Raw genomic sequence first — 121,896 nt, 5'->3', positions numbered from 1 at the left:
CAAATCCATTATACATAGGCAGGGAAGATCAAAGGTGAGCCATAATATTAGAATAATGGGACCTGTGAAAGTGGGAAATTGGAACTTGACAAGCATTCAGAACACAGGAGAGAATGGACCACAGAGTGAAAGCTGGGTGATCCAGTCATGTCTAACATAGATTCCTCTTCAGGGCAAAACAAATGGTTGCAATTTACAAGCCAAGGTCCCAGAGAGGAGAAAAGAAATTAGGAACCAAAAAGCTGGCATGGATTAGAATACACCCGCCAATGACTTAAGTACAATGAACATGGAAACACTCCAGATGTACAGCCGGGGCATTTTTCTATACTTCAAAATAAGTCACCGACCCCCAAAAGCTTCCTGGCAGAAACAGAAATTACTTTCAAAGACTCGAGCTTCAGATTTATCCTCAATAAATATCCTCAGAGTGACAGAAACTCTTGGGGGTCGGGAAAAAATAAGACAAAAGATTTCACAACCAGCTGAACAAACTGCTCAGATTTGTAACTGTTGGCTGCATGCCAGCCAAGAGGGTTTCTAGTGGAGCTGGCATTTTTCTTCTGTTTTTCAGATGAGGAAACTGAGGCCCAGAGGGGTCAAACATACCAAGGTCACACTGCTGGTGAGCCTCTGAGCCAGGTCTGTGTGTCTTAGGCATTATCCCCTGCATCTCTCTGACATCCCAAAAGTCAATACCCCTTAGAGACCCTTAAAGCAGGCCCACTTCCTTCATCAAGCATCCTCCTCATGACCAGTACTCTGGGCTCCTGCCTGCCAAAGGCTGCTCTCAGGCCCTGTGGCCCAAGCTACCTTTGTGTGTAGTTGCATCTCCAGCCCCACCTGTCTGCTCGGGTTGGCAACCTTTGCCATCTCTGGATGTCAGTGCAACGCCTCTTAATGCCTAGAGGGCTTGAACCCCTGTAGCATCCTGGTGGGTAACTACTGTCCGGCCTCCATTTCCCACAACATGAAATGGAGATTTGGGGAGCTTGAGGGGCTTGCCTGAGCTCCTACCTCCAGAAGAGGTGCAGACGGGACTGACTGGTGGTCAAACCCGAGCCTGACCTTTTGCCCCTCTGCTGGCCCACCACTCTATTTTCTTTACAAACATCTTACCTCAGGGTGGGGGTTGTGACTATTCTGTCTAAAAGTGTGCTCTTAAAAAGCTTGGGCTCTGGCTTCAGATGACCAGGGTTCAAATCTGGTCTCTGTCACCTTTGAGTTGTGTGGCCTGGAGTGAGTTCCTTCACCTCTCTGTGCCTCAGTACCCTTCTCTAGAAAACAGAACCATAGAGTACCTGCTTTATAGGGCTGAGTGAGCATTAAGTGAGTTAATACTGGCTAAGTACTTGGAAAAGAGCCTGGCCTGGGATAAGCTCTTGGTCGTGCTGTGGATCCTGTGAAGCATTCACCTGGCAGCTGCTATTCTTCCTCAGCCACCCTCACCCAGATTACTCTCAGTTTTCAACTGGTCTCCTGGCTTCTACCTTAGCCATCCCTAACCCTGTCCTTAGACTCTCCCTATGCAGCTGCAGCCACCCTGGCCTCCTTGATTTCTCAAATCCACCAGGCTAGCTGCCTCAGGACCCTTGCATTGCCCTTTTCCTCTTCCCTTCACCTTCGAAAGGCTGTCACCTTCTTGATGAGGCCTGCGCCATGTCTCTAGCCTGGCACTCCTGAGCACCATCACCTTGCTCCATTTCCTATTTCTCCACAGCGTACATCCCTTCTGACCTTCCCTATCATTTACTGTCTGATGTTTTCCATCTTCCCTTGATAGAATACAAGCCCTTGAGGGCATATATCTTTGCCTGTATATTCTCTGTGGGGACCCACATGCCTAAATGCTATCTAACATGTAGCAGTGACTCTGAATAATGTTGACTGACTGTGGACTTCATAATCAGCTAGGTGCGTCCTGAAAATGCAGATTCCTGGGCCTCCAAATCAGCCTCTCTGGAGGTGGGGTTCTAGACTGTGCTGGTCACCTCCCCTGCCCCCCAGGTTGGATCTGATGTAGGCACATATTGGAGAGTCATTGCATGGAAGTGGGGGGCCTGCACCCCAGACCCTGTGCTGGCTGACTGCTACATGCCCCAGTGCTCAGACTACAGACCGCATCTCACTCCTGGGGCCCTAGCAGCTTAAGCCCCTGAATTGTCCTGACCTCTCAGAAGTGGCAACAGGCCCAATGCTATATGAGAAACATTTGCTTTTGCAAGAAGTGGCCAGAGGCATGGAAAAAATTCCCAGCTAAGACCCGACCAGATAAAGGCACATTTCCAGGCCATTGAAGAGGTCTTGGCCTTGAGGAAGGAGGATGGCCTGAGGCTGAGTGGGGGAAACCTGGAGAAGAAGATGCAGGAAGATTCACAGAATTGAGCAGTCCCACAGAATGGATGGGGGGAGTCTGGCCCCTGGGGAGGCCGCCAGTTACCCCAAGCAGAGAGGGGGGCCTGCAGGGGTAAAACAGTAACCCCCTCCCCACCCTCTGCAAGAAGAAAGTGGGGGAGGGCGGTGATGGGGCAGGGCTGTGGGTGTGTGTCCAGCACTGGGGGGCAAAGAGGCTAGGAGTTGGTTACCCAACTTTGCCTCTGTGATAGTCACATCCAATCCAACTTTAAAAATGTAAATACCCTTGACTTAAGTCCCCCTGCCCACTGCCCCCCGCCCAAGCCTGGCCCCTTATTCTAGAGACATGCTATCCCTGTGAGCAAAGGCAGTCACGGGGGTCCTCGGCACAGTGTGGCAGCAGAAGGAACACTCTTCCGGAGGGCTGGCATGTGATTAGTATTCCGCACAATGGAACTACCAGGGTCAGGAAATGTCTCCAGTACCCATATGGCTTTCTCAGAAAGATTGTTAAGTGTGTGTATGCGTTAGAATCCATTTTGTGTTGTAAGAACAACATGGTTTGTTTTGCTTAGCATATCCATGGAAATGGGCACAGCGAAGTAGCACTGCTGGAGGCAGAGGCCAGTGGGAGGGACACTGGCTCTTCATTGAACGCCCTTTTGTACTGTTTGGCTTATTTGCTATGTGCACAAATTATACAGAAAAATCTGCTACACTGAAAACAAACCCATGTGACCATTACGGGCCTCTGTACGTGCCCAACTCTTGGCCAGGAATGCTCTCCTATGACTCTTGGCCTGGCTAGACCCTCTCATCCTTCGGGCCTCCTCTCGAATGCTCTCCTGAAAGATGCCTGTCTTGACATTCCAATCTAACTATCCCTCCTGCTTCTCTGTCTTATTCTCTGACTGATTTTCTTTATCTCCATTACAGGTGAGCTTCTTCCCTGACAGGCATTTATATAAATAAATGTTGGAAGCAGGCACTGTGTTGGTCTTGCTCATTGTCCTCTCCTCAGCATCCAGAACAGAGCCTGCCCTTGGTAGCACTTGGTGTCTCCTTGATGCCCTTCCTCGCCCTTTCACCCTGTTTCTCACAGTTCCAGAGCCCAAGGGGTTGGATAGGTCCTCTCAAGGCTCTGGTCCACTGTCACTTCCTCAAGAGTACACCTCCCAAAAATAAAAAATAAAAATAAAAAAGAGTACATCTTTCCTGGAAGCCCTCCCTCCCCAGTGCTTCCCCCTTCTTCCAACTCTGTCCCAGTGAGGCATCCCTGGGGATGGTGCTTGTGTGCATAGGTAGTGAAGAGGGCTTTGGGGCCCTGCTAGGTGGCCCTGGACAGACCATTCTCCATGCCTGGACTTCAGTGTCCTTATCAGTAAAATGGGGACAAAAACAGGCAAGGATGGTGCGTTGAGCCAGGGGAGGGGAAAAGCCAGTGAGAGAGGGAGAGTTTGTACAGGTCCCCAGGGAGCTGGACATCTGGGGTGTGATGTGCCGGTAGAGAAGAGATGTGAGGACCCTTGCGTGCAAATGCAGTGACTTCCCAATTCTCTTGTCTATAACCCAAGTTAAGGAATCCATTGTCTAGTGCAAGCCTAAAAGGAAGGTTTCACAGAACAGTACTTACCTTATCATCTGTGATGAACTCTGATAGTTTCTTTCCCTTCCTTTTTGATTTTGTCTTTTCTTTTGATTTTTGTTCTTAACAATGCTGATTGGGGTGGCCGGATGGCTCAGTTGGTTAGAGTGTGAGCTCTCAACAACTAAAGATTGAAAACGGTGACTGGACTTGGAGTTGAGCTGCGTCCTCCACAACTAGATTGAAGGATAACGACTTGGAGCTGATGGGCCTTGGAGAAACATACTGTCCCCCAATATAAATTAATTTTAAAAACCCACAAACAAAACAACGCTGGTTGCCCTTTACTAAATGGATTCCAGGACCCACTACTGGATTATAACTTGCAGTTGGCAATATCAATCAAGAGACTTGGCAAGTGACTGGCAGGAAAGCTCATTGTCCAGGCCTGGCCATGCCCCTGCCCCACACCCCTTCCCTGAGCATGTTGGGGTGGTAGAGGTAACAAATGTCACATCTTCCTCCATCCTACTGGGTTGGGGTGGGGAACCCTAAGCTGAGCTCTGCCTCTGTTTTTGCTTCTGTTTCCAGAATATTTCAGCATAATCCCCCTTAACCCAAATGACACACCTGGGTGGTGACACACCCAAGATGCCCTGACAAGGATGGAGGAGCTAGGAAAATATTCCACTCTGGGTAAAGAGCGCTACCCTAGCCCCCCAAAATTTCCCTAGTCCCAGCCACTGCACTCTCCTAGGCCAGCTCTGAAACCCAGTAACAGAAGGGGGCACCTTACACTGCCAGCTTTGTTCCATTGTTCTGATGAGTGGGGGCCTGCATCCTTCCAGCCAGTAGGTATTTTGAATGTCATTCCTGCCCACATGTCTATGCTGGAGCAGGGCTTGGCTCCAGGCCTGGTTGCCTTGGAACCTCATATTTCCACTCCTCCCTACCCTGTCTCTTTCTTTGCCAGTTTTGCGTCTTGTTTTTTTCAAAGAGCCACCACACAGGAAACAAAATATTTAACTTACCCATGTCCAAACCACTGGTTAGTTCTGAGGTTCTGCTGTCCATATTCTCAAGGCCACTTACATCTCCACTCGCCACCTCCTCCTCTGCTCTCTGCTGTGCCCAGGAGGCTGACCTTCAGGGCTGTACCCTTTGTGCCTCACTGTGGGTGTCTTGTGGTTTGACCAATAGGAGGTCCTAAGAGGTAGGCAATGGGGGGCAGGTGTGGAGAGAGTTCAGGCACTTCCCCACTCCCTCGGGTGGGAGTAACTGGGAGCTACACTGACCCTCACCTGCCCCATCTCTGTCTTTAATTCATCATTCAGCCCCCTTGATGCATTGTCTTGTCCTTCTGGGAAGCTGGCTTACTGATATGCCCTCTCACAGCCCTTTTTGCATGCAACAGCAGAACAGTCATCTTAAAACCCTTAATCAGTTTCTCTGTTGCCAGAAAACTTCAGTGGACTCCCATTGCTCTGAGAATACAAACAAAAATCTTTATTACCATCTACAATAGTATTCTTTAAATTACCAGTTGCATTCCCTTAGTGGATCAGGAGGTAAATTGAATGGATTGCATTTCTTTCCTTCGCTTTTTCTCCCTTCTTCCAAGGACATTAGAGCAGAGCAGAAGGGGATGGAATAGAGAACATCAGCGCTCTCTGCCAAAGCCCAAGTTAGGGGCTATGTGGTTCAGGCAGAAGTGATGTCCTACTGTGGGCTATGGTGCCAAACTCTGGGAATCCATGGCTTCCCCTTGGTCATCTCCACAGCTCCTACCTCACCCCCCACGGCCACCTGGCTCACAGCCTTAGCCTCCTGTCAGTGCCTCAAACACGCTGGCTCTTTCCTGCCCCAGGGCTTTTGCATCTTCTGCTCCCTTGGCCTGGATGGCCTTTCCTTCTGCTCTTCCCAAGACTTCTTCTCACTCCAACATCACCTCCTTAGAGAGGCCCTCACTGGTTAGCCAACCTGATGCAGCTTCCCTCCATCTTTCTGTTCTCTCTCATGGGACATTGTTGTATTAGAATCTCCAGGAACATACAAAGAATGGCTAGACGAGGAGTATTAACTATTCCTAGCACTTATTATCAGTGGTTATCATGTCTACTCATTTCCTTGCTTATGCCCACAGGAGTAAAAACTCCCAGAAGGTAGGCCCTCACTTTTCTTGTTAGTGGCTATATCCCTAGACCAGTATCTGTCACACAGTGAATGCTCAATAAACACCTGACAAGCGAATAAGTGGGTGAACTCTGTCTGTTTCTGGGAAAGGATTGAGTTCAGGGAAGAACAGTCCCAGGATACTTTGCATACTTGGTGACTCTGGGTAGGAGCTGGGACTGAGGAGTGGGTGCAGATGGGGACGGTTGAGGGCCCTTGCCTGCCCTGGGCCCTGTGTGTGCCCTCCCCACCTTCCCTGCCCTGTCAGCCCTGACAGCTTGCAGGGTCCAACTCCACCTGACCTGACAGCTGGAGCTCCCTGCTCCAGGCGACAGGTCTGTTCACTAGCAGAAAGCTCGCAGATGTGCACCAGGAGAGCCTCCTCCAACCTCTGCCAACTGTGGGTTGTGTCATCAGATGCATCCCTCTTTGCAGCTCAGCCCCTCAGCTGAGAAAGCAAGATTGTAATACCTATTGTGAGGACAGAATGAGGCCATGTGCCGTGCAGTTGACCTGTTGAAAGATTGACATGCAGTTGACAATGATAATCAACCATTCCAAATCCTGGGCAGAGCGGGTGCACATTGGTTGGCCAGTTGGAGAAGAAGCTCCTGGTCCCATGATGGCTTGTCCATTATGTGGGATGGTGGCAGTGCCCAAAATGCCATCGTCTGGACTCCTTTACATGGTAGCCTCTCCTGAATCATCTTCTGAATAGCAAATATTTCAGGGAAAGGCTGTGCAATAGGGCTCAGCCTTCAGAACAGGAGAGTTTTTCTCTTCTTGCAGGTTGGGAGCATGTAAAGGGTCTATATAGTATAGAGAAAGTGATGAGGGAGGAAGGGCATGAAGGGAAAAACAGACAGCCAGGGCATGCCGGGCCTTGAATTTAGACATAGATGAGGTCCTCATCTCAGCACATACCCATCAGAATAAATTCCAACTGGAGTAAAGAAGCTAATGATAACACTGAACCATGCATGACAGTACAGAGGGTGAGTTGTGACTATGCAACAGGGTGAAAATCTGACTAATCCATAGATAACCCCGAAAGAGGGGAATTTTCTAAATATGACATCACAGGTATAACCCATAACTGCGTTTGGCTATATAAATATAGATGAATCTTGCAACTCAAAAAACATGGTTGGCCACATATGTGATGCCCAGAGTTCAATTCTTCCTCTGCAGGAGTTCATACACCTCAGTAAGGAGAAGATCAGCACCCTGATGCCAGGCAGATGACATAAACAGGTGGTCTGCAAAAGAAATACCTGCCAGTAAAATATAAACAAGCATATGAAAAAACACTCAACTTCACTAATAATCCAAAAAATACAAATTAAAATGATGGCACTTTTTTTTTTTTTTTACCTGTCACACTGGCAAAAACTGACCAGAAAATGATCACTTTTATAAAGTCACAGTCCTCAGTGCTGATAAGGACATGTGAAATGGGGATAGGGATCTATCGATGGCAGGGATCTAGGTTAATATAATTTCTGAAGGATGAGTTGGTTACAAACAACAAATCTAAAAAAACGCTTGAATAGAAATCTCACTTTTCAAATTTATCTTTCAGATAGAGTAGGATAGGTATATAAAGATGTATGCACAGGGGAGGTGTATTGTAGTTTTTATATGATAGTGAAAAATTGGGAAAACATAAATGTCCTTCAAGAATGGATTTGCTAAAGTGATGCACCTCCCTCTGTGGAATACTAGGCAACTTTTAAAAACTATTCCTATCAACCTGTCACCATTGGCACAGGAAGAAATCCACAATATATTGTTCTGTTTAAAAAAGACTCCAGAAGCACCCCATGTCTATCAATGGATGAATGGATAAACAAAATATGGTCTATCAATGCAATGGAATACAATTCAGCCTTTAAAGGGAAGGAAATTCTGACTCCTGTTACAACATGGATGAACCTTGAGGCCATGATGTAAGTGAAATAAGCCAGTCACAAGAGGACATGTATTGTATGGTTTCACTTATAAGAGGTCGCTAGAGGAATCAAAGTCATAGAGACAATAGAATGGTCATTTCCAGAGAATGGGGAATTAGTGTTGAAGGGGTACTGAGTTTCCCCTATACCTCTTGAAAATTTTTGGAAATAAATAGTGGTGATGGTTGCGCAACAATGTGAATGTCCTTTACACTACAAAACTTAAAATGGTTAAGATGGTAAATTTTATGTTTTTAACCACATTTTTGTTTAAAAAAGGCATCAAAACAATATGTATAATGTGTTTCTATTTTTGTGATATAGCAAGAAAATGTTAACTACAATGTAATTTTGAATGAGTTTTTTAAATTGTTTTTTTATACTTGTCTGTATTTTCTGATTTTTGTGCAGTGAGAACATTTACTTTTATACTAATAAAGACTATTTCAAAGTAACATACTAAGTTGCACAATCGAAACAGACATACAACAAAACCATATTAAGTGTACCAATTTAACCACCTTCCAACAGTGTCAATTGGATGAAAAGTGTATCTTGTTTAAATTTGTGTTTCTTTGATCAGTGGTGAGGTTAGGAATTTCTCTGTGCATGCATTGGACATTTGTACGTTCTGTTCATGTTTTTTCCACTTGGGTCGGTGTTTCCCTTACTGTGTTTTGAAGTGACGAGAAATTCCTTCCTGAATCTGGCAAGTGGCTAGTGTCAAGCTGGGGTGGTGGTGCCAGTTTAGTGATCTTGGTGATTTCATGTAAGTCCAAGACTCCTGCACAGACCCCTGCTTATGTGTGAAGCCTGCCCTGCGTGTGCAATCAGCAGTGACTTCCCACCACCCTGGTTTCTTGTGGTTTGCTCAGAGCCTAGGCATAGCCAGCAACCCCTAACTCACAGGACAGGCACCCTGGGGAAAGGGAATGGGAAATTCAGGCTCGAGGTGGGCCTGAGAAACATGTGTTAAACTTTGAGGACTTTAACCAGGCAGGAGTGACTCATTAACTCACCCATCAACACCTGTCCACCTGAGCTAAGGAGGGGCCAGATTTCATTGGGAGGTGACTTTGATAAGTCTTCATTTCTGAATGTGAATTCAATTCCTTCCAACATACATTGTTGAGTTTTTCGCATCTGTTCTTTTGATTTGGTCCTTTTGATTTGGTTCTCAGGCGTGTTCACCCTACTATTCAATCTTGGTTGAATTTTCATGAGTACCATTAAGTATGGATTTTTCAAGAATTCTTTTTCTCTGAGTGCTCCTTTTCATAGTGGTTAGTTCTTGTTTTATGGATTCACTATCCCCGTGGTGATCACAATTGTGCCTATATCACAGAGAAGGTGAAAGTTATAAAGCACCTAGAACAGTGCCTTGCAATAGTAAACCTTTAGTAAGCTCCATGCTTGGTATATAATAAGCACTTAATATAGTTACCTACTGTATTAGCCAGCAGTTCACAGAAGCTTTTCTGGGGCTGTGCCAATGGCCTGGGGTGCATTGCTTGCCCTAGCCCCATGGCACAGTTGAGGGAGCCACACATAGCCTGATTTCACCTTCCCTTCCCTAAGGCTGTGCCTCAATTGCCTCAGAAGACCCGTGGTTCAGAATCCTCTACTCAGGTCCCCTTGGAGGCTGTTTTAGCCAAACTTTTGGTGCAGAGGAGAAAACAGACTCATGGAGCGTGGGGACTTGCTCTGATCTCTGCAGCCAATTAGAGATGGGACTGGACTCCAGGTGTCTGGGATGCCCAGATCTACTGTCAGAGAGTCACAAACCCAGCCACGCACCTCATGCCCTAACTCTTGTTTTCTCACGGTGACAGTGGCTCCTGCATGGTGGCCTTGAAGGGTGAGGGCACATCCTCCCCTCCCTCTTTCCCACTGCCATGGGCTGGAGCTCAGATGTGGCTGTGAGTCACCAAGTGGGAGAGGGCAATGGCCAGTAGTGGAGGAGCCTGGGTCCCTGAAATTGGGACACACCATCCTAGTCTGACAGCAGCTTGGACTGGTGGGTGGGCACTCGACAGACTCCTCTCTTATTTACGACACTGCTATTCTGGGTCTCTGAGCCAGCATAGGCATCTTTGTCCTGACTCCCCACAGTGGGCTGCCTTGCTTGGCTCAACCCCAGGCCTGTGCCCACTAGGCTGTTGGTCACTGCTTGGACCTCTAGAACCATGACAGTTGTTCCTTGACCCCCGGGCTTGGGTGAAGCAGCCTTTTCCAGAGGTGCAGGTATAAGGACAATAAAGACCAAGTGACAGAAGATTCTGGACAAGTGAATGCCAGGAGTCACTGCCTGAGCTGTTGTGGGGACAGAGCCAGGAGAGCAGTTTCCAGGCTCTTGGCTTCACAAGAAAAGGTAGTGGCTCGGTTATTGGATGGCCATCAGCTGTAATCAGATGGCCATCTGCTGTGGCTGGGTGGCCATCAGCTGTTACCGGTTAGCCATTAGCCACTAATGTAACTGCTGTGGCTACACCAGCAGGGTGGTTGGTTGACAGAGAAGTGGATAGTGGATTGCAGCTAACAAGTGGTTTGGTTGGCAGAGAAGCGGACAATGGATTGCGGCCAGCAAGTGTGGTCAGCAAGCAGATTACATTGCGGATCGTGTTGATCCTACGTCCTGTGTCTCGCCCGGCCGCCAGCGAGACTGGGGTGCAGGAGGACCCCTCGTTGGGGTCCTGGCGGATGTTTGCTTCCTGTGTCTCCAACCCAGCTACCATCGAGAATAAAGTGGTGTGACTCCCCTTATCTATGGCTCCGTTGGTGTTCCTTGTTGGCCTCGTCATGTCCTGCGTTCTTGGGCGGGGAGTGGGAGCTGAGACCCTGCATGACAGCTGTGCTTCAGCCATTTCTTGCCTGGGAATTGCTTTGTGTCCCTCTGCCCCAACCCTTTCTTACAAGCTCCCATCTCTACCTTGTTGGGGGCCTCTTCTAGATCCTTCCTCTAACCTCTTCCAGGTTCCCACAGGCTTCTCCAGGAAGCAGCAGACACCACCCAAATTTTCACTACCTTGTTATTTTCTGCGTTGGAACCAGGGCACCACCTTCTGCCAGCTGCGTGATCCTTCCTGTGTAAATGACCTTTCTATGCCTCTGTTCCCTCATCTATAAAATGGACCCAGTAGGAGTGGTGTTATGAAGATTAAATAGAATCATCTGTTTAAAGAGCTTAACAGAGCTCTGGGCACTCTTTCCTGCCCTTCTCTTGTCCACTTAACGTTTGCCCAGGGGGCTCCTGCTGTTTCCAACCATTAAGTTCTTTCGGACATAAAGTTGCAGAGTGTTCCCATCTTCTTCTACCAACTTGTGGGGCTAGCAGCTGGTTTTGACAAGGATACCCCCTCCCCCAAACTTTCTGTGACAACAGTTGTGGAAATACTGCACTGATCACCTTGTTGGTCTGATCAGAACTGCAGGTGGAATGAGCTCCGCCTTTGTTTCATCCAGCTGTCCTGGCTCCATCCTGACTCTAGGGGGAGGTCATTTGTGGGTAACAGGGGGGCAGGTTGATTGGGAAGAGCCGTGGGGTGGAGCAGGAATGTGTGCTGTGTCTGGAGCTGAGCTCCGCAGCCTGGTGATAAGAAGAAAAGAATGACCTCTGGAGTGAGGAGATCTGAGTTCTGGTTCTCCCTTTGCTACTGCATTTGCTGTGTGACCTCAGGTGAGTTGTTTCACTTCTCTGGCCTCAGTTTTCTTTTCTGTAAAATGGGAAGAGTTGAGGAGTACGTGGCTATCTTGTGTGTCATTGTGCTGGGCCCGACACACAATGGGTCCTGCCCTCTCCTTCTGTCTCACGTGGCTGTGAGATGCCCAGCATTGGCCTGGAACATGGTGACTCTAACCTTTCTCTGCCCATCTCTTCAATAACTGGGGACTGGGCAAGCTGCTTGAGACCCCTCCAATGAGGCAGATAGGGTCTTCCTCCCTCACTTGTGGTGGTGGGCATCAGCAGGAAGTGATGTTTAGGAAGAGCTGGCCAATGTGATTAGCACTGCTGCACTGTGACATCATTCCCCAATGTGACCCTCACTGAGGGGGCTTGAAGCCCTCTTCTATGTGGTGGACTGGCTTACATGTCAGGGCTGGGGCAAACGTCCACCTGATCTCAGCAGACCACCAATTCCTCCATTAGAGGACAGGGTTGCATTGCACTACATTCTCCTTAGACTTCCTACTAGCTCTGACGTGCACTATCCAATATGGGGGCCACCAGCCTCCTGTGTTACCTTATTGGACAACAGAGATATGGAACATTTCTTTCATCACAGGACATTCTACTGGACAGTTCTTTAGAAGAACTGGGGATTAGCCAATCCCTCACTGCAAAGGCTGAGTGCTACAGGAATTACTGAGATGACTAAGAAATGACCCAGCCCTCGAAGAACTCAATCATTCATTCATCATACATTAATCAAAGACCTCCTAGGTGCCAGTAGGATATTGTGATAACCAAGATGGACATTTTCCCTGGCTTCAAAGAACTTCCTGTCCTTCAGGTGGACAGTTGTCTGCTGTAACAGAGACTCGGTAATATTGGCTTAAACATGCTAGACTTTTGTTTTTCTGTCCTGGAAAGCCCACACTGGTGAGACAGTTCTGCTCTGGGAGGCTGTGTGGGCCTGTATTCCTTCTACCTTGTTGTGTCCACCTCTTCCCCACCATCCCAATAGCATTGTTCAGTCCAACCAGTAGAAGAAGGAATCTGAGAGGAGACATGCCTCTTACCTTCACTGGGAACTCAGCACAGACAGCCAGCATTTCTGCACACATTCTACTAGCCAGCTGTAAAGGAAACATAAGCTTCTTTGGAGCAACTCTGTGCTCTGCTAAAACTGGGAATTCTGGGGAGGGGAGAAAAGATATCTGAGGACTGGCAATCTTTGACACAGAGAGACAAGTATGAAGGAAATGAACACACAACACACACACATGAATGGGTAACCTTGAAAAATGCTTTGAAGCAGAGGTACATGGTGTTGGGAGAGCATAAAAAGGAGGCTGGGAAGGCTTCCCTGAGGAAGTGACATTGCAATGTGATGTAGAGAACAAGTAGGAGCTGATGGGGAAGAATGGGTGAGGGTGTTCTTTTTTCCTTTTTCCCCTTTCTTCCGCCTCCCCCACCCCCACTCTGGTTCAAGCCATTGTTTCTCAGTCTAGTTGTGTAGGACACAGCTGCCTGGCACATGCTGGTATTATGAGCCTTGCGCTCCCCTTGGGCTGAGGCAGTTGGTCACCAGTCGTGAGTCAACCACTCACGGCAGCTCTCGGCAGCTCTCGCTGGCTGCCGGCCGGTCAAGTTGGCCACCAGCCACTCATGGCAGCCCAGCTCCAGGGAGAGCTGTTGTTCACAATCTTAGCTGTAGAGGGCAGAGCTCACTGGGCCATGTGGGAATCGAACTGGTGACCTCGGCATTAGGAACACGGCGCTCCAACCACCTGAGCCATTGGGCCCGCCCGGGTGTTCTCAACAAAGACAGCAGGGGTGCAGTGCTCTGTGGTCAGGCCAAGCATCGAACACTCAGGAAACCTCCTGGTCTCTGAGAGGACACACAGAAGTCTCCCTGAGACCAATGACTGATGTCCCTGACGATGGCACCAAAGAAGGGGAGCTCCATGGGGCTTAGAGTCAGAGATGTCAGCTCTTTTCCAGTAACTTGTCCAAAGTTCTGTGTGTATTAATTCGTTTAATCCTCGAACAACCTGTGAGGTAGCTGCCTGTGCCAGTTATTGTCTTCAGAGAAGTAGATGGAATGAGATGTGCAAAAAGCTAATGGGGAAAACACCCATGGAGGATGAGAGGAGGAAGTGTGATCAGGAACAGGGCTGACACCTGGGAAAGAAGAAGGTGGAAGGAGGGGGGACTAAGAAGAGCCTCAGACTGCAGTGCAGCCTGGAGACATCTTGTCCATGCTTGAGGGGAGCCCCAGAGCCCAGACTGCACATGGAGGCCCTGGGTCAGCCAGGAGTGGTGGCTCCAGCACCTGCTGTACCATCCTTGGCTTGGATCTAGAGGTGAGGTTGCAGGAAGCTGTCAGCCAGCACTGCTCCCCATAGCAGAACCTTAAGAGGGATTGAGTGGAACACCTCTGTGGCTGAGGCATTACAGCTGTTGTCCCATTTTATAGATGGGAAATAGTGGTAAAGAAGGGAAGACATTTCACCTAGTGTTGATCGGCCTTGATGGGAGGACCAGGCCACCATACACACAGCCCCATGAAGTTGAGAACCAGGATGCTTCCCAGTCTGGAAATTTTGGCAGGTCCCAGAGAGACCACTATTCATGACAGAGATGAAGAAAAGGGAAGCCAAGGGGGCCTCTGTCCCCCAGAGCTGCACCTGTGTGCATAGCCCTGAAACAGGGAATGCGGGAGCTCTTGCCCCAAATTGAGCCCCACTTCTGTCCCTGGGCCTTTGCCACTAGTCAGGGCTCAGGGGACAGGCTCCTGGAATTCAGGCCCTGTTCTGGTTTCTCCTTGACAATTATGTTCCTGGGGCCCTGGGCTAATGTCCCTCAGAGCTATGTGTACCCAGGGCCAGAGGCCTGGGGCCTGGGCATTAGCTATTCTCCCTGGAGTAGAGACAAAACTGGCCTCTTGCCTACACATGAACTCCAGGGACTGGCTTGATGGGGAAAGTGTCCAGGACCCCACCTGTGGACACCGCTGCAGTGTATTTTTTACCCAGCCTCTAACCACCTCCATGACCTTCTCCTTGTGCCTGTCCATTCCTAGCTCCTCAAGACCATTTCCTGAGCCTATAACAGATGGGATCTCCTTAGCACCCTAGCCCTTTACTGATCAGAAGAGATGGACATTGGCCAGAGACCCCTGAGGCTTAGCTGGGGGACATAGGAGCTCAGAGTGGGAGGATTTGTTGCTTCCCATCTGAGAAAGGGAAGGAGGAGGTCACAGGGCTTGATGGCCTCAGGTGGTCCCTTTGTGCCCAGACCACTGGGCCACTGAATGGGTCCTATAACTGCTCCCTGGCTGAGGACAGGCTGATCTCATATCCTGGGGCAGGTGTGAGTTGAAGGAAAGGCTGGAGATCCTGATGGGGGCAGCAGGGGAGGTGTAGGCATGGGTATATGAGACACGATGAGGCCCAGATCACTGACTACAGTGCTGTGGGACAATGCCAGTCCTCCAGGAACTTTTCAAACACTCACTATCAATGTATTAGAAGCTTTAGAAGGAGAGAGCAGAAATGATCTCTTTGTTCAGTTGACAGATTATTTACGGAGTGTCCTAGGTTCTGGGGATATAGCAGTGAAGAAAAAATGCAAGTCCATGTTCTTAAGGAGCTTGACTGCTAGTGGGAGGCATAGGCAATAAACAAATAAGTGAAGAATAATAAACAAGGACCACAAAATAAAATAAACCAAGGCCAGAGAACAGAGCAGTGGAAGTGCTTTTTTAGATGGGGTGATCCAGGACAGCATTTGTGATAAGCTGGCATTTGAGCAGAGGCCATAATAAGTGAGTGAGCAATCTATGCAGATATCTAGGAGCAAAGAAGAAATGATAGATGAAAATTCGCCTGAACTAAAGAAAGACTTGAGTTTTCACACTAAAAGGATACATCAAGCATAAAGCAGGAATAAGAAAGAGACAAGAGTCCAGAGTTAGAAGCATCTTGGTAAAATGTGGGAAATCTAAGAACAGAGAAAAGATCAACACCCTTCAAAAAACGCCAGACCCAAATGGTCTTATAGGCAAGGGCATAAAATATTTAAACAACATAGCTTATATCCTTTTAAGGCCCCTTTCTGTGCATGATGATGTGGAAGTAGGGAAGGAATTATTAGGTTGGTGCAAAAGTAATTGAGGTTTTTGCAATTATTTTTAACCTTTTAAACTGCAATTACTTTTGCACCAACCTAATAATTTGGAGGGAAAGTATGTTAGAGGTTTTCACCATTGAAGAGAAATTATTTTTTTCTTTGCCATCTCTGTTTTGAAGAGCACCACCTGGCTTGTTTCTCTTCTTCTTGGCAAGGAATTTCAGTAACAGATTCTCCCTACTATATTGGAGAGTTTTTTTCTCCCTAAATATGGCCTGAGTAAATGCTTTTTCTAGCTGCTCAGGTGGACCTTCAGCTACTTAGGCTGCCAGTGTCCCTATTCACTTATTCATTTATTCATTTATTTACTCAACACAAGTTTATGGAGTCACTACTATATTCCAGGCACTGTGCATGAAGGACAGGCCTGATGTGAGACCTGACCTGTCTAGCCTGGAGGTGGGAGATACGGTTGGTATGGGACTATGCCCCCAAGAAAATTAAATGTGAGATGTTTTCTGAAGGATGTATGGAGTTAACCAGGCCAAGGTGGGTGCTGGAGGGAAGGGGAGAATGAATCAGGTAGGAGGCACCCTGTACAAAGGCAAGCCCTGGAAACTAGCTTGGGGGTATTCTGAGCTCTTTTGGGAAAATTGCTCTTCTAATTTCTCCAGTGACCAACTCCTTTACCTGTTTGGGGTAGGTTCCTCAGCCCTATTTAATTTTTCTCAAGCAGATCCTGTTTGCTTTAAGTCTTTCAGAAATTAATTAATTCAACAATTGAGCACTTACTGTAGGCTTGGTGCTGGAGACAGAGGGACAAATGGACAGAAATCACTGCTTTGGTGGAATTTACATTCTATTGGAGGAGAAAAAAGGAAATAAAATAAAGTGTAAAATATATAATACACTAGCACGGAATAAGCACCAAGAAGGAAAGTTAAACAGGATATGGGAATAGGAAATATTAGAGAGGGTGTTAACATTTTAGATTGGGTGGCTAAGGCAGCAGTCCCTAGAAGGTAATGTCCTCTGTGAAACAAAAGTCAACTAGGTATTTTGTCACTAAATGGATTTATTCGGGAAAAAGAAGGGATTGCAATTAAGTACATGCAGACATGTTGAGCCACAGGTACAAAGATGGACGATGTAATTCATAGAGGGGAAGAAGAAGTTAAGGGGAGGGGCTTACAACCATAGAGCTGTTGTAAACATAGACTTCTTCCTGGAGAGCTCTCACAATGACATAGGTGTGATAGCTCCTCCCACAGCCCCTCCTGATTCCTGTCCAGGTTAAGGTCTCTGTCATAATTTTATCATTTTCCCCTTTTTGATCAAGATCTTTTTCTGGAAGCATCACTGATCAACAGTCAGGTTTTCTGATTTCAGCAGCCTTTTGTCCCTCGATGTCCAGAGGACCTCTTCTGGGTGTCATGTCTCACATCAGAGGGGAGGTACATGAATAAAAAACAGCTCATATCCAGGGTTAAGGAGCATTAGGTACAGAACTTAATAACAAGAAGAATACAACACAAAATTTAAAACAACACAATAAACAGTCTAAAGGGTGATTCTAAATCAAGAGCTCAAATTTGTAGGTAGTGAAATAAAGGTCATTATTGCTTTGGACAGATCAAAGTTCTTGATGTCAGATCCAATAACTGGAAAAGTCTCCCCTTTCATATTAGATTGAGAACTGTAAACAATGATATTTTCCTTCTAGAAGAGAGAGAAATAAAATAAGAAGCAATACCATGTTTCCCCAAAAACAAGACCTCGCCGGACAATCAGCTCTAATGTGTCTTTTGCAGCAAAAATTAATATAAGACCGGGTATTATATTATAATAAAATAAGACTGGGTCTCATATTATTTTTTGCTCCAAAAGACACATTAGAGCTGATTGTCCAGCTAGGTCTTGTTTACGGGGAAACACGGTTGTAAGGAAAAGAGTTGTACAGGCCTGATCTTGTCTTTGGGGGAAAGCTGTCTCCTTCAGAGGCCACCTGCTTCAATTTTTTTTTTAAATTAAAGTTTGTGGGGGTGAAGTTGTTAGTAAAGTTACATAGCCTTCAGGTGTACAATTCTGTGATACATCATCTATATGTCACATTGTGTGTTCACCACCCAGAGTCAGTTCTCCTTCCATCACCATATATTTGATCCCTTTTACCCTCATCTACCACTGCCTCCCCCTGACCCTCTGGTAACAACTAAACTATTGTCTGTGTCTATGAGTTTTTGTTTCTTCATTTGTTTGTCTTGTTCTTTTGCTGTTTTCAGTTTTAATACCACACATCAGTGAAATCATACAGTTCTCTACTTTTTCTATCTGACTTATTTGGCTTAGCATTATAATCTCAAGATCCATCCATGTTATCACAAATGGTACTATTTCATCTTTTCTTACTGCTGAATAGTATTCCATTGTGTTTCGAAGGACATTTTGGTTGTTTCCATGTCTTGGCCACTGTAAATAAAGCTGTAATGAACACTGAAGCACACATGTCTTTATGGATAAATGTTTTCAGATTTTTTGGGTAGATACCCAGGAAAAGGATTGCTGGGTCATATGGCAATTCTATTCGTAATTCTTTGAGGAACCTGCACACTGCCTTCCATAGTGGCTGCACCAATCTGCATTCCCACCAACAGTGTATGAGGGTTCCTTTTTCTCCACAGCCTCTCCAACACTTGTTACTATTTGTCTTGTTGATGATAGCCATTCTAACTGGGGTGACGTGATATCTCATTGTGGCTTTTATTTGCATTTCTCTGATGATTAGTGATGTTGAGCATTTTTTCATATGTCTATTTGCCATTTGTTTGTCCTCTTTGGAGAAATGTCTCTTCAGGTCCTCTGCCCATTTTTAAATTGGGTTGTTTGTTTTTTTGTTGTTGAGTTCCTTGTATATTTTGGATATTAGACCTTTATCAGAGGCACTGTTCCAAAAAATCTTCTCAACAAATGACAATGAAAATACATCCTACCAAAATTTTTGGGATGCAGCGAAAGCAGTTTTAAGAGGGAAATTTATCTCATTACAGGCCTATCTCAAGAAACAAGAAAACTCCCAAATAAATAACCTCATGTTACACCTTAAAGAACTAGAAAAAGAAGAACAAGTAAAACCCAAGGTCAGCAGAAGAAAGGAAATAACAAAAATTAGAGCAGAACTAAATGAAATAGAGAACAAAAAGACAATAGAAAAAATTAATGTGACAAAGAGCTGGTTCTTTGAGAAGATTAACAAAATTGACAAACCCTTGGCTAGACTTACTAAGATAAAAAGAGAGAAGACACTGATTAACAAAATCAGAAACGTAAAAGGGGAAGTTATCACGACACCACAGAAATACAAAGGATCATCCAAGAATACTATGAAGGACTATATGCCACCAAATTCAACAACCTAGAAGAAATGGACAAGTTCTTAGAAACATATAGCCTTCCAAGGCTGAACCATGAAGAACTGGAAAATCTAAACAGACCGATCACCAGTAACGAAATTGAATCAGTCATCCAAAACCTTCCCAAAAGCAAAAGTCCGGGACCAGATGGCTTCACTAGTGAATTCTACCAAACCTTCAAAGAGGATCTAATACCAATTCTGCACAAACTCTTCCAAAAATTGAAGAAGAGACAGTACTCCCTAACTCATTTTATGAGGCCAACATTACCCTGATACCAAAACCTGGTAAGGACAGCACAAAAAAGAAAACTACAGACCAATATCTCTGATGAATACCGATGCAAAAATCCTAAATAAAATTCTAGCAAATCGAATACAACAATGCATTAAAAAGATTATTCATCACGACCAAGTGGGGTTCATCCCCGGGGCACAAGGATGGTTCAACATACGAAAATCCATCAATGTGATACATCACATAAACAAAATAAAGGACAAAAATCATATGATTATATCAATTGATGCAGAAAAGCATTTGACAAGATACAACATCCATTTATGATTAAAACACTTAATAAAATGGGTATAGAAGGAAAATACCTTAACATAATAAAGGCCATATATGACAAGCCCTCTGCTAATCTCATAATTAATGGAGAAAAACTGAAGCCCTTTGCTCTACGTTCAGGAACACGACAGGGATGTCCCCTATCACCTCTGCTTTTCAACATAGTGTTGGAAGTCCTTGCCAGAGCAATCAGGCAAGAGAAAGAAATAAAAGGCATCCAAATTGGGAATGAAGAAGTTAAATTATCACTCTTTGCAGATGACATGATGCTATATATAGAAAACCCTAAAGACTCCACCAAAAAGCTATTAGAAACAATCAACGAATACTGTAAAGTTGCCGGCTACAAAATCAACGCACAAAAGTCCATTGCCTTCCTATATACTAACAATGAAATCTCAGAAAAAGAAATACAAAAAACAATTCCCTTTGCAATTGCAGCAAGAAGAATAAAATACCTAGGAATAAACTTAACCAAGGATGTGAAAGACCTATATGCTGAAAACTATAAGACATTTTTGAAAGAAATTGAAGAAGACACAAAGAAATGGAAAGACATTCCGTGCTCATGGATTGGAAGAATCAACATAGTTAAAATGGCCATATTACCCAAAGCAATATACAGATTCAATGCAATCCCCATCAAAATCCCAATGGCATATTTTAAAGAAATAGAACAAAAAATCATCAGATTTGTTTGGAACCACAAAAGACCCGAATAGCCAAAGCAATCTTAAGAAAAAAGAACAATAATGGAGGTATCACACTTCCTGACTTTGGCTTGTACTACAGGGCTACAATAATCAAAACAGCATGGTATTGGCAGAAAAACAGACACATAGACCAATGGAATAGAATTGAGAACCCAGAAATAAAACCACATAAATATGGACAGATAATTTTTGACAAAGAAACTAAGAACATACAATGGAGCAAAGACAGCCTCTTCAATAAATGGTGCTGGGAGAATTGGATAGCCACATGCAAAAGAATGAAACTGGACTGCTATTTGTCACCATGTACCAAAGTTAATTCAAAATGGATCAAAGACTTAAGCATAAGACCTGACACAATAAACTGCATAGAAGAAAACATAGGTACTAAACTTATGGACCTTGGGTTCAAAGAGCATTTTATGAACTTGACTCCAAAGGCAATGGAAGTAAAAGCTAAAATAAACGAATGGGACTATATGAAACTTAAAAGCTTCTGCACAGCAAAAGAAACCATTGACAAAATAAAGAGGCCACCAACTGAATGGGAGAAGATTTTTGCAAACAGTGCCTCCGATAAGGGGCTAGTATCCAGAATATACAAGGAACTCATGCAACTCAACAACAAAAAAACAAACAACCCAATTGAAAAATGGGCAGAGGACTTGAAGAGACATTTCTCCAAAGAGGACATACAAATGGCAAATAGACATATGAAAAAATGCTCAACATCACTAATCATCAGAGAAATGCAAATCAAGACCACAATGAGATATCACCTCACCCCAGTCAGAATGGCTATCACCAAAATGACAAATAGTAACAAATGTTGGAGAGGCTGTGGAGAAAAAGGAACCCTCATACACTGTTGGTGGGAATGAAGACTGGTGCAGCCGTTATGGAAGGCAGTGTGGAGGTCTCTCAAAAAAGTACTAATAGAATTACCATATGACCCAGCAATCCCTCTCCTGGGTATCTACCCGAAAAATCTGAAAACATTTAGAGATAAAGACACGTGTGCTCCAATGTTCATTGCAGCTTTGTTTACAGTGGCCAAGACATGGAAACAATCAAAATGTCCTTCGATAGATGAATGGATAAAGAAGTTGTGGTATATATACACAATGGAATACTATTCGGCGGTAAGAAAAGATGATATAGGAACATTTGTGACAACATGGATGGATCTTGAGAGAGTAATGCTGAGCGAAACAAGTCAGACAGAAAAAGCAGAGAACCATGTGATTTCACTGATATGTGGTATATAAACCAAAAACAACAAAAGAACAAGACAAACAAATGAGAAACAGAAACTCATAGACACAGACAATAGTTTAGTGGTTGCCAGAGGGTAAGGGGGGCGGGGGGTGGGGGGTGGGAGATGAGGGTAAGGGGTTCGAATATATGGTGATGGAAGGAGAACTGACTCTGGGTGGTGAACACACAATGGGATTTATAGATGATGTAATACAGAATTGTACACCTGAAATCTATGTAATTTTACTAACAATTGTCACCCCAATAAAAAAAAAAATTTTTCCTATTCAGTTGATTGTCTCTTTATTTTGTCGCTGCTTTCTTTTGCTGTGCAGAAGCTTTTAAGTTTGATATAGTCCCATTTGTTTACTTTAGCTTTTACTTCCCTTGGCTTTGGAGACAAATTCATAAAATGCTCTTTGAACCCAAGGTCCAGAAGTTTAGTACCTATCTTTTCGTCTATACAGTTTATTGTTTCACGTCTTATGCTCAGGTCTTTGATCCATTTTGAGTTAATTTTGGTACATGGTGACAGATAGCAGTCCAGTTTCATTCTTTTGCACGTGGCTATCCAATTCTCTCAGCACCATTTATTGAAGAGGCTGTCATTTCTCCCTTGTATGTTTTTTGCTTCTTTGTCAAAAATTATCTGTCCATATTTATGTGGTTTTATTTCTGGGTTCTCAATTCTATTCCATTGGTCTATGTGTCTGTTTTTCTGCCAATACCATGCTGTTTTGATTATTGTAGCCCTGTAGTACAAGCCAAAGTCAGGAAGTGTGATACCTCCATTATTGTTCTTTTTTCTTAAGATTGCTTTGGCTATTCGGGTCTTTTGTGGTTCCAAACAAATCTGATGATTTTTTGTGCTATTTCTTTAAAATATGCCATTGGGATTTTGATGGGGATTGCATTGAATCTGTATATTGCTTTGGGTAATATGGCCATTTTAACTATGTTGATTCTTCCAATCCATGAGCACGGAATGTCTTTCCATTTCTTTGTGTCTTCTTCAATTTCTTTCAAAAATGTCTTATAGTTTTCAGCATATAGGTCTTTCACATCCTTGGTTAAGTTTATTCCTAGGTATTTTATTCTTTTTGCTGCAATTGCAAAAGGAATTGTTTTTTGTATTTCTTTTCCTGAGATTTCATTGTTAGTATATAGGAAGGCAATGGACTTTTGTACATTGATTTTGTAGCCAGCAACTTTACTGTATTCGTTGATTGTTTCTAATAGCTTTTTGGTGGAGTCTTTAGGGTTTTCTATATATAGCATCATGTCATCTGCAAAGAGTGATAATTTAACTTCTTCATTCCCAATTTGGATGCCTTTTATTTCTTTCTCTTGCCTGATTGCTCTGGCAAGGACTTCCAACACTATGTTGAAAAGCAGAGGTGATAGGGGACATCCCTGTCGTGTTCCTGAACGTAGAGCAAAGGGCTTCAGTTTTTCTCCATTAATTATGAGATTAGCAGAGGGCTTGTCATATATGGCCTTTATTATGTTAAGGTATTTTCCTTCTATACCCATTTTATTAAGTGTTTTAATCATAAATGGATGTTGTATCTTGTCAAATGCTTTTTCTGCATCAATTGATATAATCATATGATTTTTGTCCTTTATTTTGTTTATGTGATGTATCACATTGATGGATTTGCGGCTTGAACCATTCTTGTGCCTCTGGGATGAACCCCACTTGGTTGTGATGAATAATATTTTTAATGCATTGTTGCATTCGATTTGCTCGAATTTTGTTCAGGATTTTTACATCTATATACATCAGAGATATTGGTCTGTAGTTCTCTTTTTCTGTGTTGTCCATACAAGATTGTGCTATCCGGGTAATTTTGCCCACATAAAATGAGATAGGGAGTACTGTCTCTTCTTCAATATTTGGAGGCGTTTGAGCAGGATTGGTATTAGATCTTCTTGGAAGGTTTGGCAGAATTCACTAGTGAAACCACCTGGTCCTGGACTTTGCTTTTGGGAAGGTTTTGGATGACTGATTCAATTTCGTTACTGGTGATCGGTCTGTTTAGATTTTCCAGTTCTTCATGGTTCAGCCTAGGAAGGCTATATGTTTCTAAGAACTTGTCCATTTCTTCTAGGTTGTTGAATTTGGTGGCATATAGTCCTTCATAGTATTCTTGGATGATCCTTTGTATTTCTGTGGTGTCCGTGATAACTTCCCTTTTACGTTTCTGATTTTGTTAATCAGTGTCTTCTCTTTTTATCTTAGTAAGTCTAGCCAAGGGTTTGTCAATTTTGTTAATCTTTTCAAAGAACCAGCTCTTTGTCACATTAATTTTTTCTATTGTCTTTTTGTTCTCTATTTCATTTAGTTCTGCTCTAATTTTTGTTATTTCCTTTCTTCTGCTGACCTTGGGTTTTACTTGTTCTTCTTTTTCTAGTTCTTTAAGGTGTAACATGAGGTTATTTATTTGGGAGTTTTCTTGTTTCTTGAGATAGGCCTGTAATGAGATAAATTCCCCTCTTAAAACTGCTTTCGCTGCATCCCAAAAATTTTGGTAGGATGTATTTTCATTGTCATTTGTTTCTATGTATCTTTTGATCTCTCCTCTAATTTCTTCTTTGACCCAGTCTTTCTTTAAAAGTATGTTGTTTAATCTCCATGTATTTGTGTTTTTTCCAGCTTTGTTTTTACAGTTGATATCCAATTTCAAAGCCTTGTGATCAGAGAATATGCATGGTATGATTTCAATCTTCTTAAATTTGTTGAGACTGATTTTATGTCCCAATATATGGTCTATCCTTGAGAATGTTCCGTGTACACTAGAAAAGAATGTATAGTCTGATGTTTTAGGATGAAGTGCTCTATAAATGTCAATTATGTCCATTTCATCTAATGTGTCATTTAGGGCTACTATTTCGTTATTTATTTTCTGTTTGGATGATCTATCCATAGCTGTCAATGATGTATTTAAGTCCCCTAGTATAATTGTGTTTTGGTCAATTTCTCCCTTTAGTTCTGTTAGTAGTTGCTTGGTGTATTTCGGTGCTCCCTGATTGGGGGCATAAATATTGATGACTGTTATGTCTTCTTGTTGTACAGTCCCCTTCACCATTATGAAATGTCCATCTTTATCTCTTGTTATCTTTTTCACCTTGAAGTCTGTTTCATCTGATATCATTATGGCTACACCTGATTTTCTCTGGGTACCATTTGCTTGGAGTGTCAATTTCCACCCTTTCACTTTGAGTCTATGCTTGTCCTTGTAGCTGAGATGTGTCTCTTGGAGACAGCATATGGTTGGGTTTAGTTTTTGATCCAATCTGCTACTCTGTGCCTTTTTATTGGTGAGTTCAGTCCATTTACATTTAGGGTGATTATTGATATGTGAGGATTTCCTGTCATTCTATCTTTAGTTTTCTGGTAAGGCTGTGTCTCCATTGTTTCTTTGCCTTTTGTTGTTGTCTATTATTTCTGTGTGGTGGTATTCTATGATGTTTCCTCTGTTTCTTCTTTTATTTCAGTATATATTTCAATTCTGGATTTATTTTGAGTGGTTACCCTTAAGTTTATGTAAAAGAAAGTTTGATATTTAGAGTATTCCATTTTCTTCAGCACGCTTACTTTCTCCATTCCCATATTCCGTTCAGGCCTTTACTCTCCCCTTTTTGAGTTGTGGTTGCCACAAATTGTCCCTGTTGATGGTGGTCGAATAGCCTCCTTTAGTATTTCTTGTAGTGCAGGTCGTGTATTAGAAAATTCCCTCAGCTTCTGTATGTCTGGAAAGGTCTTTATTCCTCCTTCATATCTAAAGGATATCTTTGCTGGATATATTATTCTTGGCTCATGATTTCTCTCTTTCAATAGTTTGAATATTTGGTTCCACTCCTCCTGGCTTGTAGAGTTTCTGCTGAAAAATCTGATGATAATCTAATGGGCTTTCCTTTGTAAGTTACCGTCTTCTTTTCCCTGGCTGCCTTGAGGATTCTTTCTTTGTCGTTGATTTTAGACAGCTTCAATACAATGTGCCTTGGAGAAGGCCTGTTGGGATTGAGGTAACTAGGTGTTCTATTTGCTTCTTGGATTCGAGGGTCCAGTTCTGTCCACAAATTTGGGAAGTTCTCATCGACAATTTGTTTGAATATATTCTCTGTTCCTTCTCTCTTTCTTCTCCTTCTGGTATGCCCATTATTCTTATATTGCTCTTTCTGATGGAGTCAGAAAGTTCTTGTAGAGTTCTTTCATTTCTTTTAAGTCTCAAGTCTCTTTCTTCTTCTATCTGTGTCATTTCCAGGTTTCTATCTTCGATGTCACTGATTCTTTCCTCCATCTGGTCAACTCTACTACCTAAGCTGGTTATTTCATTCTTAATTTCTTCTATTGAGTTCTTAATCTCCAGAAATTCTATTTGGTTCTTTTTAAAATTTCAATATCTTTCGTAAAATGCTCATGCTGTTCTTTGATTGAGTTTCTGAGTTCATTTAACTGCCTATCTGTGTTTTCTTGTATCTCGTTGAGTTTTTCAGAACTGCAATCTTGAATTCTCTGTCATTTAAGTCACATATTTCTGTATCTTTAAGTGCCTTCTCTGGAGATTTTTCACTTTCTTTCTGAGCTATCTTGTTGCCTTGGTTATTCATGGCGATTACTGGTTTACTATTTCTCTTCCTAGACATCTACAGGAGTGACTTCTGCAACAGGTTGATAGGAAGAGGTCTTTCTTTTGTTTTCCAGTACTTGTTGGTAGAATGTTTTATTATTTCTCCAACTGCAATTTATTTTTCTTCTCCCACACGGTAGTGCTATGTTTTCTCTGCACTATTCCTGCTTCTCACACAATGGGGGGATTCCCTGGGAGACGGGCTTCTCCTCTGTTAATAGTTCGTCTAGGTCACAGGGCGCAGTGTCCCGGTGGGTATGCGGAGAGCTTTTGATGTTCCAAAGCTCTTCCAGCTCCTGATTCAGAGCCCGTATGTTTCAGCAGTTCTGTTTACTCCTGCAGGGATCCACCCAGATAGGTGGGGTCAGGGGCGGGGTAAGTTGTGAGAGGTGGCCCAGAGCAATGGCGGCCACCACCACCACAGCCGGTCCTGCTTCCACGGCTCCCTCCCCTTTGCCGGAACTAGTTGGGCTGTGAATTTGTGTCTGCGGCCCACAGTTCTCAAAACAGCATATATTCTGTTGTTTTGATCTGACACTCCTACTGTTTCACTTCTAGCACCGGGCAGGTGGGGGCGGGGCGAGCTCTGGGAGGGGTGGGAGGGGGCGGCTAGTCTCAGTGCCTAAGGCTCCGTTCTCTGCTCGGCAGTGAGGCCTTAAACCACCGTTTTCAGCCTTTTTCCCTCAGTCTTTTCTCCGAGGTCTCTGCCGTGAGCGTAGGGTTCAGCCGTGGTATATGCTGTCCCCTCAGCCCTGTGGGCCACAAGCGGAGCCCTAGCAGTCCGAGTTCTTCCCTCACTCGCAGCTGTGGTAGTTTCGGGAAGCAGTGAGCTCGGAGCACTGAGCTAGGTCTGCGTCCTGCGCTCGCACGGCTCTGTCTCTGCGCACTTCTCCGTTTCCTCCTCCCCCCACTCGCGCGAATCTCCCACCTGTAGGTGATTTCAGTCAGTAGTGGGCCTCTTCGTCTTGCCTGTCTGCTGTGCAGGGAGTCCTTTGTGGAGTTTTTGTTTTTTGATTCATTGTAAATTCCAGGGGAGTTTTACAGAGGCTCACCTCACGCCGCCATTTCCCCATTATTCTTATCTTGTTCTTTCTGATGGAGTCAGAAAGTTCTTGTAGAGTTCTTTCATTTCTTTTAAGTCTCAAGTCTCCCACGTCTTCCATCTGTGTCATTGCCAGATTTCTATCTTTGATGTCACTGATTCTTTCCTCCATCTGGTCAACTCTACTACTTAAGCTGGCTATTCATTCTTAATTTCTTTTACTGAGTTTTTAATCTCCAGAAATTCTATTTGGTTATTTTTTAAAATTTCATTCTCTTTAGTAAAATGCTCATGTTGTTCTTTGATTATGTTTCTGAGTTCATTAAATTGCCTTTCTGTGTTTTCTTGCATCTCGTTGAGTTTTTTCAGAACTGCAATCTTGAATTCTCTGTCATTTAAGTCACATATTTCTGTGTCTTTAAGTTCATTTTCTGGAGTCTTTTCACTTTCTTTCTGAGCTGTCTTGTTGCCTTGGTTATTCATGGCAATTAATGATTTATTATTTCTCTTTGTAGACATCTACAGGAGTGGGTTCTGCAACAGTTTGATAGAGGTTTTTTTGTGTTTTCCAGTAGGTATTTGTAGAATGTTTTATTTTCTTTCCAACTGCAGCCTTTTATTCTCTCTCACACTGTAGTGATATATTTTCTCTGTACTATTCTGGCTTCTCACACAATGGGGGTATTCCCTGGAAGGCAGGCTTCTCCTCTGTGAACAGTTTGCCTGGGTCATAGGGCGCCGCCACCGTTTGGGTTGTGGAGAGCTTCTGAAGTTCCAAAGCTCTTTCTGCACTAGATTCAGTGCCCCTGTGTTTCAGCAGCTCTGTTTACTCCTGCAGGGATCTGCCTAGATAGTCGGGGGTGGGGTGAGTTGTGAGAGGTGGCTGAGAGCAATGGCGGCAACCACCACCACAGCCAACCCTGCTTCCACGGCTCCCTCCTCTTTGCCAGGACTAGTTGGGCTTCAAGTCCATGTCTGCAGACCACAGTTCTCAGAACTGCAAATATTCTGTTCTTTTGATCTGACATTGCTACTGTTCTTCTTCTAGCACTGGGCAGGTGGGGGCAGGGCGAGCTCTGGGAGGGTAGGGAAGGGGCGGCTGGTCTCAGTGCCTAAGGCTTCCATTCTCTGCATGGCAGTGAGAGCTGAAACCACTCTTTTCAACCCTTTCCCTCAGTCTTTGCTCTGAGGTCTCTGTCGTGAGCGTTGGGTTTAGCTGTGTTATATGCTGTCCCCTCAGCCGTGTGGGCCATAAGTGGAGCCCTAGCAGTCTGAGTTCTTCCCTCTTCCACAGGTGCGGTAGTTCTGGAGTGCAGCGAGCTCGGAGCACTAGCTAGGTCTGCACCCTACACCCGCAGGGCCCCTTTTACACGCCTCTCATTTCCCTCTCCCTCACCCCCACTCGCACAATTTGCCCACCTTTAGTTGATTTCCATAGTGCGCCTCTTAGTCTTGCCTGTCTGCTGTGCAGGGAGTCCTTCCTGGCGTTACAGTTGTTCAATTTATTGTAAATTCCAGAGGAGATTTCAAGAGGCTCACCTCAAGCCGCCATTTTTGTAACATCCTCCCCTGTTTCAATTTTTGCCAGGTTTGATTTCATGTCACTAGACTGTGTTCAGTTCCAATGACGGTTTGGTGCCTTCTTTAAATGTGATGCATGTATCCAAGAGTCTACTCCTGGAGTTTAGCAGCACAGGAATTAGTCAACAGTACCTGATAGGGGCTATTCCAGAAAGGCTTTGTTTGTTTGTTTTTTGGTGTTTCTTTCACCCAAAAGGGGTGGATCTGAGATTTAAATGGATCAACAGCTATGCTTTTGGCAAAGTATTTGGAGGGTCTCTACAAATTTTGCTAACTGAATCTTAATAATGCAATTAGTACATTCAACTATACCTGAAAATTGAGGGTCATAAGTGCAATGAAAATGTAAAACTGGCCAAACAACACAGACTTGTTAAAGCACCTGACCAGTAAAATGGGTTCTTCCATCACTATGGAGTTTGAGAGGGGCTCCCCAGGGAGGGATGATCTTCTCTAACAGGACTCTAGCCACAGAGAAGGCAGTACCCTGTCTACAAGGGAAAGCTTCAGTCTAGTGAGAAAACATATGGATCACGATTAAAACATATTTATATCCATGAGATGGGGGAAACTATGTGAACTCTATTTGTCAAACCTCAAATGGTGCATTAGACAATTTAAAATATCCATGAACAGTGTGAACAGGCTTCCCTGGGTTGTACTTTGGACAAGTGGGACAAGTGAGATAGGCACTTTTCATGGCCTTATTAATATTCCCCCAGCAATTTTGATTCATGAATGTGATCATTTTGTTAGTGGGCCAATGGTTTAATGCATGTACAGTAGATAGAGCAGACACTTTAGAATCTCAGGTAGGACTAGGTTGTTATTGGATCTGAACCAGAGCTTTCTCTTTTTATCAAACCAACAATTGTTGGATTTCTAGTCTTGTTTTTCTTTTCCTGAAGACAAAACACTGGGTTCTCTGGGCAGTTTTTCTAAGTTATCTGTTAAGGAAATATCCCTTTGGACCATGACAGAGGTTTGACCTGCTGCTGGTTCTTTTAAGGGCAGCATTCCTTGCAGAAGTGTTAGCAAAGTGATTTCCCTTAGCTTCCAGAGAGTCAAGTTTAGAATACCCTGGGGTCTAAATAATAGCTAAAGCAGCAGGTAAAAGTATGGCATCCAATAATTCCTGTACATATTGGCCATTTTAAATTTTATTTCCACTGGAAGTAAGGAAGCCATGTTGTTTCCATAACATTTGAAAGTCATGAACCACTTCAAACGCATATCTACTGTCATTATAAGTGTTGGCAGTTTTGCCCTTGGCTAAAATACAAGCCTGGGTGAGAGCATAATTCAGCCTGCTGGGCTAAATTAGCCAAAGGTAAAGATGCTGCCTCTATGACTTCAAAAGGGGTTACAACAGCATAACCAGCACAGTGCTTTCCATTTTTATTTTGAAAATATGAACCACTTGTCATCAACTTAACCCAAAGGAGTCTCCTCTAGTTCACTATAAGGGGTCAGGAGGTGATCTGTCAGTGTCAATCAGTCATGAGAGTCTTTGTTGGTATCAGAGAGAAGAGTAGCTAGATTAAGGTTATCACAACATGAAAGAGTGATGTGCAGAGCAGTTAACAAAAGGACTTCATAGAAAATCAGGCAACTAACTGAAATCCTGGGTGTAATGAGACGGGAGAATTTCTACTGCATGGGGTACAAAGATGGTTAAAGGGGATCCCACAAAAATTTTCTCTGTGGCCTTAACCAAAGGACAATGGCAGTAATGGCTCTAAGACAAGGAAGGTATCTCTGTGCCACATGCTCCAGTTGCTGACTGTAATATTCCAAGGGCCTATGGTGGTCCCCAAGTTTTTGAGTGAGTACTCCGTGGCATTCCCTTACTTTTCATATATATATACATACATATATAAATATATATACATATATATGTGTGTATGTATATATATATATATAAATATATATACATATATGTGTGTATAGATAGATAGATAGAGAGAGAGAGAGAGAGAGAGAGAGAGAGAATGAATCTGATAATTGAGATACCCCCAAACAGGTGGATTTTTAAACTATCCTTTAAGACTTTAAAAGCTGTATCATCCTGTTCTTCCCATAATATTGGGTCAGCACTGTCATTCTTTAGTAAAACATACATATATAACATATACATTATGTATTTTATATATATATATATATATATATATATATATATATATATTATATAAGACCTGTCTTTTTTTCTTTTAATTTATTGGAGTGACAATTGTTAGTAAAATTACATAGACTTCAGGTGTCCAATTCTGTATTACATCATCTATAAATCCCATTGTGTGTTCACCACCCAGAGTCAGTTCTCCTTCCATCACCATATATTTGATTCCCCTTACCCTCATCTCCCCCCCCACCCCTTACCCTCTGGTAACCACTAAACTATTGTCTGTGTCTATGAGGTTTTGTTTCTCATTTGTTTGTCTTGTTCTTTTGTTGTTTTTGGTTTATATACCACATATCAGTGAAATCATATGGTTCTCTGCTTTTTCTGTCTTATTTCACTTAGCATTATACTCTCAAGATCCATCCATGTTGTCACAAATGTTCCTATATCATCTTTTCTTACCGCCAAATAGTATTCCATTGTGTATATATACCACAACTTCTTTATCCATTCATCTATCGAAGGACATTTTGGTTGTTTCCATGTCTTGGCCACCGTAAACAAAGCTGCAATGAACATTGCAGCACACTGTCTTTATGTATAAATGTTTTCAGATTTTTTGGGTAGATACCCAGGAGAGGGATTGCTGGGTCATATGGCAATTCTATTTGTAATTTTTTGAGGAACCTCCACACTGCCTTCCATAACGGCTGCACCAGTCTGCATTCCCACCAACAGTGTATGAGGGTTCCTTTTTCTCCACAGCCTCTCCAACACTTGCTACTATTTGTCTTGTTGATGATAGCCATCCTGACTGGGGTGAGGTGATATCTCATTGTGGTTTTTATTTGCATTTCTCTAATGATTAGTGATGTAGAGCGTTTTTTCATATGTCTATTTGCCATTTGTATGTCCTCTTTGGAGAAATGGCTCTTCAGGTCCTCTGCCCATTTTTAAATTGGGTTGTTTGTTTTTTTGTTGTTGAGTTGCATGAGTTATTTGTATATTTTGGATATTAGCCCCTTATCGGAGGCACTGTTTGCAAAAATCTTCTCCCATTCAGTTGGTGGCCTCCTTATTTTGTCAATGGTTTCTTTTGCTGTGCAGAAGCTTTTAAGTTTCATATAGTCTCATTCATTTATTTTAGCTTTTTCTTCCATTGCCTTTGGAGTCATATTCATAAAATGCTCTTTGAACCCAAGGTCCATAAGTTTAGTACCTATGTTTTCTTCTATGCAGTTTATTGTGTCAGGAAAGACCTGTCTTATAATATAATGTTTGTCAGACTTTTGTGAGCAAGTGTGAATTCTCCAATCAACAGGCTTTGGTAAAGCTACTGTAGTTGCTTGGTGAAGTTCTCGAGAGAGTCCTCTAGCTTCTTTCCAAAAATTAGAGGTTTGTTTTTCTAAATCCTTCCTGTGATGTTCCCATTGGGCAATTCCTGCTGTACATCAGAAAGCCCAGACTGATGGGTCTGAATAACTATAACAAACTCCTCAGCAAATGTGTGAGGATTCTCAGTTACCTTAGGGAATTCTTTATGGCTTGTAATTCAACTTTTGTTGAGGGAACATATGAAAGCTGAAGTCTACTGGGATCCTCAGAGGGCTTAACTTTAAAGGACAGGTACTGATATATTCAGAGGAGAAGGGAATAAGAGTAAGTTCAGAGGAAGATGGCGCCAGAGGTAAGGCAAGGAAGCCAGATAGTGAAAAGCCAGATGGCTTTGGAGGTAGAGCTTGAAACAAAGGAGTTGAGGGGGAAAGGCAAGACAGCACTGGAGGTGGAGATCATGAGGCTTCAGAGGCCATCTTTTCTCTCTTTAAAAGTTCAGTAGCCTCAGTCAATTCTAAAACTTTATTTTGAAAAGAGGCAACTTCAGATTCTTGGTACCATTTGGAAGCCTCAAAATACCACTTGATACAGGCATTCCTTCCACCTTTGGCAGTTTTAGTGCTAATATTGTCCAATTAGATTTTAAGAAAAGTAAGTTTAGGAATCTCAAAGATTCCCCATGGTAGCCATCGATACTCTGAATTACTTTTGCTCAGATCTGTCAATTTAGTTCAACATGCCCATGAAGAGTAGCCATGCCTTTTAAACATAATTTCAACTGCAGTCCCTGGAGGATGGACAGTCTTGAAATATTTAGATAACTGAGATCCCATTTTTTAGAAACTTTTCTCTAGAGTAAGTGCTCAAAACAGCCTAAATATCTCAAGCAACCTGCAGTTTAGATACCAGCCAGTCTCACTCTAGAACAGCCTGGTCACAGAGGGATCAGGCCAAAGTTAAAAAGCCAGTTCTAGTAGAACAGCCTGATCTCAAGAGAGACAAGTCAAAAGCTGATGAGACACAGCCTCCAATGGAGCAGTCTGGTTCCAGACAGAATCTCACCAAAACCTAGCCTCAGTTTCTGTGGAAAAAAACCCAGTTCCAAATGGAATCTATCAGAAAGCTAGTGCAGCTCAGTGAAGCAGCCTGGTGTCTCCGGGTAGTCAGGTCAAAGTGTCAACCGAGCTCACAAATGAACAAACAAACAAGCGAGGCCCTTTATCATCAACAACAACAACAACAACAAAAAACAACAACGAATCCTCTAAACAGTTCCTGAATAAAGCCTGGGAAGCTTCCGAATGCAAAATCAGAATCTGGGTTCCAGAAGACGCAGCCTAAGCCCCCAAGCTAGGGAGCAGTGAGCCCAAGTGACTCTGTGGGGTACAAGCTCCTGGTTGCTCACCTGCCTTAAAGCTGTTGGGGTTACTTCTTTGGAATCCCAAATGGGACCTCAAAATGTCAACCATGAAACAAAAGTCGACTAGATATTCTGTCACCAAAGGATTTATTTAGGAAAAGGAAAGGATTGCAATCAGGTACATGCAGACGTCATGAGCCAAATTAACAAACTGCTTTTAAAAAGATGGAGGTAGTACTTTATAGAGGGGAAGAGGAAGTTAAGGGGAGGGATTTACAATCATAGAGCTGTTATAAACATAAGAGTTCTTCCCATGGGGCTCTGAGGATGACATACGTGTGATAGCTTCTCCCACAGCCCCTCCTGATTTCTGTCCAGGTTAAGGTCTCTGTCATAAATTTTAACAGTAACATTTAAATAAAACTCTGAAGGAGGTCATAAAGCCATGTAATTTGTGGGGGGAAGAGATTATACAAGGAGCAGGGATGAGTCCAACGGCCTTGAGGTGGGATTTTGCCTGGTGTGTTTGAGGAACTACAACGTGGCCAGTGTGGCTGGAATGATGTGAGCAAGGGGGAGAGGAGTAGAGGGTAAGGTCAGAGAAGTAATGGGGTGTCAGATCCTGTAGGGTATTGCAGGCTGTGGTCAGGTGGGAGCCACTGGAATATACTGAGTCAAGAAGAGACATGATCTGACTTAGGCTGTAACAGAAGCGTCTTGGCTGTTCTTCAGGTTTTGCACCGTTTTATTGAGATATAACTGACATACATCATTGTATAACGTTAAGGTATACAATATAATGGTTTACTTATGTATATTGTGAAATGATTACTGCAGTAAGTTTAGTTAGCATCCATCATCTCATGTAGATACAACAAAAAGCAAAAAAAGCAAACAAATTTTCCTTGTGATAAAAACCCTTAGGATTTAACAACTTTTCCATCTACCATACAGCAGTGTTAGCTGTAGTCATCTGTTGTATGTTACTTCCCTGATACTTACATATCTTATAACTGCAAGTTTGTACCTTTTGACCATCTTCTTCCAATCCCCCCTCCCCTCCCCTCTAGCTTCTGGTAGTCACAAATCTGATCTCTTTTTCTATGAGTTTGTTTGTTGGTTCTTTTTTTTTTTTTTTAATTCTACATTTAAGTGAAATCATTCAGTATTTACCTTTCTCTGTTCCTCAGTTTCTGACCAGCCATGTGCCGAAGATTCCTTGTGTGCCAAAGCTGCTATGAATGTATCTTTGTTTCCAAGCTTCTTCTGACATTTTGGTGTGGTTTTCACTCGGGATGGGTAACATTGGGCTGGAGTGTGTGAGGAGTGAAGGACTGATGGTAGGCAGGGCAGATGGAGAAGTACTATGGATGTGCTGGGCTCCCATCTGCACGGAGACAAGACAGTGAGTCACTGAACCCTTCAGACCTCTGTCTCTTCTATAAAAATGGGTGAATTCCACCTGTTCTGCCAGTGCTGCCATAAGGGTTCAGACAGTGTAGAGTGCCTCATCACCACCCTCATCCTCGACATGAATCTCTTCTAAACCCTTCCGCCAAGCCTGGGCTTGGCTCCTGGTGCTACCAGGAGCTGTATCCCTGCAACTGACTGGGTGCACAAGCAGGGCCCCAGGATCCAGGGGGCAAGAGCTGGCATGGACTTAAGAGCCCAGATCCCCAGCATTCCAGAGAGTTCTAGCTATGAGTTTCCACTCTCTAGCAGTCTCCTCAGAGAAGAGCAGGAGAAAGGCCTCCACTTTCCAGGCCGGGGGGGAAAGGATGTAAGTTCCATAGAAGGAGCTCTCTGCCCTCATGTCTCGGTTGTCAGGAAGTTGTCCACGCTTCCTTACCCTTTCTTTTCTCCTTACCAGTTGTGTGACCTGGGGAGGACACTGTGGCCCCTCAGAATCTGTTTCTTCATCTATAAAATGCCTGGCTGCGGATCCAGCAGCAGTATGGGTTACAGGGCATGAGCAGGGTGACTGGCACCGCAGGCTCATATGTTTCTCTTGGGCAAGTCACTCTGAGCCTCGCTCTTCCTATCTCTGAGTGGAATGCGAAGGCGACCCGAGGTTGCTGCAGACTACAGCAGTCTGTGACGGCCTTTGTGGACTGTAAAGTACTGCTTAATCTTCAGAGAAATGCCCCAGGGTCGGGGTGTCATTGATTTGAGGCAGGGTTCAGCAAACCTCCTCAAACCTCCTTGACAGCCCAGGTGGCAAAGCCCTGAGAGCCCACTTTCCCATGGGTAACTGATTGCTCAGTGGAAAGACTGTACCGTATTTCTCCAGCAATACATTCCCCAAGGCAAATCTCCTACTTTATCTGGCGCTCAACCGGGAGACACAGCGGCCAGTACGGACTGCAGGTGGAGAAGGGTTGGTGGGCAGACCTGGCCAGGGCTGCCCCACGCCCCCGTGTGTGTACCGCACTTCGGGGCGATCTCAGGGCTTTACTCATATCTCGAGGCCTGTCTCACCTTTTCACGTGGGGACCGAGCTTTAGACACGGACCCCTGCAGATGCCGCGAGTCCACGGCTATGGGTGGGGAGTTGGGAGGTGGCTGTGGGCCCGGATCCGGAAGACGACTGGCGAGCTCACGGAGCGGGTGGCTGAGGAACCTGGAGCGCCCGGGCAGCGCAGCTCCCCTTGCAGTTGGGGGCGGGGCGGGGCGCGTGACGCGCGGCGCGGACCAATGGGGCGCGCGCCCGAGGCCGAGCCTCCTGCGAGCCTTCGCAGCGCTCGTGGCGTCACGTGAGCCGCCCGGAGAGAGCGCAGAGTGAGCCGCGGCCGGCTATAGCTCCGCCGCAGTAACCAGCCGGCCAGCGGGCGAGTGAGCGAGCGCAGGACCCGCGGCTCGGCCCGCGGCCACCGCCGGACCGGGAGCCAGGCCGCTGCCCCCCGCCCAGACCGCTGGGCCTCAGGATCACCGGTGCCTGGCCGCGGGCCGGGCGTGCGCCAAGTTCAGGTGGGAGAGGCGCGGCGAGGCCGCACGACCGCGTGGACGCGGCCCCGGGCGCCCAGTGGGCTGGCCGGGACTCGGGGTGGGGGGCACTGGCCGCCTTCTGGGCATGTGGCCGGGCGCCCGCGCCGCTGTTCTTGGCTCCGCGCGCGTGTCCAGGGAAATGTCGGAAGAGCGGGGCAGGGGTTCAGCCAAGCACTTGGGAGAGTAACCCCCAGTTGCCCACCCGCACTTTCTCGGCGCAGGTCCGGGCCGCCTCCTCGGCTCCTGGCCCCGCGTGTCCCTGTGCACTTTGCAGGCCTGCCCTTCCATATGGCGGGCACTCGGCGGGGCCTGGCCAGACGAACGGGTAGGCGGACGCACCCGCCTGCCCAGGCCGGGGAGGCGGGGGACAGAGGGACCTGTGGCGAAGGGGTTACTGTCGGTCAGCAGCCTCGGCCTCCGGGGGAGGGGGCACAGGCCGAGGACATGGTGAACAGCGGGCAGCAATCCAGTGCTCTGCCGAAGGGTCTGATCGGGCTCCCCACGCCTTCCTTTCCTAGTCACGTTCCCACATGAGCGCGGGCACCCACGCTGGCTCCACGCGCGAGTACGTCGCGGACACACTCCCGCACAGCCACTCTGGCTGCCGCGCACCACGCCCCGCACACGCACAGTCACAGGACATGAACTCACACCCGTTTGCGCACACCCGTACCGTTCACACGTCTCGTACTCCGACTCCTCACTCAGAGTCTCCTGGCCCGTTCGACTGAACATTGGCAGAATGATGACGGAGGGGTGGCAGCGGCGGCAACAGTGGAGAGGCCACCCTACCCTCCCTGGCTGTCGGATACCTTCATTCCTCCCCACTGTGGTGTTCTCTATGGAGCCCTTCCCCACTCTGGGGGCGGGGGGGAAGGGGGCACAGAGGAGCTGTTTACTCGCTCCCAATCCCTGGAGCGTGACAAAATCATCAAACGCCTGAACCCCTCAAATCACCACCCCCCAAGGACCGGGTGGTTCCTGAGGCTCCTCAGCCTCCCTATAGGTGCGAGGACGCCGGGCTCGGCGACTTTGGGGCTTGCTGGCGGCAGGGGTAGCAGAGACTCTTATTTTGAAGGGCGGCCCCCACCCGCCACCCCCGTGATTTGCACGCTGACCCAATGGCAAGCCCTTGGCCGGCGCTGGGCTTGTTATCAATTACATGTTGTTCCTGCAGCCGCTGTGTCCCCGGGAGAATAAACAGCAGGCTGGGCCGGGCCGGGGGAGGGGGCGGAGTCCAGTCGCCTGCCGGGGCCGGTGCCCAGAACAGTGTGTCCCCTCCCCCTGCACGCAGCCTGGGCCCCTGGCCGTGCCACGTGCTGCTGTGTTTTAGGGGCTGGAGCCGGCTCCCGCCCTGGTGTGCCCTCTCTCTAACGCCAGCGTCCCTTCTAGGCTTTCAGTGCTGTGTCCAGCCCCAGCCGCTCAGCCCTGCATTAAGACCCTGCTGCCTGATCCTGGCAGTTCTACTCCAGGTCTCATTTTGCCCTCTCCTCCTCCTGACTCCACACAGCAGTACCTTTCACTCATTCAATCGGCAAATTCTGCCAGGTCTTGTTTTAGACTCTGGTATATAGCAGTGGACTGCACAGTCAGAACAGCTTATATTGTGGTGGGGAGGTAAACAGAAAATAAAGTACAGAAACACATAACTAAGATAGTCATCGCGCCCCTCCTCCCCCCAGCTGCCCAGAAGAATGCAATGTGGGATGATGTAATAGAGGGTGGTCAGGGAGGCCACCACAGGGAGTGACTTCTGAGCTAAGATCTAAATAAGGTACTCCCAGGTGGAGTGCTGGGGGAAGAGGGATCCACAGAGAGGGAACATCCAGGGTAGTGGCCTGAGGCCCATGAAGCTGGGAGCTTGGTGCACAGTTAGTATGGAGTGGAGCAGATGGAGGTGATGTCCGGGAGAGATGAGCAGGGCACAGGTGCTGGATGCTGGGAGAAGGCTGGGTTACCTTTCCTTGGGAAAGTATTGGAGGTTTCCTTCCACCCCGTCCTATTGTACTTATTTTCCCTACTCTTTATATTGTTACTTCTGTGTGTATTTCAGTTTATATCTCAAAAAGTCCTTTAAAAAGAATGTACCACCACAATACCATCATCACACTTAAAAATATTAACAGTAATTCCTTGATATCATGGAATAGTCAGTTGGTGATCACATTTCAGGGGAGTTTTAACTGGGCAGGAACGTGGCCTGATTTGCCCCCTTACCACCAGTCATGGCCTCTTCCCAGGTTCCTTAGCATTGCAGAAGAGGGGCAGAAAGACGATGTGTTCCTCCATTTGCAGGCTAATCCTAATGACTAGTATTGACCAGTGCCTGTGTGCTCAGCATGTGTTAGCTCACTGGACTCAAAACAACCTGGGAATTGGGCACTGTTGGCAGCACCCCCACCCAACAGACCAAGACAGACACAGAGACATTGTGTCACCTGCTCAAGGTCACTCAGCTGATAAGTTGTAGAGGCAGGAGCAGAGCCTCCTGCTCAGAGGGTGGGCAACAAGGGTGGGGGAGCTGTAGGACTTGGCCCAGCTTCATTGCCCTTTACATTATCCGGCACTTTCATTCCTTCTCAGCACCTGATTTGAATAGTGTGTATTTTTAAACTCCCAGTTTTAAGTCCTTAGCTGATTATTTAAACTAAAAGCCAAATGTCCTGGCAAAACTGCCCCTGGGGATGCAGACTTGCCAAGGGCATTCACCTTGCCTTGTTTCCTGGAGCTCTGTGAAGCTTCCCAGATGAGTGGAGAACTGAGATCAAAGGTCCTGGGCCATTGGGGGCATAGAACAGTTGAGAAAACAGATTTGGGGAGATCCAGGACTTGCCCAAGGTCACAGCTGATGATGACCCTGGCCCTGGGAGTTCTCTGCCTGTCGCTGAGCCTCTTGACCATTGGGCAGTGCTGGGTGCCAGGCCCAGGGAGTGGTCCTGAGGACAGAGCATAGGGATGGGTGCAGGGGTGATGCCAGGCAGCAGAGAATCTCAGCCTTCAGGTGCAGAACGTTCCCCTCCCCAACCTTAGTAAACACTCAGCCGTGGTCACTGAGCCGGGACAAAGGTCTTCAGAAGTGGCCCCGTCACAGCCTGATACTGTTGACTCTCCTTGGACACCGGACCTAGAATGGCCTTCAGAGGACGCAGATTTCCCCTTTCTGTTGAGATTCTCTAAGGCCCTCCTGGGCAACAGCTGCCACACTGGGAACTGGGGACACAGCAGATACCCTACAGCCCAGTCTGTCCTCATGGAGAGCATGGTCTAGTGGGGAGACAGGAGTTAGCTGGGCCTTCCCAAGGTGGTGAGTGCTCCATCGGTGCAGGCCAAGGGTGTATTCTCTACTGCCCCAGTAGGCTAGGCAGTTGTGAAGTCACGTGAGGTAAGAGCTGTGCCAGCTCTCCGGGTTCTGGGTCTACCTCTGCTCCCATGAATTCTCCCCATGGGCAGGGTCTTGTCCGCCCAGTGGTAGAGCCTCAGTAAAGTGTCCATTTATTTAGGCCTGTCCTGCCTCTTCCCTTTCACAGAGGAAGCAGCTGAGCCCTGTGGGGTCTGAGAGCTGGAGGGTGGGTGAGCTGCCCCCTTCAGATGGGGAAATAAGGCCCTTGAGGGCAGGTGCGATGGGTCTTTAATTTTCTGCTACAAACTAGACTTACCTGATTAAAATACAGGTTATCCAGTTAAATTTGAATCTCAGATAAAATAATTTTTAATATAGGCATGTCCCATCCAGTATTTAGGACATATTTACATTAAAAGTTGTTCATTTTTTAAAATATGAAATTCAAATTTAACTGGGCAGCCTGTATTATTATTTGCTCAGTCTGGCAACCCTGCCCAAAGCCCAATACCACAGGGGTCAGAAGGCCAACGGCCATTCACCTTCCCCCCTCCAGTGACTCAACAGGAATGAAGCTGAGGTCAGGTGTCCTCAGAAATCTAGCAACACCAATAAATTGCATGGGTTCCCCGACCTTGGCTGTTCTGAGGTGCAGAGAATTTACGTACAACTTTCTCATACACATTCACACTCAATCATTCACAGACACATGTGTGTTCTTTACAAGAATTGTTCTGGAAAATGATTGAAAGCAAAAGTGCCCTGGGTTGTGCAATGGGCTTGGAGAGCACTCTTGCAAACAGGTGGTGCAATTTTGGAAAACACTCTTGCAGACAGAGTTCTCCCAAGGGACAGATGGAGGCAGGATCCAGGCATTTGGCAATGGGGTGCTATTGGCAGGTGGTGGAGGGGGGTGCCACAGACCCATGATGTGGCAATGGCAGGTGAGTGCGCTGTCCTCTTGACTGGCCCTCCCTTGTTTCTCTCTGCAGCTGCCACTGGCACGGCCAGGCCAGCATGGTGGATCACTTGCTTCCAGTGGACGAGAACTTCTCGTCACCTAAGTGCCCAGTTGGTTATCTGGGCAATAGGCTGGTAGGGCGGGCATACCACATGCTGCCCTCGCCCCTCTCGGAAGACGACAGTGACGCCTCCAGCCTCTGCTCCTGTGCCAGTCCTGACTCGCAAGCTCTCTGCTCCTGCTACAGCGGTGGCCTGGGTACTGAGGGCCAGGACAACATCTTGGACTTCCTGCTGTCCCAGGCTACACTGGGCAGTAGTGGCAGTGGCAGCATCGGGGCCAGTAGTGGCCCTGTGACCTGGGAGGCCTGGCGAAGGGCACCGGTCCCTGTGAAAGGAGAGCATTTCTGCTTCCCTGAGTTTGCTGTGAGTGACCCGGATGATGTACCAAGGCCCTTCCAGCCCACCCTGGAGGAGATCGAAGAGTTTCTGGAGGAGAACATGGAACTGGGGGTCAAGGAGGCCCCAGAGAACAACAGCAAGGACTTGGAGGCCTGTGGCCAGCTCTCAGCCGCACCACATAGGAGCCATGTCCATCCTGGGTCTGGTGGGAGAGAGCGCTGTGCTCCCCCACCTGATGGTGCCAGTGCAGGTGGCACCCAGGGCCCAAGTGGGGGGCCTGCACCTGACGGCCCTGTCCCCTTGCTGCTGCAGATCCAGCCTGTGCAGGTGAAGCAGGAATCAGGCGCAGAGCCCGCCTCCCCTGGGCAGGCCCCAGAGAGCGTCAAGGTAGCCCAGCTCCTGGTCAACATCCAGGGGCAGACCTTCGCACTCTTGCCCCAGGTGGTGCCCTCCTCGAACTTGAACCTGCCCTCCAAGTTCGTGCGCATTGCCCCTGTGCCTATTGCCGCCAAGCCCATTGGGTCAGGACCCCTGGGGCCCGGCCCTGCTGGCCTCCTTATGGGCCAGAAGTTTCCCAAGAACCCAGCAGCTGAACTCATCAAAATGCACAAATGTACTTTCCCTGGCTGCAGCAAGATGTACACCAAAAGCAGCCATCTCAAGGCCCACCTGCGACGGCACACAGGCGAGAAGCCCTTTGCCTGCACCTGGCCAGGCTGTGGCTGGAGGTCAGTATGGCGGGTAACAGGCTGGGTGGTGAGTGTGGCCCTCTCATCTCTGCTCCCCTAGGTATGCAGCCAAGGCTGAGGTCTCCACCATTAGATAAGGCTGATAGGGAAGGGGAGAGGGTGGCCAGATTTCCTGGTCTCTCCTGATCACTAAAGCCAAACCAACTGGTCTCCAGATAAGGCTTGCTTGGTCCTGTGCTGAGGGGGAGGGGCTAAAGCAGGGAAGAAGGGCTCTCAAAGTCATAACAAGGCCAGTGAGAACCACTGGGCTTGGGCTATATGTGCCAGATTGGGCTGTGACAGTGTGCATTGCTCCTTCTGTGCCTTGTAGCACCCTAAATGGTAAATACTACCCTTACTCCTATCTTAATGTTGAGCAAGCTGAAGCTCTGACTGGCTAAGTAACTTGCCCAAGGTCACAGCACTTTGTAAATTAGATTTGAACCCAGGGGGTCATATCAGAACAGAAAACGCTGTTCCCCAGCCAGAGGGCCCAGTTTTGCTTATAGACTTCCCTGGGCCTATGGGCTGGGCCTGGCCCTTGCTTCCCCCGGGGACTTGGAGGTGTGTTGGAGAAGCTGCAAAGGCTTTAACCACAAGGGAGGACTTGGCTGGGGGTGGTGACCCAAAGGTAGAAGACTCCTTCTAGGCTCTACTCTGAGTGGCACAATGGGAGAAACCGACTCTCAAAGGGCAGGGCTCTTGCCATGGTTACCCAGCCTGAGCGTGGCACAGCTGGATGGGACCCTTGTGGATTGCTCTCCACTAGAGGCCCACCTTCTTTGGTCAGGGTGTGCCCACCTTTTCCTGGAAAGCAGACAGCCAGCCAAGAGCGCTAATGCTCAGGGATGCCACAGCTGGGCTCTTCCTGGTTTAGGACGCCTACCCCACTGGGATCTCTGACTGCCTGGGAGGGTGACTTGTACTTCAAGCACATTGCCCGGCTTTGCTGCTGCGGCTGCTGGTACATGTGTGAGAGATCAACATGGCACGCTCGTCTGTGTGTAGAACCGGATCTTGCAAGTAGCTGTGTGTGTGCAATGTGTATGCATGTTGCTTTCGTCATGTGTGTCTCCGTGTGCTGCATGACCATAAGTGTTTGTGCACCTTATCCATGTGTGTGCTTCCATGTCGCTGTGGCACATGGGGCAGTTTCCAGTTTTTGTTTTTTTGACCAGACTCTCATCTGAAAGCTCATGAGAGCTGGTCCCAAGGTGGAAGGTGCCACTCCTGGAGTACTGGCTGGCCCAGGATTGGAGCTGTGACTAGAACTGTTTGATGCGATGCTGCCAGCCCCTTTCCATGGTGTGCAGAGCTGGCCATAGAAGGGACTTGTTCCAAATAGTGTCTTGGATTATGGAGGCCCTTCCTGAGTTATTATGGAGGCATCCCCCACCCCTAATACCCAGAAGGTGGCCATCAGCAGACCCGTAGGGCTTCTGTGAAAGCCCACACTCCAGCCCCACTGCTCTGAGTGTCAGTACTATTGTTGCGTGCCTCTCTGAGCCTGGTGCTGCAGTCTGCCAAGTGGGCCCTGAGATAACAGGTACACTTGCGGGACAGCTTGTGAGGCCCGATGTGGTGGCAGGTGTGCAGTGTTGAGTGGTCAGAGCTTGGGGCAGGGTGGAGCCCAGAGACGTGGGGCCTTAGAGATAGGTGCTCAACTGTAGAAAGGATGGGCATTGAGACGCCTTGGTTGGGGGACAGCTGGCAGCAGTATTTGGAAAGCCCAGTCTTGGCCAGCCTCCAGCTTGTTGGTGCCCTAGGGGTGTTTCTCCTGCCCAAGCTTCAGTTTCCTCATCTTTAGAGTGGAGGGCAGCTCACTACCTCTCTCTACTAGGGGTGTCCCCTTCTCATTGGTAGTATTGTCACTTTCATACCAGATCATCGTCTGAGAATGGAAGGTGTTCTGCCCAGCTTTCACACTGGTGGTACCCCTTCTCAGAGGTACCCCCAGACTCACAGGGACTCCTCTTGGATGCATTCTCCTCTTCGTGGGGGGCAGGGCTGGGGAGAAGTTGGGCAGCTGGCTTGGCAGAGCGCTGGTCCGACTCTCATGATAAGCTCATCTTCCTGGACACTGTCTCCTGGATGCTGCTGACTGTTGGCAAATGTCCCCTCCAGTTGGGATAGGGCTGGGTGGGGCCACAGAGAGGAAGGATGTGGTCCTTGGTGAAGGCCACCTACTTGGCTCACTCCACCAGTAGGAGGCACCTGCCTTCTTCCAGGCTGTACCAGAGAGCAGACGGGACCCTCAGCCCAGAGTACATCTTAGATAGGCAGATCTCAACCCCAACATGGTAGCCTCAGGAGATAGTGAGTTTCACTGCTGCCTCTACTCAATACGGCATGTATGTAAAGAAGAGTGTGATTTGTGGAAGGGATTAAGCTCTATCATTGTCTAAGCTCTGGCCCTGGTCGTCTTACTTAGGACCCACTCGGCCGGGAAAAGCATGGTGAGTGCCTGGCATGGCATGGTCCTTGTGGTGTCAACCCTAGAGCCATCCCTGCCTCTAGGCACTCTCAGGGCTTCAAAGGCACCCCCAGCTTCTCCCAAGGTCCCTCCAGAGTGGGGTCTGGCCTTAGTGGGGTCACACGTGGCAGAGGCACTGGGTGCCGAAGGTGCCTAACTCTCAGGAGGGCTGTTTCTCTGAGGATTTGAGAGTCCTCAGTTGGCCTTCAGGGATCCTGAACATGAACACAAGATGTGCATGTCCCTTAAATGTGGCCATAGCCTTCAAGTGAGGGTCAAGGGTTGAGGGAGCCCTGGCAGCAGCCGGGCAGGAGAAGTAATGATGATGATGTTTATTGACTACTTGCTGTATGCTAGGCACTATTCTAAGTTCTCAGAGCTGGAATCCCCTTCATAAATCCCCATACTTGCTTGTTGTGTACTTCCTGCCATGGGGAGCTCATACTTCCTGAGGCTACTCTGGCCTTTATGTGTACTTTGGTACACTTAAATTCCTATTCAGACCTCTCATTCTGTCCCACGGGCCTGCACAATCTGTGCTTGCTGACATCCCCTCCACAGGACAGGCTCCCACTCAGGCCTTGGCCCTCTCTGTACTCTCTGTGTCCAATGCTTTCCCCTCAGTGGAAGCTGTAGTTGGTCTTATGATGGTCCCTGCTTTGTTCTGCATACATCACAAGCATTAGCTCACTGAGTCCTCACAATAGTCTTGGAACATGTAGGCCCCAATCTGCATTTCACAGAGGGGGAAACTGAGGCCCAGAAAGCCTGCATGAACAGAGCTAGTGACTGTGGCTCTGGGTGCATCCCCAGGCAGTGCCTCAGCCCCACCCTGACCTGCCTGGAGATGCCAGCAGCCACAGGCTGGCTTTCCCCTCATCTTCTCTCCATGTGCCTGGTATTATAATGGCCAGGTGTCCTCTCTCCCCCACAAGGCCATCAGCTCTTTCAGGTGTTATGCCATGGGCTAGGGGAAAAGAGCTAACAGCAGCATAACAGTAGCTCCTGATGTGTGGTAGGCCAAATACAGTAACTCATGTAAAACTCTGAACAAATCCATGAGGTAGGCATCAGTTCCAATTTTACAGAAGAGGAAATGAGGCACAGAGCATTTAAGCATGTTCTCCATGGTCACACAACTAGTACGTGGCAGAGACAGGAGTTCACCTTGGGCTATGTGCCTACCCCTCTCCCCAGACTCAGGACCTCTCTCCAGCCCCCTCTGCAAGCCTCTCGTGCGGGGTGTCCTGCTAAAGTATTTAGAGGACCTGCACCTGCATCTCGTCTTCACGGTGGCATCCCTGCACAGTTGCTTGCTTCCCCATGTTGGGAACTCTTCACTCCAAGGCCGTCTCTCTTCTTCCTGCTGTCGCTGGTGAGCAGTTTCCTCTTCCTCCTACCAGGCCAGCTCTGGCACTGTGTCCTGTGCCCCCCCCCCCCCATGAATCTTTGTGTGATGAATGCTGTCCCTCCCCACATCTCCCCCACCCCCGTTGTCACTTGTACAGATAACCAGCCCCTATTTCCTTCTGCTCTTGATTCTGAACCCAGTGTTCCCTCTTGTGACGTGGTTCTGGCACCCTTGATGGGGCTGAAACCAGACTTGGTCCCTATTCCGAGCTAATTGTCTGGGAAGTGGCTATTTGCCTTCCTTCCTAGAAGTTTCCTTGCTTCACTCTCAGATATAGGCCTCCTTTGTTCCCTGCAGCAGAACATCCTGTTCCAGAATAGTCAATCCATTCTGTCTAGAAAGAATCCCCTCCTGCTACAATTAATATCAATGTTAACTTTCAGCAGCCCTCTGTGGCAGGTACTCTTGTCATCCCCAGTGGACAAAGGAAGCCTAGAAAAGGGGAGTTGCAGGCCTGAGGCCACAGAGCCAGGAGGTGGCAGGGACAGGATTCAAGTCCAGTGGTCCCGCAGCTGGCCTGCTCTCTTGGCCCTTGTCACTGCTGCCTCTACTCAATACAGCATTCTCTGACCCCATCTCCATAGTCAGCAGTCCCCAAGTGTGGCTGGGCAATCTGTGCACTGTACAACTCTTGGGGGTGCCATTCCCATTGCAGTCCTTGAGACTTGACTATTTACAATTATGGCTTTTTGGCTGATGGAAGGGAGGCCTTCACACAAAGGTACTGTGTGTGCCAGTGGTGGTGCTGATTTTACAGGCTGCTCAGGAGAGTCACCTGGATCCCTGTGCTTTCCTGTCCTGCACTTCAGCAGCATGAATCAGAGTAACGACCCCCATACTGCAGGACCTCACCAGGGGCCAGGCCCTATGCTAAGCTCCTTGCAGGTAATAAGAGCTCACAATTGTTGGATGAGTGCCATGTACCAAGCACTGCTGTAAACATTTGCTGCCTTGGGTGGCGGGTTGACTCAGTTGGTTAGAGCGCTGTGCTCATAAGGTCACCAGTTCGATTCCCACATGGGCCAGTGAGCTGCGCCCTCCACAACTAGATAGAAAACAACGACTTGACTTGGAGCTGGTGGGTCCTGGAAAAACACACTGTTCCCCCAAATTCCCCAAAAACATTTAAAAAAAAAAAGAAAAAAGTTAACAGTATATTTAAAAAAAAACTTAAAAAAACAAAAAAATCATTTGTTGCCTTTACAGTCCTCTGAGGCAAATCTGTCAATTCCCTGTCTCCAGGTGGGGAAACAGCCTCAGAGAACATGGAGACTTGCCCAAGTCGCTAGTCAGTACATGGCAGAGCTCACTACCTACAGAGGCTGCATCTCAGCCACTTGCCCCTCTCCCCCCCCCCCCCATGGTCCCCAGGCCTCTCCAGTGGCTGCTCTTTGAAACAATGTGGATGAGGGTGTGAGGCAAGAATCTACTGAGGGTTCAGTTCCCTGGGATGGACCCCTTGGGCCATAGGGCCCTGAGGCAGCAGGAAGGGGTCTTGCAGGTGGGGACAGTATCTTCTCAGGCCTGGCTCTCCTTTGGTGTCCCCACGATGGGAGGGCTGCTATGGCCCTTGTGTTACTGCCTTTGGTCTCTGAAAAAAGTTCTGGAAAGTAGACAGAAATCCCAAGGTTTTCATTGGATGAGTGAGAAAACTGAGGCCTAGGATGGTTTTCTTCTTTTTTTTTTTTTTTTAATTTAATTTTATTAAATTTATTGGGGTGACAGTTGTTAGTAAAATTACATAGATTTCAGGTGTACAATTCTGTATTACATCATCTATAAATCCCATTGTGTGTTCATCACCCAGAGTCAGTTAAGGGAGATCGAATATATGGTGATGCTAGGATGGTTTTCAAGTTTGCTCAGGACCACACGGGGCTCCTAGTGGGGTAGGGAGCTGAGTAGATCCCACTGTCCCTTGGCTGTGTGACCCTGGCAAGCCCCTTGTCCTTTTTGAGCCCTTGCTGTGGTATTGTCAGTCTGACAGGGCTGATCCTTGTTCCCCAGAAGGTGCAGGTGCCCCCAGTGCCTGGTGTCTGGAAGGCTCTGGCACTGCTGGTGGCATTTTCTGTAGTTTTTTACTGGCCCCTGCTTTGGGCAGGCCCAAATGCTTAGAAGCTATGTGTCCAATTCCAGCTGGGGGCAGGCGGCCCTGGCCAGGAAACACAGATCCAGGCTCTGACTGCCAGGGCATGTGTGTGTTCACGTAGGGACATGTGCATCCCTGTGTGTGATGTGTGCGTGTGCATGCATGTGTGCATGAGTGGAGTGGGTACACATGTACATGTGCAACTGTGTACATGTATGTGCAGTACACCCATGTTCATGACCTGTACATATAAGTGGCATGTGTATACGTGTGTGTGTGTATGTGTGTCTATGTGTGTGAGTGTGTGGATACATGTGGGTGCATGCATGCACTGGGACTTGAGAGGATTGTTTCTGTGATGGCTCTCTATCCTCTTGTCGGTGCTGACTATGTCTATTCTTTCATGTGAAGGCACTTACTGGGCACCTACCATGCACCAGGCAGACATGTCTTTCCTCATGGAGTTGATGGTCTAGTGGCACAGACTGACACTCATCAAAAAGTTGAAAACGAATTTAAAATTGCAACAACAATAGAGGGGCCAGGAAGGAGAGGTGCATTGGGCTGTGGGAGCCTACAATGGGATGATCCTGGAGGGCTTTCCTGAGGAAGTGACATTTGAGCTGGGCTCTAAGGGTTGGGTGGGAGGAAGCAAGGAGAGGAGGGGAGGGAAGAACATTTTGAATAGTGGGAACAGTATATGCAAATGTCCTGTGGCAAGAGGGACCAAGGACAGGTCAGTGTAGGTGGAGCACAGAGAGGAGAGTACGCGTATGGAGGCAGTGGGGTCTCATTGCCAGGACCATGGTCATGGGGTGGAGAGAGCCTTAAATCCCTGAAATCAGTGAGAGCTGTCTGAGCCCTGTGGTCCAGCTGAGTCCTTACCTCTCTTATTAGCATATGCTCCTTTCCAGTGGCCTCTGGGCTGTGGGAGCCCTTTCTCTTGGGCAGGCTCAGGCCAAGAGAGGGAGGTGGCAGGGGAACCATTTAAACTCTCAGAAGTACCTCCCAGGGGTGTGGTTTTATTTTGGGAAATCTTAGGGGGCCTAGCTTTCAGGAATGTAGAGTCCAGGAGTGGGATGGGGCTCAAGTCTGAGACACCTCTCCTGGGCCTCAGTTTTCCCCTCTTGTTGGGCTTCCATAGAAGCCCATGCAGATTTCCATAGAAGCCCCTAGTTCTGATCTAAGGGGGGGAAGCATGAGGCACAACTTCAGTCAGGGCCAGGGAGATCCCACTGCACCTGGGGGTGGGTAGGAGGTGGGGGGGGGGCAGTAAGTCAGGACTCTAGTAGACTTGAGAACCTGTCCCAATACTTACCAGCTGCTCTCAGCTCTCAGGCTCAGATGCATGAGATTGGCCCCCGCTGTGCTAGCAAAGCCTTTTATTTGCAATTCTTGCCATCCCAGAGGGGCGTCAGGGACACGGGGGAGGGGCTTTTGGGCAGTGGATTCAGAAGTACTTTGATAGTTGAAGCACCGCAGGCCGCCCTGTCAGGCCAGTGGAGTCCGGGGGATCTGCGGCAGGCCTGGGGGTGGGGGTGCGGGGTGGGTGGGTGGGGTAGGGCCGGTCTCACTGATCGCGGTGTCCTGTAGGTTCTCGCGCTCCGACGAGCTGTCTCGGCACCGGCGCTCACACTCGGGCGTGAAGCCCTACCAGTGCCCTGTGTGCGAGAAGAAGTTCGCACGGAGCGACCACCTGTCCAAGCACATCAAGGTGCACCGTTTCCCCCGCAGCAGCCGCTCAGTACGCGCCGCCAACTGAGCCCCGCCCCCTCCCGCCCCCTGGCCGGATCACCCTGATATTTTGTAGCAATAATTTATTTGCCTCCTTCAGAGGGACGTGACAATGTTATCAACCAACCTTCTGAAGCCCAGGACATGTGGGAAGAGGGGATCTGGCCTGGGAGGCAGGAACCCAGAGCCCCCCACCTGCTGCCTTTCCTGGGGAGACCCAACCCCCGACCTGGAGGCGGGCTGTCGTGCCTTAACGCTTTGGTGCCTTCCAGCGTGCCCATCTCTGCTGCAGCGGCGGGGGGCGGGGGGGTGGGGGGCCTGGCCCTTCTCCCACTGGGCTCCCCGCCTGGGCCAGGGCCAGGGCCAGCGCCAGCGCCAGCACTAGTTCTTCATTGCCCAGGAAGATGAAATGTGCAGTTTTGAAATGCCAGTTCCCAGAGGAAGCCACACAGGAAAGAAGGAAGTAGGCCGAAAGTCCTGGGCTGCACTGTGGCATGAGGGTAGCTTTGTCCATGATGCCTCGTCAAGCCTGACTACCAGAAGGTATGGGCCCGGGGTGCTTAGGGGTACAGGACCTGGCCTCCATGTAGCTGTGGTATTGGGGTGAAAAGACCCCTTTCTGGGGGGCTGACAGTGCATGTGCTTGAGTTAAATGTACAGGACAGGCAGACAGATGCAGGCTAGCTCTGGATCATCTGTGCCCAGGGTCGCTCATCCTTTCATCCTGTTTCCAGACAAATCCAGACACTAGCCTCCAGGATCACCTTTGGGAGGAGAGGGGAGCAGGCTGCAATGCATGTAGAAGAACCAGATAGAGCCCCCAGTCCTGATTTAGAAATGCATTCCTTATTTTGTCTAGAAATTAATATCAAATGAACTAGCTTGTTTTGACAGGTTTATTTCACATCCTATGAATGTATGTAAATAAACTGTACATAAGTACATCTACATAAAATATCTTTTAATAACATATCAGCATTTGTGTAAATTTGAAATTTTAAAAATCTATAAAGTGGTGTATATATGTTACAATTATGTATATTTTCTTTGGTTCTTCATAAGAATATATTTACTTTGCCAATAAAAAGAAAAAATAACTCTAACTCTATGACATTCATGTGCTGCTTTCCTCTGCTCTGCCAGGAAATAGGGGCTATTTTGGGGGCCGAGTCTCAGGGGACCTTGATTTGTACCTGGAAGTATACAAAGGTGCTTTTGGGATCAAACCTCTGGCCAAGCGGTGCAGGGTTCCCAAACAGCCTCACTTCTAGGCCACCTGCTGTATTTCTGCTTATTCCAGTTTCCTGGAGGGCCAGGAGCTTCCTCTCGTCTTCTCTGCACAACCCCAAATCCAACCCCTATCCCGGTGTCACCTAAGGGAAGCCACCGTGGGCCAGGCCAGGCCCACAGGGGTCACTACTCCTATGATTTACTGTTGGAGACCCTTTGTGCAATCCATCAGGCATTTGTTGTGCATCCACTGTATACACTGTGTGAGGGTGGGAGGGCACATCATTTCTCCTCCTTCACTTCCCTAGGAAATGGCATATTACTTCCCACTTGCACAGCTGATGGTGAATGGATTAGGAGTCTTGACCAGGCTGAGGCAAGACTCAGGGGGCTGGTGTATGGAGTTCAGCCACTGCCTTCACCCTCCCCAGCTGCTCAGAGCTCTGGGGAGACAAAGCCTCCTAAACTACCCCAGAAGCTTGAGGTCTCTTTGAGCACTTGCACAGTTAGGGTTTGGACCCATCCACATGTTCTGGGCAGGCTGGGACCTGGGGACATTGGGGACCAGAGAGCAAGGAGAGGCCATGAGCTATCAAGATGGGCAGGAAGGCCAGACTCAGTGGCTGCAGTTCTCCTGTCATGTGAAGTAGGAAGTGAGGACCTTTCAGAGGTGGTTCTCTTCCTAGGAGCCTGACACAAGTCAAGGCAAGTTTTTCTCAGTGACGCCCCTCAGAGACTGGCCCTGGTCCTGGGGAAAGGACTTGGCCTTGTGACCTCTGCCCTTTGCCTCTGACGGGATGTACCTTCTGTGGCCAAACATGCTCTGGGGAAGTGAGGCATTGATTTCCAGGTGCATCAATATAACCTTTCTTCATCCATAAACAAGCAATGCATCTCAGATAAGAGGGACACTAGAGGTCAGGACAGTCATTTTGGAGAGGCCTGTGAGCACATGTGTCCATGGTGCAGGGCACTGACCGGGTTGCCACTCCCCTCATCTCAGTGGATGTCCCCACCAGCCCACTTTCTCTGAGCCTGCTGCCCCAGCTGACCCTATGTCCAGGCCAAGGCTAAGCTGGCTGTGTGTGGTGGGGTGGTCTAAGTCATCACCCTCAGTCTCGCTTTAGACTCTTTACCTTGTCGTGTACTTCCCCTGGGTGGGTAGCACAGCAGAGTGATCAGGGCATGGAAGGAAGGGCCATGAGTGAAGGGGACTGCCTTTTGATCCTTCCCCCTCTTTGGGGGGGTTTATTAAACCTCTCTGGATTTGAGCTTCTTCACCCTGCAGAATGGGATTGAAAGTCCCCAGGTTGCAGCTTGGTGATGAAGGGTAAGTGAGAGTGCATGTGTGACTTTGAACAGCAGAAAGGACCTTTTCCAGGGTGTGAGCCTGCCTCCAGGCCAGATGGAGAGCCTGGGAAGGCAGCGCTTCTGGTCTTTTGCTGTAGCCAGTGCTACCACAGCAGGACCCATGGGAGCACTGGGATTTCTGTTAAGGTGCTTGGCTTGTCTCTTGCCTCTGGGAGCCCCCCATGCCACCACCTTTGCCACCCTTTGTCATTTCTGTGGCTGGAAGAAGAGTGTTTGTCTTGGCTTGCCAGCCAAGAAAGCAGGTGATGTGAGCCAATATGTCCACAATTGTTTGTAATAGGGGAGGAGTCTAGAAGGTTGCTGAACAGATATCTGGCCTTAATCCCCTAATACCTTGCCTTGCACGATACCTTTTCCCAAAAGCACACAGAGGAGAGGGAAGTACCATTTATTGAGCACTATATCAGGCAGAGTATCGGTTAGGCTGCCATAACAAAGAAACCCCCAAACACTGGCTTACACGAGGTACAAGTTGTTTTTTTGTGTGTTTTTTGTTGTTGTTTTTTTCTATTTAAACAGTCTAAAAATAAGCAGTCGAGGCTGATATGGTGGCTCCAGCGTGGGGCACCTGGGTATTGGTCCAAGATGGCTCACCAGCATACTGGGCCAGCTTGTGGAAAGCTCGTGAGGGACCATGTATTCCTACCCTCCCTGCAAGGGCATGGGCTGGGATTTGCACAGTCCTGTCTACTCATGTCCCATTGGCCAGAACTTAGTCACATGGCCTCATCTAGTGCAAGGAAAGCTGGAAAATGTAGTCTTAATCTGGAAAATGTAGTCTTAATCTGGAAGGTTATGGGCACAGCTAAAATTTGGGAGTTGTATTATAGGAGAAAAGAGGGGAGAGTAGGAGTTGAGTTCACTGCAAGAATACCTGGTGTCATGCACACAGCATGCCGTTCACCTCCCAGAACCTGGCAGATCAGCACCTGCACAGCATACATAAGTCATGGTGGGGCCCGGTGGGTTTAGCTCATATGGTTTTGTCCACATTCTCAGAATGGATGTCACTGGCAGGTATGGGACCAATGGTTAGGCTTCTAGGATCCACAGCAGGGTATCATGAAGGGGAACACTGTGGGAACAGAGGTGCTACAACACTTTGGCTGACAAGCCAAGGCTGCAAATGACAGAATCCCAACTCACACAGACAAAAGTAGACAAAATCCCTTATAAAGTCACCAGTGTCTCCTCTTGAATAAGGCCCGGAATCTCTACAAAGTACCATGGGGGTTAGTGGTACAAGTGCAGAAAGACCTGGGGTCAGGCCTTTTAGGGAACTGCAACTTTTCTTATGCTCTTTCAGTTCAGAGTATCAAAGGCCTGGGCAGTGGGTATAGGGAGAAACTGCTGGGAATGGGCTTGTTAACCTGCACAACTGTCGATGTGATGAAAGACTTGGAACATCACATAAGGGGACGAAACATGGGGACAAGGTCAGTCCTCTTTGTGACAAACACCACGTCTGAACAGACCTTGCTTTATTTGAAGTTAGGCAAAGATGACCAACACCATGGAGGTTCTTAAAAGACTGCAGATGGAGGCAAAGGGAGCAACATTCAGAAGACTCAAAGAAACTGCACAGCTGAGTGATCCACTGCAAGACCCAGAAAGGCATCTTCAGAAATTTCCTGTTACCTTCGACAGGTGAAAAAATTCCTTGTGGCTCCTGGAAGTCCACAAAGGGGGCCCTGGCTGAAATAGAGCAACAAGACATCACACAGAGAGAGAGACAGAAGGGATGAAGCAATATCACAAGAGAACGAAATCTGCAACAGCAGAACTAAAATCTGTCTTGGAGACAGCAAGGAGAAGGTGGGGCAGGCTTCCGAGTGCTGCCATGGAGGACAAGCTCATGAATCTTCCAGAATCTAGCTGGGAAGGAAGGATGAAAATGGGACAGATAGGTATGGAGGACAGAAAATATAAAACCAGTAGCTGAATACTGGGGTTTCTGGATCAGACTCCAGAACAAATAACATATACTAATACTGTACATAACATATGTAACGTATATACTGATATGTAACACATACACTATACTAATACATAACATATACTTATATGTAACATATATAACACTAATATGTGACATATATAACATACTAATACATAACATATACAAATATAATTAATACAATGATATATAACTAAATAATATAATATATAACTATATACACACATATGTAAGTGGAGGACTGGGCAAATACACTACCTGTGGAGGACAGGAGAGCATAGCAGGTGGGTCTTGGAGGCAGAAAATTGGAATCAAGCCCATATGAGCATGTTGGTCTCTCTGAACTTCATGGTCCTTATATAGAATCTCAAGGTCTTTATGTGACTACGTTTATCCCCCAGGCTGTGTGAAGATGGAGTAAGTTCACATATTTAAAATAGCAGATCCACTGCATTATGGACAAGAGGCAACAAGTGATGAGGCAGAAAGGAAATAAATGCAAAAAAACCAAAGAAAGGCCTCCCAGTAGAAACATATTTGAGATAAAGACTTGGAAGCTCAGAGACAGCTCATACCTCATGAGGTCAGGCCTACACAGGAAGGGGCACCTGTGGGGACTTGCAAGAAGGAGCCCCTCATGGAGTGAAGTAAGCTTCCAACCACCATTGATCCTTCTGCATCTTGACTCATCTGCTCTAACTCTGGGAGCCCTGCAGGCACAAGGACACACTGGCATCACTGTCCCTGCCTGTTCCCAACATCTGGTTCTGTGAACTGGGCCTTGACTCTGAGTTGAGCTAATATTGAAAAATATGAAAGAGATTTCCAGTCAAGAGGGAAGAGTAGGTAAACATTGTGCTTGCCTCCTCTCATGACCACATCAAAATTACAACTGAACTACAGAGCAACCATCATTGAGAATGGCCTGAAGTGTAGTTGAACAGAAGTCCTATAACTAAGGACATACAGAAGCAGCCACATCGAGAATGGTAGGAGGGGCAGAGATGGGGAATGGGCTGGTCCCACATTTGCATGTGGTGGTTGAAAATAGGGAGAGATGTCTCGGCTGCAGGGGTCCCCCATGAGGAGCAAGGGGTCCCAGCCCCACACCAGGTTCCCTATCCTAGGGTTTCAGTGCTGGGGAGGGAAGTCCCCATAACTTCTGGCTGTGAAAACCAGCAGAGAATGTGGCTGAGTGAGACAGCGGACTGCTGGAGTCCCAGGCATTTCTCTTAAAGGGCCCGCACACGAACTTACTCACTGACCTACTCACTCACTCTGAGCTCCAGTGCTGGGGAAGCAGCTTGAAGGGAGCTGGGCACATATGGGGAGGAACTGAATTGTCTGACAGGGCAAGGGCTGGAGGGGCAGCTTTCTCTCAGATAGAAGTTCTGGCAGAAGTCATTGTTCCTTTGTTGGGACCTCCCACCACCCAGCCTACATATGCACAAGGCTGCCATATCTGAGTCTCCATTGACCTGGCTAACACTATTCACCTCTCCCTACCCAACTCACGGGCCCACCCCAGCTGCTTCCAGTGGATTTCCCATACAAATGGCCTGTATTGGCTCATGCTACAAACTTTCCTAAAATCTCTCAAAGGTTCACAAACCCCAAACAAGTGGCATCTGGCTTCAGCATGCCTTGTACCTCTTGCTAAGCAGCTCCAAGCCTGGCACTGGCAACAGCCAGCCTCAGTTCACAACTTAGCCTCTCGCAGGCACCTCCAAGCCCAGCACACGTGGCAGCCATCTGCAGATTGATCTGAGGCTCATTTCAGGTGGCCCTGGGCAGGGCATAGACTATAGCTGAATTTGGCCTGTGGTGGGGCCCCTCCCAGGAGGCCTGAAGGCTGGCACACCAGAGCACCACCCAGCTGTCTTCACAGATGACACACTCAAGAGGCAGACTGGGCAGGCACCAGAGCCCTGCTAGAGTGAATCCTGCTCCGTAGGATCAGCCCCTGCACAACAGCTCCTCTACTATAGTCACAGCCAGTCCTCACAATCAATCAACCTGAGGGTTGATACCTCCCATTGACATGCCTACAGCAGCCAAGGCTCTACTACAACAGTAAGGCACACACAATCATACAAGGGACACTTCTATAGCACCCAGCTCAGATGACCAGGGAAACTGCGCCACTGGGCCCCACACACCTACTACATAAGGCCACTATACTAAGACTGGGAGACATAGCAGCTCTACCTAATGCATAGAGAGGAACACAGTGAGGCAGCCAAATGAGACAAAGCAACATGTTTCAAGTGAAAGAACAGAACAAAGTTCTAGAAAAAGAATGAAACAAAATTGAGACAAGCAATCTACCAGATATAGAGTTCAAAACATAGGTTATAAGGGTGTTCAATGATCTCAGTGAGAACTTCAACATAACAATAAGAAACATAAGAATGGAGATAGAAAACATAAAAAAGAACCAGTCAGAAATGAAGGATACAATAACTGAAATAAACAATACATTAGAGGGTATCAACAACAGATTAAATGAAGCAGAGGATCAAATTAAGATTCAGAAAATAAGGTAGTAGAAAATACCCAATCAGAGAGGAAAAAGGAAAAAGAATCCAAAAAAATGATGATAGTTTAAGGGGCCTTTGTGATAACATCAAGTGTAACAACGTTCACATTTTAGGATTACCAGAAGAAGAAGAGAGAGAGCAAGGAATTAAAAACGTGTTTGAAGAAATAATCATGGAAAACTTCCCTGACCTGGTGAAGGAAATAGACATATAAGACCAGGAAGTGCAGAGAGTCCCAAATAAGATGAACCCAAAGAGGCCCACACCAAGACACATCATAATTAGAATACCAAAAGTTAAAGACAAAGAGAGACTCTTAAAAGCAGTAAGAGAAAAGCAGTTTGTTACCTACAAGGGAGCTCCCAGAAGACTGTCAGCTGATTTCTCAATAGAAACTTTGCAGGCCAGAGAGATTGGCACAAAATATGCAAAGTGATGAAAAGCAAGGACCTACAACCAAGAATACTCCACCCAACAAATTTATCATTTAGAATTGAAGGACAAATAAAGAGCTTCCCAGATAAGAAAAAGCGAAAGGAGTTCATTACCATCAAATCAGTATTACAAGGAAAGTTGGAGGGGCTGTTTTAAGATGAAAAAAAAAAAAAAAGATAAAAATATAAGTAATAAAATGGCAATCACTACATATCTAAAAATAATTACTTTAAATGTAAATAGGTTAAATACTCCAATCAAAAGATAGGGTGTACCAATATGACCCTGAAACAAAGCATCAAACTGCACAGTAGAAGTCAGTCAAGCAAACAAGACTCTTAAATATGAGGTCTGCCAATTAAGTTCGCGAAATTGCCGCTGTGTGCTTACATTGGCAGCATTGTACAAACAGCTTGGTAAGGTTTCATAACCTTGGTATCAGTGACTCACAGCTGTGTTCGTGTCAACAAGTGGTGGTCGACATGTCGACCACTAGTGGCATTCATTATTGTTGTTGTGTGTTTTTGTGTGCCATGGTGAGAATGTCTGAGCTTGAATTAGAGCAATGAACAAACATTACATTTCTTGTTAAACTTCTCAAGAGTGTACGTGCAATCAGGGACATGTTAGTCCAAGTTTATGGGGATAATGCCATGAAGAAAACAGCAGTGTAAAAATGGATTAAACCTTTTTCTAAGGGGAGAGAATGCGTCACTGATGAAGAGAGGTCAGGGCAGCCAGTAATGAGCAGAACTGACGAAAACATTGCAAAAATTCATCAAATTGTGCATCAAAATCTTCGGCTGACTGTGAGAAGCATAGCAGGCTAAGTAAATGTCAATAGAGAAACATTAGGAAAATCTTAACAGAAAAATCTTGGCATGAGAAAGGTGTGTGCAAAAATGGTCCCAAAAGAACTCACCGATGAACAAAAGCAAAGGAGAGTCGAAGTTCACCAAGACCTTTTGGAGAGGCAACATGATGTTTTGGGCCATGTTATCACTGGTGATGAAACATGGGTGTATCAACATGACCCTGAAGCAAAGCATCAAATTGCACAGTGGAAGTCAGCCAATTCTCCACAACCAAAAACATTCTGTCAGTCCAAATCAAGAGTCAAAACTATGTTGCTAACCTGTTTTGATATCAAGGGGATTATTATTCATTATGAATTTGTACCAACTGAGCAAGCAGTTTACCAAGTTTACTATTTGGAAGTGCTGAAAAGGCTGTGTCAAAAAGTTAGATGAAAACGACCTGAACTTTTTGCCAACAATTCATGGCTCTTGCATCACGACAATGCACAAACTCACACAGCCCTGTCTTTGACAGAGTTTTTAGTCAGTAAACAAATAACTTTATTGGAACACTCTCCCTACTTATCTGATCTGGCCCCCAGTGACTTCTTTCTTTACCCAAAGATAAAGGAAATATTAAAAGGAAGACATTTTGATGACACTCAGGACATCAAGTGTAATACAACGACAGCTCTGATGGCCATTCCAGAAAAAGAATTCCCAAATTGCTTTGAAGGGTGGACTAGGCACTGGCATCAGTGCTTTTCTTCCCAAGGGGAGTACTTCGAAAATGACCTTAGTGATATTCAGCAATGAGGTATGTAGCACTTTTCTAGGATGAGTTCGCGAACCTAATTGTCAGACCTCGTATGCTGCCACTGCAAATCGAAAGACACACGCAGCCTGAAAGTAAAGGGATGGATACAGATATTTCATGAAAATGGAAGCAAAAGATAAAAACCGGGGTAGTAACACTTAGACAAAATAGAGTTTAGATCAAAATCTCTTGAGCTGGCCATTCTTCTCATCTCTCATTCAGGTGACTCATGTCTCTGCTGTAATCTTTTTATGATTACCTCAAAATAAATAATAAATAAAAGTAAATAAAATAAAAGTAAACAATGGAAAACAAGAGACAAAGAAGGACCCAATAATCCCAATTTTGGTTATTTATCTGAAGAAACCCAAAATCCTACTTTGAGGGGATGTGTGCAGGACGGATATGGAGGCTATCGTGCTGAGTGGAGTGTATCAGATAGAGGAAGATGGTGCAATGTGATTTCACTTATATGTGGAATCTAAAGAACAAAACACATGAACAAACAAAAACAGGAACAAACTCATAGAGAACACTTTGAGGGTTGCCTGATGGGGTGGGGGTGTGGAGATTGGTGAAGAAGAGGGAGGGGTTAAGAAGTACAAATTGGTAATTACAAAATAATCTTGGGGATGTAAAGTATAGCATAAGGAATATAGTCAATAATATTACAATAGCTATGTATGGTGTCAGATGGGCACTAGATTTATCAGGGTGGTCACCTTGTAAGTAATATAAATGCCTAATCACTATGTTGTACACCAGAAACTAATATAATATTGTATGTCAACTGTAATTGAAAAATTTTAAAAATATTTTTAAAAAGAAAAAGAAAAAACAAGTGCAGTCTCAGGACAAGATGGTGCTGGTACTGGCGAGGAGAGGCATGGCCAAAGCTCTCCTCAAAAGATTACAGCAGAGACATGAGCCACCTGAATGAGAGATGAGAAGAATGAAGGGCCAACTCAGGGGCAGGGCAGTTGGAGCTGGAAATATATCACTATAAGAGTGAAAATACATTTATGTAGACATGAGTCTAAAGGATGGCAAATGGATTTAAAAATGTAAATGCAAATGCAAAATATTGTTACCCAAAGAGAAGTAAGGTTTGCCATGTACAAGTAATAACATAATACCAGTCAGGCTCTAAAACCCCAGGTTGTGCAAATAGACAAGAAGTTGTGCAAACGCTCGAAGCTCCTCTCCTAGGACCTGCCCCTTTCCCAGAGAAGGCTGTGCCCTTTAAAAGAGCAATTTTGACCAGTCACATTTTTTGATATCTGATTTTATATTTCCCTCTTCCATGAGAAGTCTCTGTCTTGTGCACAAAATGAAGAAATGAGGCTGGATACTTCATTTCTATGGGGTAAAATGGCAACTGGTTGTACAGCTGTCCCCAGCGGGCTCAGCTGGAAAGAGGCATGAGGCCAAATGTTTGGTGCTCCCACAAAGTGGTGGTGGGTGCTCCTTATCCCACTGCAACCCTGGACAAAAAGTGGACACTCACACTGGCTTGGGGCTACTGGCAGGGCAAGTAGGTAGATAACTTCCCCCTCAGAGGACACCCAGGACCCATGAATGCACCATGCAGAGGAGTTCTGGGCCCTCTGTATGTGTCAAGCTTGAGGGAGGACTTGTGGGTGGTGACATGGTGAGCGATTGGATTCCTTCTCTTCCCCACTCCCAACCATCCTGAGCTGGCGGACCTTACTAGAAATCTGGGTGCACAGCTAGAAATTCATGCCCCTCCCTGGGCCGAGGGCTACTGGCATCCCAGTTTCATATCATTGGACATGTCTTCCAGGTAGCAAGGATGCCTCTCAGCACCTCAGCAGGCTCTGTTTTCTCCCACAGCACCTAGTTCTCACACTTGACCTCTCCACTTGTCCTGTGAGCCCAGCCACTCTGGCAAGAACCACCGTGTTTCCCCAAAAATAAGATCTAGCTGGACCATCAGCTCTAATGTGTCTTTTGGAGCAAAAATTAATATAAGACCCGGTCTTATTTTACTATAAGACCAGGTATTATATAATATAAGACCCAGTCTTATGTAATGCAATACAAGACTGGGTCTTATATTAATTTTTGCTGCAAAAGTTGCATTAGATCTGATGGTCCGGCTAGGTCTTATTTTCAGGGAAACGGCATCTGTGCCACTTTTACTGAAGATTTGCGGGGTCCCATGGCCCCAATGGTTTTTGTTGAAATAATAAAATAATATAATTATAGTATTTACTAAGTATGGATGGAAAAGGTGCCACAAGTTAAACCTGATAAGCTCAGGAGACTGAAAATAACCACATAGCATGACATGAGCAAAAGTATTCCTAACTAAGGTAGGCCATGGTGGGAAGTCACATCTTTAGCTTGCAGCTTCCTTGATAAAGGTCAATCTTTACCTTAAGTGAGCCTGTCTATCGTCTTTTTGCATCTAGGATAACATGCCCTTAGAATGGCAGTAATCCCTTTTTCTGGACCAGAGCAGGAAATTACAGAATCTCACATTGTTATTCTTGTCCTCTGATTACCATCTTTAGGTGCTGTAAAAAGTGAACTATTAACTATCCTGTACCCGCTTATGTAGAAGTACCTGTCTTTTCCATTTACTTTTATCCAATCCCAGAGATTTCCTTGCTTTGCTTTCTCCCACCCCCTTAACCTACCACAAGCGAATTTCATGTAACCCTCCTCCTTTGATTCTACATACAAAATAAGCTGCAAACCACCATTTTGTGGAGCATTTTCTCAACCCATTGAGATTTTGCTTCCTGGCAATTGTCATCAGTTTGGCTCAAATAAACTCATAAGCTTTCTCTTAGGCTGGATGTTTTTCTATTGACGTCAGCAGGATTCCACAGAAGCCCCCCAGGGACACTCCGCAGACCCGGATTTGGTGCTAGGTACCAGCAGGGGCTCATTGTGCTCCACCTGCTCTCTGCTCCGCATGAGGTGAACTTGGGTGAGTTTTTCTTAGAATTCCGGACCTCCCCGTTTTAAGAAGATCCTGACTTTATTTGAGCTGTTAAAAAAAAACAAAAGCAATCCTTGAGGTGGCATTAAGGGTTAAGGGTTGAGATAAACCAGGTTAAGGACAAGAGTTAAGATAACTCAGGGACAGGAGAAAAAAATGGGTGGCTGGTTTTAATTTCGGCTTTTCAATTGGAATTGTTTACTGTGAGTCTGAAAAAACTTTGCTGAATAAGAGTCGGAACTTGTTCAACTCTGAAGATAAGAGGTATTTACTCCCTCCAGCTCAAATTTTGGGTATTCTTAGGTGACTAAAAATATATATGGAGGTGTTTGAGGGTACTCCTCAAAACGTGCAGTGGCCCCATAGGGATTTCCAACACAACTGTAATTAAATATTTGACTCGTCCGGGGACGCACACATAAAGGCTGGTTACCTAGCGCTCTGAGTCCTCACGGTTGTACTAGATAGCTGGGGACAGAAACTGAAGCACATAAGAGGGTTGGAGCGACTCGGGAGGTGACAGCCCCTTGGAGCTCAGCCCATAAGCAGCACACTTCAGCCCACTACACAATATCACTAGGTATTTGTTCAGACTCTGCAGATCTCAAAAGAGAACTAAAAATTAACATGGGCAATTGTGCCTCCAAGGCTGACAAGCTCTCGGCCCCCAGTTCCATTAATACTCCTGCAGATGTACAGCTCCTAGGGAGCCTTTACTTGCAAGTACTTACAGACATGGAAAGATTTAACTAGAAGTGATATCAGCTTAAGATGGCCAAAATGGAGCTCTTTTGACATCTAAATGTTTTGTGTGCACCTAAAATCAAACTGAATGAAATGGGAGGCTTATCTCAACTGGCAAATAGAAGCCTCTGACATGGTGCAGAGAGATGTTCTTCTCTCCAGGAAGTTAGTGAGAAAATTTAGAGACTGTCTCTGAACTAAAGAAGGTTTCTGAAGCTGATCAATGCCAACACTCCACTCTTTCCTCTTCTCCAACTGCCCCACTGTATGCTTTACTTTTTTGTCTGGACTTATTCTTCTTTCCTCTGCCTCTCTCTCTTCACCTCTATTGCAGCTCCCTTTAGAGAAAAGCTGGTTTCAGGCAGAGGGGAATCAGCAACTGCATACAAACAGGACTAAGGAATCCCCTAAAGATTCCCCCAACCCTCTCTAGGACCTTGATGAGTTCACAAAGGAATTTGAATTAACTGTTAGAACATATAATCCTGACTTTTCTGATTTATTCCAATTAATGCACTGGTTTCTGAGAGCAAAGCAACAGAATTATTAAAGGTTTGCTAGGGAAACTCCTGTAGAGGAATCTGCTTTTATTTTAAAAAGTCATGTCACCTTAAGTATTGTAGAAAACTAAAATTGGATTTAGAAAAAGAAAATAAACAGAGGCAAGCATAGGACTGCTTCAAGGACTATGAGGGCATTTTCCCTTGTCACTAACACTGGGGTACCTTCATCTGTTAACACTATCCGACTAAGTTGCCCTCTCCATTGGAGTAAAGCTTCTGTACGAATGGTAGGGACATCTAACCAACCAATGTCTGTTTAAGTCAGAGCCTATTTCTCTCCAGCTAGGAAATGTTAAAGGGCAACATCTATTTTTACCATTCAGATCTGCCCCAAGTCACCTGATAGTGTGAGACTTTCTAACCAATAATGCTCATACTGGGTGAAATGTATTTAGAATCAATGAATCAGATTGAGAAAATAATGATTTTAAAATAAACTACATGAGAGGAAATTCGTCTGAATGTTGCAGGATGTTACAACTTTAGGCTTTTCCCAGTACAGAGATTGGCGAGATTAAGTCAGCCTCTTTTATTAAAATAACTATTGATAATACTTTGCCTCTACCTAATATTTGCCAATATCCTTTGAGGCCTGATGCACTAGCTGGAATTAGCTCATTACACAAGATTACCTTTAAAAGGGGGGCTTATAATTCCATGTATGAACACCTGTAATTCTCCTATCCTTCCAGTAAAGAAACCCAGTGGGAAAGGATGGAGATTTGCACAGGATCTCAGAGCTATAAATAGATATCCTGTGGTCCCAAATCCACATACCGTATTATCAGCTATTCCTGTGTGTATTGCCAATATTTTTCAGTGATAGATTTATGGAGTGCTTTTCCAGCATTCCTGTGGAAAAAACAAACAAACAAACAAACAAACAAAACAAACAAACATAGAAAAGGAAATACTTCTTTGCTTTTCCACCTGGGAAGATCAGAGTTTACTTGGACAGTAATGCATGTCCCAGGGGTATACAGAGAGTACCACCTATTTCTCTCAGATGCTAAAAGCTGATGTGAATAATGTGGAACTTCCCAGAAATTCTACTCTAATCCAATATGTGGATGATTTACTCTTGTGCTCTAGGACATAATACTGTGTTTCCCCAAAAATAAGACCTAGCCGGACAATCAGCTCTAATGTGTCTGTCTTTTGGAGCAAAAATTAATATAAGCCCGGTCTTATGTAAGACTCGGTCTTATATTATAGTAAAATAAGACCCAGTATTATATTATATTATATTATATTATATTATATTATATTATATTATATTATATTATATTATATTATATTATATTATATTATTTATTATATTATATTATAATATTATATTAAAGACCAGGTTTTATATTAGAGTAAAATAAGACCGGGTCTTATATTAATATTTGTTCCAAAAGACGCATTAGAGCTGATTGTTTGGCTAGGTCTTATTTTTGGGGAAACACGGTAGATTCCTAAGAGGACACAGCTTATCTATTACAATAGCTAGTCACAAAAGACATAAGATCTCAAAGGACAAGCTTTGATTCTGTTTACACCACATAAAATACCTTGGTTATCTCATATCTAAAGATAGGCTACTAATTAACCGTGAAAGACTGAGAGGAATAGTATCCTTTCCTCTTCCAAGAACACAAACAAAAACAGCTTAAGGAATTCCTGGGTCTGGCTAGATGCTGTCTCAATTAGGTTCCAAATTTTTCATTAAGGCCCAGCCTCTATAGATCTTATTAAAATCAGATCTATCTGATCTAATTCAATGGAACCCTGAAGGGAAAGAACCTGAAGAAGCTCTAGACAATTAAACTCAGTAGTTAAAGGGCACTCTCCCTGCAGGACAGCCATCTCTGCTACAGTCATGTTATGCAAACAAACAGAAGAAATAGTTAGTTATAGGCACTCCTATATTTACTCATTCTGTTGAATCAGTGCTGAACTCTCATCACATTCAACACTTCTGTCAGTTGACTGGCTTCTCATAAAGCACTCTTGCTTTCTGCACCTGTTACTTTAAGTCAATAACGGTCTTAACCCAGCAACTTTATTACCCTCTTAACAGGATGAAGACATCCACAGTTATGTTTTGCTTACTGATCACCCTCTTGTTTCTAGGAATGATTTATAGAAAACCCTTATTGATAATGTGGACTCTTATCTGAAAGATGAACGGGGACATTACCAAGTTGGATATGCAATAACTTCCATGGTAAACATAAACTAAAGTTTCTTATTTACCTGAATAAGATTGGCCCAACAAGCTGAATTAATTGATCTAACAGGAGCTTGTAAATGAGCCAAAGATCAAATTGGCAATATTTATACTTACACTTGCGATACCTTTGGTGTAGCTCACAACTTCAAAATGATATAGAAGTGAGGCTTCTTAACTTCCTCATGGCAGCCCACAAGAATGGAAAACAGGTTGCAGAATTAAAAATATATGTCATACAGCAACCGAAACAATTGGCAATTATCAAAATTCCAGGACATTCTAAGGCTGCCACCATGGAAGCAAAAGAAAATAATTTAGCTGATATTGCAGCTAGACCAGCAACAATAAACAGCCGAATTATGCAGACTTGAAAATGTTTCTTCTCCCTATTAAATCAATAAAAGATTCTCTTTTACAGTTCCAATGGACAGCTGCAGTAGAAGAAAAGAAAATATAGCAACAAAAAGGAGGACACTTTATTTAAACCCAAACAGATATAACTTAGCATGTACATGAGCTAATTGCACTGGGGTCTTGAAAAGACGATTTCATGGAGTAAAGAATATTGGAAACCTTTTCCTACTGTAGCTCATAAAGTGTATAGCAGATGTTCTATCTGTCCAAGATATAACCCTGGAAAAACACTCCATGGGTCCCAAGGACATTTCCCACTTCATTTAGGTCCATTTGAGGTATGGTAATTGGATTTTATCCCAATGCCAACCATCTCAGGATAGAAATATGTGTTCATCATGATTTGTATGTTGTTTCACTGGTTTGAGACATTCCCTTGCAGGAGAACAACAGCCTTAATGGTAAGTAAGTTATTTAAAATATAATAATCCCCAACTGGAGAATTCCCTGTGAGTTGCATGGTGACAGAGGGACTCATTTCACTGGGCCAATAATTCAATCTATTTGTAATATTTGGCCTATTTTACAGCATTTTCATTACGTTTATCACCCTAGTCCTCTGGATTGGTGGAATGTACAAATGGTACAATTAAAACTCAACTATGTAAATTTTCAGAAGCTTTTAATCTCCCTTGGCCAAAAGCTCTCTGTATGAGTGTTTCTCAACCTGACTAAACACAGGCTTTTTCCTCATTAGTCATTGTTCACCCTATGCAAAATGACATATGAACCAACCTTACTAAAAGGAGACATTCTACTTTATTATCAAGGACTTATCTTAAGGAAATTAATAAATTAGTAACTGATTCACTTCAGTGTGCTTTTGGGAGACAAGGACTTCAAAGACCACGACTCACAACCAGGAAATTTTGTCCATTGAACAAGACGTCAATTAAAGACTTTCTAACCTTGTTGGAAGGGACCTATCAGTGGATATCAGAGACTCCTTGAGGATGAGAAGCCACCCACATCAGGATTAGACAGCTATCCCAAGACATCAAGAACGCCTACATAATTGATATTGAACTTAAAATAACCATTTGTTTGATTGTCTTTACCTATCTGCTAATAATATTAGTAATAATGATAGTTATACTTGTTCTTTAGGTTTTTCTCAAACCCTATACTTATATAGCCCAACTGTTAATAATTGCTAAAGTTATATAAGATAACTTATATTATCAATAATACTATCTTCATGGTTTTGAAATTTAGAAGGAATGTTATTGTAGAAGGAAGAAAAGGGATGTGTTGTGTTTTTGGGAGAAGTTTAAAGGAAGTAGTTTGTCCTATAAGCTGATTATTTCTGAATGAGGAAAAGGAGACAAACTGAGAAGGACAAGTGAAGTTGTAGAGGTTAGTGGAAAAGAAATATTGAGAAAGAAATTGTATACATACATATTAGAGTTCAATTATGCTTACCCCCTAACTCAACAAAGACTACTAACTATATTAATTCAGATAGAAGCTGAATTTTATATATATATATATATATATATATATATATATATATATATATATATATATATATATCCCTCTATAATGGCTGCTGAAGTACACAAAATTTATTTATGAAACCCTTACTGTCCTCCTGGTAGAAATTTTTAGGTAGTAATTGTAATTTACACCATTGTGTTCTTACAGCCTTGGCCCGTATTAAACCTTAAAGTTACAGTTCCCAGTGATACAACTAGCAGAAATCAGATTAATGAATGACACTTGAGTGCTGGTGAGTAGACAGGCCGTATTAACTAAAAAAGGTGAATGGTTATGTCTCCAATCTATATGGAATTCTCAGTTCACCCAATCCTGGCCTATCATATCCACCCCAACAAACAGCAGTAAATGGTATATGTGAAGGGGACATTTTTGTTGGGAGGGGTTAGAAAATTTTTCTATCATACTAACTGATTTCTATTGTAATAACACCAGGTTTACAGTAAATGCTATAGGAATATGGTGTAATATTGAAATCATAGGCAAATTAACTTTTCCTAAGGTTAATGAAACCTATGATAACATTGATACTGAAAATCCAATGTATTGGGAAGTTGAGCTTAATCCTCCCCATGAAGTTATTTCTATGGAAACTAATTGGCCAGAAGAAAAATTAGAACTTCTATATCATGAAATAATAGAGAGTCTGAATTCATCTGGCCAAACTTATCATAAAGTAGAAATAGCAGTAGACGAGGGAAGAAAACATAGTATTAGCTTACTAATGCATATAAAGGGTTCTTTGGTTGGTTAGGATTTTTGCTTTCCTTACAGTCATACTTGGCTAATAGTGGATTTTTCTGCTCTTAATCGGTGTTACTGGTTTAATACTATTGCTATTGGTCCTAGTTTGTAAATGTTATACTCGATACAAAAAGCAACATAAGACAGACAGAGGAAAAAACTTGGATCATAATAGCTCAAAGATTAAAAATGATCCAGAATTAAGATTGCAAAGTTTTTGGAACACTGGTGCTAACCTTTTTTAATATCACAGGTATTATGCATTATGAATTTGTACCAACCGAACAGTTAACCAAGTTTACCATTCGGAAGTGCTGAAAAGGCTGTGTGAAAAAGCTAGACGACCTGAACTTTTCACCAACAATTCAGGGCTCTTACATCACGACAATGCGCCAGCTCACACAGCACTGTCTCTGAGGGAGTTTTTAGCCAGTAAACAAATAACTGTATTGAAACACCCTCCCTACTCACCTGATCTGGCCCCCAATGACTTCTTTCTTTACTGAAGAGAAAGGCAATATTAAAAGGAAGGCATTTTGATGACTGGTAACCTACAGAAAAATAAATGCAATTGACAAATAAGTACATGATAGGATGTTTGATCTTATAAATATTCAGGAAAATTAAAATAACCATGGATTCTATTTATGCTGGCTAAATTGAAAAAATGTAAAAGATGGATCACATCTAATGTGGGGAAATGGCTGCTGTCATCACTGTTGATAGCAGCACAGTTGTTTTTCAGAGGATAATTTGGAAGAATTTATCAAAATTTAAAATGTGCCTGCTCTTTGACCCTACAAACTCATCATTTATATCAGTTTATATCCATTGCCCATTTTTCTACTGAAATTTTTATCTTTTACTCACTAATTTATGTAACAATTCTATTCATTCCAGATATATTTGACTTATTATGTTTTACATTTCTCTTCATGCCTAATGCTTGTCTTTCTAACTTTATTTATGTCTTCTTAAAAAAAAGTTTTTAAAAGTTGGTGTCAAACATATCTGTCATTTCCATCATGTCTTCTGTTTTGTTGTTTCTTATACTTTAATAATCAAGTGTGTATGGTTGGCTCTTCAATCTAGAATGAATTTTGTGTGTATGGTGGGAGGTAAATCTCTTATCTTTCCTACTTTGTCATATGAATAACCAGTTGTCCTACTGCCAGGTATGAAAAGTATGTTACATTAAATCCCCATATATACTTGGGCCCTTTTCTAGAATCTTTATTCTGCTTCATGACTTATTTGCCTTTGTCTGTTCTAATACCACATTTTAAAACTTCGGTCAGCAGAGTAACAGCCCCCCAAAGATCTCACATCCTAATCTACAGAACCTGGAAATATGTTCCCTCATATGCAAAAAGGACTCTTTGCAGGTGTGATTAAGGTAAGAATCTTTTAAAAAATATATTTAATTACAGCAAACATTCAATATTATATTAGTTTCAAATGTACAGTATAGTGGTCAGACATTTATATAATTTATGAAGTGATCCCCCTGATAAGTCTTGCACCCACCTGACACTATATATAGTTATTAAAAAATTATTGGCTATATTCCCTATGCTGTACCTTACATCCCCATGACTATTTTGTAACTACCAATTTATTCTTCTTAAACCCTTTGCCCTTTTCCCCTAACCCCTTAATCCCCCTCCCATCTGGCAACTATCAGTTTGTTCGCTGTAGCTATGAATCTGTTTCTGTTTTCTTTGCTTGTTTATTTTGTTCTTTTGATTTCATTTGTGTGTGGAATCTACATATAAGTGAACTCATATGGTATTTGTTTTTCTCTTATTTCACTTAACGTAATACCCTTTTGTTGCTTTCTTATTCTCATGCTCTCTTCTCTTATTTGTTAATGACTGTCTGTAGTATTGTATTTGGATTCCTTTCTCTTTATTTCCTGTCTATCTCTTGTAAATTTTGGTTTTGTGATTATCATCTGCTTCATATATACCAAGCTGTTTTTATAGCAGTCTATTTTAAGTTGAGGGTCACTTAAGTTTGAACGCATTTTAAAATTACAACCATTTTTACTAACCCTTCCATGTTTATGTTTTTGTCATTATTTTTTAATTCTTGTGTGTGTGTGTATATCCCTTAATTTACTGGTGTAATTACACATAATCTTTCTACTTTTGTCTTTTAACTTTTGTAATAGCTTTAGTGTAGGTTGATCCACTGTTTTTACTGTGTGTTTGCCTTTGTCAGTGAGAATATTTTTCTTTGTGATACTTTCTTATTTATATTTAAATTCTTTTTCTTAAAGAAGTCCCTGTGTATCCCTTGAGATACTGGTTAGATGGTGATGAACTCCTTTAGCTGTTTCTTGTCGGTGAAGCTCTTAATCTCTCCTTTGATGCTAAATGATAGACTTGCTGGGTAGAGTAATCTTGGTTGTAGGTCCTTCCTTTTCATAACTGAATATTTTGTGCTAAACTCTTCTGGCCTGCAAAGTTTTTGCTGAGAAATTGATAACAGCCTTAAGGGAGCTCCCAAACTGCTTCTCTCTTGCTGCTTTTAAGATTCTCTGTCTTCGAGGGTTACATACAAGGGAACTCCCATAAGAATATCAAATGACTTTTCTGCAGAAACATTGAAGGCTAGGAGGGAGTGGCAGGAGATACTCAAAGTGATGGAAAACAAAGGCCTACAAGCTAGATTGCTTTATCCAGCAAGGCTATCATTTAAAGTTGATGGAGAGATAAAGAGCTTCCCAGAAAAGAATAAGCTAAAGGAATTTATTACCACCAAGCCAGCATTGCAAGAAATACTAAAAGGACTTCTGTAAATAGAAGAAAGATGAAAACAATCTAACTACAAATTTAAAAATGGCAATAACTATGTACCTATCAATAATCACTTTAAATGTAAATGGATTAAATGCTCCAATCAAGAGACATAGGGTGGCTGAGTGGATAAGAAAGCAAGACCCTTGTATATGCTGTATACAAGAGACTCACCTCAGATCAAAAGACACACACAGGCTGAAAGTGAAGGGTTGGAGTAAGATATTTCATGCAAATGGAAATGAGAAAAAAGCTGGAGTTGCAATACTTATTTCTGACAAAATAGACTTTAAAATGAAGAAACTATTAAAAGACAAAGACGGGTACTATATAATAATAAAGGGATGGATCCGACAAGAGGACATAACCCTATTAAACATCTACGCACCCAACATAGGAGCACCTAAATATATAAAACAGATATTGACTGACATAAAGACAGAGATCAACAGTAACACTATCATAGTAGGGGACTTCAACACACCTCTGACAACAAGGGACAGGTCTTCCAGACAGAAAATCAATATGGAAACAACAGCCTTAAATGATACATTGGACCACTTGGATTTAATCGATATTTTCAGAGCATTTCACCCCAATGCTGCAGAATACACATTCTTCTCAAGCACACATGGAACATTTTCCAAGATAGACCATACGTTAGGCCACAAAACAAGTCTTGATAAATTTAAGAAAATTGAAATCATACCAATTGTCTTCTCTGACCACAGTGCTATGAAATTAGAAATGAATTACAGGAAAAAAACTGGAAGACACACAAATTCATGGAGGCTGAGTAACACGTTACTAAATAATGAATGGGTCAAGCAAGAGATCAAGGGAGAAATCAAAAGATATCTCGAGACAAACGAAAATGAAAACACGATGGCCCAAAATCTATGGGATGGCACAAAAACAGTCCTAAGAGGGAAATTCATAGCATTGCAGGCCTACCTAAAGAAACAAGAAACATCACTAATCAACAGTTTATCTTCACACTTAAGGGATCTGGAAAAAGAACAGCAAAATAAGCCCAAAGGGAGTACAAGAAAGGAGATAATAAAGATCAGAGCGGAGATAAGTGAAATAGAAACCAGAAAAACAATACAAAAGATCAATGAATCCAAGAGTTGGTTCTTAGAGAAGATAAACAAAATCGACAAACCTTTAGCCAGACTCATTAAAAAAAGAGAGAGAGGACCCAAATTAATAAAATCAGAAATGAAAGAGAAGTGACAACAGACACTGCAGAAATACAAAAAATTTAAAGAAATTACTATGAGCAACTATATGCCAACAAATTTGACAATCTGGAAGAAATGGACAATTTTCTAGAGGTGTACAACCTTCCAAGACTAACTCAAGAAGAAACAGAAAACCTGTATAGACTGATTACCACCAGGGAAATTGAATCAGTAATCAACAATCTCCCAACAAACAAAAGCCCTGGACCAGATGGCTTTACAGGTGAATTTTACAAGACGTTCAAAAAAGAATTATCACCAATTCTCCTCAAGCTCTTCCAAAAAATCTAGCAGGAGGGAAGACTCCCAAACACTTTTTATGAAGCCACTATCACCCTGATCCCAAAATCAGACAAAGACACCACAAAAAAAGAAAACTACAGGCTGATATCGCTAATGAACATAGATGCAAAAATCCTCTACGAAATATTAGTGAATAGAATTCAGCAATACATTAAAAAGATCATACACCATGATCAAGTGGGATTCATCCCTGGTATGCAAGGGTGGTTCAACATCTGCAAATCAATTACTGTGATACACCACATTAATAAAATGAAAAATAAAAATCATATGATCATATCAATAGATACAGAAAAAGCATTTGATGAAATCCAGCAGCCATTTATCATAAAAACCCTTATGAAAGTGGGAATAAAGGGATCATATCTCAACATAATAAAGGCCATATATGATAAACCCACAGCTAACATCATACTCAATGGAGAAAAGCTAAAACCATTCCCCTTAAGATCAGGAACAAGACAAGGTTGCCCATTTTTTCCACTTCTATTGAACATAGTGCTGGAAGTTCTAGCCACAGCAATCAGACAAGAAAAAGAAATAAAAGGCATCCAAATCGGTAAGGAGGAAGTAAAATTGTTATTATATGCAGATGATATGATACTATATATAGAGAACCCTAAAGACTCCACCAAGAAACTATTAGAGCTGATAGATGAATTTAGTAAAGTAGCAGGATACAAAATTAATATTCAGAAATCAGTTGCATTTGTATATACCAATAATAAAACATCAGAAGGAGAAATTAAAAAAGCAATCCCATTTACAATTGCTCCAAAGACTATAAAATACCTGGGAATAAATTTAACCAAAGAAGTAAAAGATCTGTACTCAGAAAATTATAAGACACTGAAGAAAGAAATGAAAGAAGATACAAATAGATGGAAACACATACCATGTTCATGGATAGGAAGAATTAATATAGTTAAAATGTCCATACTGCCTAAGGCAATATACATATTCAACACAATTCCTATCAAACTACCAACGACGTTTTTCACAGAAATAGAACATATAATCCTAAAATTTATATGGGACCATAAAAGACCCTGGATAGCCTCAGCAATCTTGAGAAATAAGAACAAAGTGGGAGGTATAACAATACCTGACATCAAATTATACTACAAGGCTACAGTAATCAAAACAGCATGGTACTGGCATAAAAACAGACACATAGATCAATGGAACAGAATAGAGAGTCCAGAAATAAATCCATGCCTATATGGCCATTTAATCTGCGACAATGGAAGCAAGAATGTACAGTGGGGTAAAGACAGTGTATTCAATAAATGGTGTTGGGAAACTTGGACAGACACGTAAAACAATGAAGCTGGACCACCTCCTTACACCATATACAAAAATAAATTCAAAATGGCTTAAAGACTTGAATGTAAGATCTGAAACCATAAAATTCCTAGAAGAAAATATGGGAAGAAACTTCACAGACATTACCCGGAGTAAGATTTTTACTGATATATCCCCTCGCACGAGGGAAGTAAGAGAAAAAATAAACATGTGGGATTGCATCAAACTAAAAAGTTTTTTCACAGCAAAGGAGACCATCAATAAAACAAAAAGGGATCCTACTGAATGGGGAAAGATATTTACCAATAATATATCAGATAAGGGGTTAATATCACAAATTTATAAAAAACTCACTCAACTCCAAAAAAAACAAACAACCCAATTAAAAAATGGGCAGAGGACATGAAGAGACATTTTTCTAAAAAGGACATACAGATGGCAAACAGACATATGAAGAAATGCTCAACCTCACTAACCATCAGAGAAATGCAAATAAAAACCACAATGAGATACCACCTCACTCCAGTCAAAATGGCTATCACCAATAAATCAACAAACAACAAGTGCTGGCGCGGATGTGGAGAAAAGGGAACGCTTGTGAACTGTTGGTGGGAATGCAGATTGGTTCAGCCACTATGGAAAACAGTATGGAGGTATCTCAAAAGTGTGAAAATGGAACTACCTTATGATCCAGCAATCCCACTCCTAGGTATCTATCCGGAGAAATCCAAAATTCTAATTCAAAACTCTTTATGCAGGGCCGGCCCGGTGGCTCAGGCAGTTAGAGCTCCGTGCTCCTAACTCTGAAGGCTGCCAGTTCTATTCCCACATGGGCCAGTGGGCTCTCAACCACAAGGTTGCCAGTTCAATTCCTCGAGTTCCGCAAGGGATGGTGGGCTCTGCCCCCTGCAACTAAGATTGAACCCAGCACCTTGATCTGAGCTGCCTTGGGGATGGCTCAGTTGTTGGTTGGAGTGCGGGCTCTCAATCACAAGGTTGCCAGTTTAATTCCTCGACTCCCACAAGGGATGGTGGGCTCCACCCCCTGCAACTAAAAAATTGAACACGGCACCTTGAGCTGAGCTGCCTCTGAGCTCCCGGATGGCTCAGTTGGTTGGAGTGTGTCCTCTCAACCACAAGGTTGCCGGTTCGGCTCCCGCAAGGGATGGTGGGCTGTGCCCCCTGCAACTAGCAACGGCAACTGGACCTGGAGCTGAGCTGCGCCCTCCACAACTAAGACTGAAAGAACAACTTGAAGCTGAACAGAATCCTCCACAACTAAGATTGAAAGGACAAAAACTTGACTTGGAGAAAAGTCCTGGAAGTGCACAGTGTTCCCCAATAAAGTCCTGTTCCCCATCCCCAATAAAATCTTTATGCACTCCTATGTTTATTGCAGCACTATACACAATAGCCAAGACATGGAAACAACCGAAATGCCCACCAGTAGATGACTGGATTAAGAAACTGGTACATTTATAAAATGGAGTATTACGCAGCCATAAAGAAGAAGAAAAATCTTACCATTTGCAACAACATGGATGGACCTAGAGAACATTATGTTAAGTGAAATAAGTCAGACAGAGAAAGACAAATACCATATGATCTCACTTATATGCGGAATCTAAAGAAAAGAATAAGTGAATGAACTAATTAGAAACAGTTTTGGAGACATAGAGGAAAAACTGAGGGTTGCTAGATGGGAGGGGGGTTGGGGATAAGGGGGAAGGTGAGGGGTTTAGAAAATAGTCAGTATCCACAAGATGGCCATGGGGTTTTGAAAATTAATTTGGGGAACGTAATCAATAATCTAAAGATTTTGTAGGGTATCCGATGGACACGTGTCCCATTTGGGAGACCACCTCAGGGATGATGTAGATGCCTGATCTCTGCACTGTACACCTGAGGTGAACAATAATGAATGCCAACTGTGATTTTATATATATATATATATATATATATATATATATATATTTATATATTTATATTTATATTTATATATACATACATATATATGTATATATATATATGTATGTATATGGTTACAGGAAGCGGAGTACAGCATTAGGAATAGAGATAGTGGAAATGTAATGGCTCCATGCAATGTCAGAGGATAGTGGATGGGGGGAGGGGGGTTCACACAGTGTGAGGGATATAAATGATAAATGTCTAAGTATTGCTTTGTCTTGTTCACCTGAAACTAATAACATAAAAAAAAAAAAAAAGATTCTCTGTCTTCAATCTTGGACGTTTTAATTATGATGTGTCTTGGTGTGGGCCTCTTTGGGTTCATCTTGTTGGGACTCTGCACTTCCTGGTCTTGTTTATGTATCTCCTTCTCTAGGTGAGGGAACTTTTCAGTCGTTATTTCTTCAAATAGTTTTTTTTTTTTTAATTTATTTTTAAAATTTATTGGGGTGACAATTGTTAGTAAAATTAGATAGATTTCAGGTGTACAATTCTGTATTACATCATCTATAAATCCCATTGTGTGTTCACCACCCAGAGTCAGTTCTCCTTCCATCACCATATATTTGATCCCCCTTACCCTCATCTCCCACCCCCCACCCCCCTTACCCTCTGGTAACAACTAAACTATTGTCTGTGTCTATGAGTTTCTGTTTCTCATTTGTTTGTCTTGTTCTTTTGTTGTTTTTGGTTTATATACCACCAGAATATACAAGGAACTCATGCAACTCAACAACAAAAAAACAAACAACCCAATTGAAAACGGGCAGAGGACCTGAAGAGACAGTTCTCCAAAGAGGACATACAAATGGCAAATAGACATATGAAAAAATGCTCAACATCACTAATCATCAGAGAAATGCAAATAAAAACCACAATGAGATATCACCTCACCCCAGTCAAATAGTTTTTTAATTCCTTGCTTTCTCTCTCTTCTCCTTCTGGTACCCCTATGATGTGAACGTTGTTATGCTAGATGTTTTCCCAAAGGCCCCTTAAACTATCCTCATATTTTTAAAATTCTTTTTTCTTTCTTCTGTTCTGATTAGGTGTTTTCTGCTACCTTATTTTGCAAATCACTAATTCAGTCCTCTTCTTCATCCAATCTGCTGTTTATTCCCTCTAATGCATTCTTCATTTCTGACTGGTTCTTTTGTTTTGTATTGCATCTCCTTTTTTATGTTTCCTACCTCTTTGCTGAGTACTCAAAGAGTTCATCTACTCTTCCCCTAAGTTCATTGTGTATTCTCATAATCAATGTTTTGAACTCAGCATCTGGTACATTGCTTGCCTCCAATTTTTTTGTTTGTTTGTTTTTTTGTTATTTTTCTGGAGTTTTGTCTTCTTCTTTCATTGGGGAGATGTTTCTTTGTTTCTTCATTTTAGCTACCTCCCATGTTTGTTTCTATGTATTAGTAAGTCTATTACATGTCCCAGTCTTGGCAGAGTGGCCTTATGTAGTAGGTGTCCTGTGGGGCCCAGTGGCAAGTCTGCCTGGTCACCTGAGCTCGGTGCTCCAGGTATGTCCCTTGTGTGGGTTGTGTGTACCCTCCTGTTGTAGTTGAGCCTTGATTGCTGTTGGTATGTCAGTGGGTGAGACTGACCCTCAGGCTGACTGGCTGTGAGGACTGGCTATGAGTATGGTAAACAAACTGTTGTGCAGGGGCTGACCCCACAGAGTAGGATTTGCTTTAGCAGGGCTCTGGTGCCTGCTGAGTCCACCCTCTTGGTATGTCATTTGTGATGCTTATGGGATGGTGCTCTGGTATGATCTGGAGCCAGCCTCCAGGTGTGTTGGTTCTGGGGCCTCAGAGAAGGAGCTTTGGTGCAGGCCAAGTTTAGCTGCTGTCTGTGTTTGGCCTGAGGACATCTACAAAGTGATCTGCAGTTGGTAGCTACCCGTGCTGGGGTTGGAGGCATCTGGGAGAGGTTATGCTGTGAACCAAGGCCAGCTGCCACTAGTGCCAGGTTTGGGGGTGTTTAGCAAGAGGTACAGGGTAGGCCAAGGCCAGCTATTGCTGGTTTGAGGTTTGTGGGCCTTTGATTTTAGGAAAGTCTACAGCAGGCTGAGGCCTGTGGCTTTTGAGGAACAGTGCTAAAAGAGGTTGGGGTTGGTGTGTGAGTTCAGTAGGGTGGGGTCTCAGGGAATCACCAGGGTGGGGCAAGAGTGGTGTCAGCCAGGTTGATGGAGACTCAGATTTGGCGCCTGCCTGCACCTGCAGGCTAGGAGTTGGGGAGGGCTCAACAAAGGAACAATGGCATGTCTGTCCCAGAGGGAGCTGACCCTCCAGTCTTGCCCTAAAGCTGGACAATTCAGTTCCTTCCCGTATGTCTCTGGTACTTTCCAAGCTGCTGTCCCTTTGCTGGAGCTCAGGACAAGTGTTTGTGAGTAAGTGAGTCTGTGCTCCAGCCCTTTAAGAGGGCACCCGTGACTATACCAGCCCTCCACCTTACCTGGACAGTGTCCTCACTGATTTTCACTGCCAGCTGTTTTGGTGATTCCTCTTCCTGGAACTGGTGTTCTGGGCTGGGGAGTCTGGTGTGGGCCTGGAACCCCTTGCTCCTCAGTGGGGACCTCCACTACCAAGATATCCCTCCCAATTCTTAATTGCCATATGTGGGTGTGGGATCAGCTTGTTTTACATCTCTGCTCCTCTTTCCAATCTCAATGTGACTTATTGTTTATATCTTTTATTATAGGAGTTCTATTAAGCTAGTCTTCAGGTGATTCTCAAGTGTGGTTGGCCTGTAATTTGTTGTAATTTTGATGTGGTTGTGGGAGGAGGCAAGCACAGTGTTTACCTACTCTATCATTTTGACTGGAAGTACTTAAGAATTTTGACCTAGGGAGATGATCCTGGAATATCTGGTGGGTCTGATGTCATCACAAGGTTCCTTACAAGAGGGTCAGATGGAGGTGTGACAATGGAGACAGAGAGCTGAGGGAGAGACTGGAAGATGCTACCCTGTTTGCTGTAAAGATGGAGGAAGGACCATGATCCAAGGACTGCAGATGGCCTCTGGGAGCTGAAAAAGGCAAGGGATTCTGTTCTAGAGCCTCTGGAAGAAGCATTATTCTACTGATACCATCATTTTAGGACTTCTGGCCTTCAGAACTGTAAAAAGGTGAATTTTTGTTGTTTTAAGTCACCATGTTCACTGTAATTTGTTACAGCAGCAGTAGGAAATTAATCTAGGTACCAACAGAAGAATTTTTTAAAAATGTAAGTCCCAAACCTGATTTGTAGAAGAGATGGAAGAAGGGAAGAAGGGATGGTAACTGAAGCTCTTTTCTAACAGGGGATCAGACATAGATTACTTCACATTTCAACTATACTTATGGATGGAATCATTGGAAGGATTAAAACCCAGGAGTTTAAAAAGGCATCCCCTGGATAAGTGCTGGGAGAAGCTGGCAGAGCTGTCACCATACCACATTTGCTCTTTGGTACACATGGGTTGGTTATCATCTGACCTCCGGAAAATGCACTTTAAAACATGATCTTCACAAGTGCTCCAGATACGTGCACAGTGTGCTCTTGGGATGGGTCCACAGAAGCCTGGAGGCCATGGAACAAACAGCAGGCAAACCTGGGCTGCAGCCACCCACAGAGAGAACATCATGCCTGGGCCCCCAACAGCGGGAAGAAAGTCCAGTGGGGCAGGTGCAGGTATGTATATGGCAAGACAGAGATATCCGGACAGGCTGACACCCCTCCTCTTTCCCAGGGAGACTTTTGTCTCCACCCAGACCTGAGGGATCAGAGATGGTCCCGGCCCCAGCAACCTGCAGCCCTGGACTACCTGTGTACTCCTTGGATAACATTCTGGAATTATGCATGCATGTTTTATACACCTTCTGTATGCATTCTAGATCTCTGTGTATGCTGGGCCGAGCTCTGATCAGAGCAAGAGGCCAGGATACCCCCAGATGTGGTTTCTCAAGTGTTTCCCTCTCCTCAAAAGTCTCAGTTTCTTCATCTGTCAATAGAGGGCACGGGTTGACAAGGACACTTGGTGATACAAACTTTAGGTTCTTAGGGAGTCAAATGGAGATTATTCCTCTGTGGACCTCCCCAATGGACATTGAAGGACTTGGTTCTCACCTGGGTGTCTGATGTTGAGAGTTCTGTAAAGACACAGACAGAGGCTTTGCCACAGTTCCACTCTTTCTGGCTGTCTCATGAGTGGGACAAATGCCTCCCTGAGTTCTAGTTTACTCACTTGCCCAACGGGATGCTAATAATACCCCCTGGCCTTCGTTATAGGGCTGAGAGTCAAATGAAGTGATTGCAGTCCTTCCAGTGTACACTGGAGGTCTGTGTGAACAGAAGGGGCCAGGTGCCACCCATCCCCAACCAAGTTCGCAGGCTCACCTGTGGAGAGTCTGAAGTCATATCCCAGATTTCATCAGAGGCTCTTCTCCAAACTCCACTTCCAGCAGAGTTGGGAAAGACCAAGGAAAATGGCCCCAAAGAACATCTCTGGATTTCACCAAGATTGCTTGAGAGAAAGGGTCCAGCACCCACTAGGTGGCTTTGGAGGTCCAGGGAACTTCCCTCTAGGCATCTGCTGCAGGGTTCCAGTGCAATGCTGCACACAAATGTGTGTATGTGCCTATGTGTGTGTAGTACTTGTGGCATATGTGCATGGGTGTGCATATGCATGCATGCCTGTGTGTGTGTGCAGCCAGATGATCTCAAGCATGTGTGCACAGGCATACATGCTCATCTGTGTGTGGGCACCTAGGGCTGCACTGAGTAGCCTACAAGGTCTAACAATTAAGTTCATGAACTTGTTGCAACGATGTTGCTAACTTTTTTTGATATCAGAGGGATTATTCATTATGAATTTGTAACAACTGGACAAACAGCTAACCAAGTTTACTATTTGGAAGTGCTGAAAAGGCTACATGAAAAAGTTAGACAACCTGAACTTTTCACCAATAATTCATGGCTCTTGCATCATGACATTGCACCAGCTCACATGGCACTGTCTGTGCGGGAGTTTTGAGACAGTAAACAAATAATTGTATTGGAACACCCTCCGTACTCACCTGATCTGTCCCCCAATGACTTTTTTCTTTACTCAAAGATAAAGGAAATATTGAAAGGAAGATATTTTCATGACATTCAGGACATCAAGGATAATACAATGACAGCTCTGATGGCCATTCCAGAAAAAGAGTTCCAAAATTGCTTAGAAGGGTGGACTAGGTGCTGGCATGGGTGCATAGCTTCCCAAGGGGAGTACTTCGAAAGTAACCATAGTGATATTCAGCAATGAGGTGTGTGGCACTTTTTCTAGTATGAGTTCATGAACTTAATTGTCCTACCTCATGCATACAGGTACACGTGGTTGCATGGACATTCATGTTTATGTCTGTGTACATGGAGAGTGTATGACAGCTTTGCTGCTAATTTCACCTCATGGTTACATTTTCTTTGGCTTTCAGGATTTAAAACAAAATCAGAACCACCATTTAAAAACCAGATTTCATGTAAAATGTAAAAACTTACATATTCAGCTTCTTTTGGAAAATGAGAAGGCAGTTCTTAGCCCTGTTCCTGAAGGGCACCCACCAACTATAGCCCATAGGCTCTGGCCCGCCGTACTCCTCTGGAGGCGTCATGTGAATTCCAGCTTGTCAGAAACCTCACGCTCCACTCATTTATGTTACCTCCCTCCTTAACCCCTATGGGAATTTGAATCCTTGGATAAAATCCCAACAATTTAGTAGCAAGCTTAACCTTATTCTACAGTGTGCCCATCCCAACCTGGTTAGGTTCCCCAACCCTGCCTCTATTCACCTTTAGCCACTTTGCCCACATTGTCACTCCATCCCTCTCCATGCTTCTTCTGATACTGTCTTCCTGGTCTGCTGTGCCCTTCTCACCCTCTGGCTTAGGTGAAGTCTGACTCTACCTTCAGTTCCACCTCTGAGAGGCCTTCCATGATCTCCCAACCACCAGTCACCCCTCCTCTGTGCTCCCTGGCTGGCTGTGTTTCATTGCTGATCCAACTGCTGGCAGGTGTGTAAAGAGGTTATTATCTAATGAATTGGGGCTAGAAGTCTTCCAAGGGAGAGAAATATCTTTGTTTGGTTAAGCCATGGTGTAAAAAGTGAGAGCATAATTGTGATCAGGACCCAAATAACTAAAATCAAATAAAGTACTCTTAAAACTCAACAATAAGAAAAAATTTTAAAAGCCTGATTAAAAAATGGGCCAAAGACCTGAACAGAGACCTCATCAAAGAAGATAGACAGATAGAGCAAATAAGCATATGAAAAGATGTTAACATCTTATGTCATCAGGGAAATAAGATTAAAACAACAATGAGATACCACAACCCACAAATTAGAATGCCCTAAATCCAGAACACTGACAACAGCAAATGCTGGAAAGGATATGGAGCAATAGGAACTTTCATCCACTGCTGGTGGGAATGCAAAATGTTACAGCTACTTTGGAAGACAGTTTCTTACAAAACTAAACATATTGTTACCGTGCGATCCAACAATAGCACTCTTTGGTATTTCCCCAATGATTGAAAACTTATGTCCACTCAAAAACCCACACATGGATGTTGATAGCAGTCTTATTCATAATTCCCAAAACTTGGAAGCAATCAAGATGTCCTTCAGTAAATGAATGGTTAAACAAACTGGTAAATCCAGGCAATGGAATAGTAGTTTGCGCTAAAAAGAAATGAACTATTAAGTCATGAAAAGACATAGAAGAAAGTTAAATGCATATTACTAAGTGAAAGAAACCTGAAAAGGCTACAAACTGTATGATTTCAACTATATGGCATTCTGGAAAAAGCAAAACTATGGAGACAATGAACAGACCAGTGGTTACCAGGGGTTGGGAGGAGGAGGGATGAATAGGTAGAGCACAGAGGACTTTTTAGGGCAGTGAAACTAGTCTGTACAATAATACAATGGTGGATAAATGTCCTTATACATTTTTCAAAACCCAAAGAATGTACCACACAAAGAGTGAACCCTAATGTAAACTATGGCCTTTGGATGATGCTGACGTGTTGGTATAGGTTCATCAATTGTAACAAATGCAGCACTTTGGTGGGGGATGTTGATAACAGGAGAGGTTGTATGTGTGTGGGGGCAGGACATTTAGTGGAAATGGCTGTACTTTCTGCTCAATTTTGCTGTGAAGCTAAAGTTGCTCTAAAAATAAAGTTTATTAATTAAAAGACCATAAAACAACAACAACAAAAAATAAGTTAAGTCATGCCTTAAAAGGGAGTTACATTCAAAAAACCACTTCAGAAGGTGAAGTCCCAATTAGCCAAAATTGCTTTTGAAAGAGTTCTTTAATTATCCATAAAGCAGAGTGCACCATGTGTACTGGCCACATTAGACACTGAAATCCGGTCTCTCTGTATGCCCATCATAGACACAATTCCCTTCACACTGAGTCAGATCCCATTTGCATTTTTTTCTTTTTTTAATTTATTGGGGTGACAATTGTTAGTAAAATTACATAGATTTCAGGTGTACAATTCTGTACCCATTTGCATTTAAATGCAACTAATCTTGTATGATAAACATGTCTTTCAACACTAGGATCACCATAAATGAGGGTGGAAATCATGCTGTAAGAACTGGTGTCAAGAGTGGGAAGAACACATCCAAGACACGTGAAAAGGAATAAAGGCAGGGGTTATCCCATACAATCTAAATTAGTATGTATTTTCTCTCTCAGAATCTCCCCAGCCCAGAGAATCTCCTATACATTTGGGTGACAGCAGGAAGAGAAATCCAAAGGGAGGAACTAGAGACGTAGAAGAAAGAGACTAAGTGATGGAACAATATTTCCAAGAAAGCAGAATTAGGAATACTGAGAGGATTTCTTCTCAAATAGGAGGGACCTGTCTTTCAGACAGTGGAGGAGGAGGATGGGTGCAGATGAAGACTGTGCACAAGTGGTAGTGGTAGGAAAGGGAGCTGAGTGTGTCCTTCCCTTGCTGTGACTGTCCCTCCCACCTCCATCCCACCCTCTACCCCCAAAATAAAGCCTCAGCTCTTAGGCTTTGCATGATGGGGATACTTCCAATGATGCTCTCACCACTCTACAACACACAATCTGGGCTTGGCCAGCTAGTCTGCTCCTCTCTTTTCAAGCCCATGTGTACAGGGCCTTTCCCACATTTGTGATTTTGTTCTGTTTCACCTATTTGGAATGCTCTTCACAAATGCTTTAGCCTGGCTTTCCCCCAAAACCTGGCCCCAAGACGAGGGTTTGAGTACAAGACATTTATTTGGGAGCTGGTACCAGAAAACAATGGTAGGGGAGTGGGAAAAGATAGGGTGGCCTAACACGTGGGCAACCAGGGCTCCATCCAGCAGGGGGATCTTGGGAAGAGGGCATGGACATGCGTTGGTCTCATTCACAGAGGGCTGAAGACACTAGCTCTCCTCACTTGGTGAGGGTCACTTAGTAGGCGTTCATCCTGTGGCACTTATTTTTTTTAAATAAAAATTTATTGGGGGTGACAATGGTCAACAAAAGTACACACATTTGAAGGAGTTATATGTTGGATTTACAATTATAAAATCAGATTGTGTATTTCATTATTAAATTCATATGCTCATAAAGCAAATGTGTCAAAATATTCCATCTAATACAAATATAAAGAGAAATAACATAGGCTATGTGTCAAAAGAAAAAAAATACATAGGTTTCAAGTGTACAATTCTATAATACATCATCTACATGTTGCATTATGTGTTCATCACCCAGACTCAGTTCTCCTTTCATCACCATATATTTTACCCCGTTTACCCTCTTGTACCATCCCCCTACCCCCTTACGCTCTGTAAACCACTAAACTGTTGTCTGTGTCTATGAGTTTTTGTTTCTTTACTTGTTTGTTTTGTTACTTTGTTGCTTTTAGTTTTATATCCCACATATGAGTGAAGTCATATGGTTCTCTACCTTTTCTGTCTCACTTATTTCACTTAGCATAATAATCTCAAGATCCATCCATGTTGTTGCAAATGGCAGTATTTCATCTCTTCTTATGGCCGAGTAGTATTCCTTTGTGTATATATACCACATCTTCTTTATCTAATCATCTTTCGAAGGACAGCAAATTTTGTGCACTGTAAATAATGCTGTCATGAACATCATAGTGCATATACCTTTACGGATAAATGTTTTCAGATTTTTGGGGTAGATCCCCAGGAGAGGGATTGCTGGGTCACATGGTAATTCTATTCGTAATTTTTTGAGGAACCTCCACACTGCCTTCCATAGGCGCTGCACCAATCTACATTCCCACCAACAGTGTATGAGAATTCCATTTTCTCCACAGCTTCTCCAACACGTTATTTGTCTTGTTGACGATAGCCATTCTAACTGGTGTGAGGTGATATCTCATAGCGGTTTTGATTTTCTTTCCCTGATAACTAGTAAAGTTGAGCATTTTTTCATATATCTGTTGGTCATTTGTATGGCTTCTTGGGAGAAGTGTCTGTTCATGTCCTCTGCCCATTTTTTAATTGGATTTTTTGTCTTTTTGTTGTTGAGTTGTATGAGTTCCTTACATATTTTGCATATTAGCCCCTTATCAGAGGCGTTGTCCCATTCGGCTGGTTGCCTCTTTGTTTTGTCGATGGTTTCTTTTGCTGATCAGAAGCTTTTTAGTTTGCTATACTTCCATTCATTTATTTTAGCTTTTACTTCCCTTGCCTTTGGAATCAAATTCATAAAATCCTCTTTGAACTCAAGATCCATAAGTTTAGTACCTATGCTTTCTTCTGTGCAGTTTATTGTTTCAGGTCTTATGTTTAGGTGTTTGATCCATTTTGAGTTAATTTTGGTACATGGTGACAGATAGCAGTCCAGTTTCATTCTTTTGTACGTGGCTATCCAATTCTCACAGCACCATTTATTGAAGAGGCTGTCTTTTCTCCATTGCATGTTTTTTGCTTCTTTGTCAAAAATTATCTGTCCATATTTATGTGGATTTATTTCTGGGTTTTCAATTCTATTCCATTGATCTGTATGTCTGTTTTCCTGCAAATACCATGCTGTTTTGATTATTGTCACTCTGAAGATTATTGTACAAGCTGAAGTCGGGGGTGTGACACCTCCAGCCTTACTCATTTCTCTTAGGATTTCTTTGGCTATTTGAAGTATTTTTTGATTCCATACAAATCTGATGATTTTTTTGTTCTATTTCTTTTAAAAAATGCCATGGGGATTGCATTAAGTCTGTATATTGCTTAGGTAATATGGCCATTTTAACAATGTTGATTCTTCCAATCCATGAACACAGAATGACACAGAATGTTTTTCCATTCCTTTGTGTCTTCCTCAATTTCTTTTTAAAATGTCTTACAGTTTTCAGTGTATAGGCTTTTTGCATCCTTTGTTTAGTCCTAGGTATTTTATTCTTTTTGTTGCAATTGCAAAAAGAATTGTGTTTTTTTTTTAAATTTCTTTTTCTGAAATTTCATTGTTAGTATATAGGAATGCAATGGATTTTGTACATTGATTTTGCAGCCAGCAAATTTACTGTATTTGTTTATTGTATCTAATAACTTTTTGGTGGAGTCTTCAGGGTTTTCTGTATAAAGAATCACGTCATCTGCAAAAAAAAGTGACAATTTAACTTGGTCATTTCCCTCTTATTACTGCTTTCACTGCATCCCAATAATTTTGATAAGATGTATTTTACTCTCATTTGTTTCTGTGTATCTTTTGAGCTCTCCCTTTGTTTCTTCTTTGACCCAGCCGTTCTTTAATAGCATGTTGTTTAATCTCCACATATTTGTGGTTTTTCCTGCTTTCTTTTCGCAGTTGATATCCTATTTCAAAGCCTTGTGATCAGAGAATATACTTGGCATGATTTCAGTCTTCTTAAACTTGCTGAGGCTAGTTTTATGTCCCAATATGTGGTCTATCCTTGAGAATATTCCATGCACAGTAGAAAAGAATGTATAGTTTGATGTTCTAGGATGAAGTGCTCTATAAATATCAACTATATCCATTTAGTCTAATGTGTCATTTAGGACTGACATTTCCTTACTTATTTTTCTGTTTGGATGATCTACCCATAGCTGTCAATGATGATTTAGGTCCCCTAGTATAATTGTGTTTTGGTCAATTTCTCCCTTTAGTTCTGTTAGTAGTCGCTTTGTATATTTTGGTGCTCCCTGATTGGAAGCATACATATTGATGTGTGTTATGTCTTCTTGATGTATTGTCCCCTTATCTTTATAAAATGTCCATCTTTGTGTCATGTTATCTTTTTTATCCTGAAGTCTGTTTCATCTGATTTAAGTATGGCTGCAGCTGATTTTCTCTGGATACCATTTGCTTGGAGTATCAATTTCCACCCTTTCACTTTGAGTCTATATTTGTCCTTATAGCTGAGATGCATCACTTTGAGGCAACACATGTTTGGGTTTTGTTTTTTGATCCAATCTGCTACTCTGTGCCTTTTTATTGGTGAGTTCAGTCCATTTATATTTAGGGTTATTATCGATATCTGAGGATTTCCTATTATTCTATTTTTTGTTTTCTGGTGGCTCAGTATCTCCATTGTTTCTTTGTCATTTTGTTGCTGTCTGTTATTTTAGTGTGGTGTTAGTCTATGATTTTTACCCCTGTTTCTTCTTTTTGTATGTTCTATATCTCCGTTCTCCGGATTTTTTTTTTGAGTGGTTCCCATTAAGTTTATGTAAAAGAAAATTTCGCACATACTGTAGTCCTTTCTTTTCAGCATGCTTCTTATCTCCACTCCTCTTTGCAGATTCAGGCCTTTATTTTCTCCTCTTTTATGGTTTTGTTGTCACAAGTTATTCCCACTTATGCTGTGAGTTGATTTCTGAGTTGCATAGCAAGTTATCTTTTTCTTCTTTTTTTCCTTTTTTTTCAAGTTTTTTTTCTTCTTTACCCTTTATGTTATGTTTAAGTGTATAGTGCCCTATTTTGCATAGGGGTTGGCATTTCCTGCATCTGTCTGTCTGTTCATAATACTGTTCATTGTTTTGTATTCTTTTGATTTTTTGTTTCAGGTTGAATAGTCTCCTTCAGTATTTCCTGTAATGCAGGTCATGTGCTAGAAAATTCCCTCAGCTTCTGTATGTCTGGAAAGGTCTTTATTCCTCCTTCATATCTAAAGGATATCTTTGCTGGATAGATTATTCTTGGCTCATAATTTCTCTCTTCAATAGTTTGAATATTTGATTCCACTCTCTCCTGGCTTGTAGAGTTTCTGCTGAAAACTCTGATGATAATCTAATGGACTTTCCTTTGTAGGTTACCGTCTTCTTTTCCCTGATGCCTTGAGGATTCTTTCTTTGTTGTTAATTTTTTATAGTTTCAATACAATGTGCCTTAGAGAAGGAGGTTGTCATTGAGGTAATTAGGTGTTCTATTTGCTTCTTGGATTCGAGGGTCCAGTTCTTTCCACAAGTTTGGGAAGTTCTCATCGACTATTTGTTTGAATATACTCTCTATTCCCTTCTCCCTTTCTTCCCCTTCACGTATGCCCATTATTCCTATATTGCTCTTTCTGATGGAGTCAGAAAGTTCTTGTAGAGTTCTTTCATTTCTTTTAACTCTTAAGTCTCTTTCTTCCATCTGTGTCATTTCCAGATTTCTGTCTTCGATGTCACTGATTCTTTCCTCCATCTGGTCACCTCTACTACTTAAGCTGACTGTTTCATTCTTCATTTCTTTTCTTGAGTTCTTAATCTCCAGAAATTCTATTTGGTCCTTTTTAAAAATTTCAATCTCTTTGGCAAGATCTTCATGTTGTTCTTTGATTGTGTTTCTGAGTTCATTAAACTGCCTATCTGTTTTCTTGCATCTCGTTGAGTTTTTTCAGAGCTGCAATCTTGAATTCACTCTCATTTAAGGCACATATATCCATGTCTTCAAGTTCATTTTCTGGAAAGTTTTATTTTTTTTTTCTGAGCTGCCTTGTTACCTTGGTTATTCATGGCAATTAATGAATTATTATTTATCTTCTTGGGCATCTACAGGAGTAGGTTCTGCAGCAGGTTGATATGAGGTGGTCTTTCTTTTGCTTTCCAATAAGTGTTGCTGGAATGGTTTATTATCTCTCCTGCTGCAGCCTTTTATTTTCTCTCATGCTGTAGAATTTTATTTTCTTTTGCACTCTTCTGGCTTTTCACATGACAGGGGGTTTCCTGAAAGGTGGGCTTCTCCTCTGTAAACAGATACCTGGGTCTCAGAGCACCACCTCCATGGGAGGATGTGGAGAGCAATGGAATTCTGAGCTTCTGAAATCCCAATGCTGCTCCTGCAGTCTGGTACAGAGCCTCTGTGTTTCAGTGTCTCTGGTTGCCCTAGCAGGGATCCATCTAGAAAGGTGGGGGTGGGGTGAGCTGTGAGAGGTGGCTGGTACATTTGTGACTTTGAGCAATGGTGACTACCAGCCTGCAACTGTCTTGCCCCTACAGTTCCTTCCCTTTTACTGGAATTAGTTGCACTGTGAGTCTGTGGCTGCGGGACCATCACTCCAGTTCTCCGGGCTGTAGATATTCTGTTCTTTAATCTGATACTGCTACGGATTCTTCTGGAGCTTGCTGGGGGAGTGGTGGTGGGGTGAGCTCTGGGAGGGTGGGGGATGGGGGGAAGGCAGCCAGGCTCCATGTTTTTGTTTTCTGTTTTCTGCATGGCAGTGAGGGCTTAAACCACAGTTCTCACCCTTCTGTATTTGGTCTTTCCCCGAGGTCTCTGCCGCGAGCACTGGGTTCAGCTCTATTACATTCTGATCCCTCAGGCAGGACTGTGGGCCACAGTGGGTGCACCCGCAGCCTGAATTCTTCCCTCTCCCTGCAGTAGGCTCTGGACTGCAGTGAGCTCTGGAGTGCGTCATAAGGCCTGCATCTCTGCACTTACCCCTTCCCACCTCCCCTGCTCATCAGATTTGTCCACCTTCAGGTGATTCGATGCGTGGATCTCTCAGATGTGCTTGTGTGATGTGCAGGGACTCCTTTGTTGAATTGTAGCTGTTCAATTTCTTGTAACTTCCAGGGAAGATTTAAGGAAGCACTCCTCATGCCATTATTTCTGTGATGTCGCTCCCATCCTGTGGCACTTCTGCCTGCCCTGCCTGCCAGACCACATGTGCTGCTGTGGCCTCTGAATGCCCACAGGCAGGGAGACACAGGGAGCCACTGGCAGGAAGGGGTTGTCTGAAGATGGCCTCTGGGTCATGCACAATAGTGCCTGCTTCACCATCCAAGGGTTAACTTGAAGAAAGGAGTAAAATGAGGATTCTTGTTAAATTCTTGTTGAATATCTATGATGTCTACATGCTTTATTAACTCCCTTAGTCTTCACAACAGTTTTATGAGGTAGGGATGACTATGATTATCCCATTTTATAGATGAGGAAATTGAGGCATAGGGAGGTTAAATGACTTGCCCAGTGTCACCATTTCAGTCATTTATTATTGCATAACAAACGACTCTAAAACTTGGTAGCTTGAAACCTTTAATTACCTCTTTGACTGTGCATTGACAGGGCTGGGTGGGTGGACATCCTGCTGTCTCTCTTTGACTTATTGACATCGTGGGCTGCATCCCAAGGGTGAAAATGGCAGCTGCTGGGCCCTCTTCAGGCTTTGGTTGGAATTGGTGCTGTACCATTTCCATCCTTCTATTTGTGAAAACCAGTGGGCAGCCCAGAGTCAAAGTGTAACTACTGGAGGGTGGGGCTCATTGAGGGTCATTTTTGGAAATAAATCACTACAGTCATACAGCTAGTGAGAGATAGCCTCAAGATTCTAACCATGGATCCTGGCTCTGGAGCCCATGCTCAGGGCATTTTGCTTATGGCTTCACTGCCCACAGAGTCACCATGAAAATACTGTAGACTGTGGAGGGCAACCTGTGTGATGTGTGGGAAGGGTGTGATTGTTTTCACACATGCCTCCAGGGAAAACTCCTGGAATGGGTCAGATGATGGCCCCCCCAAAAGATATGTCCATGACCTAACCCCCAGAACCTGGGAATGTAACTTTACCTGGAAGATGTAATTAACAAGGGTCTTGAGATGAGATCAGCCTGGATTATTCAGGTGGGCCCTAAATCCAATGACAGGTGACCTTTCAAAACAGAAGAGGAGGAGACACAGAGAAGAGAAGATGGCTACACATTGGGGTGATATGGCCCTGAAGAACACCTGAAGCCTGGAAGAAGCAGGAAGGACCCTCCCACCTCAATCTCAAACTTCTGCTTCAAGAACTGTGAGAGGATACGTTTCTGTTGTTGTAAGCCACCCAGTTTTGGGTACAGCCCTAGGAAGTGGCTACGCCCCCATACCCCATCCAGGTGAAAGTGAATTGATTTGCTTAACTTGTGAATGTCTTAGGCCTCCCAAGTCTTTCCAGTGCCTTCTGTGGAGGCTCCTCTAGTCCTGCTGCGGTGAAACTCAGCCTCTTCTTGACCCCAGGCATTCGTGACTTCATATCTGTAAGTAGGGTGCTGAGGCAAGGGAATGGTATGGGCAGCCTCCTGCCTTCACCCCACTTTGCTCCCCTTCTCCCACTTTTTATATTCTGCTGGAGTCTGACTTTTCCTATAAAGGGCCAGACAGCGAATATATTAAAGCTTTATGGGCTTCATCTACATATGGTCTCTGCTACAATTCTTCTCCTCCTTCTCTTCTTTCCTCCACCCCTCCTCCTCCTTTCACATCCTTTAAAAATATGAAATCATTCTTAGCCTGCACACAAATAGGTGCTGGCTGGCTTTGGTCCTTGAGTCCCTAATCTAGAATTTAAAAAACATTTTCCTCTCTTATGTAGTGTTCCTTCCCACTTACTAGAGATCTGGAATCAGTTGATGGCCTATCTTCAGGGCTGTCCCATGTTGCCACTCCTTTTTTCCAGATAAGAGTGTTTCCCTTTCTGAGATGATGACATCTTCTCCACCTCATAAAATCATGGCTTTTTATTCAGAATTGACACAGCCCAGGGAGGTATGGGCAAAAGAATGTCAAAGGATATCTCACAGAACCCCCTTTCATGAAATGATTTGGGGTCAGACAGGCCCTGTCTTTCAGGGGGTATGGGAGGCATGGTGGGTGGGGTATGAGGACATGGTGGGTGTGGGCTACAGGGAGGCCATGAAGGGGTCAAGAAGGGGGTACCCAACTCATCTCCAGGCCCCTTCCTAGAGCTTTGCCCCTGGCTCTGGCCCAGATGAAAATCAGTATTTGTTGCTGAGCTGGGCCGTGATACAACCAGCTATGAAATAAATGGATCTGGGCCCCTGAGGGTGACTTTAGGAAATGTAAACCTCAGCTCTCAGGTGGCTAGGAGTAGGCAATTGGAGCTCAGAGTTGGAAGGAGGCAGGAAGTCTCTGTTGAATGGAAAGAATGCATGTGGTAGCTCTGAGCCTAAGGACACCACAATGCCACAGTGAATGTCACTCTGGATGATATTCTATTCTCCCCATGTGGTCAGTGAAGCTTTGTCAAGTACCTGGGGCTGGACTTAGCTGTGCTGGGGAGTTCAGAAGAAAACACTTGTGGGATATTTGTAATGATGGTGGCAGCTCTTTCCACCCTTTGTGCATGGACCTTAATGATGTGGCTGCCATGCCTCCAATCAAAGGGGGTCTTTTTCCCCATCCTTTGAATCAGGCTGTGGTGGGACTGATGTATGATTTCTGAGCCTGGGCCTTAAGAAGCCTTGCAGCTTGTTTCCACCCTCTTGGGAGACCAAGACCTCCTTGAGAGGAAGCCTGGGTAGGCCTCCCTAAGGATGAGAGTCCCTAAGGGTTAGTGTCACACATGGGAGTGATGCTGCCTGACACCAGGGGTCAGCAAGCATATCTATAAAGGGTAAGATGGCAAGTATTTTAGGCTTTGAGGGCCATATGCAGTTTCTGTCCAACTGCGTGAAAGCAGCCATGAACAATATGTAAAGAAATGTGCCTGCTGAGAGCCTTAATTGAGATCACAAATACAGAAACAGAGGGTTGCTAGAGGGGCGGGGGGGTGGGGATAAGGGGAAGGTGAGAGGTTTTGGGAACGTACAGAGGGATAGTGGATGGGGGGAGGGGGGTTCACACAGTGTGAGGGATATAAATGATAAACGTCTAAGTTTTGCTTTGTCTTGTGCACCTGAAACTAATTAATTAAAAATAAATAAATAAATAAATAAATAAATAAAATAAAATAAAATAAAATAAAATAAAATAAAATAAAAAAAAAGAAAGAGAGGGACCCTGCCAATGAAATCAATCTATGAAAGTGCTAGACTCAGGTTCTTAGACTAGCAGCTCCTGTGAGCTCTGACAGGCACAGGCATCTATAACATGCGTGTCTGACAGTAGATGCTACAACAAGAAATGGGGTGGGAGGGATTGCAGAACTGGGGACTGCCTGTGGGGTCCAAACTAGCCAGTGACTGGAGAGCCACCATCCGTTCCTCAGGAAGGGCTAGAATATAGCATACGTATAAATCACGGATCCAACGGGGTAGGGCGTGGGGTGGGGGGTGGTTGACCCAACTATTTACTGCTGATAGGGAACTGGTTGGACCAGCTGAGGCCCCACATTAAGCAAGCTAATAAGAAAGGGAAATGGGGCTTTGCCATTTTCCTGGCTTACTCAAGACTCCTTAGTAAACAGGAAGGGGGCTCAACAAACACTGAGCTGAGCAGGTTCAGGCTGGGGTGCGGGAGTTCTATACTCATCTCCACGTTCCTACCTTGTCCACTGTCCTTGGACCTGGCTGACCTTCACAGAGGTTAGTGAAAGTCAGGAGAAGTAAAGTTCTGAGCCCTGGGAGAGAAAAGCATCAGCATATAGAAGGTTCTCTCCCCTTGAAGGAAGCTTGGGAGTATGGTTCCAGAGGAGGGGTGGGAATACATGCTGTGGCCTGGAGCATGACCGAAGGCAAGAGAAGGCTGTGCTGTTCCAGCTCAGGCCTAGGGTTCTTTCCCCTGTTCTGAGTTGGGTTGATGGGAATGGATAGAGAGCTCAGGAAGGGATAGCCGTGACTTTACAAGGTGGGAGATATGCGTGGGAACCGTGGGCTGGCAGAGCTCAGGAGCCCAGATGAAGTGCCTTCCATGACTTTCCCAGGGTCTAACTTACATCTGCTTATACATGGTGGAGCTTATACATCCCTCCAGGGGGAAGACCCTTGGCTTGGGAAGAGGACGAGGAGGAGAGAGCATACCAAAGGCCCTTTGGCTTGGGCTCAAACTTCTGAAATCTGCTGTGGGTGAGATTCTGGAGCAGCTACAATGGCTGGAAGTGGCAGACATGCATAGCAGGGACCTTGAAGATGTGGACCAGGTGAGCTGTTGTGAGGCTCATGACACAGTGTGGCACAGAGCCAGGGGAAGACCATCATCCTCTGCCTTAACCCAGGACTCAGCGCTGCCCTGGCACCATGAGGGTGGCCATTAGAGAATGTGGACACACCTAGCAGAAACTGGCCTCCTATTGTGGGTGGAGGTGGCAGTAGACAGGGGGAGCCTGAGCAAGTGCAGGAGAGCAGGGTGAAAACTGCATGAGGCCTTGCCCACAGAAGGAGAGTGACTGTGTGGGAGGCTCCTGGCATGGGCTAATTGTGCCCCCATCCCATTCATGTGTTGAAGTCCTAATCCCAGTACCTCAGGTATGATTGTATTTGGAGATAGGGCCTTTAGAGAGGCAATTAAGTTAAAATGAAGTCACTAGGGTGGGCCCTAACCCAATAGGACTGGTGTCCTTATAAGAAGAGATTAGGACACAGATAGGTACAGAGGGAGGACATGTGAGGACACAGAGAAAAGAGGGCTGTCTGCAAACCAAGGAGAGAAGCAACCAACAATGATGGTACCTTGATCTCAGACTTCCAACCTCCAGAACTATGAGAAATAAATGTCTGTTATTTAACCCAGTCTGTGGTATTTGTTATAGAGCCTACACTGACTGATACAATCCTTGTGAGAACTCCTTGAGCTTGGTAGGTCACTAGGGAGGAGCTGTGGTAGCACCTCCCAAGCTCTCAGACGCCAGGGTTACTCTCGTTCAGTAGCCGGTGTGAAACAACCCCTAAGTTTGTAGTTAAGGGCAGAGCCTGCAGGCCTGGGGCAGGAGGCTTCTCTGGAACATGAGTCCCAGAACTCACATGTGTATATTTTATACTCTGGTTGTAATCCAATATTACATTATTTATTTTGTCGCTCAAATTTTTCCAGTTTTTGCCATTGGGAGCTCCTTCAGTTGGCTCCTGGGTCCCTGTAGTATGCCCTCATCATTGTGGCTTTGTTTTTGAGCACTTCCTTACTTTCTGGCACCATAAGAGGTCCCATGGTCATTCCCATACATTCCCTGCCCCAACTCTGGAATAAGCCATTTTCCCAGGGAGCCCTGTTCCTTCTGTTGGAGAAACCAAGGTAGGGTGTTGGCTGTGCTAGGAGAGTGCCGTTGCTTCTGGACCCTTCCAACTAGCAGAACAAAGAAATATATATGTGTCTATTAACCTGGGCATATAGATATATCTATAAGTATTTCTACAGATGTGGCCATCTGTATATTAAGCTAAACATGACCTCATCCTGATGTCTCCAACTCTAATCCACTAGACATGGATCATTCTAGCCTTCTCCCCTGGCTTGTCTGTAAACTCTTATGTCAACAGTTAGAAACCTGGCTCTCACTGCCTGCTATCTATTTACTTAGTTAACTGTATAGTTCCAGGTACATGTACAGGGGCGTTAGACTTGTTCACCCATAGCAAACAATGTCACCAACTGACGACTGTGCTAATGTGCTCTCTTGCCATTATTCTGAGTCTCCACTTATTTCCAAAGTTATTTAGGCCAGAACCATTTCCCTCATTCCCTTCATTGAGGTTCTTATATATTTTTATTATAGATTATTTAATTATTCCATTAATTTCTGATAGCACTCTTTCCTCCCAAGTTTATTCCTTTTTAAAAAAATTTCAATTACAGTTGACATTCAATATTATTTTATATTCGTTTCAGGTGTATAGCATAATGGTTAGACATTTATCTAACTTATTAAGTGATTCCCACCATAAGTCTAGTACCCACTTGGCCCCATACATAGTTATTACAATATTATTGACTATATTCTCTGTGCTATACTTTACATCCCTGCAGTCACTACTAATTTTGTAACTACTAATTTGTACTTCTTAATCCCTTTGCCTTTTTCACCCAACCCCCAACACCCATCCCATCTGGCAACTATCAGTTTATTTTCTGTATCTATAAGTCTGTTTCTGTTTTGTTTATTTTCTTCTTTAGAGTCCACATGTAAATGAAATCATATGGTATTTGTCTTTCTCTGTCAGACTTATTTCACTTAGCATAATACCCTCTAGGTCCATCCATGTTGTTTGCAGATGGCAAGATTTCATTCTTCCTATGGCTGAGTAACATTCCATTGTATATGTGTGCCACCTCTTCTTTATCTAATCGGCTATTGATAGGCGCTTAACTGCTTCCATATCCTGACTATTGTAAATAAATGCTGCAATGAATATAGGAGTGTATATATCTTTTAGAATTGGTGTTTTGGACTTCTTTGGACAAGTACCCATGGTAGACTTCTTGGGTCATAAGGTAGTTCTAGTTCTGTTTTTAATTTTTTGAGGAACCGCCAAACTGTTTTCCATAGTGGCTGCACTAATTTGCAATCTCACCAACAGTGTATGAGGGTTCCTTCTTCTCCACATCCTCGCCAACAATTGTTGTTTATTGGTTTATTGATGATAGCCATTCTGACAGGTGTGAGGTGATATCTCATTGTGTTTTTAATTTGCGTTTTTCTGATGATTAGTGATGTTGAGCATCTTTTCATTTGTTTATTGGCTATCTGTTATGTCCTCTTTGGAGAAATGTCTATTCAGGTCTTCTGCCCATTTTTAATTGGATTATTTGGTTTTTGGTGTTGAGTTGTTTTAGTTCTTCATAAATTTTTGATATTAACCTCTTATTAGATGTATCATTGATAAATATCTTCTCCCATTCAATAGGATGCCTTATTGTTTTGTTGATGGTTTCCTTTGCTGTGCAAAACCTTTTTAGTTTGATGTAGTACCATTTGCTTATTTTTTCTTTTGTTTCCCTTGCCTGAGGTAATATATCAGAAAAAAATATTATTAAGAACAGTGTCTGAGAGTTTACTGCCTATATCTTCTTCTAGGAGTTTTATGGTTTCAGGTCTTACAGTTAAGTCTTTAATCCATTTTGAGTTTATTCTTGTATGTGGTGTAAGAAGGTGGTCTAGTTTCATTTTTCTTTTGTCAGTATCTGACCAGTTTTTCCAATGCCATTTATTGAACAGAGTGTCTTTACCCCATTGTATATTCTTGTCTCCTTTGTCAGAGATTAATTGACCATATAAGTGTGGGTTTATTTCTGGGCTCTCTTTTCTGTGCCATTGATCTATGTGTCTGTTTTTATGCCAATACCATATTGTTTTGATTACTATAGCATTGTGATATAGTTTGATATCAAGTAGTGTGATATCTCTAACTTTTTTCTTCTTCTCCCAAGTCTATTCTTCATGCAATATTTCTTATGTGAGTCAATGGCACCCACCCATCCCAACACCTGGACTGGTGATCTTCTCTTTGATTCTTGTTCCCACACACCTAAACAGGCTGTGAGTCCTTTCATGTCCTCATCTCCCTCCCCCTCCTGTCACCTCTTCCTAGATTTCAACACCAGCTTCCTGGCCAGCCTTATTTGAATCCAGGCCCTGCCTCTTTACCACCTAGCCATCTTGAAGTGAAGTTAGTGCTCTGATTCGATCTCTGTTTCACCACAGATCTCAGAGGCCTGGCCCTGTCTCCCCACTTGGAACAACTCTGCAAGTCACCAGCTCCAGAGGCCCCCACAAGTTGGCTGAGGTCTGTGCCAGGTGTGCATTCCTGCTCAACTTATCTCTCCACCAATGTTTGTACAAACATCTGCATGTCTGTGTTCCCCTAAACTTCATATGTTGAAGCCCTAAGCTCTAGTGTGATGGTGTTAGAAGATGGGCCTTTGGGAGGAGAGAGGCCATAAAGGGGAAGCATCCACAAAAGGGATTAGTGCCATTATAAGAAGAGACATGAGAGAGCTGATCTGCTACATGAGTACACAGCAAGAAGGTATCTATTTGCAAACCAGGAACCAAATCAACTGGTACCTTGATCTTGGATCTTCAGACTCCAGAACTGTGAGAAATAAATGTTGTTTAAGCTGTGCAGTCTGTGGCATTTTGTTACAGCAGCCTGAGCTCACTAAGATAGTTTGCCTCCTTTCTGCCTTCAGTGGGTGTTGCTCTCCAGGGCAGCACACGTCCTGCACATCAACATCCATCTCAGAGTTCACTTCTGGGGAGATCACATTATGTGTTAGTGCAGAAAGCCAACCAGCAATTGGCCCAGTTCAGCCAGGCTCTTCCTCTGCTCATGTTGCGGACCTCAACTTGTGACTGGTATGCTGTTTTTCCCCCCATTTTTAGTTGGCCAGACTGTCCTGAGGCCAGGGCGACAGAGCAGGGACAGAACTGCTGAGGCCTGGGAGACATGGCGTGTCAGGGTGAGAGGCAGACTGGAAAAACCTGTCAAGTCTACTGTTGGGAATGTCACTGGCATCTGATGTTCATGTGGCCCCTGCTGGGAAGTGAGTAAAGCTGATGATGGATAAGAGATACTCATAGTGGGGGTGCTGGCCAGTAGGAGATGGAGTCCAGTCTACGGGAACAGGTCTTTCTCAGCTCCAGTAGAGAGCTTCTGATTGTTAAAGACATGTTAAAGATCCTGACTTTTATGCAAAACATTCTGGTTTTTAAATGTTGGTTCCATTTCTCAAAAACAAACAAAACTATATGTAGCTGTGTCTTCTGGCTGTGCTGCTGTAGGTGACCCTCCTCAGCAATGAGGTGATGAGGGAGGATGTGCAATGACTAAGTTGGGTCCTGGGATGTCTCTTTAAAACATCTACTCTAGGGCCGGCCCGGTGGCTCAGGCGGTTAGAGCTCCGTGCTCTTAACTCCGAAGGCTGCCGGTTCGATTCCCACATGGGCCAGTGGGCTCTCAACCACAAGGTTGCCAGTTCAATTCCTCGAGTCCCGCAAGGGATGGTGGGCTCTGCCCTCTGCAACTAAGATTGAACACGGCACCTTGAGCTGAGCTGCTGCTGAGCTCCCGGATGGCTCAGTTGGTTGGAGCCTGTCCTCTCAACCACATGGTTGCCGGTTCGACTCCCGCAAGGGATGGTGGGCTCTGCCCCCTGCAACTAAGATTGAACACGGCACCTTGAGCTGAGCTGCCTCCCAGATGGCTCAGTTGGTTGCAGCGTGTCCTCTCAACCACAAGGTTGCCGGTTCGACTCCCACAAGGGATGGTGGGCTGTACCCCCTGCAACTAGCAACGGCAACTGGACCTGGAGCTGAGCTGCGCCCTCCACAACTAAGACTGAAAGAACAACAACTTGAAGCTGAACAGAACCCCCCACAACTAAGATTGAAAGGACAACAATTTGACCATTGTTCCCCAATAAAGTCCTGTTCCCCTTCCCCAATAAAATCTTTAAAAAAAAAAATAAAATAAAAACAAAACATCTACTCTAGAAGCTTGCCTATAACCATCACCATGATTATTTCTCTCACTTCTTCAAAATGGCAGCCACATGTTTGTTTTGACAGGCTGCGTCACCTCCTAATACTCAGCTTCTTCACTGGTCCCTGGTCAGCCTCCTAAAGGGAATCTCTGTGGGCCGTATTAGATGTTGGTCTACGTCCCATGGCTAGAGACCGGGAAGGGCTAAGGTAGAGACTGGGGAGAAGAAGCCTGTGCTTTTGGAAGGAGGGGTGGGGTTAAGTTCCTTGGGAGAAGGGACCATGTGGAACAAACCCTCAGTTGAGTGTCTGGCCAGGGCTGGAAGGCTGGATGGGCACCAGTCTGGGATCTGGATTTGGCATTGCTCAGGGGAGCTTGTCTTCCAGGCTTTTGTAATGAAAGTGGAAAATCACCAGAATTCCACTTAGGGAGCATTTATTGGGAAAATATCTTGTTAAGAGTACATTGGTGCATAAGGAGAGAAATGATATTGTGCTGGAATAATTCAACTAAATCTAAATAGGTAGCAGAGAAATTGATGTGCATGCAACAAGGCAGCGAGACAGCTTTAATCCATGAGGAATGGGTGAGAGAAGAGAGGTAAGAAAGAAGGAGCCCATGAGCCAGGGAGATGGTATAAGACTGGGCCAAAGTGAGAGAATGGTGTAGGGCGGGACTACAGGAGCGAAGGTCTGTGGAGAAATTGTGGAGAGAGGGAATCCAAAGGGCTCTTTATAATCAACTATGCCCACTGATGGTGGTAGCTGTTGTTCCTCAGTGCAAATGTTCTCTCAGTTTTCTCTCACTCCCTGTCTTAGTCAGCCCAGATGCTTTAACAAAATACTGTAAACATTGTGGATTATGAACAATGGAAATTTATTTCTCACAGTTCCAGAGACTGGGAATCCAAAGGTGTAGCATAGTTGTGTTCTGGAGATGGCCTGTTTCCTGACTTGCACCCTGCTGTCTTCCCACTGTGCCCTTACATGGCTAGCTCTCTGGTCTTTTCTTATGAGGGCATTAATCCCATTCATGGGGGCTCCTCCCTCATGATCTATTACTTCCCAAAGGTCCCACCTTGAAATACCATCATATGAGGGATTAGATTTCAACATAGAATTTTTATTTATTTATTTTTGTATTCATAGATCAGAAAAATATTGTGTGTTTTTGTTTGTTTGTTTTGTTTGTTTAAATTAAAGTTTATTGGGGTGACAATTGTTAGTAAAGTTATATAAATTTCAGGTATACAATTCTATAGTACATCCTCTATAAATCAAATAGTGTATTCCCCACCCAGAGTCAGTTCTCCTTCCATCACCATATAGTTGATCCCCTTTACCCTCATCTACCAATCCCTTCCCCTCTGGTAACCGCTAAACTATTGTCTATGTCTATGAGTTTTGTTTCTCATTTGCTTGTCTTATTCTTTTGTTGTTTTTGGTTTATATACCACCTATCAGTGAAATCATATGGTTCTCTACTTTTCCCGTCTGACTTATTTCGCTTAGCATTATAATCTCAAGATCCATCCATGTTGTCATAAATGGTCCTATTTCATCTTTTCTTACCACCGAATAGTATTCCGTTGTGTATATATACCACAACTTCTTTATCCATTCATCTATCAAAGGACATTTTGGTTGTTTCCATGTCTTGGCCACCATAAATAAAACAGCAATGAACATTGGAGCACACGTGTCTTTATGGATAAATGTTTTCAGATTTTTTGGGTAGATACCCATGACAGAGATTGCTGGGTCATATGGTAATTCTATTCGTAATTTTTTGAGGAACCTCCACACTGCCTTCCATAGCGGCTACACCAGTCTGCGTTCTCACCAAGGGTTCCTTTTTCTCCACAGCCTCTCCAATACTTGTTACTGTTTGTTTTATTGATGATAGCCATTCTGACTGGGGTGAGGTGATATCTCATTGTGGTTTTTATTTGCATTTCTCTGATGATGAGTGATGTTGAGCATTTTTTCATATGTCTATTTGCCATTTATTTGTCCTTTTTGGAGAAATGTCTCTTCAGGTCCTCTGCCCATTTTTCAATTGGGTTGTTTGTTTTTTTGTTGTTGAGTTTCATGAGTTCCTTGTATATTTTGGATATCAGCCCCTTATTGGAGGCACTATTTGCAAAAATCTTCTCCCATTCAGTTGGTTGCCTCTTTATTTTGTTGATGGTTTCTTTTGCTGTGCAGAAACTTTTAAGTTTGATAGAGTCCCATTCGTTTATTTTAGCTTTTACTTCCCTTGCCTTTGGAGTCAAATTCATAAAATGCTCTTTGAACCCAAGGTCCATAAGTTTAGTACCTATGTTTTCTTCTATGCTGTTTATTGTGTCAGGTCTTCTGCTTAAGTCTTTGATCCATTCTGAGTTAATTTTGGTACATGGTGACAGATAGCAGCCCAGTTTCATTCTTTTGCACATGGTTTTCCAATTCTCCCACCACCATTTATTGAAGAGGCTGTCTTTTCTCCATTGCATGTTTTTTGCTTCTTTGTCAAAAATTATCTGTCCATATTTATGTGGTTTTATTTCTGGGTTCTCAATTCTATTCCCTTGGTCTATGTGCCTATTTTTCTGCCAATACCATGCTGTTTTGATTAGTGTTTCCCTGGAGTACAGACTGAAGTTGGGGAGTGTGATACCCAGCATTGTTCTTTTTTCTTAGAATTGCTTTGGCTATTTGGGGTCTTTTGTGGTTTCAAACAAATCTGATGATTTTTTTGTTCTGCTTCTTTAAAAAATGCCATTGGAGTTTTTAATGGGGATTACATTAAATCTGTATATTGCTTTGCGTAATACGGCCATTTTAACCATGTTGATTCTTCCAATCCATGAGCATGGAATGTCTTTCCATTTCTTTTTGTCTTCTGCAATTTCTTTTAAAAATGTCTTATAGTTTCAGCATACAGGTTTTTCACATCCTTGGTTAAGTTTATTCCTAGGTATTTTATTCTTTTTGCTGCAATTGCAAAAGGAATTTTTTAAAATTTCTTTTTCTGAGATTTCATTGGTAGTATATAGAAATGCAATGGACTTTTGTATGTTGATTTTGTAACCGGCAACTTTACTGTATCGTTGATTGCTTCTAAGAGCTTTTTGGTGGAGTCTTTAGGGTTTTCTATATATAGCATCATGTCATCTGCAAAGAGTGACAATTTGACTTCTTCATTGCCAATTTGGATGTGTTTTATCTCTTTCTCTTGCTTGATTGCTCTGGCGAGGACTTCCAACCCTATTAACATAGAATTTTGTAGGGAACACAAACATTCAGTTTATAACACTCTCAGAGCTTCAGAACACTGGGCTTCACGTAGGTTGTGTGTGTCTATGTGTGTGTGCACAAGTATACATGTGTTTTTTAACATATGCATGTGTATGTTTGCAAATGTGCATGTGTATTTGTGTGTGCATGTGTATATGTATATGTATGTGTGTTTGTGTGTACCTGCACTGTGTGCTTGGTGTTTATGTACATATGCGTGTGTATTTGTGTGCACATGAATACATGTGTATATGTATGCCTGTGTGTGTGTGTTTGTGTGTAAAAGAAAATGACTATTTAATGCCAAAATGAGAGGCCAGGTTGCTGTGAGATTTTAGACACAGGGGAGCTTTCTGAGGACTTTGGACTTCAGCAGGGTATGGAGTGAGGTTCAACCAGTCAACATCCGGGTTACACATTTATTTTCGTGGAGTAAATATTTTGGGGGTTGGGAAAAGCTGCCACAATGTGGCTTTTCTCAGTGTGACTCCTAAGCAACATTCATCAGGATTTCTATTCATAGGCTTTCAAGGGGAGTAAGGATTACAGAACTGTTGTTAGTCTTTTGAAAGAAAGTGCAGCAGTGAGAGGTTGGAAAACACCTCTGAGTCTCTTTGATGCCCAAAATAATCAGCCTCCCAAGGCTTTTGACTCACAAAGTACAAAACATGAGAAGAAAATTTCTTCTGAAACTGAATGAATACCTGATACCTCGTGTGCATGAGAGTTTAATGAAAAAATAGGGTTAGGGCTATATCTTACACAGCAGTTAGCATCTAAGTCAGTAAATGGAGAAATAAAAAAAGTATATATAGTCAAAGTTATCCACAAAAATCTCTTCAGCCACTCATAAAGTACAAATAGCTTTATTTCTCCATGCAGATCTCATCAATAACTCCTTTGCACACTCAAGTTTGAGAATCACAAAGATAGTCTAAGAGACACATTTCCCCCCACTTTTTTTTCTTTTCTTCCTAACCTCCCAGGAAGAAAGTGTCTACATTCAGCTATGTGGGTTTTCAAATCGTTGTCTTTTTAGATGACTGTAATCCCTGTCTTGTGGGGCAGAGAGTGTTGAGTTGCCCAATCCAATAACCATACCCAAACACTTTCTCACTTGCTTGCTTCCCATGAAAGAGACTAGTAAAGCAGACGGTCACTTTCCCAGCCTTCCTTGCAGTAAGTGTGGCCGTGTAGTGTGGTCCTGAGTCATGAAGTGTGAAAGGGGCTCTGAGAAGGCCTTTTCTTTCTTGATAAAATAGACAGATGCCATATAAGAATAGTGGGAACAGTTCTCTTCTTTTTTTAATTAAAGTTTACTGGGGTGACAATGGTTAGTAAAGTTACATAGGTTTCAGGTGTACAATTCTGTAATACATCATCCATATTTCCCATCATTTGCTCTTTTCTTCCTTTTTTTGTCTTGAATACAGATGTGATGCCTGGATCTGTGACAGCTAACTTGCAACCCTGAGGAGCCAAGTATGAAAACGAAAAGTCAACATGCTAAGGAGGGCAAAGCATAATTATGAAAAGAGTTGGGTTCTTGATAGTATTTCTGCATCATGGACCAACTCTGAAATTCATCTGTCCTTATAATTCTTGTGGGTTTTTTTGTATTTGTTAGAAGGTTCAGATGTGAATAACAAAGAACCCAAATTAAGCATGTTGAACAAAAATAAAATTTTAGTTTTATTAAAATTTAAAAATACATAAAATAAATGCACTCTCCCTCCCCCCAAAAAAATTCCAGAAAATAATAAGTGTTGGTGAGGATGTGGAAGAATTGGAACTCTTGTGCATTGCCAGTGGGAATGTAAAATAGTGAAGCTCCTATGGAAAACAGTGTGATGAATTCTCAAAAAATTAAAATAGAATTACCATATGATCCAGCAATTCTAGTTCATGGTATATACCCAAAAGAAGTGAAACAGAGACTAGCACAGATATTTGTATATCCATGTTCATAACAGCTTTATTCACAATAGCCAAAAGGTGGAAGCAACCAAGTGTCCATCAATGGATGAACAGATAAACAAAATGTGGTATATACATTTAATGAATATTATTCAGTCTTAAAAAGAAGAAAATTTTGACACAAGCTACAGCATGAATAAACCTTGAAAACATATCCTAAGTGAAATAAGCCAGTCACAAAAGGACAAGTATTATATGATTCCAGTTATATAAAGGTCCTATAGCAGTCAAATCCATAAAGACAGAAAGTAGAATGGTGTTTGCCTCAGGTTAGGGGAATGGAGAGTTGTTTAATGGCTACAAAGTTTCAGTTTGGGAAGATAAAAAAAGTTCTGGAGATGGACATTGATGATGGTTGCACAACGTTATGAATGTATTTAATGCCACAGAATTGTTCAACTAAAAATAGTTAAAATGGTTAAAAAAATGTTGATACATTTATTAAAATAAAAATACGCGTCTGGAAACATAGCTGCACAGATTTCTGGGATCAGGTTCAACATGTGACTTTCTTGTTGTCTAAGATGGGTGTTTCAGCTCCAGCAATCACACTTGGTTCCAGCCAGTAAGACAGAGAAAAAGAGAAGAGATGAGCAGGTCTTCTCCCTGCAGCAAAACTTCCTGGAAGTTGCAAACACTATTTCTATTTACAGTAAATTTGACAGAACTTAGTCACATGACCACACCTAGTACCTGGTGGACTGAGAAATATAATATGTCCAACTTACATTTATGAGTTCTATATTGAGAAGGGAAAAGAGAAAGGAGATATTGGTGAATGACTAACAGAGTCTACCTCATGGGTAAACAGTAAATGATTTAGGCATAATCACATTTTCTGCTATTTGCAGCCACTAGTATTCTTAGCTCATACTCAATGAATGGAAGGGCAAAAATTTCAAAAGCATTTCTCAGACTTTCTTTCCAACCAAAATGGAGTAACAGGTACTTAATTTGCCCTCCTGCATGAATAATTACAAACATACACAAAATATGAGAAACAATTGTATTCAAGACACTGGATATGAAGTCGTAAAGCACAGCAATCCCTGAAAAGTGGGTAACAAATGAAGTAAGACCAGCTTATTGCCTTGAGAGAGTTTCCAGGCAGAGATGCTGGGAAGAGGAACTCAGATAGAATGCTACGCAGAAGAGAACCCTGAAGATTGGTAGAGAGTCTCTCCAGTCCTCAACAGTAAAGTGGTCAGTGCCAGCAGGTGAGGAAACTAAGGCTGGGGGGAGAACCAAAAGAAAAGATTAAAGGGAACAGTGCCTGGTACTCATAAATGTCTGGAATTAGTGCCTATTCCCACAAGTCAGACTGGAAAACCTGTAATTCACAAAGCATTAGATACTGTACTCAGAATGGTCTTGCTTCAATAAATTAAATGATGCTCTGGCTCCACTTAACAAATCTGAAAGACAGTACATGAGATGATCAAACTGTTTCCAGGTACATTAATTCAGTAACAGAACTACATTTACAAATATTTTTAGAATGCAATGATATCCAGCATTAACATGGAAAAATTCACAATGTCTGGTACCCAAACAAAATGATCATCAGGCATGCAAAGAAAAAAAAAAAACCCAAACAAAAAATCCTCTACCCATAACCCTTAATAAAGAAAAATCAGCCAATCAAACTAATCCAGAACTGACACAGATGTTAGAATGATCAGACCAGAGCCTTACAACAATTATATAGTTGACCCTTGAATAACACAGGTTTGAACTGTGTGGATCCATTTATATTCAAATTTTGAAAATACATATGTTGGAAATTTTTTTGGAAATTTGTGACAACTTGAAAAACCTTGCAGATAAACTTCGCAGTGTAAAAATATCAAAAAAGGAAGAAAGAGAGAGAGAGAGAGAGAGAGATAAAGAAAGAAAAAGAAAGAGGAAGAAAAAGTTAGGTAGCTCATGAATGCTTAAAATATATGTAGATACTAATCTATTTTATCATTTGCTACCCTAAATATACACAATTGTCTCTAATTTAGCCTTTAGATCAAGGGCTCATAAGGACCCCTAAGGCTCATTACACATGGTACTCTATGGAAAGGGTTGCAACACTATGGAAGAGACCTTGATAGAGAGAACATAATGAAATTCTGGAAGGATTACACCACTGAAGATACCATTGTTGTTATAGAAAAATCTGTGAAAGTCATCAAGTCTGAAACAATAAATTCCTGCTGGAGAAAACTGCATACAGATGTTGTACGTGGCCTCATAGTATTTACAACAGATCCAAACTCTTTCAATCATGAAAGAGATTGTGGATATGGGGGAAAAAATGGGGAAGGGTTTCAAGATATGGATCTTGGAGAAATTCAAGGAGTAAGAGACACCACATCAGAGAAATTAACAGAAGACAACTTGATGGAGATAAATGCTTTCAAACCAGTGCCAGATGATGAGGAAGAAGATGTGGAAGAAGAAGCAGTGCCGGAAAATACATTGACATTAGATATTTGGCAGAAGGGTTCTGACTATTCAAACTCCTTTTGACTTCTTTAGTGACATGGACCCTTTTATGCTATGGGCACTGAAACTGAACCAAATGGTGGAAGAAGGATTGGTACTGTACAGAAACATTTTTAGAGAAATGAAAAAGGAAACAAGTCAGACAGAAATTATGATGTATTTCCATAAAGCTACACTGAGGATCTGCCTCTCCTGCCTCCCCTTCTACCTCTTCCATCTCTGCCACCCTTGAGACAGCAAGACCAACCCCTCCTCTTCTTCCTTCCCCCAGCCTATTCAGTGCGAAGACTATGATGAAGACATTTAAGATGATCCACTTAATGAATAGCAAATAACAATCCCATGCCATACAGTTAATAAACTTATCTGTTGTGTATGTGTGTGAGTGTCTTCATGTGAACATCTAATAATTGTACAGAAAGAAATGTATGAGACATTTTTGTGTCATCATCACTATCACCGCCTAAAGATTCATCATGTAAATCATTGTGTGTAAAGACTAGTATGGAAGTGGATAGTCTATCCTTACACAGGCATAAAGTGAATGATATTTCATATAAAGTTAATAAAGTATTTTCTTACTGTTTCATAATCTTGTTTTCAAAGAATTATATTACTGTATATAGTACGTCTCTCTCTCACTGGAGAGAGAAACTGCATTTCGAGCTATCATCACAGGTAAGTTGTTTTAAACAATGTAGCAATGTTTCCAATACTGTATTTTGAATATGACTATAATACTGTGTGCCCTAGGAATTTCATAATGATTTATTTACTAGCATATAGGCTAGGCTACCGTGAAGCAATCATACCAATTATACTAGCTATTATAAAGCAATCATATTGCTTCTTCTTCATTATCAATGTATACCTGTAAAGAAATATAAATTTCTTTTTCACATTATCTTTTAATTTATTATGTCTAATGTTAGTGATGCATATAATATCTAGAGTGTTTTGTATCATATAAGACAATATTGATGTAAGTACTGACAAACAGATGATTCATCTTGTAAACAGATGAATTTATAGTATCAATAAATACAGTACAGAACTGTAAATGTATTTTCTCTTGTAATTTTCTTAATAACATTTTCTTTTCTCTAGCTTACTTTATTGTAAGAATACAGTATATAATACATAAAACATACAAAATGTGTCTTAATTACTTATGTTATTGGTAAGGCTACCAGTCAACAGTAGCCTATTAATAGTTAAGTTTGGGGGAAGTCAAAAGTTGTATATGGATATTCAGCAGCATGGGGGCTCAGCACCTCTAACCGCCACATTGTTCAAGGGTCAAATGTATCCTATGTGCTTAAAAGTTGAAGTAGAGACCCAAATCAAACTTTTATTGGTGAAAACTACAATATCTGAGATGAAAAATATAACTAATGACAGATTATATACATTGCAGAAAAATAGATTAGTGAACTTGAAGACAAAACAATAAAAATCATGTAAAATGAAACACAGAGATAAAAATAAACAAACTAAATGAACAGTGAGTGTATCAGTTAGCTATGAGAAAACTTCAAATGGCCTAATTAATGTGTAATTAAGTTTCCCAAATGGGAGGAAGGCCAGTAAAGAAAAGATAGCTGAAAAAATAATGACTGAAAAACTTCATAAAACTGCACATGCAAGAATATCAACAAACCCCAAGCACAAGGTAGATGAAGAACATGACACCAAGGAACATCATAATCAAATTGCTTAAAACCAGTTATAAAAAAATCTTAAAAGGAGCCAGAGAAAAACAATACATGTTCACACAGAGGAACAAAGATAAGGATAACCATATTTTTTTGTTGGGAACAATGTAGTTGAGAAGACAGTGGAAAAACATCTTCCAAACATTGGAGGGAGGGGAAGACTGTCACAGTAGAACTCAATAAAAACAAAAATGAAGAAAATTTTAAACATACAAAAGCTGAGAGAATCAATCACCAATGGGACCATACTATTATACAAAGGAACGAACAGCATTGGAAATTCCAACTACATGGGTAGAATATATCAGATGTTTTTCTTATTATTTAAATTTCCTCAAAAGCTAATTGATGCTTTTAACAAAAGTAATAGCAATAATTTGGGGGTTTATAACATAAATATAGGTAAAATGTAGGAGAACAAAAGCATAAAACTTAGCAGGGGAGAAATGAAAGTAAATTATTATGAAATTCTTACAATATAACTGAAGTGACATAATATCATTTGAAATAAACTAAGTGATGTGTACTACATATCCTAAAGCCACCACTAAAAAGCAAAATAAAGAGTTACAGCTAGTAATCCAACAAAAGAGATAAAGTGAAATAATAAAAAATACTGAATTCTAGAAAAATAAACATGAAACAAATAGAAAACAAGTATCAAAGGGAACATATCATATTAATAAATACATTCAATACAAATGGTCCTCACATGGCAATTAAAAGATGGAGGTTTCCATGTTGGATAACAAAGCAAGAATCAATTATATGCTACCTACAAGAAATCTATTTCAAAAATATAGTCACAAATAGGTAACAATCAAAAGGATGGGAAAAGATATACCTACCATGTTAACACAAAACAAAAGAAATATGAATTAGCTGTATTAATGTAAGACAAAACAGATTTTAGAACAATGAATATTACCAGAATAAAAAACATCACTTCATAACGATAGAGTCAGTTCATCAAGAACAAATGACCTTAAACACTTTTGTACCTAATAACAGAGCCTCAAAATACACGAGGCAGAAACTGATAGAACTTCAAGGAGAAACAGATAAATTCACAATCAAATCCAACATTTTAATGTCCCAATCTCAATAATTGATAGAACAAGTAGAAAAAATCAGGACTTCCGGAAAAATGGCGGCGTGAGGTGAGCCTCTGTAAAGCTCCCCTGGAATTTACAAAGAATCAAACAACAAAAACTCCACAAAGGACTCCCTGCACAGCAGACAGGCAAGACGAAGAGGCCCACTACCGACTGAACTCACCTACAGGTGGGAGATTCGCGCGAGTGGAGGGAGGAGGAAAGGGAGAAGTGCGCGGAGACGGAGCTGTGTGGGCGCAGGACGCAGACCTAGCTCAGTGCGCCCAGCTCGCTGCTTCCCGGAACTACCGCAGCTGCGAGTGAGGGAAGAACTCGGACTGCTAGGGCTCCACCAGGGCTCCACAGGGCTGAGGGGACAGCATATAACACGGCTGAACCCAACGCTCACAGCAGAGACCTCGGAGAAAAGACTGAGGGAAAAAGGCTGAAAATGGTGGTTTAAGCCCACACTGCCGAGCAGAGAACGGAGCCTTAGGCACTGAGACTAGCCGCCCCCTCCCTCCCCCCACTCCCAGAGCTCGCCCCGCCCCCACCTGCCTGGTGCTAAAAGCGAAACAGTAGCAGTGTCAGATCAAAACAACAGAAAATTTGCTGTTTTGAGAACTGTGGGCCGCAGACACAAATTCACAGCCCAACTAGTTCCAGCAAAGGGGAGAGCTGTCAAAGCAGGACCGGCTGTGGTGGTGGTCGCCGCCATTGCTCTGGGCCACCTCTCACAACTCACCCCGCCTCTGACCCCACCTATCTGGGCGGATCCCTGCAGGAGTAAACAGAACTGCTGAAATATACGGGCTCTGAATCAGGAGCTGGAAGAGCTTTGGAACATCAAAAGTTCTCCGCATACCCACCGGGACACTGCGCCCTGTGACCTAGACGAACTATTAACAGAGGACAAGCCCGTCTCCCAGGGAATCCCCCCATTGTGTGAGAAGTTGGAATAGTGCAGAGAAAACATAGCACTACTGTGTGGGAGAAGAAAAATAAGTTGCAGTTGGAGAAATAATAAAACATTCTACCAACAAGTACTGGCAAACAAAAGACAGACCGCTTTCTATCAACCTGTTGCAGAAGTCACTCCTGTAGATGTCTAGGAAGAGAAATAGTAAACCAGTAATCGCCATGAATAACCAAGGCAACAAGATAGCTCAGAAAGAAAGTGAAAAATCTCCAGAGAAGGCACTTAAAGATACAGAAATATGTGACTTAAATGACAGAGAATTCAAGATTGCAGTTCTGAAAAACTCAACGAGATACAAGAAAACACAGATAGGCAGTTAAATGAACTCAGAAACTCAATCAAAGAACAGCATGAGCATTTTACGAAAGAGATTGAAATCTTAAAAAGAACCAAATAGAATTTCTGGAGATTAAGAACTCAATAGAAGAAATTAAGAATGAAATAACCAGCTTAGGTAGTAGAGTTGACCAGATGGAGCAAAGAATCAGTGACATCGAAGATAGAAACCTGGAAATGACAAATAGAAGAAGAAAGAGACTTGAGACTTAAAAGAAATGAAAGAACTCTACAAGAACTTTCTGACTCCATCAGAAAGAGCAATATAAGAATAATGGGCATACCAGAAGGAGAAGAAAGAGAGAAGGAACAGAGAATATATTCAAACAAATTGTCGATGAGAACTTCCCAAATTTGTGGACAGAACTGGACCCTCGAATCCAAGAAGCAAATAGAACACCTAGTTACCTCAATCCCAACAGGCCTTCTCCAAGGCACATTGTATTGAAGCTGTCTAAAATCAACGACAAAGAAAGAATCCTCAAGGCAGCCAGGGAAAAGAAGACGGTAACTTACAAAGGAAAGCCCATTAGATTATCATCAGATTTTTCAGCAGAAACTCTACAAGCCAGGAGGGAGTGGAACCAAATATTCAAACTATTGAAAGAGAGAAACCATGAGCCAAGAATAATATATCCAGCAAAGATATCCTTTAGATATGAAGGAGGAATAAAGACCTTTCCAGACATACAGAAGCTGAGGGAATTTTCTAATACACGACCTGCACTACAAGAAATACTAAAGGAGGCTATTCGACCACCATCAACAGGGACAATTTGTGGCAACCAAAACTCAAAAAGGGGAGAGTAAAGGCCTGAACCGAATATGGGAATGGAGAAAGTAAGCGTGCTGAAGAAAATGGAATACTCTAAATATCAAACTTTCTTTTACATAAACTTAAGGGTAACCACTCAAAAAAAATCCAGAATTGAAATATATACTGAAATAAAAGAAGAAACAGAGGGAAACATCATAGAATACCACCACACAGAAATAATATACAACAACAAAAGGCAAAGAAACAATGGAGACACAGCCTTCCCAGAAAACTAAAGATAGAATGACACGAAATCCTCACATATCAATAATCACACTAAATGTAAATGGACTGAACTCACCAATAAAAAGGCACAGAGTAAGAGATTGGATCCAAAAACTAAAGCCAACCATATGCTTTCTCCAAGAGACACATCTCAGCTACAAGGACAAGCATAGACTCAAAGTGAAAGGGTGGAAATTGACACTCCAAGAAAATGGTACCCAGAGAAAATCAGGTGTAGCCATAATGATATCAGATGAAACAGACTTCAAGGTGAAAAAGATAACAAGAGACAAAGATGGACATTTCATAATGGTGAAGGGTACTGTACAACAAGAAGACATAACAGTCATCAATATTTATGCCCCCAATCAGGGAGCACCGAAATACACCAAGCAACTACTAACAGAACTAAAGGGAGAAATTGACCAAAACACAATTATACTAGGGGACTTAAATACATCATTGACAGCTATGGATAGATCATCCAAACAGAAAATAAATAACGAAATAGTAGCCCTAAATGACACATTAGATGAAATGGACATAATTGACATTTATAGAGCACTTCATCCTAAAACATCAGACTATACATTCTTTTCTAGTGTACATGGAACATTCTCAAGGATAGACCATATATTGGGACATAAAATCAGTCTCAACAAATTTAAGAAGATTGAAATCATACCATGCATATTCTCTGATCACAAGGCTTTGAAATTGGATATCAACTGTAAAAAGAAAGGGAAAAACACAAATACATGGAGATTAAACAACATACTTTTAAAGAAGGACTGGGTCAAAGAAGAAATTAGAGGAGAGATCAAAAGATACATAGAAACAAATGACAATGAAAATACATCCTACCAAAATTTTTGGGATGCAGCGAAAGCAGTTTTAAGAGGGAAATTTATCTCATTACAGGCCTATCTCAAGAAACAAGAAAACTCCCAAATAAATAACCTCATGTTACACCTTAAAGAACTAGAAAAAGAACAAGTAAAACCCAAGGTCAGCAGAAGAAAGGAAATAACAAAAATTAGAGCAGAACTAAATGAAATAGAGAACAAAAAGACAATAGAAAAAATTAATATGACAAAGAGCTGGTTCTTTGAAAAGATTAACAAAATTGACAAACCCTTGGCTAGACTTACTAAGATAAAAGAGAGAAGACACTGATTAACAAAATCAGAAACGTAAAAGGGGAAGTTATCACGGACACCACAGAAATACAAAGGATCATCCAAGAATACTATGAAGGACTATATGCCACCAAATTCAACAACCTAGAAGAAATGGACAAGTTCTTAGAAACATATAGCCTTCCAAGGCTGAACCATGAAGAACTGGAAAATCTAAACAGACCGATCACCAGTAACGAAATTGAATCAGTCATCCAAAACCTTCCCAAAAGCAAAAGTCGGGGACCAGATGGCTTCACTAGTGAATTCTACCAAACCTTCAAAGAGGATCTAATACCAATTCTGCACAAACTCTTCCAAAAAATTGAAGAAGAGACAGTACTCCCTAACTCATTTTATGAGGCCAACATTACCCTGATACCAAAACCTGGTAAGGACAGCACAAAAAAACAAAACTACAGACCAATATCTCTAATGAATACCGATGCAAAAATCCTAAATAAAATTCTAGCAAATCGAATACAACAATGCATTAAAAAGATTATTCATCACGACCAAGTGGGGTTCATCCCGGGGCACAAGGATGGTTCAACATACGAAAATCCATCAATGTGATACATCACATAAACAAAATAAAGGACAAAAATCATATGATTATATCAATTGATGCAGAGAAAGCATTTGACAAGATACAACATCCATTTATGATTAAAACACTTAATAAAATGGGTATAGAAGGAAAATACCTTAACATAATAAAGGCCATATATGACAAGCCCTCTGCTAATCTCATAATTAATGGAGAAAACTGAAGCCCTTTGCTCTACGTTCAGGAACACGACAGGGATGTCCCCTATCACCTCTGCTTTTCAACATAGTGTTGGAAGTCCTTGCCAGAACAATCAGGCAAGAGAAAGAAATAAAAGGCATCCAAATTGGGAATGAAGAAGTTAAATTATCACTCTTTGCAGATGACATGATGCTATATATAGAAAACCCTAAAGACTCCACCAAAAAGCTATTAGAAACAATCAACGAATACAGTAAAGTTGCCGGCTACAAAATCAATGCACAAAAGTCCATTGCCTTCCTATATACTAACAATGAAATCTCAGAAAAAGAAATACAAAAAACAATTCCTTTTGCAATTGCAGCAAAAAGAATAAAATACCTAGGAATAAACTTAACCAAGGATGTGAAAGACCTATATGCTGAAAACTATAAGACATTTTTGAAAGAAATTGAAGAAGACACAAAGAAATGTAAGACATTCCGTGCTCATGGTTGGAAGAATCAACATAGTTAAAATGGCCATGTTACCCAAAGCAATATACAGATTCAATGCAATCCCCATCAAAATCCCAAAGGCATATTTTAAAGAAATAGAACAAAAAATCATCAGATTTGTTTGGAACCACAAAAGACCCCGAATAGCCAAAGCAATCTTAAGGAAAAAGAACAATAATGGAGGTATCACACTTCCTGATTTTGGCTTGTACTACAGGGCCACAATAATCAAAACAGCATGGTATTGGCAGAAAAACAGACACATAGACCAATGGAATAGAATTGAGAACCCAGAAATAAAACCACATAAATATGGACAGATAATTTTTGACAAAGAAGCTAAAAACATACAATGGAGCAAAGACAGCCTCTTCAATAAATGGTGCTGGGAGAATTGGATAGCCACGTGCAAAAGAATGAAAGTGGACTGCTATTTGTCACCATGTACCAAAGTTAATTCAAAATGGATCAAAGACTTAAGCATAAGACCTGACACAATAAACTGCATAGAAGAAAACATAGGTACTAAACTTATGGACCTTGGGTTCAAAGAGCATTTTATGAACTTGACTCCAAAGGCAATGGAAGTAAAAGCTAAAATAAACGAATGGGACTATATGAAACTTAAAAGCTTCTGCACAGCATAAGAAACCATTGACAAAATAAAGAGGCCACCAACTGAATGGGAGAAGATTTTTGCAAACAGTGCCTCCGATAAGGGGCTAGTATCCAGAATACACAAGGAACTCATGCAACTCAACAACAAAAAAACAAACAACCCGATTGAAAAATGGGCAAAACAAGTCAGACAGAAAAAGCAGAGAACCATGTGATTTCACTGATATGTGGTATATAAACCAAAAACCACAAAAGAACAAGACAAACAAATGAGAAACAGAAACTCATAGACACAGACAATAGTTTAGTGGTTGCCAGAGGGTAAGGGGGCGGGGTGGGGGTGGGAGATGAGGGTAAGGGGGATCGAATATACGGTGATGGAAGAACTGACTCTGGGTGATGAACACACAATGGGATTTATAGATGATGTAATACAGAATTGTACACCTGGAATCTATGTAATTTTACTAACAATTGTCACCCCAATAAATTTAATAAATAAAAAAAAAAATGGGCAGAGGACTTGAAGAGACATTTCTCCAAAAAGGACATACAAATGGCAAATAGACATATGAAAAAATGCTCAACATCACTAATCATCAGAGAAATGCAAATCAAAACCACAATGAGATATCACCTCACCCCAGTCAGAATGGCTATCATCCACAAAACAAATAGTAACAAATGTTGGAGAGGGTGTGGAGAAAAAGGAACCCTCATACACTGTTGGTGGGAATGTAGACTGGTGCAGCCATTATGGAAGGCAGTGTGGAGGTTCCTCAAAGAATTACGAATAGAATTGCCATATGACCCAGCAATCCCTCTCCTGGGTATCTACCCAAAAAATCTGAAAACATTTAGAGATAAAGACACGTGTGCTCCAATGTTCATTGCAGCTTTGTTTACGGTGGCCAAGACATGGAAACAACCAAAATGTCCTTTGATAGATGAATGGATAAAGAAGTTGTGGTATATATACACAATGGAATACTATTCGGCAGTAAGAAAAGATGATATAGGAACATTTGTGACAACATGGATGGATCTTGAGAGAGTAATGCTGAGCGAAACAAGTCAGACAGAAAAAGCAGAGAACCATGTGATTTCACTGATATGTGGTATATAAACCAAAAACAACAAAAGAACAAGACAAACAAATGAGAAACAGAAACTCATAGACACAGACAATAGTTTAGTGGTTGCCAGAGGGTAAGGGGGGCGAGGGGTGGGGGGTGGGAGATGAGGGTAAGGGGGATCGAATATATGGTGATGGAAGGAGAACTGACTCTGGGTGATGAACACACAATGGGATTTATAGATGATGTAATACAGAATTGTACACCTGAAATCTATGTAATTTTATTAACAATTGTCACCCCAATAAATTTAATAAAATAAAAATTAAAAAAAAAGAAAAAAAAAGAAAATATCAGCAACAATATTGAAGACTTAAATAACACTATCAACAAATTTGACCCAATTTACATTTATAAAACATTCAACCCAATAGCAGCAGATACACATTCTTTTGTAGTGCATGTGGAACAAGATAGACCATATACTGGGCCATAAAATAGTCCCAATAAATTTTAAAGGATTCAAGTCACAAAGCATATTTTCTGACCACAATATAATTAAATCAGAAATAAACTGCAAAATACCTGGAAAATCCCCTAATCTTTGAGAAGTAAATAACAAATGCACCAAGGAAGAAATTACAAGTGAAATTATAAAATCTTTTGAACTGAGTAAAAATAAAAAACATAACATATTGAAAGTCATGGGACAATAGTAAAGCAGTACATAAGGGTAAATTTACAGCACAAAATGGCTATATTTGAAAAGAAGAATCATCTCAAATCAATGTCCTTAGTTTTTATCTTAAGAAACTAGAAAAAGAAAAGCAAATTAAACCTAGAGGTATCAGAAGACAGGAAGTAATACATATCAGATTAGAAATAAATGAAACGGAATAGAAAATCAATAAGAAGATCAGTGAACCTAAAAGCTGATTCCTTAAGATATTACTAAGTGCATTTTTCAGGGTTTGCCAGGAAGTACAACCAACAGGAGCTAGATCTCTATCTTTATCATCTCTATCTCTATCTCTATCTCTCTCTCTATCTCTTTCTATCTCTCTCTATATTGCTATTTGTCATGTCTACAAAGCCCTTCACACTATGACCTAGATTGGTGTTTGATTAAATAACTAAGAAGTGTATGTCTACTATAAATGGCTACTATTATCTCTCTGTCTTTGCAAGAGATTATCTCTTTAGCCTACCCTAACTGGAAGCATACTAGAGAAGGAATCCTAGGGAATATAGGTTAGCCTAGACCAGTTGACATATCAAAAGCCATCACAAACAAGTGGGTTTTATCTCAGGAATGCAAGGATAATTTAACATTTCAAAAATATCAATCAATGCAATTCATTATATTAATAGATCAAATGACAAAAACCATACTATCATCTCAATAGAAACAGAGATACCATTTGAACAAAGCCAACTTTTATTCCGTTTTTTTTTTAATTAAAATTTATTGGGGTGATGATTGTTAGTAAAGTTTCACAGATTGCAGGTGTACAATTCTGTATTACATCACCTATAAATCCCATTGTGTGTTCACCACCCAGAGTCAGTTCTCTTTCCATCACCATGTATTGGTCCCCTTTACCCTCATCTACCACCCCCCTCACTCCTTGCTCCCTGGTAAACACCAAACTGTTGTCTGTATCTATGAGTTTATTTTCTTTATTTGTTTGTCTTGTTCTTTTGTTGGTTTTGGTTTATATACCACATATCAATGAAGTCATATGGTTCTCTGCTTTTTCTGTCTGACTTATTTCGCTTAGCATTATATTCTCAAGATCCATCCACGTTGTCACAAATGGTCCTATTTCATCTTTTCTTACCACCGAATAGTATTCCGTTGTGTATATATACCACAACTTCTTTATCCATTCATCTACCGAAGGACATTTTGATTGTTTCCATGTCTTGGCCACCGTAAATAAAGCTGCAATGACCATTGGAGCACACGTGTCTTTATAGATAACTGTTTTCAGATTTTTTTGGTAGATACCCAGGAGAGGGATTGCTGGGTCATATGGTAATTCTATTTGTAATTTTTTGAGGAACCTCCACACTGCCTTCCATAGTGGCTGCAACAGTCTGCATTCCCACCAACAGTGTATGAGGGTTCCTTTTTCTCCACAGCCTCTCCAACACTTGTTACTACTATTTGTCAGGTTGATGATATCCAGTCTAACTTGGGTGAGGTGATATCTCATTGTGGTTTTTATTTGCATTTCTCTGATGATTAGAGACGTTGAGCATTTTTTCATATGTCTATTTGCCATTTGTATGTACTCTTTGGAGAAATGTCTATTCAGGTCCTCTGCCCATTTTTTAATTGGATTGTTTGGTTTATGTTGTTGAGTTGTATGAGTTCCTTATATATTTTGGACATTAGCTCCTTATTGGAGGTCTTATTTGCAAAAATCTTCTCCCATTCAGTTGGTTGCCTCTTTATTTTGTTGATGGTTTATTTTGCTGTGCAGAAGCTTTTAAGTTTCATATAGTCCCATTCGTTTATTTTAGCTTTTACTTCCCTTGCCTTGGAGTCAAATTCATAAAATGCTCTTTGAACCCAAGGTCCATAAGTTTAGTACCCATGTTTTCTTCTATGCAGTTTATTGTGTCAGGTCTTATGTTTAGGTCTTTGATCCATTTTGAGTTAATTTTAGTACATGGTGACAGATAGCAGTCCAGTTTCGTTCTTTTGCATGTGGTTTTCCAATTCTCCCAGCATCGTTTAATGAAGAGGCTGTCTTTTCTCCATTGTATGTCTTTTGCTTCTTTGTCAAAAATTATCTGTCCATATTTATGGGGGTTTATTTCTGGGTTTTAAAATCTACTCCTTGGTCTGTGTGTCTGTTTTTCTGCCAATACCATACTGTTTGATTATTGTTGCCCTGTAGTTCAAGCTGAAGTCAGGAAGTGTGATACCTCCAGCATTGTTCCTTTTCCTTAAGATTGCTTTGGCTATTCAGGGTATTTTGTGGTTCCAAACAAATCTGATGATTTTTTGTTCTATTTCTTTAAAAAATGCCATTGGGATTTTGATGGGGATTACATTAAATCTGTATATTGCTTTGGATATTACGGCCATTTTAACCATGTTGATTCTTCCAATCCGTGAGCATGGAATGTCTTTCCATTTCTTTGTGTCTTCTGCAATTTCTTTAAAATATGTCTTATAGTTTGCAGCATACAGGTTTTTCACATCCTTGGTTAAGTTTACTCCTCGGTATTTTGTTGTTTTTGTTGCAATTGCAAAAGGAATTGCTTTTTTTTTTAAATTTCTTTTTCTGAGATTTCATTGTTAGTATATAGGAATGCAATGGACCTTTGTATGTTGATTTTGTAGCCAGCAACTTGACTGTGTACGTTTATTGTTTCTAATAGTTTTTTGGTGAAGTCTTTAGAGATTCCTATATATAGCCTCATGTCATCTGCAAAGAGTGATAATTTAACTTCTTCATTCCCAATTTGGATGTCTTTTATTTCTTTCTCTTGCCTGCCTGCTCTGGCTAAGACTTCCAATATTATGTTGAAAAGCAGAGGAGATAAGGGACAACCCTGTCCTGTTTCTGAACGTAGAGCAAAGGGCTTCTGTTTTTCACTGTTAATTGTACTAGCTGAGGATTTGTCTTATATGGCCTTTATTATGTTAAGGTATTTTCCTTTTATACCTATTTTATTAAGTGTTTTAATCATAAATGGATGCTGTACCTTGTCAAATGCTTTTTCTGTATCTATTTATGTAATCATATGATTTTTGTCTTTTATTTTGTTTATGTGATGTATCACATTGATCAATTTGCATATGTTGAACCATCCTTGTGTCCCTAGGATGAACCCCACTTGGTCGTGATGTATAATCTTTTTAATGCATTATTGTATTCAACTTGCTAAAATTTTGTTTAGGATTTTTGTATCTGTATTCATCAGAGATATTGGTCTGCAATTTTCTTTCTTTGTGTTATCTTTACCAGGTTTTGGTATCAGAAAATGAGTTAGGATGTACTGTCTCTTCTTCAATATTTTGGAAGACTTCGAGTAGGAAAGGTATTAGATCCTCTTTGAAGGTTTGGTAGAACTCACTAGGGAAGCCTTCTGGTCCAGGACTTTGGTTTTGGGAAGGTTTCGAATGACTGAACAATTTCCTTACTATTTATCCATCTATTTAGATTTTCCAGTTCTTCGTGATTTAGTCTAGGAAGGCTATATGTTCTAAGAACATGTCCATTTCTTTAGGTTATTGAATTTGGTGGCATGTGGTCCTTCATAGTATTCTTGGATGATCCTTTATATTTCTGTGGCATCAGTGATAACTTCCCCTCTTTCATTTCTGATTTTGTTTATTTGTGTCTTTTCTCTTTTTACCTTAATGAGTTTAGTTTAGCCAAGAGATTGTCAATTTCATTAATCTTTTCAAAGAACCAGCTCTTTGTCACATTAATTTCTTCTATTGTCTTTTTGTTCTCCATTTCATTTAGTTTTGCTCTGATTTTTATTATTTCCTTCCTTCTTCCGACTTTGGGTTTCATTTGCTCTTCTTTTTCTCATCATTTAAGGTGTAACATGAGGTTATTTATCTGGGATTTTCTTCTCTCCTGAGATAGGCCTCAAGACATAAGGATAAAAATTTCCCTCTTAAAACTGTTTTCGTTGCATCCCAAAAATTTTGGTAAGATGCATTTTCATTCTCATTTACTTCTATGTATCTTTTGATCCCTTCTCTTATTTCTTCTTTGACCCAGTCGTTCTTTAATAGCATGTTGTTTAATCTCCACATACTTGCAGTTTTTCCAGTTTTTTCTTGCCGTTGATATCCAGTTTCAAAGCGTTGTGATCAGAGAATATGATTGGTATGCTTTCAATCTTCTTAAATTTGCTGAGGCGAGTTTTATGGCCTAATATATAGTCTATCCTTGAGAATGTTCCATGTACACTAGAAAAGAACATATAGTCTGATATTCTAGGATAAAGTGCTCTATAAATGTCAATTATGTCCATTTCATCTAATGTGTCATTTAGGGAAGCTATTTCTTTATTTATTTTCTGTTTGGATGATCTACCATAGCTGTCAATGATGTATTTAGGTCTCCTCCAATGATGTATTTAGGTGTTTTGCTCAGTTTCTCCCTTTAGTTCTGTCAGTAGTTGCTTGGTATATTTTGGTGATACGTGATTGGTGGCATAAATATTGATGATGCTTATGTCTTCTTGTTGCATAGTCCCCTTTATCGTTATGAAATGTCCATGTTTGTCTCTTGTTACCTTTTTTATCCTGAAGTCTGTTTCATCTGATATCAGTATAGCTATACCTGCTTTTCTCTGGATAC

The 121,896-nt window shown here is 42.9% G+C and overlaps 1 protein-coding gene and 1 long non-coding RNA gene across 19 annotated transcripts; one reads left to right on the top strand and one right to left on the bottom strand.

Moving 5' to 3' along the window:
* Positions 1 to 5,419: 5,419 nt before the first annotated feature.
* On the bottom strand, positions 5,420 to 37,895 carry LOC109439156 (uncharacterized). Of its 14 annotated transcripts, XR_012498812.1 has the most exons (6): positions 36,362 to 37,895; positions 35,057 to 35,270; positions 16,652 to 16,718; positions 12,805 to 12,861; positions 9,084 to 9,398; positions 5,420 to 7,371 (listed from the first exon to the last, which is right to left on the bottom strand). It is a non-coding gene; the product is annotated as an uncharacterized LOC109439156 (long non-coding RNA). The 14 variants fall into 14 exon arrangements; XR_012498820.1 differs by lacking the exon at positions 9,084 to 9,398 and having other exon boundaries at positions 5,420 to 7,386; XR_012498819.1 differs by lacking the exon at positions 9,084 to 9,398.
* Positions 36,710 to 105,245, top strand: KLF15 (KLF transcription factor 15). 5 transcript variants are annotated; one of them, XR_012498809.1, is made up of 6 exons: positions 36,710 to 36,850; positions 41,201 to 42,298; positions 62,001 to 62,111; positions 65,549 to 69,699; positions 76,631 to 81,956; positions 104,235 to 105,245. XR_012498809.1 is itself a non-coding variant. In XM_019719394.2 (3 exons), the coding sequence occupies exons 2-3, from the start codon at positions 41,226 to 41,228 to the stop codon at positions 104,260 to 104,262; spliced, it is 1,101 nt and encodes a 366-aa protein (XP_019574953.2). In that variant the 5' UTR covers positions 36,710 to 36,850; positions 41,201 to 41,225; the 3' UTR covers positions 104,263 to 105,245. The 5 variants fall into 5 exon arrangements, 2 of the variants coding, with proteins under 2 accessions (XP_019574953.2, XP_074196552.1); XR_012498811.1 differs by lacking the exons at positions 65,549 to 69,699; positions 76,631 to 81,956; XR_012498810.1 differs by lacking the exons at positions 76,631 to 81,956; positions 104,235 to 105,245 and having other exon boundaries at positions 66,067 to 69,276.
* The last annotated feature ends 16,651 nt before the right edge of the window (positions 105,246 to 121,896 follow it).

This window comes from Rhinolophus sinicus, linkage group LG09, assembly GCF_036562045.2.
Source record: "Rhinolophus sinicus isolate RSC01 linkage group LG09, ASM3656204v1, whole genome shotgun sequence".
In the NCBI taxonomy this organism is placed as follows: domain Eukaryota; kingdom Metazoa; phylum Chordata; class Mammalia; order Chiroptera; family Rhinolophidae; genus Rhinolophus; species Rhinolophus sinicus.
This window is presented reverse-complemented; position numbering and strand designations above follow the sequence as displayed.

What these genes read in the sequence shown, in the direction of transcription:
- KLF15 (XM_074340451.1), top strand. Translation starts at nt 41,226, where the DNA reads ATGGTGGATCACTTGCTTCCAGTGGACGAGAACTTCTCGTCACCTAAG. An exon ending in TGGCCAGGCTGTGGCTGGAG is followed by an intron (nt 42,299 to 49,864) that starts GTCAGTATGGCG and finishes GGTGTCCTGTAG; the next exon opens with GTTCTCGCGCTCCGACGAGC.